Source organism: Thunnus thynnus, chromosome 23 (genome assembly GCF_963924715.1).
Source record: "Thunnus thynnus chromosome 23, fThuThy2.1, whole genome shotgun sequence".
In the NCBI taxonomy this organism is placed as follows: Eukaryota; Metazoa; Chordata; class Actinopteri; order Scombriformes; family Scombridae; genus Thunnus; species Thunnus thynnus.
The window spans coordinates 7,111,027-7,255,205 of NC_089539.1; the positions used below are offsets into that span (position 1 = coordinate 7,111,027).

A 144,179-nucleotide genomic window follows, 5' to 3' on the forward strand; every position below is an offset into this window, starting at 1 on the left:
GCAAAGACTAATTTACATTCATGTCTGTCACAGTCCTTAGCATATAAACACCGGAGATGCAATCACAAATTGAAGGTGTTTCCTCCCTCATACATAATCAATCTCAGCTGTGTATTTAAATCTAACCACCTGATATTCAACCTCAACACGCGGCAGGTAACTGACACATTATTTTGAATGGCTCTCAGTTGTATTCATCATGGCCCTCCTCTTTCCAGTGCCTAAATTCTGTTTGTTTTCACTGTTCTGGGTGTTTTTTTTTGGTTATTCAATTAGACAACGGAAAGGTACATTTGTAGTTCGTTTTCTGTCTGAGTTTGATCACACATGACATCGTGCTTATACCAGCCTGTCACCGGATGTTTGGAGAATGTTTGCAATTGGTTATGAAGAGCATGCCACCCTGTTGGAAGGCTAACAAGTGGGAGCTAAAGAGTTTTCACCTGACCAAACATAGAAAATGGGATTCAAAACATTCTGCCAGTTTGATGTTTTTCAGGCAGGTTTCTATAGATTTTTGGGAGCTAACAGGAGTATGTAAAGAAGTGCTCATGCCATAATGTGTGATCTGAAATGTAATGTAAAAGCAATAAATGCAGGGTTCTAAATTACAGATTGTGAAAGTCATGGGATTTGAGTAGTATATAACAGAATGTAATAATGCATTGTACAACTTGTTTGTTGCATTGTGTTGGTTTGTTGAAAACCTGTGGGAACTGAGTAAATATGCCCTTTAAAGTTATAGTCAACTAAATCTCAACTTTATCAGTTGTTTTTTCATTTAAAGTGAGTTTAGACCCTGTGTGGGATACTGGTGTACCATGTCTGCTTGGCACCACCAGTCTGTCTTCACTGTTGTTGGCACAAATAGTACAGGGAGGAAACGCCGTAAATCAATAATATCCAGACTAAGACTGGCAGACATACAAGAAATAGAAAAAACATGAGATAAGACCGAAATTTCAAGATGGAGTAAATCAAAATAGAAGGAAATATAGCTACAAGCAAAATGAAAATCATTAAGATGATTCTTAGCTTTTCAACATTTTTTCTTTAAACTTTTCCAATTCATCATTAAGGTCATTCCTGGGTTATGTGCCAATAAAAGTTGACTGAATCACTGCCTGTGAAGGGAAAGTTTGCTAAGACCTGCAGGTGTTGGGTTGTTATGTCTGAAGGTACACACACACACACACACACACACACACACACACACACACAGATGTAGGCAACATCTGCTCAGTCATAATAACTTGTCACAGGAGGTGTTATTGTTATGGTTGTAATCAGTATTTCCGTATCTGCTTTGCTGAATTGTGAACAGTTCATGGATGTTGTCATGTTTGCTGATTTAATTGTGAGAGAGTTCATCTTTCTCAGGAAATGTTTAGGTTATATTTATAGAGGCAACAACAGCAGTTTGTTTGGATTAAATACAAAAGGCTAATAATTATTAGAACCCACAGATTACACTGAGTGTGCTGTGTTTAGTTGGTTTGAAATGAGATCCTGCACTGACAGGCAATGACAACTTATTCAGTATAACGCATCAAGAAAATAAGAATCTTGTATAGTAACTGTTGTTACATATGCTCTGATATCATTTTAAACTCACCCTCCAGTAGTTGCTCTCACAAACAATAACTAAAAACACACTGAAGGCCAGAAAGGGGAAATTAAAGAACATTAATTTAGTGGAAGGTCAACATGTCTACATTCAATAACAAAAACGAGGAACTCATGAAAACAGGAAAACGGAGCAAACCACACTGATACATGACAACATTTATGAAAACTACTGTGAGTCTACTGTTGAAAATAAATAAGGAGGATTTCTGCTTTTATTTTCAGATGCAACTTATAGATGCAACTCAAGATCAGAGCCATGATATGACTCTTCTTTGTTTATAATCTGCTTTAGACCTGTGTACTCTTTCATTTGAAGATAAACACAGGTGCAACGCATAATAAAGACAGTGATGTTTCGAATGACTGAGACTTGAATGTCCATTAACCAGCTAGGTATCCAACCCTTTCCTGGAATGACTGATTGATTGATAAACTGTATTTTACAAAGGAGGACCAACTAAATATTAATCTCTTAAAGTCTCCCTCCACTCAATAATGTATTTTGCTCCTTGACATTTCATTGGATGTTTGAGCTTGTATTTGTTTTCACACTCATTTGATGAAGGGGGAAAGTTTCTTTGAGATCACGTTAAATCTCAGTTTAACACGTGGACGTACAAGCACGATTTGTGACATCACAACTACTTTAGAGCCAATTGCGGTCTAGTATGAAGCTTATAGAAGTGTGATGGAGAAACTTGGAGCCTCCAGTTCACATACACTAAGAATGGACTTTTCAGTTAAGTAAGAGACATATTGCATCAGCAGCAGTTAAACTTTAGAAATTAAAAATATTTGCTTATTTATAGATTCTTCTTTTTCAATGAGAGAGAACGCATAAATGTCATTTTTAGCATTTTAATGAGATAATAGATTTTTTTGTGGAAAAACCACATCAGACCCACATTAGTATTCCAATCAGAGTGTATTCTTATGTGTCTTAAAACATGTAATTTAACTTCAAGGCTCTGATGAATACATACATACAGAGAATAAAAGCAAAAAGAAAAATACTGCTGAAGAAAAATACATACAGCAAATAAATGTGTAAATGAAAGACATGTTAAAATGATACATACACACTGAAAAACAAAGAGTGATGGCCACCCAGCTTGATATTTCAAGTGTGTCCTCCTGGTCTGTGGGGTCAAAGTGCAGCAGCACTTTAGCAAACACGTAGCAACAAGCTTGACTTTGGTAATTGGCAACATCTGCATGTGACAAATTGTGAACCTATATACTAAGGTCAAAGTCATAAAAAAACATGAAGATTTGGGTATAATTGTAAATAGCAAGTAAAGTTTGTTGGCAAAATTGGATGTGTGCTGCGTGGGAAATTTTTTGTAAAAAAAAAAAAAAAACCTGTAAAAGATGGAAGGACAGACACAAGAAGAACAACTCTTGTTTTCGCAACTGGATACGTCACCAGATTTTCTAGTTTAAGAGAAGTTGAGATGGCATTTGCATGTATCACAGCTGCTACCTGTATTGTTTGGTGTAATCAATACCTCTGTGAGCATCTTCAAGAGTTGAGAACAGTCTCTGGAGCAGTTTTGGTTTTGACTGTTGGTCGTGCTGTGACATGATAATGAGTACATTTCATACGATATGGATTGAGTGAGGTCAGAGGGAGGTGGGAGGATAATCGGGGTTGAGGGAGAGAAAAACAGAAAGAAGACCAGGCTGACGTCGCTGCAGGGCTCATGAAGGAATGTCAGAAATGTCTGAGCTATACAGCAAACACACACACTAGCACATAGTTGTCAGTGTGTGAATAGGTAGTTCTGGGTGTGTCTGTGTGTGTGTATGTGTGTGTTTATGTAACAGTGTGTTGTATTTGTGTGCGTCTGGGCCATCCTTGAACCTGTCAACCTTGGCTCAGGTAGATAGCGAGGTTATTCTAAGCTTGCCCTCTAGCACTCGCTGCTCTGCTGTCGTATTTTCTTCCTCGCCGCTCTTTGTCTCTGTGTGGCGTCCCAAGGTGAAGCCGTCAGTCTCCGGCTCACTGGAATCCACGTTCCCACACTGCTTAAGTTGCACTGCTCTGATCAGAGCCATGCATTAGACCTTCGTCTTTCTCATGTTTCCTTTCCACAGTCTTAGGAAGCAGGTAGATGTTGTTTCGATCATTTATCGATCAACCTAAAAGAAAGGTTTATATGTGATAAAGCTCATATCTTTAAACCTTGCTCATTGGCCTGGGGTCAGTTCTGTCTCTGCCACCTCAAAGTTATTGAGAGACTTTTATAAAGGACAACTTCAACCTGCCTCAAATGAGTTTAAATGAAGAGGATAAATTTCTGTTTCTGTCACTGTGGACTTTAAAGTTTTACAATGGTGAATCAGTTTCTGCTGATTACATGCATGCACAGTCTGTTTAGTTGATTTCCATTTTTTCTGTTGTGTCTTATGGAACATTCAATAGCCTGCATCTCTGTTTTAGTGTTATGTATCAGTTATTTTGGCTTTTGCCTGCTGAACCAGCAACAAGTAGACAAGTACAAAGTGTTCTTAATATTGAACCTTGTCATAGGGTGTGACTTTTAAATGATGTATTTGGAAACAATCAAACAATTTTAGCCATTTTTAGAAAAAGATCTACAAAACAAGGGCGGCCGGATTGGTCACAAGATTTATCATTAATCAAACATTTCCATGTAGATAAGCCTCCACCCAGCTGCAGTGACCTCAGACAGAAGCCTGATTCCCTACCAGCTGCTGTACTAGCTGAAATTTCTGTGGGCAAAGGGAAGCTGCTGTGGCAGCTTTCCAGGCACAACATGTCTTTTAAAGGCACCTGGTGTTTTGGTCATTAAACTACTGTTTAAGTCAATGGTTGTAGCATGTTTCTGCAACACTGTGGCCATCTGCTCCACAGTGTGAGTGATTGTGATTTACTGTAAAATAAATTACTATCAGCCTTAGTTTTAATTATTAGTCAGGGATGTTGTGTCTCTTGTTACTGGCATAACGCACACACATACTGTAGATACACACGGTTCTACACACTGCCTAATCATAAAAAGTCCCAGTTTAGCTGGTGCAGTGGAGTGTTTAACCTTAAAAGGCATCACCCGAACCACAGAGCAAGCTTGCACAGACAGTGTGACTCCTGACCAGACAGATGACTATTTGTAGATGTCAATCTGACGTCGTCCTGGTGACAGGGATAAATTGTGTGCTTTCAATGTTGTTGGTTTGATACCTTTCTCATACATCAACCTCTCTTTTGCTGTCAAATAGCAGAAATGGCTGATATGGCAATGTCTAATAATTAAAGTAAAGTAAAGTGGTAGTAGTCTACATAGTGGATAATGCAGAAAGATGTTTTCTAAGAGAAACCTGTACAGCAGCACGGTGAGTTTGTGTACAACATCTTATTTGTAATCAAGAAAAACCCTTGATCAGACCTTTCTCAATGTGGTCCCATAACATAGCATCATAAGCCCCTTTCACACATGCAGTCTATATGCTCAGGAACATTTCCTTCATGGCGGCATGTGTGAATAGGAGCAGCAGGGATTGATATTCAGGAAAATCTGTACCACCAATTTCCCACCTCAAGACCGTCAGGGAAAATGCCGGTACAGCTGTGCTGTGAATCAAAGTAGTAACATTGCAGGAACGGTTGGCATCCATAAGTATTGCATTACTGCCATCTGCTGGACTGTCCCTTGCCCCATCTATTCCTGCATTACCATGGCATGTGTGAAAAGGCGGAAGACGGGCATGTTCCTGAATGTAGCTGCACGTGTGAATAGTGATAATCACTAGGGGTGCCTGAAAGGTTATCCCAGTAATTTACCAGGAACTATGTGTGAAAGAGGCCCTATATATTGTAGTCTGCTGCAGTGCATTTTTGTTGGAGCAAGATGAAATACATATGTTTGAATGGGTGGGAGGACAGCGGAATGGTGAGGATGGAAGGAATACAGGTGGCGAAGGTGGATGAGTTTAAATACTTGGGGTCAACTGTTCAAAGTAATGGAGAGTGCGAAAGAAGAGAGTGCAGGCAGGGTGGAGTGGATGGAGCAGAGCGTCAGGAGTGATCTGCGACACTGCCCAGATATTTTCAAATCCTGCACATAAGGTCTTTACCGCAATTATGCCTTCTCTAAATGTGAGAATAAATATATTAATACCATCAGAGTACAGTATTTACAGCTTCAGCTTACTGAGATGTACAGCCTGGTCTCACAAGAAAAATGACAATATAGTTCTAAAATTCAGCCGGCAAAAATGACACATAGTTACATTTATGCCATCTAGTGGCTGTAGTAATTATGACCTGAGGAAGTGACGCAGTTCAGGTGACATCAATGTAAGGTGTCTTCTTTATTCAGTGGAGGTGCGTAGGGGGGATGGATAGATAGTTTAGTGGCCTTTGCTGCAGGAGATGACTGTTCGCTTCCCGATGCCAACCGCGAGTGTCATGTTTCCAACCGTGAGACAGGACATTTTTAACCTCAAAACATAACGTGGTGTTTACTGTTGCCGTGATAATGAAGGTTGCCTAACTGTAAGGAAGTACTAACCATGTTTCAAGTGATCATTTCAACCCAAACCATGATGTTTCCCTAAACCTAACCAGGTGGTTTTTGTACTTAAACCTAACCAGACCAGACCAGACCTTAACCACAGCATTGTCACACCATAAAACATTATTATTTTTTAACAGTGATTTGTAATGGTTTTGGAAAGTGGCATATTAACATTACGCTCCTATGGGTCATTCTGAAAACACCATCCGTCCTATGGAGGGTGCTGAAAACACTCATATATGTCGCTTTGGGAGTCATTGGAAATACCTATTCTGTCATTTCGGTATGAGGACGTGTTGGACATTTACTGCCGTCATCACGATATGATTGAATTGTAACCAGTGTTGACTAAGCTAGTATCTCTAGCAAGCTAAGGAAATACACCAAAAGCTTTTTATGTAAGAACAAGTTTAAAATACCCTAACCACTGGCACTGTCTGGGAATGCCACTGCAAGGCAGTAAAAGGGATAAGGAAAAGATTTAGTGATGTTTGCAGTGAGACACCCATGATACTACTCTGACGTTAACTTGAACCTCACAAGCATCTGATTTTGTTTCATGCAAACTGCTTTAAAAAACTTTAAGGAACTCTTTGTTTAAACCATGCCCTGCAGTAGGATAGTGTAACTTTATGTCCTTAAGACATCGTAAAGTTGATTGGATTTCAGCAATGAGTGATGTGCTCAGCTTTTCTAGTCTTTGTGAGGACACCGGCAGCTGGAGGCTGTCAGACCACACTCATATGTAAATTTAAGTGTCATCAGCTTGTGAAATGTTGTTAGGAAAGCAAAAACAGGATTCTCATTTTAAAGGTCTTTGTCTTTGTTCTAATTTGCACACATGTATGAATGCTGTTTTATTGCATACATGCTGGTGCCAGTGTATGTGTGTGTATGGGGAACATAGGAAGGGGGATGATGGAAACACACGTCTGTCCAAACCATAGTCTCATTTGTTTAATTAAACAACTTCTACTTATAATAGGGGTACTGTACATATTTGCTTACATCCAAACGACCAAAATTAACTTGGTATGATGTTCAACAACCCATCACCCACTGTAGCATGTTTAATGATTGGTTTATCTCTCTCCTGCAGTCATCCAGTTTGGTTTCGTCTCTCTGTTTGTGGCTTCGTTCCCACTCGCTCCTCTCTTTGCCCTGCTGAATAATGTCATCGAGATCAGACTGGATGCCAAGAAGTTTGTTACAGAGCTACGCAGGCCAGTCGCTGCACGTGCTAAAGACATCGGTAAGCCAATCTGACACACATACTAAGGAAAAGACAAACTCACACAGCATGACTTTCTCATAAATACCACATCTTTATACACAATCATCTAGGGTTTTACATTAAAATATCACATTTGGAAATATAAATAAAGTATAGATATAAATTTGACATTAGCTTGTAGACACAGCCAACCAAACATCCAATAGATTATAAGTACTGGACATTTTCCCCCATAATTCCCTTCTTGTGAATCAGCATTTTGAAGATTAAAAATTGAAAATGCTTGAATACTCAACAACCAAAAATTCCCAACTGAGACTGATTAAATTCTTTCAAGGTTTGCAGTGGTTTCAGGCAGTGAGGCAGGTTTTACTGCTGGACTTACAAACTGAAGCCCCTCAGCAGATCAGTATGGTCATGTTGTTGCTGTTAGTGTCTTTTTTTAGCAGAAAATCAGCCTTCATTTCAGCTTGACCTCTGTGCATTTTTGAGTTTATCCATAAGGCTTTTTAGGGACTTTACTAATCCCAAAGGCTGTGCTGTGAGTTAGTTGAAGGATAACATGTTCCTCTATGGTAAAATTCCTCTGACCTTCTCTGTGCTGACACACCCTTTGATTCTCTGGGTGATGTAAAAAGTGTTTCATTACACTAAAATCAGCTTTCCTTCCTTACATGTGGATGGAATGGATTGATATCACTAGCACCTAAATCTATCAAGTCTCACAGTATATCTAATGAAATGATACAGTGCATTGGTGAATGATAACATGGATGCAACTGTGAACACACAAAACAGCAGAAAAAAAGGCAGTTTGTGATATTGCACCATCGCATCATAATATCAATGAACAACAGCATACACACTCTGCTTAATGCATATTTATCTCTTTCCCCTTTTGATGTCTTTTTCTTTTTACTGACCCGCATCAGGTGAACCATTCTCTCTCCTTTCTCTCTCTCTCTTCCTCTTGTTTCATTAGGTATATGGTACAACATACTGAGCGGAATGGGAAAATTCTCAGTCATTATAAATGTAAGTATTAATGCACATGTGCCGCTTTTTACTATCTGCTCATTGAATTAGTGATGAAGGCAAATATATGCATGATAAATGCATGAAGGCAGATATTCTACAGTAGGTACTGTACATAATGTGTCTGTTATGAGGTCTTGAATGAAGCACTTTAACACTTTAATGAACCATCACTACCTTAGTTTTGAGACATTAGTATAATTAGTGTTAACAAATAGGACATTCATTGAGCCGATAGTCAACCTCTAGCAGCATGAACACAGCATTTTAAACTGTGAGGGCTGACAAAAAATGAATGAATGATTCTTTTGTACCAATTCTTTTGTGATTCGTTCTGGGTCTACTCTGGTATGCACAGTGTCCAGGAAAAAGCCGTATGAGCAAAGCATTTTGATTAAAAAACTTTTGAGGACAAATCTGTTGGATTACTTTAAAGCACAAAACAGGAAGAGATTAAATGAGATTAAATCTCAGTGTGAAATGATGACGCTGTAACATAACATTACTACCATAACTCTTAACCTTCAAGTTTCAACATATTTTAAGTGATGGTGCAGTTATGTTATATTGCATCAGGGAGCTGAAGCTTTACACCTGCTAATTCTTCGTTATTGAGAGTTTTATTGTTGGAAAAATGTTAACTGACACCTGCTAGAAAATTCCAGCTTTGAAATTTTACATTAAATCTAGAAATGAATACATGTAAAAGGTTTTGCTGCATGTTTAATTCATTTAAAATAAGGCTGTGCTACATTTAAAGTTATTCCGTTTTCAAAAAATTATGAGTTCATGAAGCTCAAAGACACCATAGACAGGAATAGACTGCTATGGTCAACAGTACTTTGACACTGACCCAGAGCTGCTGGAACACTTCAACACATAATCCAACTTTCATCAGGTCTGCTATGTATGTGTGCCCTTCATATACCTTAAGCTATCCATTGTTAGTATCAACACTGATGTTAATATGTTAATATTAAACATAGATTAAACGTCTCTGCTCTAACATCAGCAAATGCCAGAATCATATCTGAAACTCCACAAACTTGATGATATGTAAAGGTCAAAGTGCTTGCGAGTGAGTGTTTGTGGAAGTCAGGGAAGTTCTGCTTGGGATTTGTCCTTGGCAAGCTAACCAAATCCTATTCCGTTTACTTTTAATACTAAACAGATTTGTGGAGGATTCAGAAAAACAAGCAGCAGGAGTTATTATTCATGCTAGGGCTATGGGGCAATGGACACATATACACACTTAAGCTGCCCGGGAGCTATAAGAGGGAAACCCATCACCTCTTTCACTAAAAAGGGAAGGAAAATATTTGTCAAATCTCCCGTTTTACAGGTTAAATGTCACACTGTGTATTTTTTTAAGAATGCTGATGACAGAAAAATGTTTCCCTCTCTCTCTCACTCTGTCTGTCTTTTGTTCTCTCCGGAGGCCTTCGTGATATCCTTCACATCAGACTTCATCCCTCGGCTCGTCTACCAGTACATGTACAGTCACACCGGCACCATGCATGGCTTCATTGACCACACACTCTCCTACTTCAACGTGTCCAATTTTAAACAAGGCACGGCGCCGCAGAACTCCCAGCTTGGCGATATCACCGTCTGCCGGTAAAAACACACACACACACGGATATACTGAAAAGTTACTGTACACAAAACATCTGTTACAATTTTAAATGTTTTCCTTGGCTGTTCAATTTTCAACTTTTTACAGTTATTAAATACTTTTGATCACCTGTTCAATCAAATTACATACCTGTTTGTACATTTACATACACACACACCCTCATTTGGACAAACTGTCCTTGCTGGTTTTGGATATGTTTCCCTTGTAGAGCACTTGTTCAAGAAAACAGTGAGGTCGATTCATCTATTTTTACATCAGAGGAATTTAGTTTGGGGAATTTTGTCTAAGTGAATAAAACAGTATTACTCTGTCTTGTCATAGCTTATAACTTTGACCTTAACAAATACAATAAACACTCAGCTGCCGTCTCTGTATCATCAACCAATAACTAGCATTACATGCTAATTTCAAGGATACTATCCATTTAATGTGAAAGAAGGATGTTTCTTCTTCGGTTCATGGAGCTGATGTCCATCTCTAACTGAATCAGGGGTGCCGGATTCAATTCAGAAGTGCAGGGGCCAAAAAGTGTGTGTGTGTGTGTGTTTGTGTGTGTGTAGCAGCAGTGTGTGAGGAATGAGGTGCACACAGTCATTTTCTAATAGCCAGTTTTGCTGTAACAAATTCCAGAAAATACATGGAGACAGGATACAGCAGACTGGTAGCAAAGCAAGCAAAATGAAAAGTATTACATTTGCCTAGTAACAGCAGAGTTGTTAGATATTAGGTCTCCAACAGCCAGTTTTGTGATAACAAGGTCCAGAAAATACTTAAAACAAAACCAGAATTGATTGAACTTGTTACACCATGAGGATTTACCTACAAAGCTAAAATTGAGCTAGCAAAGTCACAGATAACGTGGTGTACTTAACAAACTACCCCACACAAATTAAGAATTTTAACATTTAAGGTGTCTAAAACCTTTGCAGAGTACTGTAAGTATAATAATATATCATCAGCATACAGGAAAATATAGTGTTCATAGTGAATGATGTATATATAAAAAGGACTTGTAAATTATAAAAGTGTCTGATTGCTTGAGAAAGGGTTTCCTAACTAAAACAAATGGGGGAAATGGACAAACTTGTCTAGTGGTCCTAGATTACTCAAATTCAGATTACCTGCATAGCAAGTTTGGTAAAGAGTAATGTATTTTCACCATTTGTGTACTTTTAAACCTAGATACCAAATTAAAGCACATAAAACCCACAAGTAATCACACTCTAGATTTGAGTTCGAGATAGGGTAAAGCCCAAGATTGCTCTATGACTTGTTTGACTCAAGTGGGGAGAAGAGGGAATATATTCTTCATTCTTTTCAAAGACCTTTTTTTTCTATGAATAAAGACTGTAGAGCACTATATTGTTACTGATTTGCTGGTACAGGAACTGGAAACTTTCTGCTGCCAACTTGATCCTAGGCCTAGGGCCAAGCCCAAGGTGACATCTTCAAACGTCTTGTTTTTCTGACCAACAGTCCAAAAACCAAAAGTGTTCAATTTACAGTTATATAAAAACACATAATAACAGCAAATCTTTGCAAGCTGGAGCCAGCAAATGTTTGGCATCTTTGCTTAAAGAATGACTAAAATGATTAATCCATTTTCAAAATAGTTGCAGATTAATTTTCTGTCAATCAACTAATTGATTGACTAATTGTTGGTCCCCACCCCAACTACCAAATGATACTTTACCTTTTTCTCTTAACTTCTGGATAAAGTGAATGGCCAGTGAATGTGGCAGTTACACAGCAGATGACCAAGTAACAATTTGGATGTGATTTAGGCTGACGCACACACCTTCATGAACCCTGAGACATCAGGAACGGATGTGGAAGATGGCGTCACAATACCAGTGAAGCTCCACTTTATTGGCCACAAAAGACAGTGCACTATTGTATCTCCTATGCATTTTTCTTCATGCCAGTGGCAAGCATCTCTTTCATAATATCAATATAAAGCCCTCTAGAAGAAAAGGTCATGGATGCCAGCGCCCACAGACAGCTAAGGCCGACCTGCTGTTACATAAGACAGCAAAGAATTAAAGTGCAAGAATGCAGTCTTTGTGTCAGCGTAGTGTGGTACAGTACGTCACGTCTCAAACACGACGAGATACTGTACGCCTTGACTGCTGCTTACAGGCGTGAAATCGTCTGTAAGATGTCCCAAGAAGGATGTGTTTGTCTGCAGTGTCTGAGTAGTGCTGTAAACTGTATGTACAGACTGTATCTAGACTGTGTATGAGCTGTTGAAGTTGCGGGTGACGCCTCTGGGCCCGAGGGAAATGACTCAACAGTGTACGTACGTTATAGTATGTCAGATGTTCCAGTTTCTTTGACCCAGTCAATTTGGGGCTTATGGTTTTATGGATGAATATATGGAGCAGGGAAGAAAAGAGGTCAACAATGGATGAATAGATAGATGATGGTGTCAAACAGGGGAATGAGAGATAAGCGCTGATATCACTGACTAGATGAACTGATAAGGATGCAAGGATCTGAAGAATTACATAAGGAGAGAGGAACTCTCAAGAAAAGTGAGAATAAGGTTAGGTATAGGTTAGAATGGTAGGTATACAATAGAGGAAGGAGTGAAGAGGAGAGGTACTGTAGCTGGATGGATGGATATATAGATGGATGGTGTGATAAAGGCCAACCACTAAGGGTTTAAATCTTTAATCACATTTAAAACGGCAATGTGAAGAACTTGGAGACAGTTTCTGCTTCAGTGGACAGAGCATCCTTGTACATCTCTGGTGGTTGTTTCTCTACAGTATCCTCAGTGTTGAAGTGCTAAATAAAAATGTGGGTAAACTATGAATTCTGCTGGGTGGTTACACCAGTGTCTGCAAAAGTTATTTAAATCCTATTTCCAAAAGGTAATATAACATAGCGCTCTCTTTTGAAATGCCTTATGAGAAAATATTTTAAAGGGAAATTACAGTTTAGCCTTCCTGATTAACATGATTTTTATATGAATCATTTCAAATACTTGTCTCTGAGTCTGAACAAAAGTTGACACAGAAACTACCCATCTGTAGCAGCCATTATGGCTAAATGCATATGGATCAACATCTGGATTTGGGCTTACATCTGGCGAGTGCAAAGTTACATAGCATGACCCATAGAGCCACAATGGCCCCATTTATGGTATATACATCAAGTTGAAATGAAGTCGAATTTCCCTTTAAATGTCTGCTGCAACTGCCTAAATGTTGGGCTGTTAGTCACAAATACTAATCAGAAACACCAAAGAAGAGCAGGATTTAAATTAATTATAAAGTAGAAATCTTAAATGAAAGTATAAAGTACAGCAGTAACAAAATAAATAGAGGCCTTTCAGCCTCTAAGAAGCCTTTTCTTTTATAAGTCACCAGGTTGGATTGCTTTACCACACAAAACAAAAACTGCTGTTATCTTCCTCTTGCATTTAGAAAAAGCATTTTCCATAAATGTAATTTCGAGAAACACTAAAAATAGCTTTGTAACGTGATTTGATTTGCTTATTGCATTTCTTACAGTGGGGTCCAGACAGCTGGAAGAAGTCTGCCTCATCTTTTCCTGCTGGGTAGCTGGCTTACACTAACTTATTGGGAAATCACCCCACTGTTCAAATATTACTGAAACATTCCTACATCAGACAGTCTCGAGTTGTGCATGGTATTAACCTAGATTTTGCCAACACTTTAGCATGCGCACACAACTAATTTGTGATGATGATATCAAATTGAAGGTGATTCAAGCAAATCATTACATCCTATCGCTGGCATACTGTTCCTTGGCTCACATCTGACCTCCATGTGGAGGGGGGGGGCAAGAGAAAATAGACTTTGGCTGCAGGGATACACTTTTCTCTCTGAAGTTTTAAATCAAGGTATATTTAGCCAGAAAGCTTTACAGTAATTTACAGAAAACACAATCAGGGATAATAAAAACAAAAGTCAAGATGAGTGAACCTCAAACTCTTGCAATGAAAAGGGTTTTTAACTTCCAGGATAAGACTTAATACATGCTGGGATCTTTGAAAAGCATTATGATAGTGGGACTTTTAAGCTTCTACTTGCCTCATGTTAAGACAGTGCTTGTTCCCTGAGCTGACAGGAAGTTGGCTGTGGTTAAACTTTCATCACCAGGAAGTCATGTGAAGGCCAGGGACTTACTGTACTGTGTGTGCTGGATTATCATGTTATGTGATAGGATGTTTCCTCTTAGCACATCAAAACAAAACCCTTGTTCTTTTTTCAGTGTATGGAGTGTTTATTTGGGAATAAATGTAAATGTGAAAATATCAGAGATGGATTGAAACAAGGCAGCTGTAACCATCACACATGAATAATGAAGTCTGTGGGTTCACTAACTAACTATTATGTCTCTTTAGCTTTGAGCTGCAGCTAATTGAGCTTCCATTTGTCTAATCAATGTCATTCTGAATGCTAAAATGAATCGATCGGGTGTGTTATTTACTCTCTATTGGTTAAAATCATATCACTGGAGTGGGAGAATTTGCATGTGAAACACGAGGAATTAAACAAATGATCTGAAATTGAAAACACTCCATTCCCCAAGTTTTTGCAATAGATCTACAAAGATAGAAAATCTGTGGCATCTGTAAGACATCTGTGTGTTTGTTTGGCTGCGCATGGGCACCAGAAACATTTAACCATACAGGTCTACAAGCTAACATTACTGTAATGGCGCCTCAAGATTAGGAAGGACTAGGAAATCTTACTTAAAGTTACTACTTTATTTTATTTATCCTAAAATGAAACACATCATAAATGGCAGCTGGAGCAGTGTGGTCAGTGACCTTTTGTCATACACAAACCTGGAACATGGTGAGTGGGAATTTTCAACCATGCCATATTTTTCCCTCTATCTTTTCTTGCCACCCAGCCAGATGATGTAATAAACTTTAGAGGGATGGAAATGGTTTTGGATCAAAGTAAGCAGGACGCCAGACCTGTTGTCACCTTTTCCTGCTCTTAACAATGTGATGGAAAAAGAGAGCGAGATAGAGAGAGATAGAGATGAGAGGGAGAAAACAAAATATTTTTTCACCAGGGAGAGTGTGTGAAAAAATATCAAGGAAAACTGAAAAGCAGATGCGTGGACAAATGAAATGCACATGTTCCTCCACACAACAGATAGGGATACTATTGTTCTCCAACCTGACGGCAACCATGTGCTGCAATGAGGTGTTTATGTATGTTTGTGTGTGCTTTAAGGATGGGAAAGGTCTGACCCTTGTCTGTCTGTAAATTTGTTCCTGGATCCCAGGAGGCACTGTATTGGCAGAAGGAAGTCTCATGCACACACACACACACATAAGTCTCTCACATACAAATCATAATCTCATTGAGAGGTCTTATGAAAGAATACTGAGTTAGATGCTCCAGTTACTGCTGAGCTGCACTGTTATAACCAAACATGGAGCGTCCAGAAAATACACACGTACACTCACAGGAAGAGAGATAATACGTTATATTTAATGCCATGATGGCAAGTTGGGTTAAAGTGACTGAAGCATGAGGGGATGGGAGGTCTTATTTTACAGTTTTGTTCACATTGGGAGTCTACAGTATGACGTGAGACAACAAAATACTCTAAATTACTGGTGAGAAAGGATGAATAGATCAAAGAAAAAAGGGAGAAAGGGAGAGAGAGAAGAGCTGACTCTCACATGCAGCATTCCTCACTCATGACTGTATAAGGAGAAGGAATTAGACACCATAAGACGCCGCTGACACACACACACACACACACACACTGTGCCCTCCTTCTCTGTTATTTCCATACTGATAGTCAAGTGCTGTACTTAGTGAAACAGCTCAACAGGCCGATTTATCTATTTTGGCTTCAGAGGAATTTTTTCCTAAAGGAGTGTGTGTGGATGTGAAAGACGTATTATGTCTTGTCAGTTGTTTCATTGTCTTTCATTGATCTGAAACATCTCGTTAATGTGACGTGTTAAACTGCTGCGGGTTTTGCTGTGAAAGACAGTTTCAAGTGTGATTAGCGTTTCCTGCGTTCCTTTACTGTTTTACTGTTTTATAATGTCAGGAGATATTTTCAATCTTTCTGTTGTTTTTTTTCTTCAAATACGACATACAGTCTATAAATGCTCGAATTAAAATTCATCTTTCTTTTTAGAGACGGTAGCTGGTGGAAAAATCTTGCTTTGGGTTGTTTGATTGCTTAACGAGATTGTGATTGACAGGAGGCGGAGCTTAGCTGTTGGTTTGAGACATGTCAGTCCTACACACCTGGATAGGATGTAGTTAACAAGCAGGAAGTATTTATTTGTAGCCTGATGTTAAAGTTCTGATATACCGTAACTTTGTCAATGGCATCGTCAGATACATTATAGTTATCAGCTTACTGTATTTGAAATGAATGGGGTCGAATGGCAGCAAAAACTGATGTTAAAGGCATGAAAAGCAAAACAAAAAAAGCGTAAATATCAGATCAGTTTGGAAATGACTTTTAATTGCTAATAAAGGGCAACATCACTCATCTTAAGTACTTGCAGGAATATATTAATACCTATTTTGGTTAAGGGTGGTGAGAAACAGAAATGTTCTCTCTAGTTCCTCAAAAGTGTAGAAATAGCTTTTCAGGAACAGCAGCTGTATTTTTCTAACATTTTTCATTGTTTGGTATGGCAGCATGCAAGTGAAGATAAGATACTGTCAACAAACGTTACATCTGTTCTTTGTTTGGGAGAAGCAACAGCTTATATTTCCTCACCCGATTTATGCCAATAACTGACTAATTAAGTAATCATTCAGTCACAATTGAAGTCATAAAACAGTGCAAATTGTATCTTATTTTAAGTTCAAGTTACACATTGCAATCCAATAGATTCTTATTGTATCATTGCACATGAATGGGCTAAGTTTTCTTGTGGCAACAAGGTTTAGTTTAGTTTAGCTTAGTTTAGTTTAGTTTAGTTTAGTTTAGTTTAGTTTAGTTTAGTTTAGTGTAGTTTAGTTTTAGTTTTATTTCATTTATTTTATTTTCAAACATTTGGCCCATCGCACTTGGGATTACAAGACACCACTATTTTACAAAAACATACATCTTCCGGTATTTCATAGGCCTATACAATACATATGGAAAAAGGAAAAGAAAAGAAACCAAAATAAAAAACAAAACAACTGTTCACATAAAGAACTGTTATATATCTACGGATTATTTCGATAAGGAGCTTTTTTCCTCTTCTCCCAGGCTTTCTCTGGCTAATTTATATGTGGCAACAAGGACACAGTTGCTGTTGATGCACAGTGGAGTTACAACTGTAGACATACATGAAAACAAAGTAGTCATGCGCACAGATGAGCCTGAGGAAGACCTGTAGTTGGTTGAAACGATACAAACCTAATAAAGAAAATGGAGCTCTGATTCATTAAATTGGATACTTCTTGTATCCAGTTTAACTGTAGACATAAAAGAGTTTGCATGTTTTAATTGCCTTACTTCCATATTCACTGACGCTGCAGTTTGCTGGGGGTCAAGAACACTTTGATCTTGACTCTTTAGAGTTACATCTCTGCTTTACATTTCTTCATGTCAGTCATGCAGTAGAAATGATAAGCAGGCAGCTGCAGAGGAATTAGACTTGTGCGTGTGTTAGCTAATGTTTGCCAATTCAGTACTTCTCTATGCTCCCTGCATACAGTGGCTCAGACTGTGTGCAGAATTATGCTGCAGAGAACATTTCTATCCTGATGTTCTTGATTTTCAGTCTCTTGACTATGTGGTCAGATGAGTGATAAATATGTTCACTCTTATTTTATTTTATTTTGACTCTGTTTGATGTCTATCTTGATGTCCTTAAAGCACTAGTGTGTGGCTGGTCTACAGCTCCACATAATGAAGATCTTTGTCTTTGTCTTTAATTTACAATCTCTTTTACATATCTCTGTTGTACATTCAGTGGTTTGGGGGGATGCATTTTTTTTTGCCTAAAGATGTTCTCAAGATTAACAATGAGGGCAACTGTCTCCCTACTCTTGCCTTGAAAGGAATGCTATATGATGTACTTTGTATCCCACAAGGGAAAGGCTGACTCTTTTAAATAAAAGGGAGTTTTTCCTTGCTACTGTCGCCAAGAGCTTCCTCATAGGGGAATGTTGCGTCTCTGTGAATAATATTGTAAAGAGTACAGTCTAGACATGCTATATATGAAAAGTGCCCTGAGATAACTTCTGTTATGATTCAGCATTATATAAATACAATTGAACTGATTTTTAAAATAGCTATTTTGAAAAAAGAACTCAAAACTACTGTAACATAAAGCCAAGAGGGTCTACAGACCCCAGTCCAGTGTCCTTTACTGTACACTCAAAACTCCTCTCTTCAAGAAATAAGAAAGAATTTTACTGACTGTATTATAGATCAGTATCCTGCTACTGAGATTTCTCTTTCTGCCCTGTACTCTGGCCCCTCATAGCTTCAAAACTGTACCATTGAAGGCACAACATGTTTACCTAGAAAGGTTAGAAAGGCCTAATTTTGTTTGAGTTCCGGTTAGTGTTGCGATAACTCATCATGAGATGTTTCTGTTGGATGTCTGCTCTGATTGCTTTGTCCTTGAAACAATACAACATTGCTGCATATGTTGATATAATATATACATGAAATAAAACAAGTGATGGAAAGTTCTATCAATCAATGCATGAGCATGCAGACAAATAATTTGATGACTTTGAATACCCATGTTAAAATACTCACAGTAACCCAAATTCCAGGATTATTGTTCTTTGGGTTGTGTGCATGTGCAGAAGAAAGAAGTTGAAGTCTACAGTACAGATTGAGAGGAAATAAGAACATGGTCAGAAAATAAAACTTTATTGCCGTTTATTGCTTTTTGTATTGATACAATAAATTCGACAATGTGATAAGTTTGTAAGCAGTTACAGCCTCAACTTTCCCCACCCTGCACTATGTCAACTCAGCTGGCTGTTTTGCTGAGGAGTTGATTTTGACTGAATCCTGCTGTGTTCTTTAATATTTCCATATGTGAATGACTGACTACATCCGAGTATGTTATAAAAAACCCTAAAGTAGAACATAGGCCGAGACCCTCTTTATGTACATTTAGGAGTGACTGCTAGCTAAACTCCTCCATCAGAAGTTTTTTTTTTTTTTACATATGTTCACCTCAAGTTTTGAACATTTGACCATGTTTAACATAGACATCCAACATTATGACAGTATATAAAAAACAATATACCTTGAAATCAGATGTTTACCCTAATCCACTGGATTAAGTTTTTTAATAGTTTTTTTTTTCTAGTTTTGCTTTATTAAAAAGTTAGTGGACAGCAACAGAGAAAAAAACAACAAAGCAAGAAATATTCTCTCCTTAAAACCTTTGCACTTACAGTATGCTGCACAGACTGATTGCCACTAAACACTCCCTTGTTTTCTTAATATGTCTCCATCTCAGACAGCCCAGCTGCAATTTGACATCATTTTTATTTTATTCTCTGTTCTTGTTGCACTGAAGCCAACAGATTCAGCTACCACAACACTGGTGCCTGAATTGTTTGACTGCTGCAGGTTATATCACTACACCATATTTTAATTTTTATGGCCTCTTACAGTCTGCTAATGCAACGTTAGCACTAAACCTGCATTCGGCTGCGCTTAGGAACAAGTAATGCACCAACACAAGAATCATTCAGCTGGCTTGCTTTAAGATTGGAGTCTGCCAGTTACAAATAAGGGAAATATCAGCATCAGTGATGTTGAGCCAGTATTTTTCTTTTTAAGTGCGATAACAAAGCAAAATGGGACCAAATCTATACAATGACCTAATCTGGATTGGTTCAAAAACATGTGTGTTAGAGCCTCCACTCAGCCTTGAACTGAATTTGGACTTCACATTTGTGAATCACTCTGATTACCAAAACAGACACACAGCTGTTTCATGCTGTGTGTGTGTGTGTGTGTGTGTGTGTGTGTGTATGTGTGTGTGTGTGTGTTTCTGTTTGTGTCTTATACCGGATGACACCACATCCTTGACCTCCCTGGCCAAATAAGGCCAAATAAGTTCTTGAGTGGTTGTGTTTTATCTGACAGGCCAGCTGTAAACAAAACACATCTTCCTCACTGTCGTCTTTTATATACTCTCTCTATTTCTAACTCTCTCTCATTTTTCTGCCACTGCATTTATTTTCCTCTCTTGTCTCATTTTAAACATTTTGGCCGTTTGCTCACCATGTGGTTCAAGTTTTCTGCTATTTGTCTGCCAGCACAATAAGTAGAGTTTACTACAAAGAGCACAAAAAGAAAGGAATATTAATAAAGTTTATTACACTTAGCACTTAGCGTCAGGTTCCAGACTGAATGGAGGAGTAGTATGTTTTAATGAGGCTAAATCTAAGCCAAGTCGAGATAAATCAGTTGTGTTGCAGGATGAAAACAACAGAGGAGGAGGGAAGTCTGAGATGGTCTCAAGACTCTGCACTGTACCTCCCAGAAATGACCTGTCAATCACAGTGAATGTATGTGTTTTGTTCCAGGTATAAAGACTATAGGGAACCACCTTGGTCTCCAGACGCATACCAGTTCTCAAAACAGTACTGGTCTGTCCTGGCTGCAAGACTGGCCTTTGTCATATTGTTCCAGGTATGAGCTCACTCTGCTTTTTTTTTTTTACTTATGAGCTGATGCTAATTAAGTCATGGCTCTGAGGTCCAGACATTTAAGACCACTTAAAAATGCAATGACAGACAGAGAGAAAGACACAATATGAAGCAAATAACAAGCATATTACACATTAAAGGATAAGTTCACAGTATTTCAAATCTGTCTTAAAACAACAGTCAGGTGTCCATATGAACAGTGAAAGAAGTTTTTCTCACTGTAATAATTTATCCTGTTCATACTGGCTATTAAAAGATCCCCTTCAAAAACACTTTCAATGTAAGTGATGAAAATCCACCGTGTGTCCACACAGTTATTTTGTGTAAAAGTGCATTTAAAAGTTGATTTGAAGCTTATATGAGGCTTCAGCAGTCTGAGTTAGTCATATCAAGTGGATATCTGCCACATTTACAGTCTTTTAAGCATCAGATTCCCTCTTTGTGTCTCCTCAGACAGTGTTTCCCTGTTGAGCTGCGGTGGAAATATAGTAACAAAGAGAGGGACTTTGGCACTAAAAAGACTGTAACGTTGAAAGATATCTTCTTCATTTCACTCATTTGGATGGCTGAAGATTCATATTAGCTTCAGATAAACTTTTAAATACAATTTTGCACAAAAGGAGGCTTGTGAATTTTAGCCCCCATCACATACATTGTAAGTGCATTATGAAGGGATCTTCTAATCAATATCGAAAAAGAGGTCTTAACAGGTGCATACACATGTTCAGTCACAGCACTATAATTAAAAGCACACACACTGTTTTGTATTGATTGGTTTTATATGTGTATTTAGGCAGCAGAATTATGTGTGCATACGTGTCTGTGTGTGTAGGCCAGTCATTCCTAATTAGTTGGAACATGGTGTAACTCTCATCATGATCGGAAATATTACAGATGTCTCAGTCTGTTAGCAACCAGCTCATTTGAGAAATGGCTCTTTCAGTCTGCCTGCATGCCTCACTAACATGTCTACCAGATGTCCTTCAACACAAAGGGTCAAACAAGAACAAAAACTTTTTGATGGCATTCCTCTCGGGGTCCTCTTTCTGCACTTTTATTTCTCTAACTCTCACTCTTAATCTGCCCTTTCATCATACTCTCACCCTCTCAACCTCTAACCAACCATTCATCCTTCATTGTCATGTATTCATTCATCTGTTTCTCTTCTGCTCTCCATCCATACATCCATAACTTTTTGAACTGTTTCTCCTTCCCATCAATCATGCCAACCACCCTTTCATCAATGCCTCTTCCTCCTCTCTCCCTCCTCCAGAACCTGGTTATGTTCCTCAGCCTTGTGGTTGCCTGGGTGATTCCTGACGTTCCCAAAACCATTGTGGAGCAGCTCAAACGGGAGAAGAAGCTCCTGGTTGATGTCTTCTTGAGAGAAGAGAAGGAAAAGTTCCAGCTGATCCAGAGCCTCTTCGCCAAGGACGCTACCCTCCCCCCCGGCAGCCACGTCCTCCATCCAGCCCAGGAAATCCCCATTCCGGGCCGCTACAGTACTCTACCCCCAAGCCTGGCTGGGGACGGAGGAGGAGGAGGTCCGAGGGCGCGGTGTAGGGCGGCCAGCTTCAGTCAGTTCAGCAGGAAGATTCCCCCATCGCCCAGGAACGAAAATGAGAATTCGAGACACACAGCTGTTTGACATGTAACACACACATCTCGAGGAGTTATTCAAGCTAGGCCTCAGGACTGGAGAACATGTTGCTCGGGTGATTTGGTCCCCTGTGTGTTTTTGCCTGTGTCTTTTTTGTCCTGGCGTATGAGTGTGACAGAGGTGCACTGTGATGAATAAAATCACAGCTTGACTTCGAACAAGAAAGTTGAATTCATTGGTCTCAGTGTGGTTGAATGTGTAATGTCCACACTGGTGTGTGTGTGTGTGTTGTTCCTACTGCGCCGACTGTTCACCTGATAAAGTGTTATCATTTTTACTTTTTGGTAAAAAAACAAACAATTATTTAGTGAGGCGCACTAGCTTCATAGCGTAGACAAGCAATAATTACTGTATTAGGCTGAAAAACTGAATATTATAAGCACCTGAAAGAGACCATAGATAAAGTAAGAACTGTAAGCCAACAGATCCAGCAATGAGCACTAAATCAACATACATGAATGGATGAATGGACGAATGGACATTGTGGCTTATTAGTACGGCTGGGGACTTCGAGAATATTCCTGCTTTATGTGTTTATGCTCCATGTATTTTTATTTTGAAACAGAATGCGTAGCAACTACAACATACCATCAGTAAGTGATTTGTTAATTTTTAACAGGGGGGATGGCCCAATGGGAGGGTTAGAGTTAGGTTTAAAAGAAGGCTTCTACAGCCCGAGGTTGTAGCTTGAGTTGCACTGGCACAGGTAAAATTAATACAAAAACTCTTACCTTATAAAACCTTATAAAAATTCTGGTTAGGCTAGGACTGCAGGATTATCATATCTCTATAGCCTAAATCTTAACAATATAATTGCGATTATAATTTTGATTTAATAGAGCTGCTATTAGGCTAAATGCATGTTTTGTGTAGGCCATTCTTTTACTGGATGTGGACATAAAGCATTTTAATAATGCTTATTTTTTAAAACACACCGTAGTTTGACGGTATAAACTTTACCTCGGATTCTGTAACTGTAGTAGTTGAGCACGGAGTGGTCAGTGCGGGTTAATTTCCTCAGTCACATTACCTGCTGCATTCCCAGGTTACACCAAACATCTAGTAAAAACTATAGCTCTAGTCATGTCTGCCCTAAAATATTTTGTTACAGAGGTGGCTTGATCTGGGGATGTCATTTCAGCAGCACAGATGCTACTGAATGATTATAGAAATATTATAGGGGTACCACAGGCAGCAGTGTGTCCATATGATCTTCTCGCTCTTCTGCAACTACACGTTGCTACTTGTCACTTTGATCATGAAGGTGACACCATTCAATAGATTATATAGGCTACAGTATAGTATAGAATTGAGTATTCATAGTATATACTTAAGAGAATATTATAGATGCAAGACGAGACTGACAGAAGAGTGCGACTGAGAGAAAAGGGCGTAATCACAAATCCGTCTGCTGCCTCAGCACCATGGACAGCACCATGGATTTATCAATACACAGCACAGTTAGGCTGCTGATATTTCAGAGTCATGGTCAGGATCATAGATTCTAACTTACACAAACCTCAGAAAGATAAAGGATCAGTGGTCAGGCAGACTAGACTAACATATTTAACTAAACAACCCTTCTACCACTGCCCTCTCTCTGCTACTAGTGGATGGAGAGGGGGAATGGCAGGTTAACAAGGGGGATGCATTTTGGTCATTTTGCTAACAAGGGGGATGGCATCCCCCCTCATATCGCCTACTGCATACCATATTTCATGTACTTTTCAATATGTTACTGAAAGCACACATGCCTCCCAGAAGAGCGAATCATTTCCTCTGCATTATTTACATCATTTACTGTGTCCCGGCTGATTTTGTTTCCGTAGAATTCAGGAATCACTTTGAATCATTCTCAAACTTTAAAACACCTCTGCATCTAAAATTGTATTGTCAGTCACTACTCTGCTGCTAGTAATTGTTTCTCTACATCCTGCATTATGTATTCAATGGATGGAAAACATGCCAATGTGGTACACTGTTGTATGCCACTCATAGATTCCAGTCCAAGCTATAGTTTTAGAATTGATGATCTGTGAAGCAAATGTTTTTCCTGTTAGCCATATTGACTTTTACATTACTGTTAACTGAGCACAGAATGACTTAATAACTAAACTTAATAACCTTTGAATGCAAGGAGAAAGCCAACACTTTTGCAAACTGTGAAATAAGAATGAGCTAGAAATCATCTCACTGTCTTTGTAGTAGTAACATATACTTCATCAGCATTCCGTCATTATGAAATGCCAGACTGTGTACTCAGACATTTCTGCAACTAAGTAATAGATTTGGGCTCCTTTTGCCCAATTAGAAGAGTTGCATTTTGCATAAAAGGACTCAGTGGTGTCACCCAACCTCTGGCAGCCATATTGGAGGTCTTCACTTCCTAAAGACAGACTGTGAAGAGATTTTATTTTGTACAACTGAGCCGTCTGTTTCTGACTGGGAATTGGGAATCATCACTGATACATCTGATTGTTTTTTTTTGTTTGTTTTTTTTTTAAGATAATTTCAGCTTGTTAGCTAACCATGCTATCTGGTCTACAAACTATTGCTGTATATTTAACACAACTTATTAGCATACTAATTAAGTTAACTTTTGTATGCTAAAGTCGAACTGAAATTTGAATTCTCACTTTTCGTGTAAGGAAATATAAGCTGTAATGATACTGCAGCTATTGTTTTTTGTTTTTGCATTTTTTGTTGTTGTTTTTTGTTGGTTACATATTAGTGGAAACCATTGATGTATTATACAAACTGTATACTGGACTCTAAGATGCTGTCTGTTCATTTGAATGAAAATGGCTTGCCCAGTGCATAAGCCAAAAAGGTTTTGCTCTGATTGAAAATCAGATTTTTAGGGGTGGACCTATGAGCAGGATTTGTGACATCACAGCTAGTTTAGAGGCCAATTCTGGTCCACTATTCAAATGATACAAGTGTGATGTGGAAACTTGAAGCCTCCAGTGCACATACATTGAGAATGAACTTTATAGTGAAGTAGGAGACATCTTGACTCCATCAGGGAAACCTCTGAAATGAAGTATATTTGCATATTCATAGATTCTGAATTTTTAATAAGGGAGATGGAGGAGATGTCATTTTAAGGATTTTGAAGTGGTAATTATACTCTTTTTGTGGAAAAACCATATCAGACACATGTTATTGTCCCAAGAAGAGTATTTTTATGTCTCAATACATGTCTAGAAGGGATCTTTAAATTTCTTCTTTTTTATTGAAGTCAAAACAAACACTGAGAATATTTTAAATAAATTTAAATTTCAGTTCGACTTTAACCATGGTTGTGTCAAGAGAGCTGGTTATGGTGTAGAAGCATCAGTCCTGCTGCTGATGTGTCTTGTTGGCCAACTGTGTTTCGGTACTGCAACAACCCTGCATAATCCCTAGCAGCCCAAAAAACTTTTCTGGTGGTATACACTTGGTGAGCAACTTTGATTGGAATATATGGACGCCATCGTGGGACACCATATCCTATTCTCATAATGAAATTAACATGCTGACATGCTGCAAACCTTCACTGCTGTTTCAGAGGCCTTGTAACTGCTCTTGTATTTCCAATACAACACAACATCTGTCTGCTCAGTTAGAACTCAGTGACAAATGTTAAATGTATTCACATGGACTTAAGTACAAGGAAATCATGATTGTGGTATATTTGTTATACTGGTTTATGTAATTCAAGAAGATAAATGTTCATCCTTACCTGATCCTTACCTTTCTTAAGCTGGTGTAGAAATTCCTATATACATGATTGTTTGATGGATTATGAAATCATTTTTACTTGTTTTGTGGTGTGTTTGCTTTTATTTCTTTGGCCTGTTCTTTTTCGGCCTTTCTTGGTAATCCTTACCCTTACCAGGTAATCCTAGTGAGAAGCAGGTTACTATGCTTGCTAGAATGTGAACAATATATCCAGAGAATCCTATGTGCACGGACATTTAAATGTTTTTCTTTTTAAAGAAACTGTAACATCATGTTTGTCATTATCTCAGGTATCTGTTTCCTCTTGTAGGCTTCTCTTCATGTAGACCCCCATATCTTTTGTCAAAAAATGAAGTGAGAGTAAAGGAAGATCTGTTTCTGGGCTTGGTTGGTCTTGGTGCAAAGTTTTTTGGGAAACAGTGGATCAGGTGCACAAACATGGCAGCCAGTCAACGGATGAATCCTGCCAAAATTTTATTTGTCCCTGCAGTCTTTTTCCATCTCAGAATACAGAATACAGAAAAAATGCAAAGGCAAGAGAAGTGCCTATTCCCTGTTAAAAATGAAAGTGAAAGGTGTTTCTGTAAACATATTCTCTATCTGGTTAAACCGGGAACACTAACAGAATTTAATTTAAAGTCTCTTTGTAACACAAGAAAATCCATACATTTAATAGAAACAGAAATAAAACAGAAATGAAAGAAGAAAGAGAGTGAAGACTTATGAAACACAACTCCATTGGGATTCTTATGTTGTACAGTTAGCTAAAATGAACATCAAAACAACTTGATATTCCATATAATGTATCAGGGCTTTATTTCTTAGTGTGTGTTTAGGAGGCTTTCTGCCCCCTAATAGTAACAAATTACTTAATGCAGCTTTAAATGGCTCATCTCCTGAATAAACCTCTGACCAATTGATCACACATAAATTTTGAGATGGTTTATGATTAATATCTCAATGCAGTGTGTTGGTCTATGTCAATAAATGGCTAAAGTAACTTCTACACATGTGGTACCATGTCTTTTCACAGTCTCTTCAGATTGTACTCCAAGTGTGTTTCCAATTTAAGGTGACTTTGCTCCGATGAATCAAGACGATAGTACATCTCAGTTCCCTCACTTGCAACTTTTCCCTGTGTCTTAGTTCCTCCCACTAAAGATGCGTGGAGAGACACATGGAAAAGATTCAAGAAGAGAGGAAACGAGGAAATATGTTTTTAAAAAAATTAGATGTCCTTTCCTCTGAAGCGTCACGTGAAGCAGTGTCTGTTTTTGATGACGGCAGCAGCTGATCACAGTTGGATCAGCTGTCAGTCAGCTTTAAAGGTTCTGTGTGTAGGAATCAGAAATTCCTTCTCATTAGTGACATCTGTGGCTGATAAATGAGGTGCAGTCAACATCCTGGTGCTTGCGTTCGCGTGCTGACACACATGCTTGTGGCACATGACTATTGCACGTGATGTCTTTTTCCTCACTTACACTTCTCATAATTACATAAAAGATCTCCAACGTTGTTTTTTGCACCGTGTTTCAAAGAATCTCTCATTCCCAGTCAGTCACCACCCCACTGCTGTATGTGCGTGCGCTTGCTTGCTCGCTCGCTCACACACAAACACACAGAGGCTCCTGCTGTGCTGTGGCTGCTGGCCAGTGAGAGCCAATCCACACCACCCAACTCGCACAAATATGCATTAATCAACCACCCAAACCTAACCCAGCTTGCAAACCGCCAACTTTTTTTTTTTTATCAATCGTGTTAACTAAACACTGGTAGGCTCAGTGAGCTATGGCCAGGCAGCAACGAGCTGTGGTCGAGGAGCAACAGGCTGTGCCTAGGCACAACGTGCTGAGGTTTTGTTATGAAATGTGTGCTTATTACGACCTTTTGACTACCAACAGGAAAAACAAAAGGGGTTAGCTATGTTCTGCTATCGCTCTGGAGCTTGTTTTCTGCTCCTTTGTTGAGGAAATTATGTTGTTTTAGCTGTGTGTGCTCAGGAGTGGGCGGCTTGTCATTGCAGCTGTTTTGTTGTGAAATGTGTAGTGGTTGACGGACGCAGCTGGCTGTCCCATTAGCTGGAGAGCTAATATCTGCAGGGTGTTCTGCAGTGTCTAGTCAGATGGCATGGTTTTTGTTGTGTTGGTATGTCAGTCTATTATTGATGTTGGCAAGGCAAGGCCCTTGGGAGTGTGCAAAATGTCACTTCCGTTTTATATTTGCGGAAAATCCAGTCCAGGGCCTTCACATAGAAATTAGTCTACAGGCTGTTACAGACAGCCAAGAAAGTCAGGAAAGTCTAATTTTTTACCTTACATTACTACCCGTTCACTCATTTGCAATAAAAAACAATAAATACATGTAAATTGCTTCACAATCCTACATATAGAATCTTTAAAAGCTCTAAAGACTTCTGATGGAGTTTGTGTCTGCGCACATACCACAGTTACCACTGCCAGAGCAGCTGTTTTCTCGTTGTAGCCTGTTACCTGTTTAACAAACACCTGCACATGAATAAACAGTTTTCTGTATTTATACTGTGTACAGATCAGTCCTGCTCAGAGGTACATGAACCATTTCTACCAGCAGAATGTATTTATATTATTTATTAATTATTTGCATCTGTATTTATTGGTATTCTGTTTGTGAATTAATTATTCAATAACCCAGAATATGATTAGGGTGTCTTTGAACACTGGAAATTAGGCTAAATGTTTCAGGTAAAATTGAAATGATGTAACTCATATCAAACCCAATGCTCAGGAATTTTCAGCTTCACATGTGAATGGAAATGACGATAAATTATGTAAAATATAAATGTGTTTAAAGTGTTTCTTGCTGACAGACAGACTCTCCTACTCTTCCTTACTTTAATTCTATCAATAATAAAAGTTAATGGGGGAAATAACAGATCATAAAAAGTAAAAAAATTACTATATCAGACCTCCAATGAAAGGGAAATTTCTGGATTTTTCAACCTATTTTCCCATCATCTTGTGTCCAAGTGATTAATGGGGATAACAATTTTTGAAATTGGGCCAGTATTGAGTAAGAGCACTTCAGCCAGCAGCCGCGAACCAGGCTGCAATGTAATCTGACGGGGGAATAGCGCTCGTTTAGACACAAAAAGACCGGATCAAGCAAAAGGTCAGGAAAGGCATTTTATTTCTCTGTATGGTCCTTTCTATAATGGTGTCAGACACTTATAATAACAATCTGAGCCTGTCAGTGGCAAAAACAAACACTTTTAATGGACATACATTGATGGTACACAATTGCCCCTCGGATTACATTACAGCCCATTTCACGGCTGCCTACTGAAGCACTCTCGCTCAATACTGGACCAACTTCAAAAATTGTTGTCCACATCAGTCACTTAGATACAAAATGATGGGAAAAAATCCTGAAGTTTCCATTTAACACAGATGTACTATTTTGTAACTAAATGGTAAATCAGAAAACAAATAGAATATAAAACTTTTGAGTGATACACTTGAGTTTAATCTGTAATCTGTCTGTCCACTCAGTGATGTTGTGATGTATCAGATCAGTCTGATCAACTGCAGCATCCAATCAATAAATGATATCCAATAAGGAGGCATGTTGGGCGGTAAAAGACTTCCACAAAGGCTGCTCTCATGTATCCTTGCTCATGGCCCCTCAGAGATCCTCCTTCTTCAGAGCAGAAATAAACGCTTTGAACAGTCAAATAAGGGAATTGGGATTTACCCTATATGATTAATTCACAGCTGTTTCCCAAACGGCACTGTCAGTACATACAGTTTACTAGCTCTCTGGTATACTAGCTCTCTCTCTGTTGTGTGCAAATACTGTGGGTAAGCAGTATGTGGCAGTAATTCCTTTTCAGTTCTTCAGATTGTAAAATTCCTTTTTTACCACCCAGCCATATGTTAACTTACAGTGCATTGTGGAGAAGTAGCGATGTTTAGTCAAGTTTTCTGTGTGCACACTAAAAGTTGGAGGTCCCCATAACAGGAGTGACATCACACTTTAAGGGTGCCATCTTTACTTACCTTGATCACTGAATAGCCATACTGTTAAAAATCCCTCTCACACACACTGATGGTGTTCATGTTAAAATGAGAAGACTTGGATGGAGAATATGGATAAAAAACCTAAGGAATGAGTAGCATACTAAAAAGTGTCTTGAATGAAAAGTATTTCAAAGCTCTCTTGTCATGTGATGTACTGTGAAGATGTGAAGATACAGTGTGGTTTTTCCTTTTAAGGTACTAGAAGGTTGAGAGTTTAAATTAAATAAACATTGTATTAAATAAGGTGCATATACCTTAGCCTTAGTTTTCACTGTTCTGGACATAAAAGAACAAGTTTCCCTTAGTTTCCTTGAATGCAACACTGACATCATTTCCTGTTTGTAGATTTAAATGTTGCAGTTGTCTCACTACTTCTGGCATAGAAATGCTTGTTTTGCAAACATTTAATGTAATTTATGAGCTTTTTCATTGACAACAGTGGAGCTTTAAATTCAGGGAATTATACGCACCATTTTGTAAATAGTGTGACAAATAACCACCATAGCCAGTTGTGAACATAAAAGAGCAATGGAAGTTTTCTTAGTTTCCCTGAATGCAACACTGACATCATTTCCTGTCTGTAGATTTAAATGTTGGAGTTGTCAGACTTTGGTGTTTTTGACAAGGAAATATGGTAGAAAATCAAATGTAACTAAGTTAAGAGCTTTTTTCATCGATGACAACAGAGCCTTTAATTCACAAAATGATTTGCAACAATTTGAACAGGTATGTACTGAATGTTTGTGAATGTTAGTGAATTATGAATGTTTGTTTGAGCAGTAGATGTTTGTATGGATTTGAATCATTTTCAGTACTTATTACAGATAGTACACAATGGATAATATCTTTTGTACAGTCATGTTTTATATGTTTAGATAAAAGAGGAGGACAAGTCTCATATATCTGACAGTTTTTAAGCAAAAACAGGAAATCAAAGATTGGGATCAGGCTTTTAAAAATATAACTTGCAGGGTAACTGGCATCTAATGGTCATAGCAACATATGAGTTGGCAGCTTTTATAGTGTCCTCCAGGCTTCACATGTGCACAACTACATTTGTGTGTGTGTGTGTGTGTGTGTGTGTGTGTTATAATGGAACATCAGGGAATTTTCCTTTTTGTAGTATGAAGCCAAATTGGCACAGAACAATAACATCACCTAGCTTAACTTCATTACAGAAATATGAGCTGTGGTTAGCTCACACAGAGGGGGTTGGTGACTACAATGTACAGTATGTGTGAGTCTGGCAACGTCTTGCATTTTTAATTTGTCTTAGATTGCTACATTGTCTTTCCTAACATCTGATACGTGCCATACTGCTGGAAAACATTCTTAGCCATTGTGTTCAAGCATTTTTTTAATTAACTGGATTTTAGGGTCTGACATCCAGGATGTTTAAACCTGCAAGTCTCTTTTCCATCCTTCATCCTCTTAAAATAACAACAGCATATGTACGTCTTTAGACTACAGTAACCATTTTATTTAACATTGACAAAGCAAAAATCCAACACACAGGATCAGCAACAACTGTGTCCAATCACAAGCTGCTTACAGAATGGGTTACATTAAGATCATGATCATCACCAGTTCAGTTGAGGGTGGTGCACATTCATGCAATTGACTATCCTGAATGGGATTCACAGTCCTGACATTTATTGAGCTAAATGCTCAAGACAAGACAAATTCCTAACAACGTTTGCTGCAATGGCAATAACGTTAACTAATCTCACTACAGTTGTTTACATTTTTAGAGCAAATCATATTTTTACTTAAAGCAATAGTTCAACATTTTGGGAAATCATTTTTATAGGCTTTCTTGCTGAGAGTTATGTGAGAAGATCGATACCACTCTCATGTCTGTCCATTCAAAGTGAAGCTGGAATCAACAGCTGGTTAGCTTAGCTATTTTTATTCTTTATTCTGGGGGGGGGGGACATCAACATATGCTAAGATAAGCTACCCAGCTAGCTGCTGGCTGTAGCTTCATTTTTATGGGACAGACTTGAGATTGATATTGATCTCATAATTTAACTCTCAGCAAGAAAACCAATGTTTATTTCTCAAAATGTTGAACTATCTATTTAAACGTTTTGGCCTCAATCACAGAGCAGCCTTTGGTTGGACTTTTCGGCTTGAATGCATATTGAGAAAAACCCATATCGCAGTTAACCACTCCCCAGGAAAAAGCTGCTGTGCTCTGTGATGATGTAATAACCCCAGAGACGTTCAGCTGAGATCTCCTCAGCTAAATCCGAAAGTGCAGCAGATTTGAACCTTATTATATTCATCAATCTGATTTGTTTGTCTGATCTGCTGAGTGTGTATATATCTGCGTGCGCTTCAAAAGAGGATTATGTAGGCTGAAGGCTTGACAGTCAATGTACAGTATATTAAAGTCCATAGTCTGGTCATTTAACAAACCCTGCTCTCTGGGACCAGGGGCACGTAAATATTTGGGTTTCTAGAGGCTTAACTTTAGCATGACAAACAGTCAGAACATATGCTAGCTGATCACACCACAGCAAGATCACACAAACCTGTTAGAGTCTCTTCTTCTGATAAAGAAAAAAGGCTAATACATAAAAAAAGTGAATAGATGGGATAAGGATAGGAGAGGAAACAGATGGTAGAAAAGTCAGAGTGGAGAGACAGAGGTGATACTTGGGGTATTTTAAGAGACACAGGAATGTGAGGTGAAGCCTGTTTTTGGGAGTCCCACAGGTTTTCCATAATTGTAAACCCAGTCAAAAGCCAGGAATGGGTAGAGTTGGAGAGCTGGAAGGAGAGAACAGAAAAAGGTATGAAATGTATTTAAAGACAGCAGGTAGCCAGCAGGAGGACTGACAGATGTGAGCATAGCACTTAATTTGTCCTTGCACCCTTTTTCAGTTCACAATTTCTATTCCCCTTCTTGAATATGAAGAGTTTTCAGCTTTGAACAGCAACAAGCCACCAATTCAGCATTAGCTATAAGTGTTTTGGGCAGTTTTGTATTTCACAAGTTGAGATAGAGTGAATGTGTAATGAAATGTAGGTGCTGCTAAATTCTTAAATATCTGTGCCATACATGATATATTGTATTTTATTATGAATGGTGATGGGTATGATGTAGTTTCAGACTAGTTCATGTAGGTGGGACAATGTGTTATACTGACACATCTACAGTATGCACTGGTTATGATTAGTAAAGAATTATCGTGAGTTGACCAAGGTCTTTTAAAATGAACGCACACTGGATCTCCCATGAAATCTATTGAAAGATAAACTTGACTTATTTTCTACGTATCTGATATGACTGGAATTACATTAACATGTAAAACTATTTTTTTAATCATTCAAAACTTTTTACATTCATAATTTTCTCAGGCTCCTTTCTTTCTGTAGCTACCTGCAGCTAAAGCAGATAGAACTGTTTCACATGGCGTCTTGTGGCACATGTCTATCGTTTACATCTTTCCATGTGTGTGTGTGTGTGTGTGTGTGTGTGTGTGTGTGTGTGTGTGTGTGTGTGTTATGCCTGTGGCTAATTCCTGGCCTGCCCTGATTTGTTTCAAGTCTCCAATAACTTTCCTACATCTTCTTACTTTTCCAAGAAGGTGCACAGACATTGTGAGGAGCAAAGGTTCAAATACACACACCACAACTTTACACATGTAAAAACTGCCATAGTCAGTTAGTAGTAAATCTTGGCTACTTTAAAACCAGCTCTGCAGCAGTTTTTCTTTAGCTGCCTCTTCAGCTGTCTGCCTCTGTTGTCTCTCTTTAGAAAGCATTGTCATTCACTGTTCACTCAGTATGAAGTGCTATTTGTAAAGCTACATTAACCTTTAGCTAGCTATAGGTTACAGTGTCAAGCAACTAAGTTATAAACTTTGCACAGATAACTGTGACCCAACTTAAGCATATAACTTGTGTACTACATGGTGTGTTGGGCTGTGAGTGCTGTTAAAATGCCACTGAATACACAGCAGTACTGTCACTGAATGCATCCAGTGTACACACCCGTGGGGCTGCAGCTGCTGCTGTCGGACTGCTGACATTCTGCATGGCTGGTGTGAACAAGGTGTAAGAATGTTTTAAAAATGATAAAACTACATGTTGTTTTCTTTTTAATCGAAATAAGCACAAAGAAATAAATATTTATTTTTGTAAGTATGAATGAAGACAAAACCCCGACAATAATAATATGTAGATGATAAGCAGAGACCTTCCTGCATGTGCTGCACAGAATGAGGCTCTCATAGATGTAAACACTGAAAAGGAAAGGCATTGAAGAGAGACGACAGGAGGGAGGGAGGATGACAAGCAAGGAGAGAGAGTTCATGTTCTTGTATGTCTGTGTCTTCAGGCGATGCTATACTTTGTATTGTAAGTCATATACTCATTTTTCTTCCTGTTTTTCTCAATCTGACACACTGGCAACTCCTGTTCCTCCTCATCTCACCCCTCCCTCTCTCTCTCTTTCTCTCTCTCTCTCTCTCCCTCTCCCTCTCTGTCAACAGGTTTAGTCTTTTTCCCCCTTTAATAAATGGATGAAAGACTTCTATAGAACTCTGATGTGAATACTTTCATGTGTCACTCTGAAAAATGCTCCAGGACACACCTAATATGTACACACGCACGCACACACACACACACACACACACCTGTCCACACAACTAAAGGAACTTAATCATGTGCAAAACATTGTATATGGATATCTGCACACACACTCACACATGTGTGCATACAAAACTGTGCAGGAACTTTAACACCCACACGAGCACATTTACACATACACATGGAGAGGACAGCCAGGACACACCCTACAGTATATTCTCTGTCCATCTGTGTAAATATATGAACTTTGAAGTCTAGGAGGAGGCTGTGTTGTGTGCATCTGTCTTTCCAGACTTCTCATTTCATCCCTCTCTTTTTGCTCATTCTCTCTCCTTTTGAAACAAGCCTGGAATCTTGCAACAACTAATTTGCACATTTTCGACGAATCATAATCCTCCCATGGATTTTTTTTTTTTTTTTTTTTTTACATAGTGACAAAAGTTTATATGGCATTCATCTTTTTGCTGCAGATGTAATTATATTCATATTTAGCTTACTAAATGTTCACCACCAATGTCTTTTGTTTTCTCCTCAAATCCTTTTCTGACCTCTGAGGAATAATTAAGATATTTTATATATCTTGATAGGATTTAAAGCTGCATTACTCAATTTAGGTCACTGTAGGGCAAAGGAAAACAAACTGACAGTCATAAAGCTATAGCCACTTTTCAAGTAGTTATGGCTAACATGTTAGCAAACTTATACATCTAGCAGACATAGAGCAACATTAGCATTCATTTGGAGTAATGTTTCTAGCCTACTGATTAATGGAAATCCAGTGTTCACTCTCCATTTAGGCTTTACCAAAACCATATCTGGCTAGGTAATTGACTTACTTACTTCATTATTTAGTTAGTTAGTACCTTTGTCTGCTTTTTGTTTCCAGCCCGGGTTGCCTGCATCAGTACCTCTTGCCTGCTGCTACTGGAAATGTGCTAAAAAATCAAAACAAGCTAAAAGAGGCTAAAAAGTCTCTATAAAGCTGAGAGAGGTTTTTGTTTGTGTGTTTGTCAACCAGGGACCATTCACATTATACAAAGTAATTTGATTCAATGCTAATATTAAAAAGACTGATTATTGGAGCTTTGCATGATGAAACAGTAAATGAGTGCTTTCTAATGCTATGACTATCAAACAGGGATTAAATTGGGATATGTTATGTGGGCGGGCTCTGTGGTTTAAGGGTTGCCATGGGTGTGTGTGTGTGTGCGTGTGCGCGCATAGACTACAAAATCACCTTGATATCATTTGACAAACTGTACATAAAATATAACAAGGTGCTTTGAACACTAAAATGCTTATCAGTCATCAGTTTAGATACTGCTGGCAGTGCACAAAACTACAGCTGATGACAATAAAATCTTGCTAAAGGTGCACTCTCCTGTGTATCTGTATCAAATATAGGATGGGTGTTGTTTCCACTAAAGTAGTTAATAATAAAAGGAAAACCTTAATATTAAGTGAAAGCATTGATGGCATGACATAATAGCATGACAGATTGAAAATGCACCAAGAGACAATAAACTTAAACTAGCTTGGCCATTCAGTTTAGTACTTTTATATCAAGAAATAAAATCATGACTGGATTACAGAGGGAACATCTACAAACGGTATAATTGGCTTTTGGCACATGCGCCTAGCTAAGTTAGATCAGTAGTGATGTCTGACGTACCTTTTTAAGAAGTCTGTAAGCTTCAACCTCAACCTTTTGTAACTTAAGGCCCATTTCTGCTTCTTATAAAATTTCTGAGGACCACCCTCCCAAATAAATGAGAAAAACATGACAAAAAAAAGGAGAAAAAATAAACTGGGCTGTAAATGCCACTGTCAGATGTAATGACCAAAATAAATATTCTGCTTACCCTTAGTGAGACACTTGGTCTTGCTTCTGGGAAATAATGAGATCAAGTCGTGGTGGGATGGGTGAGAGGCTGACATGCAGAGTAGCAAGTTTCAGTTTCTTCCTCGCTTTTGATTTTGTGACAGTCACAATGGAAAACCTTGACTCACATAAATAGTTGGTGGTGAAAGGCGACAGAAATTTGATTACCCATTTTAACAGGGAAGCCAGTATTAGAATGAAGCAAGGTCAACTTTTGTGAGCTGAAGCTTCAGGATGCTGTCTGCTGATTGCTCCATCAATTCATTTTCCAACACAGTGGACAGAGCCATGTCTTCTGAAACAGGAGCCACAGAGAAAGGGTCCAAAATCCAAAGGTTTCCATGCAGTGGGTTCTCTTGGAAGTACTCTGCAACAACTGAGTCAAATGCTGGGTTATAGCACTTGATATGCTGACATGAGGAGAGGCTTCTAAAGCTTCACTTAGGAGTGAAAACATATCAAATCGTCCCTCCTTGACTCTTCTGTTCCAAAGAATAAGCTTTTTCTTGAGGCCCTCAATTTTGTCTGAAACCAAAAACACTGTGCTGTTTCTGCCCTGCATTGATATATTGAGCGGATTGAACTGGTCAAATATATCTGATAAGTAGGCCAGTTTTGCACAAAGGTTACCATCAGTGTAATGCTCAGCAAGAGAGGAGTGCTGCTCTTCTAGAGATGTATGCACTTATTTTCTCAGTTCAAAAGGGCGAGTAAGCACACGTCCTCTTGCGTCCATTTGGCGTCTGGCACCCTCTCTTGGATTTTTTTGACAACACCAGGATGTATTCCTGTCACTGATGCCGCGCCATCTGTGCAAACACCTGTACAGTATTTCCAAATAACACCTTTCTCAGTGGAGTAATCATCAAGGCAGTGCATTACATTATCTGCTGTTGTTCTTGTGGAAAGCTCTTTGCAAAACAGTAGATCCTCATCTGCGGTCATAAAGTTTCTTGCTATGAGTTACACAACCAGCAACCATAAAATTACCTTTCAAAGTGACTGTTGATTGAGTCATTAATGTTGTGACTTTCTGTTGTGCCTTACGCCCTACCCTTTGCCTTTGGAAATATTCTTTTGCCTTCCCAACACACGCCAGGTGCTTTGTGTTTAAGTATCGCTGGAGCTTTGGTGATTTTTAGTGCGTTGTTTGACAGGATTTCACAACATTCAAGACACTTTGCTTTTGACTCAGCAACACTGCCTGCCATTATGAATCCAACTTTAATGTATTCAGGGTTATGTTTCCTCACCACACGATTTGGAGCTTTTACTGGTGCAGGCTTGTCTCCCACATCAATTTTTCATTTCAAAAAATGATTAACTTTGTGTGACGAACTGCATCGGAAGGAATGTAAGCTAGTGGCAAAACACATTTGTCTCTAACTGATGATGTGTCGTGATGTGATGATATTCAGACATAACTTATCATTGAAATTATGCATTTCAATTTGACATTTTGTATTTATGTGAATTCTTCAGCAAATTTGTATATAAACCAAGACTGAGCCCCAGACAGCCCAATTTAACCCCTGCTATCAAACCAAGACCACAATCACAACTGATGGCACATGTTTGTACCGTAAATATTAATCTTTACCGCCAGCAGCTGGTTAGCTTAGCTTAGCATAAAGAATGCAAACATCTAGTCTGGCTCTGCCCACAAAGTAAAAAAATATTGTCTATCAGCAACTCTAAAGTTCACTAATAAACATTTTATATATCCATTTGTTTTATATATACAAACATTTAAATGTAAAAGACTATTTCCTGGCTGGGTGCAGGGACTTCATTCCAGGAAACCAGCGGGGAATCCAGGACATCACTGTATTGTCAACATCAGTTTTTGTACAAATCAAACAAGTGAGATATAACACATTTATTGATGAGCTTTAGAGGATGGTAATTGAATTCTGTTATCCCTGGACTGAACTAGGCTAGCTGTTTCCCCCTATTTCCAGTTTTTATGCTAAGCTAAGATATACTAACCACTTTCTGGCTTTATTTTCTGTACAGACATGAGAGTGGTATTAATTTTCTCTTCTATCTGATGAAAGCGAATAAGCATATGTCACAAAATACTGAGTTATTCCTTTAACCATGTATTTTAGTAGCCTAACCCTAACCCTAACCCCAAGTAGGACATACTGAGTGCTTTGTTCGCCCAACTTGACATGCAGTACTGGCTGTAGTATAAGCATCTTAGACACAAGACAGGCAGCAATTACATTTTCTCCAAAACACATTCGCCACTGTAATGTCTAAATTAACTTCATAGGAGACAGGGTCAAATTGTTTTGCATTGCAAGAATAATGATGAAGATTAATTACTGAGCGCAAATCATACATCTCTGACCACATGCAATCCTTGACCAACAACGAAAAATGCTGGTCCAAAAACACCACCAGACCATCTCTGGGCATGTGAGTTTAGTTTTTTATGTTCACCAGACTGACCACAGGGCTTCAGGCTTCATATTTATTGATGTCACTGTCTATTTACTGCTGGTTCTTCTTCTTCTGCTCCCACATTTACCATAGAAGGCCACACTGAGCTGAAATGTTAGGGCCTCTTAAATCTTGTTTAGACAGACAGGCTTTCATGCCATATGAATATACACATACAATAACATGAATGCAAGAGTAAATGCACAGCCACTAACAAAAAAACAGACATTCACATGAACATTTACCGGAATACCACAAATGCACCAAAGCTCCCACACACATATTTGCTAGATTTATGAACGTACGAGATAAATCTCAGGAACCTGAACTCATGTGCCATAACTCATAATTTGTTCCGTGGGAATGAAATATGTAGAGTTCCTCAGAAAAAGTTTAAATTATGTTTTATGGCCCAAAATGGTTTGCAGCCCTTGTCCTTTTCTCATTTGACTTTGAACGAAAATGGAACAGAACTGGTGTTTTATAACAGACGAATAATCATTAAGGGATTATTTTTTCTTCTGACTCAGAAGAAAAATTTATATTTTCATCCACAAAGCAGAGGTGATCATAAAATGATGATAGTGAAATGTCAGATATTTTTCCAACATTTTTTGTTTTTTTTAGTTCAAGTAAATTTAGCTCAGCTCCATTACTATTGGATCCAATTTTTTGCACAGTACCTTTCACTACAATATGTTCAGATAAACTAAAGTAAGTGCACATACTGTATTATCTATGAGGTAACTTAAGTATTTTATTGTGGGTGAGTCTGGGAGTTTGAAATCATGTCTAATGTTAAAAATAATACCAAAAAATTGGGGGATTTTGTTGTTTTTTCCATCAGCAGTTTTTTAAAGTTTAAGCCATGCGCCTGGATAACATGATGAAACCACGGTGGACCTTTAGGCTGAGTGCGGCGTCAGATGAGAATCAGTTGAATAAAACTCATCCTCAGGTTTTGGTTTCAGCGTCATTGTATGTCTGACTGTGAAATTATGAAAAGTATTATTTAAGGAAGCAAAAATTAAGCTTTCTTTACACTAGTTATATAATCATGTCCAGCAAACTGAGGAATTCAGAGACTTGCAATTTCCTTTTGCACAGTTGAGACTACAGTTGAAGTTGGATACATATTTTTCAGGAACCATTTTGAAGCTCATCTTACTAGGAGTCCATCAACATCCCATCTAATCCACATTTACAGAATAAGTAAAGTAACTCCTTTATATTTATCTATTTATTTATTATTTTACAGTTGGTCCTATTAGATGGGAACTACAGTGAATACAAGGCATTTGTGAGGGACAGATAATAATGATGATAAAAATCTGCAGCAGAGGTTGAGATATTCGGACTTCTAGATCCTGCATTTCCCATCATGCAACTCAATAGTGTCTTTTCATTAGTGCCTCACATGTTAAAAATTTGTCTCCCAACTCAAGCTGAGATGACCTCTGATGAAATCTTTGATGACACTTTGACATCATCAGGATAAATTGGTTGTTTAAAGAATTCATTATACAAATAATGCAAGGAATATTTATTTCATATGTACTGCAGTGGGGTTAAAAGCTGAATTTATTTTTCTGGAAGTGCAGGTTACAGCAGTTGTGCAGGGTGGCGTGGCCTGTGGTGGTGGGGCCCAATGTAATATCTTTTAATGGGGCCCAAAATCCCTGGTGGCAACCCTGCCCAGGTGTCCTGGAGAAGTGCTGCTTCTGCAGGGGAAGTGTAGTAGTATGTGGCAATGTGGAAAGAATTTTAGTTATTTTAAGTCTGGTTTCAGTTAGAAACAATTCAATTCAATGTTCTCAATGCTGCTCCATCAGTGACCATCTCGTTTATTTACAGTCATCCCAATAATGTCTCAGCTGACACAATGATGATTTATTGATGTTAAAGTGCAACATAAAAGCACATTTATCATGAGTCAGTGTCTCATTGTGGTGTCCGGCTTTATATTGTGATTCTAAAACACTCTATTGAGACAACATAAGACTAAGCAAACCCATATATAATTGCCAACTTTGAAAGATTACAAGCAGTATGGTTAACCCACTATTTGTACTTTCAGCAACATTATGTTTGCCTCAGTATGTGTTGCTTCTGGTCACCACAGCAACAGTCCACGCCTCCTGGTGCATCTACATCCTGGTGAGAAGCTGGTTGACTGTGAGGCTGCCTGCCTCACCCTCTAATCCAGACTCCTCTTCTAGCACCTTCTTCTGGAATTCCTGCAGGAGAAACATGTGAGGAAAAAAAAGAAGAAAATTTAAATTAAAAATTAAAATATACTCCTAAATCTGCTTTACTCTAGTTCATCCCACCGTATTTGGTTGACAGGTCATCACAAAGCAATGATTACTTGGCACCAGCTAACTTGGTGATGAAAGCTTTTAACTATTCACTTTACCAAAGCCAGATGTTGAACTTCAAAGCATACATTCATTTGAACAGCTACTGACAAGGCTCTTTAGCCAGCAACTGATCAATGACCTTCAACCATGACCGTTCTGTAACTTGATGATGACATCCATACAGGAACCCTCAGTGTCTGATAAATAGGTTGTCTCGGATCTTAAAAAAAGCTTTGAAACACTAGAAGCCCTGTGGCTGCTGAAGCCGTCACACTTTGGTGCTGTATATCAGACTGTTACAGTAAGCTTAACATGTCAGACCTGTCGGCCAACAGCAGCTAGTAGATTTGTCGGCTGTGTATATGACATCAACAGTTGGTTAGCAGATAAGTTTCCGATTATGATGTCTATGTGTGTGTGTGATATCCTCACCCTGAATTTCCTGAGTCTTTCCAGTCTGTCTTGCAGTGTCTTCTGGCTGGAGGTCAGCTCTGCTACGTGAGTCCGCCACTGCCGCTCTTTCTCCTGGAACATAGGCAGGTTCAAGGGAACCTTCATTGTCCATTACAAAACTGGACACCAAAAAGCAGCCTTAAAGCTGCAATACTCAATATTTTATGTTAATAACACAATTACAATTATGTGTATTGTGAAAGGGTTTGTTCATAGTGATGTACCCACACAAAATGATCAAATTATCAAATTCAAACAACTTTATTATCTAAGAGGAAAATAATTTTGTTAGAGGTGCATGCAAGATGCACAACAGAATAAAAAATACATAATATTATGACTCTGCAGTTCTCTGCAGTCAGCTCTATGGCGCATTTTAGCATCTTTCAGCTCGTTGTTTTGGTTTTATGGCCCACGACTTTACTGTTTTGATTTAGTCTCATCAACACTGTTTTCAGTCACTGCAGGCAGCTGTTTTTATCTCAAAAGCTCTGATAAACCTACTGTCACATCCTGCCTGGACTTTCTGTTGTGTTTGGACTCTCTGGGTTTTTGTTCTTTTGGGTTCCCTGGTTGCTATTCTCCTCCATTCCACCAGAGACCTCAGCTTTTCTCCCTGTTGAACTGGGAGGACTGGCCTGTGTTAGAGAAGGCTGGGTTGAGTTGTATCTCTGAAGGACTGTTTTGCATTATTAGTTAGCTTGTAGTGTTGTGTACTTAAGTTTATGTAATTCTGGGACGGTTTGATTTATGCTGGATTGTGATTTAGATTATTGTGTTTTCTAGGTTTTGGTTTTCTGTTGCTCTGTGTTAACCTTGTGTGTTTCTTCACTCCTCCTGTGTTCATGTACTCGTCTTTACACCTGCCTTGCATTCATCCTCATTAGCCCTGCCCTTGCCTCAGGCTTTGGTCGAATAGTCTTTTTTGCTTAGGAGGGTTCCTAACGGAGTGAAATGACCCGCAAGTATCTAAGTGGTAGCCTTGATAAGAGCTGGTCGAATTCTCTAAATGCTAAGGAAAGGTGCGACAGTGCTTCCTTTCTAATCTCCTTTAGCATAGGGTACACTTGACCATCCATCCAAAGGAGATAAGTCTGTCCCACAATTCCTTGTGGCAGCAAGCGACGCAACATTCACAAACTCAAACTATTAAACCCACATTACACATCCACAGCGGTCCGTGTACCCTCTATCCAAAGCTGTGTTCATCTTGTTTGATAACAAATATGTAACAAATATACAATGTGTTCTACGTTTTTTGTATGAGTTAAAAAAAACAGAAATTCACGTTTTTACCATTTTCATCTTCAAATCAGCAATTGGAATAGAAATTAAATCAAAACCAGAAAACAACTGGTTTTTCGCTTTATTGTTATATCTACATTATCTGCCCCTCATTATCTGACAGTCAAAACACTGTCATTGACTATGCTTGCTATAAGATAGATAGATAGATAGATAGATAGATAGATAGATAGATAGATAGATAGATAATCAATCACGTTATGCTTCTGTGCCTTGTGTGTAAACGTGCCCAGCGTCTGTCTTAATGGGGAAACACACTTATCGTTTCTGCTGCGGGGTGGGGGTGATCGCTGCAGGTATTTAATAATCCTTCCACTGTAGCTCAACCAGGAAACACTGTCAATTAACACTAATGAATGTCAGATCCTAACTGTTCCTGTTGGCATGTCTGTAGATTTGAATAATCAGTGAAGTTATGCTGCTTTCCACTTTTTCTTTACCTGTACAGTGTTTCCCTGTTGAGCTGCAGTGGAAGGATCATAACAAAATGAGGGAATTTGGCACCAAAACTACTAACGTTAAAAGATATTTGCTTGAGTTTATTAAATACTTGCAGGGATCACCCCCATTAAGAGAGATGCCAGTTGACGTTTTTAATTCATCATGTTTGAAACTTAAGAATGATGATATGTACAGTAGTAAAATGTAATGCCTATTTTGCATACATGTAACATTTATATTCATACAATAATTGGGATTCAGGAGGGTGAGTGTGAGTAAGCATTCTCAGTGTGACAATTTCGTTTCAGTTTTGTGGCTGGTAGCTTATATTCCTTTTTTAAATTCAATTCTGATCTTGGTAATGAAGCAATATTTTTCACCGTGTTGTGCACGTTTATATAGCCTGCATGAAACAACACGGTAAGAACGACCGGGGTGAAGTATCTAAGATGTGCTTTTTGTAGTCCATCTTCAGAACACTGTGGTTACACCATGGCAGACCCACATCAATAACATCCGCCGTCGCATAATTGCGTAGCCCAGTGTAAGTGCAGTCGGATTCTTTCAGCACCACGGTTGTCTTTTCCTAAGTCCTTATGACTTAAGGAAAAATGGTTAGGTAAAGACAATAGCTCCCAGCTTGCCCCTGTGTCTTGTCACCTGTCCCTTGTTGTCTGATCAGGTTAGTTTGTATTTAAGGTGTGGTTTTTAGTTGAGTCTTGTTGGATCATTGGTTCTGTTTTGTTCTGGTTTGTTCTCGTTCTACATTCTGTTGTGTTCCAGTCAGCCAGCTTTGTTTTTTTGCCTGCGACTCTTCAATAAAGAAGTCTCTCCAGCATTGCTTGACCTGCTGTCCTGCGTCTGGGTCCATTTCCTTCTACAAGCCATGACACCCATCATACACTATTTGCCCTGCACCAAACGACAGATAGACAAAATAAGAAACTGTGTCTGTGTCTTTTAGATGTGTAATAAAGCCATTCTTTGCTAACATGTAACTTTATAGGTTGTTGATATGTCAATTTATAGTTTTCCAGTGCCAAATATATAAGGCACTGATGGTGATTCTCAACAGTTGGAAGTGAGAATTTATCTGACAGTTAATGATAAGAAAATCATTAAGTCAAATTACTCTTTACTTACTAGTTAATTAGAATATTAAGACTGTACAAAAACTATTATGGGTTTATAAAGTATTATTATATGTTGTAAATTAAACTACTCAACCACATATAAAGCCTCTCTCACATTCATTAGAATAGGCAGTTCCGAAGATTTTTTAACTAGAGCTAAATGTTCTGTTTTTCCAGTAGGCATCAAGTACAACAATGGAAAAACCGTAAAAATAAATATTTTACTATTAAAAAGTCATGATATGGAGTTTTAACCATGAAATACTGGATTTTAAAATGTCACGCCTCATATAGCTGAATCTATATAATGCTTTATGTTAAAGAACAAAAACTCAGTTTTGCAGCTGCAAAGCAAATTTGGGCAGGAAAAAAAAAGGTGACACAGAAAACACCCACAATCCTTCAGTGTAATATCTTAAAGCTCTGTAGGATCATTGTGAAGGTTACAAAGTTCCCCTGGTACAATGATATATAACAGTGCATACATTCTGCTGAGGCTGCACCCCTGATCCTCAAGTAGGCGGTTTATATGTGTATAGAGGTGTGTGTGTGTGTGTGTGTGTGTGCGTGATGAAAAGTACTGGGCCTGCTGGCTGACTATCCCTGACCTCAAATTGGACTCAATATTACTCTCTTGGATCCAGTTTCCTGCTGTGTGTTTGTGTCTGTTCTATGTATAATTTTCATGAGTGTGTGAGAAAAAATAAGAAACCTTTTAACCGTGTGTGTATGAAAGACTCAAACAGTTTAGATGGGATAGATGTGATAAATGTGAGATGGCCGAGGCCAGTTGCTCTCAACGGACAGCGTCTGTCATCAATTAACATTTCTGTCATGCTTTGTGTGTGTGTGTGTGTGTGTGTGTGTGTGTGTGTGTGTGTGTGTGTGTGTGTGTGTGTGTGTGTGTGTGTGTGTGTGTGTGTGTGTGTGTGTGTGTGTGTATGTGTGTGTGTGTGTGTGTGTGTGTGTGTGTGTGTGTGTGTGTGTTGGGGGAGCAGTAATACGCGGAGGAAGTTGATGTGAGCAAGGGAGGCATTTAGTTTAATGTCAGTCAGTTTAAAGGGGAAGGATCGCTGACACATATGTAGTGAAGGTGAAAGCAGTTAAACCGTTACCTCCCCAATTACATGCCGAACACACACACACACACACACTTTGAGGCGAACAATCAGAACATTCTTTTCAAGAAAGCCTTGAGTTGAAAATTAGCATTCAGACATTGATCCTTCGTTTACGTTCCACACACTTCTTCAGGTTGTTGCGTGGAAAAGGACGGGGAGCAGAACACTCTGGACAAATTGCCTTAGATTGCCAATTACTGACAAATTGCATTAGTACTTGTTTTCTGCCTCTGATCCAATCACAACATAATAGTGGCTATTTGCCATCTGGCCAGCAGTGTTGGTTGTAGAGTTAGGCGTCAGTGTGTAGAGCAATCAGATGCTCTTTAGATCAAAAACACATAAACCGTCTGCAGTGTTCTGTAATGTGAAAACTCCCACCACTGTTTTACAATGTGGATATCATAAACTTGAAGAGAACAATGTGGAGAATGTTTGCCAAGCCTACTGCAATCTTTCAATACAGAAGATTACAGTATTTACTAAGACTGCAGATGTAAATGAGCTCAGCTGCATTTAATCTAATTTGCTAAATAAAATCTGGTGCTGTAAAATCTTTTGCACATGTCTGTAAAGCAATGGAGTGCAAAATAAAACTTTTTTTTATTGATATGTTTGGCAAATGTAATTAATTTCCATACTGACCTGATAATGGAATTACTTTATAATTCTTTGTTAATGGAGGACTCAAACTGAGGACAAAATATCTTCCAAAGGATTCAGAGGTTCGAGTATGGATTCTGGTGTAAAAGCAAGGATGCTCTAAAGAGTTTGGACAATCTGTGGTTGGTGTAGAATTGGAGGTGCAGCATTAAACTGCAGCTGTAATATTATCACACTGCACTCACTGAATTTAGCAAGCACACAAGGAGTTGGCAGGTTTACAAACTATAATGAAAAAACCCACAGCAATGATTTGTTTTTCTTTGGAACATAAATGTCAACCGTCTGAAGTTGCAATTTATACGTGATATTATCGTGTGTCATGTGATCCCATGTGGAATGACCCATTTTAATGGAATGACATGAAAATTTAATTGTATTCATTCTGTCATAAGCCTAACCCTACTGCACGATAAAGTCCAAGATTAAAAATGGATGACTTACTGCAGGTAATTTAGTCCAGATGGATCTAAAGTGGTAAAGTGAAAATGAAGAAAATTTCAGAGTTAGGGTAATTGAGTTATTGTTAATGCCAGGTGCTTATGTAAGACTTTAACCAAAGTATTTACACAAAACTAAAATGTGTTGGTTTAGCCTGTGGAGGACACTCTGGGCAAGAATTCACCACCTTTCTTCCAAAGAGCTAAATTGAAAATGGCATTAAAATAAACCCTGGTTATGTAATCCGGTGTTTTGTTTTGCGTAGTTTGGTCAAATTTGTTGTAATTTGGGTGAAGTGGTTGCTCAGTCAAAGTTGAATGTTGAGTTACAAACATTTCAATGTGTCTCTGGAATTCCTTTGGCTCAGCTGTGGCGTTCCAGTGGTGTGTGCGTGTGTGTGTGTGTGTGTGTGAAATTATATCCAGAGTAAATACTGGTCCAGAGGTGATTGTGTGTGTGTGTGTGTGTGTGTGTGTGTGTGTGTGTGTGTGTGTGCAGGTTTAGGCTGCTTATGTGCATTTACTTTACATGTGTGGGTATGAGTATGTTTGTCCATGTGTCAAAGGTCATACTCATAAGTCATGGAGTGTGTGTGTTTTTGTATACTGTTTGTGTGTGTTTGTGTGTGTGTGTATGTCCCAGGTTAAGTTAGGGTTCAGCGGAAAGTACATTCCATACTGAGGTGAGAGCGACTGTCCTCTCTATCAGGGTGAATGTTGTCATCAGTGTGTGTATTTGTGTGTGTGTGTGTGTGTGTGTATGCATGGCGGAAACACTGACAACAACAGCCCATGTCCCTTTTTGACCTCACACACTCTTGTCAGAAACAGGGCGGCTGCTCAAAGCACCCACAGCTGTTTTGTGTGTGTGTGTGTGTGTGTGTGTGTGTGTGCATTCCATGTCCATGAGGATGTCCATCTGTTTTGACAACTGTGTGTGTTTCTGAATCAATCTACAGTATATGAACACATTACTACTTTCCTTTCCAGAGTATTCCTGTTGCTATTATTCCAACGTGTGTGTGTTTGTGTCCATGTTTAGTGACGTGAAGTGTGAGTGAGGTTTTGAAATAACTGATAAGCCTGGCAGCTTCGATAGAGTTGTTTCCCTGTCTCTCGTTTCCATGGAAGTGAATCTGATTTTGCCGTGAGCGATGAAGTGAACCTCAACGGTAAATTAACACTCATCGATCCATCGTCACACTCCTGCCTGATTTTTTTTTTTTTTTTTTTTTTCAGCCTGCTGTTTCCATTAGGCTGATTACAACAGCCTGGTCTCACAAAATGTTGAGCACACAGCATCTTAAAATGTGAATGATGAAAAGATTAACCGAGGGAAACACAAACAGAAAGGAAACTGAGTTTGATGTCTGCTAGTTTAACAGGACAAATAATTTGGGTTTTTGAGTTTATACACAAAATCCTTGACTCAAGACCTTTTCAGAGATGATGTAAGACAAAAATACAACAAATAAAGGGCTGTAATTATGATATAGAAGTAGTTAGAGTTCTGACGAATCACCAAACAGCATTAAGGACTAAAATATGAACTCTCATATGTTTTCTTCCCCACAGAATCGGGCTTCCAATAACTAGTGTTGACAGTCGGGATATCCGTCATTACACCATTCAGCTGCAGTTACTACTGCTTGGCTGTAAGCTGTTTGTCTGTGTTTGTGTGTGTTTACAAGTGCGAGAAGAAAAAATAAAAAGTCTACACTTATGCGTTGGCAAGAGTGTGTGTCCTCAGGAGAAACCAACGACAGCCGTTGAGGCAGAGCTGATGTCATTTAACGTAACCCTTCATGCTGTGCCAAAGGCTGTTTGGCTTCACAGATGTACAGACTTGTATAGTGTGTATCATCCAAGTATGTCTGTGTGTGTGTGTTTGTGTAGGTGCGTGAGAACAAGTGTGTATTCACCTGCTTGCTCTCCTCTATGTCTCGGAGTCTCTCTTTTTCCTGCTGCTCCCTCTGTAGCTGCCGTTGGACCTGAAACACACACACACACACACACGTACAGACGGACTTATACACTTCATTTGTGGTTTTTCAGTTAGTGTAAGTTTTATGGGATATTTAGCAACTAGTTCTTCCTCATCTCTTACCCTCTCCTCTTCTTTGTCTCCCGAGTTGTCCTCCAAAGCTTCAGCTCCCTCTGTCCCTTCTTTCGTCGTCTCTTCTGACGTTCCCAGAAATGCATAGTCCTCCTCTTTGCACAAACCTCTCATTGACTAGAAGCAAAAAAAACAAAAATACAACTGATGTCAGATCGTGCAGAGCTCATTACAAAATGAGAAAATCAGTTTGTCTTTTGTTTATTTCCTCATTGTTTGCGGTTCCACCGATTCCATTGCTGTATGTATAAAAACATTATTACAATAATAATGTTGCAAACTCAACTAATTCTTTCCTTTTTTTAAATATGTTTTTTTCAGACCTCATTAAAACTCAAAATATAGAAAAGTACTGAAGTCGTTACCCTTCTGTTTCCACAAGATGGATTTGCACATTTGATGAAGGTGACAAAATACAGAAATGACCATAAACCCATTTCAACAAATACAGAAACATTTGATGTTTTATGTGTTATATGGGTTATAAATGAAGAAATGTTCCTTTTTGTTTTTCAATAACTAATTTACAGAAAAAGAAATATATGGTATGTTATCCTACATAGTAATAATATGTTTATGGGTTTGGGGTCATTTAGACCCCAGATATTAACTATGATTTACAGCTGAGGTCTCTGAGACACCACACAGAAGTAAGACAACCTCTAAGTCACATTATATGGAAAATCGTCATAAAATTAGTTAAAGTCCTGAAGCATCAAAGGGATAAAACAATGTTATTTTGAGCTGTTAGAGGGCGCTAGGACCTCAAACAGAACATGGGGGTTAAGCTGGGAGATTGTAGGTGGTGACTGAAGAGGTTAGGGTTAATAACAAAACAGTTGTTTTGTTATGAATTGAGTTCTCGTCTCCACTGCATATATCACCCATCTTTATTCTTGCTACGCTAAAGTTAAGTTAAACTATATGAACAGGAGGCCTGCATGGATCCGTTTTCACTTTCAGATGGGAAGACTGCATATTATTGTGTGAAGATACAGACCAGAGACAAATAAAAGTAAAAACTTGTTGTAAGTGATCTGTTTTGGAATGATGACGCCCCAATGCGCATGGCACAAGGGTTGCAATGAATGTTTTGATGAGTATGAAAATTACGTAAATCATATGCTGTGGGGCCCTTAGTCACCAGATCTAAACTGACAGTACAAAATACAGATGTGGAATAAATCAACTGTGGAGATGGAGCTGTTTACTCAATGTTTACTGCTGCTCTTTTAACGGCTCTTCAGGGAGAAACAGTTCAGTTCCACTGAATGACACGTTTGAGGAAGTTTCATCTGCCGTGTTGATCTAGATAAGGAGTACTGGAAATGCTTGGCAGAACTTGCAAAGATCTACTCTGCTTGAGTGGTTTTAATAACTGCAACCCAATCCCTGTTAGTGCCATAGTTGTAGCAGTTCAAAATTTACCTTTGACATGGGAATTCCCTGAAACCGCTTCACATGAGTCATCTTGATGTGTCCTGGGTGCGCTGCTCCTGGCATACAGACATTCAAAGTTTATTTTGTCAGGTCTCAACAATATTGAGGCATTTATATCACAAGTTACACAAATATTTCAGTGTGGAAATTGGCATTTCTATTTGCTTTGAGACAGTTAACTTCACTGAAAAAAATGCAATCAAATATGAAGTATACTCTAATTACATAAAATTAATCAAAAATGAACACAATTAAAAGTCATTTACTCACGTGTATGCCAACACAATCTATGTCCTCTCAAACCTGTCACACACACTTCGGTTTGCGCTTTGTTCAGATGAATACCTGTGGCTTAAGTGATTGTTTCCTCTCGTTTTAGTTTCTCAAAGTGACTGCAGGTCCTTCCTGCCTCCTCCTGCAGCTGAGAGCCCCAACAGAAAGTTTCAGATCGAGGTGCTTATAAAGTGACAGCTCTCAGCCTACATGCTAGATATTTCCACAGTACAGTGACAGAAGTGCCACTGCCTCACTAATAAAGAGCCAAGAAGCCAAAGAGCATGATGGATAGTTCTGAAGCTTTTTTTAATTGAATGAGATCAGTATGAGGCCTCATGTCATTGTATCTCAATGTTTACCAATCGACCACATAGGCACAGTACTGTGTGTGTCAGCTGGCTTACAGTATGAGCTGTGTATTGTATTGTGTGTGTCACCTGCTGCTAACCCTAAAATAATGTTATCGGTTTGAAAAAGTTATAGTTATCGAAAAGAACAAAACCCTAAGGAAAACAGCAAATTTAGCTCTCGTGAGAGTTGGATGAGAAGGCTGATACCACTCTTGTGTTTATGCTATGTATGAAGGTACAGCTAGCAGCCAGTTAGCTTAGTTTAGCATGACAGGAAACAGGGGGAAAGCTACTTTGGCTCTGTCCACAATGTAAAAAAATTTGCCTACCAGCACCTCTAAAGCTCACTAATAAACATGTTAGAACTTGTTTAGTTAATACATACAAAAAATGTGAAAAATTTCTGAGGGGACTGTGCCAGACTATTTCTCGCCTGGGGGCAGTGACTTCCTGGACATTACAGTAGAGAGTCACTGCTTCTGCTTTTTACACTTTTCTTGCTTCATACAGTTTTCGTATGAATTAAGATGTAAAATGTGACCTTTAGAGGTACTGCTGCCTTTTTCTTTTTGTTTGTTTTTTGTTTTTTTGAAGAAAGCCAGGCTAGCTGTTCCTCCCCATTTCCAGTCTTTATGCTAAGCTAATGGGTGCTAGCTATAGCTTCATATCTAGTGTAAAGACATGTGATTGGTATTAATTTTCCCATCTAACTCTCAGCAAGAAAGTGAGTAAGCAAATTTCCCAAAATTTGAACATATTACTTTTATTTGGGTATTAAAGCAGGAAAATCTAAAGATATCAAATCTGAATCAGCAGTGACTTTGATATTGGAAGCAAATCCATATTGGTAAAACTTAGGTGTTTTATTCACTCTTTTGATTAATTTTAAAGCATTTATATTAGTTATTTTATTTGCTTGTGTATTTTAAAGTCATGTCCCTGTGCAGAGTTTCATCAGTCCTATTTAGCACCTTGAGGATGCAGCTTCCATTTCATTTACAGCCTGTTTTCTGCTGCTGCATTTCCCCTCTGGGATCAATAAAGTTCATCACGTCCTCTTATCTTAATTAATAGCGGCTTCAGCAGGCTGCTAATAATGACCCTGACATCCGCATCAGCTGCTGTAGTGATGAATATGCAGTAGATGTTCACCTGAAGCTGCTTGGTGTCCTCTTCATCACATTCTTCATATATATTATAAATCCATTACAAATTTGTTATCCTGTTTCATGCTGTATTTCTTTAAGTTGTCTTTCTTGTTCTAATCTGTACACACAACATTCATTACACGTCTGTCCATCCTTATATCAAGGGTCTACGGACAGAGGATGTCTAAGAGATTGTACAGATTGTAAAGCCCCCTGAGACAAATTTGTGATTTGTGAGATTGGGCTATACAAATAAAAAATTGACTTGACTACAGTAGATGTTGAAAGTGTTTCCAGTGAACTTTCTCTGTCACAGTTTTGGAACATTTACAAAAAACAGGTCTGGGAGCTGTTACAGCAGTGCTCTATCAGAGTAAACCAAAGCAGAGTAAACCTCCTGATGGTGGTGACAGTTTGTTTACTGTTCAATATCAGATTCTGTGAAGTCTCACAGTGCATTCATGATGACTTCATTAGTTTGTTTCTGTCCATAAACAAGCGTACTAGCAGAATGCTGTGTCAAGATTTATTTGACACAACAGAATTATACATGCACAGACTATCTCACAGTATATTCTATTTTTTGTACATTTTTAAAGGGCAAAAATAACAATTTTGTGCAATAGATTAATTTTGTGCTCTAACATATTTCCACCATAATACTTCAATACAATTGTTTTTGATCATTGTTATCTCTGTTATACTTTCATGGATAATACCATGTCATTATGTTACTTAAGGTGCCTAAATAGTATGTTTTGTTATAACATGCTACAATTATGCAGTATATTGTTTTGAAATGAAATAATTTAGCTTCATGTTTCAATTAATGGATGAATTATGCAGCAGTAATTTCCTTCCATACAACAATGGAAATGACAAACAAATGTTATTTCAGACTATTCTATTACTTGCATTGTGTCTACTGTAGTAAAGAACAAAAAGAGAACATTTATGCAAAAATTAAAACAACATTTTGCATTTTGAGAGTTAAAAAAAACAAAATGATTTTTTTTAAAAAAAGGATTAAATTTCATTTTAATTAAATTTTCTCTGAAATGTCTTTCATCAAATGCCTGCACAGCAGTTTTCTCTGGCACTCATACTCCCTGTGGACCACAGAGAAAAACTGTTCATGTTTTTCATAAAACGAAACATAAACAAATTGCTGGCATGTAAATATTGTGTTGTGCAACCTGTTGGGACAAAATCTAAAAATGAAAGCTTGGTCATGGGCCAGAATGGAGCTGGAGAATCAGCTCCAGACCTAAAGCTATAGTAAGATTAACAACCAATATTGTTTAGGGAAAGTGAGAGCAGAATGTGAATGAGAAAACGCAGTATAAAGACTGTGGGTGAATCACAGACAATGTGAGTGTGTGCACAAGATCAAAGAAAAGTACATTTAATATACTGTATTTGTTTTTTTATTAGGTGCGAGATTTTCATCCTGCTACTGCAGAATAATGCATGTAATCTGGTTGCAGCTATGAATAGACTTTTAATGATTTTTAACCCCACTACAAACACCTAATGAGAACTGTTGCAGGCCTGGAAACCATTACAAGTAATGTCCTCTTTAGTGTGTGTGTGTGCGTGTGTGTGTGCGTGTGTGTGTGTGTGCGTGTGTGTGTGTGTGCGTGTGTGTGTGTGTGTGTGTGTGTGTGTGTGTGTGTATGTGTGAGCCCTAAACACACAATGCCTAAATTAAAGCCATGCAGAGACCTTAAAACATTGTCAAAACATTTGGTTAATAAATCAAAGATGATGTTGTAGTACTATTACCATCAAACATGCCAGATGATCTAAATATGACTGAAATCACAAACAGCACGTATGGCGTCCACATGTTCCCAAAAACACAGACAGGAACAAACACACTTACACATGTTGACCTACTATCCCACATCAGTTCACATAACCTCTGTACATTCAGCACCCTCAGAAGGAGCAACAAGCAGTGACCTTCGACCTTTGCTCCCTGAACATCCCGAAGTCCTGACATCACTCATCACCCTGCTCATAACAGGAAACAGCTCTGGCCTTCAAATGCTTCCTTCTGTGAAAAGCATGAGTGAATCATCAGCTGTTATACAGCTCATTAGCGCAGTAATTAATGAGCATTTGTTTATGTTATGTTTAAGTAAAAGACATGTACTGTATGTAAGCTTCAAAATGTTTGCCTTAAATTATGCCACACAACACAGACTATAGTCTCACACTCCATATATGGTTTGTATATTTGATCACTCTCATCACTATCCCCTTGGGCTCATTCACGTTACTGTTAACCATTCTTAATAACGCTGCTCTTCACATGGTCTTATTTAGGTACGTGGGACAACATGCAGAGAAAAGTGATATTTATGTTTTGGCTCATAGAAGCACATGACACTGATTTGGACATGTTATCAATATGAAAAACTTGGAAGGACTCCGCCAATCATGACAATTTAGAGTCATTATTATTCATTGACTAAAAAAAACCCATTGCCTCCTTTTTTGACAAGGCTATTGAAAATTTCACCTGATGATAGCGGTAGAGAAGGCAGCCTGAAGCTAATAAATTTCCTCACCACAGTTTGAAAGGGGAAATCCTTTATTAAAAGCAGACATGAATCCAAGTCAGATCCTCCAATCCCACATCACAGGGCTTACATTTCCAACTGCTGAGTGCTGTTTTTATTTGACGATTTATTCACTATTAATTGCACAGATAGCACAAGACAAGGATGTCGTGTACTAGTGTGGTAAGACAGAGAACTATGTACATGGGGAGCTCTTCTAGGAGAAACCTCAGTCAACTGTGCTGAAATGAATTGAGATAGATACCTGGGTTTAAATATATTTTTAAGTTGTCTTTGCTTCCAATATTTGAGAAGAAGAAAGTGGAACATCATAAACCATAGTCACACGGTCATCAAACTTTTGACAACACCCAGAGCTGTGAAGGCTCATTAAGTGCAGGGGTTGACTCAAGTGACCCAAGTGCAGTGCATCACAGCTCTGGCATGATGCCTGCGTGACATTATATCCTTTTTCATTCCAAAGATCTAATTCGTTGGCTGAATCAGGTGTGAGCGGGTTGGTGTGTGGTGACCTGGAGTGACTCTGTGAAAGCTCTTGTCATAAAGGATTTCTAACACGTCTTGTGTCTTAATGCCTGATCCCTCAGCCAATAGGTCTTACGCCACAAGAGGCTTAACTTCTCCTCAGTACCCATTGACCAGCACAGCTCCAGGCGTCAGGGGGCTCAGCTCCACCCACAGGACACTCATTGTGTGTGTTTGTGTTTGGGTGTGTGAGCCCACGTACAGGTATCGCAAGGATCTGGAACTTCCTTCTTTGCCTTTTTAAAGTGTGTGCATGAATGTGTGTATGTGTGTGTGTTCACACGTGCATATCATATTATGTCATCCAAGGCAGGAGTAGTGTTGTTACTGTCGGTGGTTGTTGTGGGCTGTTACACTGTTTGGACAATCCTCTGACCTTAATCTCTCTTAGGGCAAGATTGTGTATGTATACAGTATTTGATTGTTGTATGTATACTGGATGTACAAGGCTGTTTTAAAAAATGTTCTCATCCCAGCAGGTAAACATGGATTGCACCAATTATGCGTGTGTGGGTGTGCATATGTGTGAAGGGTTTTGTGTTTTGTTTTTTTAAATTCAGAGTGTATGATTTGGGCCCCTTATTACTGCACAACCTAAACTGCTCAAACTTTTTCTTTCATCTTTTCCAACTGGGAGGTGGAATACAAGACTAAACACACCTGGACACATCTAGTTTATCTGTCAGTTAAATTCCTCAGGTTATGATCTTGATTCAGACGGGCATAGCACGTGTCACAGTTAGGAGGGATACCTCTGGCAACAACAACAACCTCACCACAATTTAAGTAGGCAGAGCTCTGCTGCTGTGTGCTGATGTTGCAATGGAACAACCAATTAGCTTTCACTTTTTATCAATGTAAGTTCTTTGGAAGAGTTGGGTGGCAGGATGACGGCCCGCAGGGCCAGAAGGTGATCTAGATATTTTGGCTTCACTTTGGGGAGCTGTCACCACGATCATATTTATATTTAATACAGTCAGTATTTTCAATGATGAGGTAGAATACAAGACTAAACACACCTGAACACGTGTAGTTTGTCTGTCAGATAAATTCATCAGGTTATGAACTTGATTCAGACAGGCATAGCATATTTGGCACAGTTAGGAGGCATACCTCTGGCAACAACAACAACTCCACCACAATTTAAGCAAATGGAATTTTGTTTGTGGTGATCACAGCATTGATAAATTACATTTTAATGAGACTAAGAGTTGACAGACTGTACTTAGGAACAGCAGTGCTTTGAGCTAAATGCTAGTCACCATGCTAACATGCTCACAATGACAATGCTAACATGCAGATGTTTAGCAGGTGTAATGTTTACCATGTTTACCTTCATAGTTTAACATGGTCGCTTGCTAACATTTGCTCATTAGCACTAAACAAAAATTACAGCTGATGCTGATAGGAATGTCATTAGTTTTGTAGGTATTTGGTCATAAAGTACTGGGCAAATTAAAGTTTTCCAGCCCAGCTTAGTAATAACAAGGTTATAGCGGGATAATATTCTGATAATAAAGAGATAAAAATAAAATATGGTTATTACCAAAGTAGGTCTTGCTATTAGCAATTGGTATATCTATAGGAAATATTAGAGAATTGTTTGAAACAGGGTACAAGGACCCAGATAACAATGAGGCAGAACTATTTACTGTAGTAATATCATAGTAAAATTTTGGTAAACATATGGTAATTTAGGGTTATATATAAATATATATAAGGTTATATCAGCATAATATTGTGATTAAAAATTGTAATATGATGACATTAATAGTGTAATAACCTAATAATTATGAGATAGTATATATTCATATTTTTAAATTATTATGGGCCACTATTGGCCTAATACCTTCAAAATCACATGAAAATTGATAATTACCAGATTATAATTCTGAAATTCCTCTTCCCTTATATTCCAAAGATTCCCTTTTGTTTTCAGATAATATCGTAACAATTCTACTTTTAACGCTGTGATTTGTCACCTGGAAACACTGTTCTGTGTAATAATCATGAATCAGGGCTGGAAAATGCTAAACTACCTGTTTCTATTTAATTTCATGGTAACATTGGATTAAACTAAAGACCAAGAGGCATAATGATGGAAACACTTGTGGTAGTTTCTGTGTAACACCCATGAATCTGTGGTTGAAAATGTATATCTACTCGTTTTTACTTCCACAGTGTCCCAGTGACTTTGAATAATCCACAGACTTCACCATGAACCGTTTTCATTGAAACTACTTTCTTCCAAAGAAATAATCCCTATGAAAATTGTTGGCACTGTTCTGTGGATTATCCAAAAGTTACAGGTACACTGTTTCTGTAAAGCAACCAGTATAATTATTATATTTATGCCTTCCAGAAACTGTTTGAACAAACATGCAGTAAATCCTCCACTGTACATGTATTGTACAGGAAGAATATACATTTCAGTCAAGTTTGTCTGGTAGCCAGCCTCAGTGATTAATGACACTATCACCACATGAACTGCAGTAAAATTAATGATATTTCTCGAGGCGATCCATCTGCTTGAGAGACCGTAGTTGCCATCTTTTGTTACTTAGAAAGATAAACATGAGGTTTTATAACCAAAACTGGGGCACTCAAGCTGTGAGAGAATCAGACAAGGTATTATTTAGAGTGACCGAGTTTGACTCCACTTCAGCAGGGACTAAAATAACATTATGTCAAAGAGTTATGGGAACAGGAGTGCTGTGGAGAAGATATCTGTCTCTCTGTTGAAGCTGAGAGCTCACATTTCCATCTTACACCCTTGTCCTGTGTGAGACATGGGAAACAGACCATTCATGTAGGACATGACACACTGGAAAAACACCTCAAGGTTTGTCTTTGTCAAATCCTGTTCCTGAGCTGTAAAGATTTTTAAATAACACACACACACACACACACACACACACACATAGGGGCTGATTCGCAGAGGGTAAAAAAATAAAACAAGCTTAAAAATTGGAGGAAAGCCCCCCTGTAAAAACAATTTACAGTGTGTAATGTAATTTTTCAATGCAATCTGAGAGGTTAGATGACTCAGAGTTCTCGCTTTTAGAGATATAATAAAAACAAGAGTGATAGCCATTGAATTCCCCAAGTACCACAAAGTAGCAGCCATTACGGAAGTCCCCTTGATGTGTTCTGGTCTGTATTTATCCTGCATTAGTGCTGTCAGACAGTCAGCGGTAGAAAGTCCTCTCTTTATTGTTGCACACAGGCTTCTTGTACATTTCTAATTTAGAAGTTACACTTTTAAACAATTACTTTTCACTTGTCTGTGGTCAGGAATCATATCACGTTCTTCTGTGTGGATCTTGTCGGCAGTCTCATCCGCTTGGCCTCCTTTAATGCAAAACATCAGCATCACCAACCACATATTGCTCTGATACGAAAACATGGGAATTGGCTATTATTTTCTCCTATAAAAGAATAGATCGTCTGATGTCCAGACACTTTGCTTTTGAAGTTATTTTCATTATTTTTGAAGAATTTCCAGAGAACTCTATTTGAGTGATTGGAAATGTGTTTAGTTTAAATAGGAACATTTGTCAACTGAATAGTTGCATGCAATAAAAACGTTGCAAAATAACAGCATCATAAAACTCACAATTAAGAGTGATTACACTGAGTTCTAAATAATAAAAAGCAAACATTTTGTAACAGATTTATGGAAAACATAGTGATATTTTTATTAAAACACATTTCACACAAACAGAAACTGATGCCATTACTGCTGTGAGGGGGGGACTTGTCTGTTGGAGATGGGTCTGGGAGCAGTTTCAGTTCACCAGGAGGAGGACATTGGTGTTTTACTCAATGGGGACAATTTAATGTTTCTGTTGTCCAAAACCTTCTGTTGGGGTTAGACAAGTGGATATAATCAATTATTTTCAGAAGGTATGCCATGAATACACATACCTAATCAGACACGGGTCACTTTACATTTTGAAATATGGATTCACCACTTTTTATCCTGGTCAGGCCCAGCTGTACAAACTGAATCCACCTTGAAGTCCTTGCCAGAGGTAAACAAAAGCATACAGGCTGTATTCAGAAAGGATTTAAAACCATAACATGTCCCTGGACTCTAGGACATATTCACAACACATACAAGGCTTTGGATAGGTGTGAATCACCACCCAGCAACCTACACAAACAGTCAAGGATCAGCTTTGTTTAACAAACACACAGACAGTCATCCTTTTCTAAAATAGAAACCTTTCATATTAATTAAATTCTCAGGGAAATCAGAATAGGTCAAGGGAGGTAAAAGAGGGGTGAAGAGGGGAACACGCAAATAGGGACTACCCATTTGTCCAAAGGCCCATTATTCCAAAACTCCAATAGTTTGTAAATGTCCCATTGTACCCAAAGCCCATTAGTCCGACGGCCCGTCATCCCAAAAACTAACACCCCCAAAGGTCCATGGCTCTGAAAATACTGCTGCTGTGACTGCTGGCCCTGTCCATGGTGCTGAATCAGTTTGGGGGCGGGGGTGGCGGATGGCACTGCCATTATTTATGGTTAGGTGTTCCGATTAGGCAATTGTACCTCTGTTGTCTTTTGGGATAGGGTATTCCCTAAATGCACTAAAAAGTAAGCATTTTGTAAATAGTATCTTGTTTGCATGTCAAAATAAGATAAGATATTAAGGGTAAAAAACTCCAAGGAGCAATGGACCTTCGGTGCAGTGGGTTTTTGTTTTTGGGATGAGCTTTCAGTCCAATGAGAACTTTTTCAAACTATTGGGGTTTCGAAATAATGGGCTGTCGGACCAATGGCATTGCATCCACACAAAGACTCTTTTGATTTGTTTTTTACTTTTGGTACATTCCTCTGATTTCGACAGTCTAAGGAAAACATTTGGCTGGATAAAGCAGTAGACATCCATTCATCACACTGGAGTCAGATCCAGTGGTGTGACTGATCACTGGTTTCTAGGAGCAAAACAGTGTAGGGGTTACTGTTTGGCTATGAGGCGTAATGACATGTTCATTTAAAATTTAGATGGAAAACAAGGGAATATCTAATTTGATTAACTTTGTGAACTAGCTGGCCATTTGCCTGAGATCTAAAATTAGTGCAACTGAAAATGGAAAAAGTATGTCGATTTGCTCGGAGCAACGCAAATTGAGGTGAACATGTGTCTGCAAGAAGAAATTGCTTCAACTTGAGCAACAAATTCACGCTTATCCTGAGGCTGTATGATTCCAAATTATAATGCTGCAAAATTATGAATGTAGAAAGACAAAAGAAAGAAGTTCTGAGATCAGCAGAGTCTCAACTGTCACAGATACACACTCAACTCACACTCAGCTATCTAATGGTTAGTACACTGGTTGTGTGGGCCAGATAAACATAGACTGCAAAAACATTTGCATTCAGTCTGAACGCACTCCTGGACTGTATGTACTCTGAAAAGTCCTATGCAGAGCAGTTCTTTTCACTCCCAATGGTCTCTCTCTCACACTCACACAAACACACACACTCTCTTATGTGTACATACATACACACAGTGGGTGGTCAATGCTGCATTTAACTCCAGATGTTAACACTGCAGGCCAGCTCAGAGACTGCCTCACATCTCAGGAAATTTCACCTGTCAATCATCTCTGCGAAAATCACCTCCTCATTTCCTCCATTTCCTCTTTTCTTATCCCCAGATGTTTTTGTGCGCACCAATATGGGCTCACCCTGTGCTGTGTACACAGGCCTCCCATTGTCACTCAATGAAACGTCTCCATGTGGGGCAGCTACTCTCAACCGCTGCCAATGTCAATACTGAATGTACTGTAGCTTAAAAATCTTTTAAGACTTTGAGTGTTTTTTTCCCACTTGTGATCAAGTGTTTGGCAACGCCTCTGTTTTTCTTTTGCCTTCCAATGTCGAGTACCTCTGCCAACACTGACTCTGTGTGATGCGCTGATACAGAGGAAAACACATTCAATACTGTACACACTTTGGCTTCAGATACATGGATCAAGTTTTGTTTGATGCTATAAATGCTGATGTGGTAGCTCCGGTTTTCTTATGCTGGGACAGATATTAATCATTGACTAGTTTTAGCTTAAATGGGTCAAAACTGTGTTTTTCTAAATACGGTACAGAGAAAATCAGTGACTGGAATGCAGAATTCCTGCAGTAAGTCGCTGTAAATCGTGCCCTATATAACTTTGTAAATTGCAAATCTAATTTGCAAATTTAATTGTATCCCTGGTCTGAAATACGTTCATGTCTGCAGCCTTGAAATGATCTTAAACCAAATTGAATAAACTTGTTTCTTTTTTTACAGCATAATGGGTGATCATTGCTCTATCATTAAGCATTTGACAAACAGCTCTCCATACATAGATTTAAAATTCATTACCGTACATGCCTTTTTTTTGGCAAGATACTGTGAGATGGCCTCTGTGAGGACCATATTAGGACTTGTATCTTGAAATGCTGGGAGTCTAAAAACATGGCATTAAAAGGATCCTTCAAAGCCGTTTTGTGGAATGTCATGAAGCACTTGCTCTGGGTATGACCTGGCCCTCTAAAGCACTGTTTAATCCTCTGGAAGTCTGAACTTTTGGCATGAGAGCTGGAGGAGATATATGTTTGACAGGGTTCCCATATGCCATGAAAATCCCTAAATGATGTAGGTTTGAAAAAATTAAGACATTACAAGAGTTTTGAAAATTAATGACCTCTTTTAATATTTTTAGCCCCAAATTCATAAATTTGTCTAAGATGTCATGTTTTAAACATGGCTGGATTAAACGGTAATGCGGCCCTGGGGAAAAGTTAGCTTTGGGCTATTGGCTCTGTGTTTTTGGTAATTTCATTAAGCACAAATTTATTTAGCAATATAAAGTATATGCTAGGGATGCACGACATTGGATTTTTTGCCGATATCCGATATGCCAATATTTCGAACTCATTGTGGCCGATTGCTGATGCCAATACCGATATATGCTCTTTTATTCCAGCTGGCTGAGGAAAATATTATGCATGCAAGCATAGATTGTACTAAGTATGGTCAAGAAAGACAATATATGAAGGAAGAACTTAGAAAGACTGGAGTTCAGGAGCTTGACATTAAAACTTTAATGAACTTGCCAAGCGGGTGGAGCAGTAGAGTTTTCTTTGAGTTTATTAGACAGACAGGATTAATGTGTAGGATTTAATCTCTGGTCCACACTCCGCTGGTTGCCAACTGCCATTTTAAATCAAAAAGAAGTTTTTTCCAAACAGGGTGGTACATCCTGTCAGTCGAAGTGTTTCCTATCTGTGTAGCCGAGCATAGCAGCTCCTCGACGGACTGTTTCACCCTGACAGTCCCGGTGCTTCCTCCGCAGGCTCCACTTCACTCAGCTGCCTGTCAGACTAGCTGCTTCTTCCCACTTTAACCTGAATAACAAACCGGGGCTCGGTGCTCCAGTTGGATCCACGTGGAGAGCCAGGGCTAACGTTAGCTCAATACACAATGACTGTAGTTACGCACATAAAACGGAGCAAATACTTCCATGGGCAGCTCAAAACCATTTTGTCTTATATGCTCCAAGACCACGGTAATTGTGAAGCACCACTACAGACAAAGCAGAAATCTTTTGAGCAAACATACTCACTCAAATTCAAACTGAAGGCACAGAAAATAAGAGCCCAATATGATCAATCCACTTTATTGTAGGATGCACATTATTTTATTTTTAAATGCAGCCCTTATTTTACTTGAAATGGGAAAAGACCATTTATTTACTATTGGAGTACTTATTATCTATAACATCTGTATCTAATAGAATGTTAGTTTCTTTCATGTTGTTGGTGTATAGGCCTATAATCATTCACACCTCGCATCAACTGTATCTATTAAATTTTGTATGAATGTGTGGAAGTAGCAGCCGGAGGCCAAGCAATCGGCCCATTCCGAACAGGCAGGTTTTGAATAGGCACTGCACTAGTTTATTACTAATATCACAATTACAATTACTAATCACTACAACTACAACATATTATAAACAATACACATGAGAGAAAGGGGAAACTGGTACACAAGGCTATGACTAGTGAATGATTTAAAATGAATGATGCAGAGTTATAGGAGCTGGTACAACAGCTTAGTTCCGAATTGCCAATTGATGTTGCAAATTATGAAAGCCCAAGGGTTTAAACAAGTCAGTGGAGGTATGTAAAGATACTTGCTTGCTCGCTGGGGTGGATTCTTGCAGAGAGTGGAGTTAGATGTGCTGGGGTGAGAAGCTGGGTTCTGGATCTCAAAATGATGAATATGTCACTGGAAGAGAGAACCTGGTTTAGCCCTCCTAGTTTTGATTGTTAATTTATGACTCTAGATTTTGAGGCTTCACCTCCTATTGTTCCGAATCATATCTTCAGACTAGCAAAAAGCAAACTTCCAACCAGCATGGCAAAAGTGCAGGAAGACAAAAAAAGCAAGACAAAGACAAAAAGCAAGAAGCCTGGTTTCTCAGATAAGAGATTATTTTAAAGTTTCGGTCTGCCCGCCCAGAAGATGCATACTGGCCAATCACAAGGATTGCAGAGTTCTGTGGGGGGGGCGGGGGGGGGGTGTCAGTCTCCTCCCCTTTTTAATCAAAATTGTTAGTCTTATAACAATTGCCTGATTTCTATTTTTGCATTTTTGATAATAGCTTTATCATTTTGACAGTGAAACAAGCAGGGTGGTACTAAATATGACATTAGTTTTATCAAAGATAATGGAATTATGTTAGTGGTACAGTTCCTAGCTTAAAGGCAGTCAATAAAAGTCTAACTAAACATATTGTTACATACACACACATACATTATATTAATTGTCCTTAGACAAAATGTTCATGGGTTGTCAGTCCTTTGTTCTCTTTGATCTGACTGCAAATGGAATTAGAGTGCACAGTAGGATTAAACTTGGTGCCAGCTAGTCTCTGTAGGTGACTGGCTCTTAGGCCCTGTTTACACCTGGTATTAACATCCGTCTTGGGTGTTCAGATCACAAGTGGACAGCTCTAAATACAGGTGTAAACGCACCAAAGACGCATTGAGGATGGATAACAGGATAAACAAATTAATTTGTTTTTCATGTGAATCAAAAAATGTTTTTCCCGTTCCCCTAATCAGTTTCCTTCTTCAAATCAACAATTAGAATAGTAATTAAACCAAAACCAGAAACTAACTTGTTTTTCACTTGTCTGTCTAAAAAAAATATTTCAGAGGCTAAACGTTGCTGGATAGTGTCTTCCTTCCTGTCAAGTTGATAATGACAGTTTTTAGTTTTGCTGCGCTGCTCAACATGATGAGCTCAGGATTTATCAGGAGGGCGACTGCTTTACTCCAAACAGAATGAACCTGGACTGTGTGTTTGTAACAGTGACCTAGTGGATGTGTAGAAGAAAACAGAACATTATTAACATTAGATCCTGACTGATCCTGTCGGCGTGTCAGAGATTTAAATAATCAATGAAGTTATGCTGCTGTGTCTTGTGCATAAATGCGCACAGCTTCTCCCAATGGAGAGACGCAGCTGCAGGGAGATCACTGCATATAACTCTCTCTCTCTCTCTCTCGGCAACCTGGTTCTCTCGCCGGTTAATAACAAACGAATTTGGTCTTTGCGAACGGAAATGATGTTCGTGTTTATTTGCATATAGAGCGGGGAAGTGACATCCGATCACAAGTGGTCACTCAAGACGCATGTGGAGCCGCAGGTTAATGCCAGGTGTAAACAGACATACTTAAAGCTGTCCACTTGTGATCGGATCAACCAAGACAGATGTTAATACCAAGTATAATCAGGACCTTAGAGTCTTGAAAGGGCAAAGGTGGTTTGGGTCAGTGGTCTGGTTTAGTGGCCATGTAGGGCAAAAGGGATCTTCTTATCTGATTGTTGTTGTTTGCAGGATGCTGTAAATCTCACTGATGTCTTGTTAGCCAACATTCCTGTGGGGTTGAAGAAAGAGCTGGTCCAGTTGTTGGTACCATCAGTATTTGAAGCAATGAGGGAACATTTTCTACATAATGCAAGGAGACATTAACCAGTAGCCTCTTGTTCTCCTCTGAGACTCCCCAAATACACAAGCTTTTCTTTCATTCAGTCATTTATCCTTTGACAGTTTCGTAGCTTAAAAGATACTATCAGCCCCATACCGTTTAAAACTAGATTGCACTGAGCAGAGCCCAAACCTCCTCCATCACTGAACAGTTCTCACATGGCCTCCTTCATGTTTGTTTGTTGTTTCTCTTTCATTTTCTGATAAAATAAGTCAACATTCACACTTGAGTTGCAACAATCACACCAGCACTTAATGCAGCTTAATAATGACTGCCAAGAAGAAAAACATGTTTTACTGTTGGTTGGAAATCGACACATCTAATCACCTGATCTTCAGGCCAAAGGCTATCTATCCACCAGATTCCAGCCAAATCACTTCATACATTTTTGAGATATCATGAGAAGTAACACATAAATTTGGGTGAAAACAAAACCTCCTTTGAACTTTTTTGGCCTTGTGTCAGCTTCTATCACTATTATTTGGACTGAAAGGGTGAGCTCCAGTCAGAAATACAGTTACAAGAATGAGCTTGATTGACAGTTGCCAAATCTCATTGACTCCTCTTATCCTTGTTGTCATCCTGCCATCTGTAAACACTTGTGACCTGTGACCTTCAGGCTGTCAGCAAGCTTTAGTAATGTATGAAAACCCTCAAATAGCTTTCAGTGCCTTAGTTCAAGATCTCATGAACTACTCAGCACGAACATCACACACCCCCCACCCCCGCCCCACATCACCACCACACACACACAGGTGTAAATACAGGATTGAGAGGAAAAGCAGGCAACAAGGCAGTGTTGTCCATCGCTGAAAGAATCCTATTTCCCAAAATAATCCACTGCCTTGTCTTGCTAGTCAAGCATGCAACAGGGATATAAGTTAAGACCCAGGCTAAGCAGTTATGCTACCTGTAAGCGTAGTTTCAACAGGTTGAAAGAAAGTACAAAAGCATTTATTGTACTAGAACTTTTCTTTTTGAGGTCTGGTAACATTGTTAGCAGAGCAAAGAAGGGATGCCACAAAATCTGAGAATATGTTAAGAGTATTGTGACAATCAACAATTCTTGAAACCATTAAGAGACCAAAGCTGGTCCAAGATGTTTATTTGAGTTTTTATCCCTACATGCAATTGATGTTCATATTATAACAGAAGGTTTTAGGAGTGGTTCTCACTGGTTTCAAGGGATATACCTCCCACAATGCCTCTCCTTGTAATTATCATCCTGGCTGCTCTTACATTCACCTTTGCCATGTTCCCCTACTAATACTGTCTGGAGCTGTACGTTGGTATGACATCACAGATTAGACAAGTTGGCGAGGTCTGCACTTTTAGCTCTGGCTGTAAGAGGAGGAGCAAAAGAGCCATTGGAAACAGCACAGAAGAAAAGCATCTTTGTTTGTAATTACTAACAGGAAAATTTAATGGAAACCTCATTGTGCCGAATGTTTGGAGGCTCAAGCAATCAACAAACTGATATTTACCTAATAATAATAATCCTTTTTGTAATGTTTTTTAAGACAGATTCTTTGGGCAGCAAACCTCAGAAAGTATTTATGGATGTGATATGGATCATTTAAACTTATGTGCAATGACAGAAGTAAATAAAGTTTAGATGAACTGAATTTTACAGATGTTTATTGCTGCTCACTCCCACTTTCTGTGCGCCAATCTGCCTGAGGCTTAGGGTGAATCGTGAGAAGCAGTCTTTCATTCACAGAAAATTGCACTTTACAATCAAGTGAGAATATGAGCACACATTCAGTCAGCACATTGAAGGCGTTGCTGATCTGCTCTCCTCTGCAGCCTGACAAGTGGTAAGCTCCTCTTAGAATAGGAGATTACAGCCTCAAATCCCAGCTCTGCATGTATGTACATCTCCTTAAGTCAGCTTTACCCCTCTGTAAAACCCCTGGGTCATTAGAGACAGCACATTTTGCTGCTCCCTCCTACAGCTTCCCTCACCTGCTTCATATTAATAACAGATCAAAAACTGCTGGAGGTGCTGCTTCAAGAGGGGTGCGTGTCTGATCACACCTCCTGGTGGGAGGACACAATGTGTAGAAGTTATCTCTTGCCTAGGGACGATGGGGTTACTGGGAGACAGAGGGGTCGTGGATAATCATGGGAGGTCTAATTGATGTCGTCACATTTTGTGACAAGCTTTGGTGAGAAATAATCAGTAGTGGATGACCTCATGACTTGATCTGGATTGCTTGCAGTGTGCCATGACTTGGCTGACATCACTATCATTTCCATCAAAGTCGACTGGCAACAAAGTACGCTAGGGTTAAAACTTAACTTGTCTTTAAAATTTTCTGTAAGAATAGAACAGTCTCATCAGCATAAATCATAAACTGAGGCTGCAAGGTTGAAAAGAAACCCTGTAGATCTGTCCTACACCTGACTTGGGTTGTCATATTAGAAATGTATAAAATATTTTGCTTCTGCTTTTTGAAGTAAATGTTTCCCAAGAACATATTTAGTCCCAGAGTCAGTCAGTGTACATATCCACCTTTTGAGTTCTTAGTCATTAGCATAAACAAGTACAGCCAGTGTAGTCTAATTTTTTTCTGCATCCTTAAGACTTCTTTAACTGTGGAACTCCCAAGCTCTTTTTGCATCTTGCCTTAATACCCAGAGAAGTGGCATTTATCTGGGTGTTGAGAGAAATTTCGTACTCACTCCATTTAAGAAGTTACAAGAAATGTTTAAGTAAAGAGTTCAGACATTCTCAAGTTTTGAGCCAATGCTCTAGTTTGCCAACCATGTAGGGATCAATCTTAACACAAGACAAGTATGTCGATATTAAACTTGGATTACATTCATTGAAGTTTTTTTTACATCCATTGCAGATGTTTTAAAAATTATTTCTTTAATATCTGCAGATGGCAATGCGATATAGTTATGGGGAAATATGGTCATAGCTTATAAAAACTGTTGTTAAGGTATGGTTAGGGTGAGGCAACTAAGACACTTGGTTATGGTTAGGGATCGATTGTGGTTATGGTTAATAAAAACTAACGAAGGCATTGGATGTAAATCATGAGGTGTAAAATCATCTAATATGAATGTATGTCTTAGGGATACTGGGATAATAAGAACTGGCGCTCTGCAGTACAGAATAACCAACAGAATAAGTGCATGCAAGAGATCTTCCACAATGCTACTGAATGAAGAAAACATACACACTTGATCCTGTGTAGCAAGCTTCTCATCGCTCATAACCCGATGCAACCAAAAGAAGACAGTCACACTCTTATTCAGTGCTCCCAGCATGTTTTAATCTGGTAAATATAGATAACCAGTGCTTCAGAATGACTGAAACCAGTGCTTGAGTTTGGTTCACCTCCAACTGTAGAAAACATGCCTGTTTGCTTTGAGTTCACAAAGTTCAGTGTCATAATACCAAAGGCCCAGACCAGACATTTAAAGAACCTAATAAAAGTTGCATGAGAGCTTTATATAGACTGTCCAGTATCTGAACATGACAGCTTAGACACTTACAGTCTGAGAGATGCAACTGTCCTCCAAAATACAGATGCTGGTCTGGATGAGTAGGTAATCTGAGGTTTGTGACCAAATCCTGGACCATCTACAGTATGTGCCTTAAAGCAAGGCACTTAAAGGGAAAATCCACCTTCATATGTCCACTGAGGGCTTCCTTTGTGCTGGATACCACACTTTCAAAATCTGTCAATACATTTCCCAAATTATTCACTGTTATCTGCTCTGTCATTCATTCATTTAACATTGGCATTACTACTAAACTGCTGAAAGGAATCGCTCAACATTTTGGGAAATATGCTTATTTGCTTTCTTGCTGACAGTTAGATGAGAAGATTGATACCACTCTGTACGGTAAATATGAAGCACAAAGACTGGAAACAAGGGGAACAGCTAGCCTAGCTCTGTCAATTGGTAACAACTGCCTACCAACACCTCTAAAGCATACTAATTAACATGTTATATTTAACTTGTACAAAAAGCGCGTTGTAAAATCGTGTAAAATAGACACCTTGCAGTTTTACGTGGGGGTTGTGCTGGACTATTTCTTGGACGGAATTAGTAATTTCCTGGAGTCTTGTCATCACCGCAAGGTACTGTAAACAACGGAGGCCCCAAAACATTGTCTTACACATAACCCCCACTAAAACCACAATGTGTCATATGGATAGTAGTCTGTAATTTGGTCAAGCTGTGATGGATAACAGAATGGTTAGCAATAATGCTAGCTCATTGTCAGAAAACATAAAATGGTATAAAAGGGTTGTGTTCATATGTCGATGTTGTTTGATTTGGAGGGTAATGGTGAGTAGCGTGATTGTGGGAATCATTATGATGTGTTTTTCTGGTCAAGAGAGTTCCCTCTTCCTCAACAAGTCTTGTTGTTTTACAACCTGATCTATTTTCTGCTACTGTGGGTGTTTAAGTTATTAACTCTGCCTTGAGTGTGACAAATTTTTCCAAATACCATTGCTGACCATTGATGCCCAATCGCAGCTTTAGCAATAAGCTCTTACTCTTTGATAATGTTTGTTTGACACCAGAATCTGACATTGGAGTTTTAGGTCACTGAAACTGAAATTTTCTGCTGTCAAACTTCACAGGAGTTCCTGGAAACATCTGGACATGATGGCACATTTGGGCAATGATCCAGAAGAAGAATGATTCACAACAAGAAAGTGGACACCATATCTTGAGTGAACAGAAAAGGTACATCACTTGTAGCCATTTCTTTTTAAATGTGTTTAAAGGTGGATTTTTCCTTTAAAACCCAAATATTCATTGACAAAGATCAAATGCATGCCAAACCAATCCTCCCTTGATGATGGTTTGAAAAATACAAACCATTATCAACAAAACATGTGTGCAGTATCTTCAGATGCAGTACAGTACCTTCTTCAATCTGACAGTAGTTCTCTGACCTTTCCAGGCACCCTGGGAATGCTTCAATCCATAAACATTATATATCCATTTTTGAAAAACTTTATTCCTGAAAATCACCCCATTTTGTAACAACACAGTGGAATCTGTTCTTAAAAGTGTTAATTATTGCTTTGACTGATACTCAAGATGACTCATACCTCATGGTAACCCAGAACATGTGTTGCTGTGACACTAGCATTCATCTGTTATGTATCACTCTTAAACTGGAAGCTTCTCCATGGTGTCCTCTGACTTACTTTTACTCTTAACACACACATCTCTGCTTGAATGTAACCTCCGAGGAATTTGACGTATTCATATCTTTCAATCAGGTTGCCTCTGGTCTGTCTCTGTCTCATTGTGCATGGGATTTGCTTAATTTGATTTTTCTGTTTCTGTTGTGTTTCTGCCCTGTGATGTGTCTCTCTACATTTATGTCATCCTGTAGCTGATCTCCTGCTCTCCATCCTCACTAATGCAATCTCCAAAGGTTGAATTATTTTCACCACAGATATAAGGCCTTTTTAAGACAGCTGCAGGTTGTTGGCATGAAATCAAATTTATTTCTACATTTCAAAACACTATTTTTTAGGATGTGTTTTATATTTTGCATGTGTTATTTTTTTCCATGTTTTAGACTTGCTTGGGACTTATTTATGTGTATTACTCTAGCAATTAAGCAATAAAAAACACTAGTTTACTCTTGAATTTAACCTTAAGTTCAAGCTCATCTGAACCTGCCTTTCTGGGTTTTCCAAACTCTAAATACTGTAACAAATATCAGATGATAAGAGAAGAGTGCCACGGTGATAATCATCACAGAAGTTCGACTTTGAATTCATCTTGCATTAGCACTGCACACAGTGGGAGTCATTGTAAAAGTCCCTCTTGATACTTCCTGTGTCGTTCTGCATTAGTCCTGCAAATAATTGATTTTTGCCATCTATTTAGAACAACATTTTCTGAGTGAGCCATTTTTTAATACGGTTAAACGATGTGAGCCAGCTGAGAGTCTGAGCCTATGTATCTCCACTACACACACACATACACACAAACACCTGCACACAATTCTGTCACTTTTTTATGTTTTACTCTTCTAAGCCTTCTTCTTTCAACCACTGACCTCGTTTGATAAATATTTAGTTCCATCTGAGACCTTTGCTGTCTCTCTGTGCTGTAACTGGGGAGATAACTGAAGTGTAAAACATCTGATCAGATAGCAGAATAAATGACTATTGATTAGACCCCTGATTAATCACCACTGTTACATGTATACTCTCTCTCTGTGGCTGAACTGTGGACTCCCTGGACTTTCCTGAACACAAAACTGGGAAACACCACGGTACAAAATTGTAGGGAACCCTAGAACTTACTCAATATGCCTGGATACATTTTAAAGATAGGGCTGGCATCAATTAGTTGATTTATTCATTTATTTATACGGTTGTTATTGTCAAAAAATCCCATGAAAATACCAAAACCAACCATGCATTAGTCCTTCTCAGTACTTTCCAACTTCCCCAGCCTGTTTGTCACTCTCAACTCTGAGGCCCATACATTTGGTCCTACTGAGGACATAAATCTTTAAAACTGGGCCACAGATATTTATTTTCATTTTTTAAATAAGGATAAATAATTTCCTAAAACAGCTGGGCACTGTATTTATTTTTCAAATATTACTCAAACAGGAGGAAATAGTACATTTGTTAGGGACTAGTTTCAGCAGTGGAATAATATACATTTCCAGCAGCAGAACGGCACATGTGGGATTGACTCAAAATAAACTACAGCGCCCATGTTCATGGTAATGAATGTCACCCAGTACAACGATGTGACTCACTGATGTGTTTTTTTTTATAGTAATATAGTAGAAAGGAATAAGAAAGGCTTTGGATACACACACACAATACTTGTTAGCAGGATCCACTCATTGTTGGTTTTGGTCTTTTCATGGGAATTGTTGAGCATAAGTAAAATATAGAATATTACTAGACTTATGCCTTAAACTCAAATCATTAAATGGATTTTACTGTTTATATAGGAGTAACTTTGTAAAGAGTTGTATGTTGGTTGTGAAACCCCCCCCCCAAAAAAAAACATGGCCACATGGCCAGGAACAAAGCTTTTCGTCCAGGTGGCTTTTTGAGGACCCAAGTTTTACACATAAATTCAGCAACAAGGTAGAGTCTGTGTGCCACCAATGCACAGTTAACAGCAGCTGGTCAAAATATACAACAAGCTGCATTAGAAGGTGTTGTGTATGAACACTCATTTTCATGTTGAGTCAGATTTTCTTTGAATGGGACAGTTATTTATTTTGTTTGCAAAACCAAATATATTTTTGACTGTATTATTTCATAAGAACCTAAGTAACTTAATCTTTGACAACAGTTTATTATTACTCAGATTTTGAAATGTATTGGTTAATGAAATGTTTCCAACTATAAGAACTTTTCATTTTTTTTATTAAAAGGAAGAAACAAAAATAGCTCATGATACCAGTTGAGAGTAAAACCCGTGATGAACAGGAACAGTGTGAACAGTTTTTTTCCCCAACACTTCCTTCACAGATTCCACATTTCTGTTTTCATTTTGTCAAAAGTGTCAGAGGAATGAATGGACTTCTGGTGTATTACAACATGACAGTACAGTGGGGTCAAGTGTGAATGCAGTGTAAATGTATATGTTTGGTCAAATCTCAAATCTGTGTTTTGGTCATAGGATGCCTTGTACTTTCTGATATAGTCATCTGTCTCATTAATGCTAAGAATGGCCCCATATTGGTCCACAGGACAGGGCAGGTCCCTGCAGCTCTGTGACTTTTTAGGTTCACCCCCGAAACATTTGCGGCAACTCCTGTCGGTGAGTTACCATGTCCCATCTCTCCTCTGCAGCCACACTGGTCAAGGCACATGTAAAGTCTTACTGTGAAGCACCTTTGCAGCCCAGCTCTGTATTATAGTCTCAAAATGAGTTCATAGCTTGTTTCATTCCTTTTTTATAGACATTTTTTTTCCTTTTGAAGAAGACTTCTTTCAATAAATAACACAAATATATTCATACGTCATATATAGATAGATAAACATGTATAAACTACATGCATTTCATATAACTTAAATAATTTATATGTACAGTTCCCCCTCACACACTCCCTCCCTCCCTCCCTCCCTCCCCGCCCTGACTCAGATGAGTTCATCCAAAACAGCGATGCTGCACCGGCTTGTGGATTCGCAGCACAACAATGTGAAATATCATTTAAATGGACCCAAGTTTTCTTCAGTAGAAGTATCATTTTATAGCACAATATTGCTCCTCACCACCATGACACATAATCCTGTGGAACCACTGTGAACGGGACATAAAATCCCATACAGGAAGTAGAATTCCAATCAGGTAGTAGAAGTCCCCAACAGGGCTTGTATTATTGTGTTTACGTCCTATGACGTTTCCTAGACAATGCACAGACGCAGGAAGTGTCTATGCGTATCCACCTCCAGCCCACTGAATTGCGAACCTGTGTCAGCGCTCGAACGTACGTCTGCGTCGTCTTACACTGCGAGTTCCAGTTCTTGTCATCAATGCCCCTGCAGCCACCCTTGAAGGGCCTGGGGGACCGACAGCGTGTCTCATAAAAGTACTGTTTGATGTCCTGTGTGGCACTGGTTTTAATTTTGGCCAGAACAGTGACAGAGTCCCCTCTGGTGTCCACCGCTTGGGTTTTCTCCGTCACCCACTGGCTCTCGCTGTCACACACAGAATATTCCCCACGATAGCTCTTGTGCTCAGCATAGCGCTTCTTCCTTGTCTTGTTTCCCGCCGCACCACCATCTGGTCCGCCACTCACGAAATCGTCCGCGAGGTACAGAGGTGGCGGCTGCAGTGGTGGCCGGTCACTCAGCAGCACTCGAGGTGAATTATACCGCTTGTGCTGCCTGAGTAGGTCTGAGTTCAACAGCATCACCTGCTGGTCAACCACACCGTCACTGCTTTCACCACTGCGACTCCCTGGCCCCCACTGCTCCACATCGCCCTGCTCCTCTAAAGGAAAGTTTGCACTAAGGAGAGGAGGCAGTGTGTCCTGGAGCTCAGTGTCCCTGCTTTTCCCCTGTTGGCTCTGGTTCCCCCTGATCTTTCCCCTCGTGAGGTCAGCCTGAAGCAGCTGGATGATAAGAGAGTTTAAGGGGTCTGGACTTGGCTGCTGCTGCTGTTGCCCCTGGTGACTGCTGTCCATGTTGGTTGCCTGGATACCATAGAGGTACACGAGGACCATCACATACAGCAGGATGGACATCACTAGATTCACCTGTAAGATCTGAAAAGACAGAAAGAGAGAAACTTTGAAGGGTTTTGTTACCTTCTGGTAAAACTCATTTTCTTTCTTTATTGACAATTAACACAAACACGAGTTCTCGTAGAGCCTCAACTGACTAAAGTTGTCAAAGTCTTTGTGGCTTTGAGGGAACCTGTGGCTTGAACTCTGTTACTAGAAAGGAGATAACAGCAGCAATGTGTGTGTGTCTTGGTATGAATACACGTTATGGGAACTAAATAGCTGCTTTATGTACAACATGTGGCTGTAAGTCACCCATAATTCTGTTTAGAGTAATACATGCTTGGCACGAGCATTTAAAATGTGCAGAATGTTGCCTTAAGGTGTCTCCGGTTAATTATTCAGTCTACACATAACCCACTGAACTTCAAAATTACATTTGCTAGTAATTTCACAGTAATTATATAGCAATGTGAAGATGTAGTTTGTTTGGTAAAGAGGAAGTTTTGTTTACAACGCCAGTTTGATCCCCACACCAGCAGGATGATTCTGAGAGATAATGCCCTGCTTCATATTGAACTGTAGAGACACCCTGAAAGTTCACATTGTTCCACTTTACAGTTTTTTTTATATTTAATGATAGTTAAGGTTTTCAATTAGACAGAGAGCTTGTCTACATGAAACTACTGGAATCGGCATTTTAGCCATTTGGGCCATTCAGTCACACCACCACTGCTGCTGTGCTGCTGTTTTTGTGTTTTCGCATGCAGCTGAAGCAGGAGCCAAAAAACCAACTAACCAAGTCAGGCTGTGCCTGAAGCACAGCATCATTTTTTTTTTTTACTACAGTATGACATCTTTTGGCTTCTGTTCTGTTCTGTTCTGAGCTCAAGTGCCAAGTATGGTGACCTTTGCTCTTAAGTTTTCTCAGGCACACTCGCTTATCTGCTCAAACCTTTCTGGCTATCATTTTGTTTTGCTGTTTGAGCTTTTAGGGAAAATCCCTCCAAGACAAGTTTAAAAACCCAGCAGGGATCAGTAGCAGATCTTCAGTTCCCACACTTTGGTGTAACATCATGTCAGAGCACTTTCCTAGAGCTGCTGTTTTTGTTGCCACATGCTTCTTCCCAGTCAGCACGGGTTAGGATGTGCTGGCACTGTGAGCCTCAGGGAAGTGTTATTGCCACTTCCTGCTTCTCAGAAAAGCTGTTTTGTTCTATCTTTTTTTTTTCAAATTGAATTTCCTTAAGGAGTGTTGACTGACTAACCCTCATTCATAAAGTTCCAGATATGAGCATCCTCCAACTGCAGCCACTGTCTCCTACTGTTAACAACTGAACAGATGATGGGAAACTTGTTGAGAAGAGAGTTTTTTTCATTCATTCCCCCTGATCAGCCTTTCAGTCAGCCTGGAGATTTCTTCCACCTTTTAAACAGGCAGAGATGATGAAATAGAAGGGAAAGGACATTAAACAAGTTTCTCATGCCTTATAAGAAACATGTATTTACTTTGGTGGTTGTGGTTTATGTGAACCATTTGATACCCTTGTCATCTTGAACTGAAGTGCACTTGCCCACATGACCCAAACTTTGTCCCCGGCAACATAGAATAACAACTTGTACATAACTTGTTTTTCTCAACGTCTCTGCTGCACTTTTATTAGCAAAGATGCTTCATCCCCTCTGAGAAAAGTTTGGAATCCTCCTCAGCTGTCAGTTGCTCAAAGACAGAATTATTTGGTTTCAACAGTGAAAACACAACGGTGTAACTTTTCTTTTGATTTTTTTCAGCTATTTTACACTCCTCAAATTGACCTGTAAAAGAGTCAAAACGACTAGGTGCTTTGACAGCACCATAGAGTGTTGAGTAAGCACAGGGTTTTCCCACAGCTGTTACGAGCAGAAGTGGGCCACCTCCGCTAAATCAATGACCCCTCCCCTCCCCCTCAAATGAATGCACTTTAATGAATTAAAACCTTAGCCTTCACAGCAAAGGCCACGTGAGACTGTTGTTTAGACCATTATCTAGTAACAAAATTGATCTCAAAAGATTAGATTTCAATCACCTCCACTTTGTCAGTTTCCGGAGAGAAATCCTGAACAGCAGGGGTGGGATTCATTGATTGGGGCTGAATGCTGAATGAAAACTACAATTGTAGTGTGGAAAACTGAATTTTAAACACTATTAAAGGACTGTGGACAACTTGTAAATTTGTCTGAGTGAATATGAAATCTGTAAGTAAAAAAGCATCCATGCATAGTCAAATTTCTCTGCAGTAATGTGAGTTTAAATGACATCCCTGTTACCAATATGTGCACATTTTTATAGAAAGTGTGGGACTTTTAATCCTTGCTTGCAGTATCTTGCGGTCTTTGTCGATAAACATCAGTATTCTGATGAACAATAATATTCTTAACTACTTCTTTTTATGTATACAATCAGCGCCAAAGCCAACATGCTTTTTCTTCTGTGTCTTCCAGTGAAATTATAGTCTTCTCACAGCAAGTAAGCAAGTGGTGATGTGTATTTTATGCTCCAGAGAAGTCGTTGCATTGTGTTGAAATTCAGTGCACACATGCATGCTCAGTAAACCTTCCCTGGTTAAGTAAAGGTTCAAATGTCTTTTTGGAGAGAGGAAGAAAGCAGAGGTGCTGCAGAATGGAAAGAGGTGATTTGTTCCCATCAGAGGTGTTATAGCTGATTGATAAAGCTTTTGGATGGAGGCAGGGAAGGGAGGGGCATATGTTCTGCAGCAATGTCACCTTACAATCACTGGCTCAGAAAAGGCACACACACACACAGCTTTGTTATCCCTAAATCATAACAACTCATCTCTCTGTGTGTCAGCTCAATGAGAACTAACTATATTGGAAACGCTGCAAAATGACAAACAGACACTAAGTCATGTGCACATGCACAAACACACCACACATTCGTACTTCTACACTTGTGAGGACCCTAACTGGCGTAACACATTCCCCAGCCCATAACTCTAAATTTATTATCAACCCTAAAACCAAGTCTTAACCCTAAAACAGACCTTTGAAGTGAGGATCAGACAAAATATCTTCACTTTCCAAAAATGTTCTCATTTCATGGTCAAAAACTAAACTGTGGACCTCACAAAGATTGATATACAAGAGCATACACACACACAAAAAGTGCATTTTTTTTGGTTGTCACATAGGACTCAAAAACCAGGAGCCTGTTACACCAAATCTGCAACATGCAAGATGCAATTTTCAATATGGAATCATTTCCTCTTACTTATTTTGACAAATTCCACGAATCAAAACAAACTCCACACTTGTGACCCACACATGAGCCCGCGTGAGCCCTGTAGAACTCACAAATTTATCTGAAATATGTGAGTGAAAACCATTTATGGTCATTTAATGTGACACTGCCACAGTTTGCATGCATGCAAATCACTTTTGTGAAACGGGCCCCCGGGACTCACGGATTGAGCAAATGCGTGATTAATTTCCGATTAGTGATTTATTAATTAAAGCATAGATTGACAATGAAGTTGCACACAAAATTGCACAGCCTACACTATGATATTGGCAATGGCAGCTGCTTGTAAGCAATCAAATATATTTTGTCTGGACAGGAATTTTCTGAGACATGAATTTAACAACAACAACAATAATAATAATACAGCCTCTGTGCTTAAAAGCAGATCTGGGTGCTGTAAAGTTTATTAATATTCAGGATGCTCTATGTTTGTCTCTTGCCACTCTGCTCCTCACCCTAAACTCACCTCCTGACCCATTAAACTGTCTGCTGCTTCTAAAGAGAACAAAACAATACAAGAATAGTGACAAGGGCAATGTTAGTCCTTCTCCCTCCAAATGAAACAACTGAAAATCCATGAAATGTTGACAATGTGACATGAACCACTTGATGTGACATTGAAATGACCTTTCAACTCAACTTATTTGTCTCTGCTCTGGTTATTAAATCCAAATGTGTGAATAAGGATCTTTTTTATAAGTGAGGCGCCTGGCCCGTGAAACTGCATTTAGTCAGACAAATTAATTTTCCCTCCTGCTGCCATAATCACCACAATAAAAGCCCTCAGTGTTGTTTATGGCATTGACATTCAGGCTTGCGGAGGCTAACAAGGCTTGGTGGGTGAGCGATAACTTGCTCGGTGGGCAGAGTCATAATGAGGCTGTGTGTACGTGGCTCTGTATTGTAAGAACAAATGTCTGCACAAAGATAGGAACATGAGGACCTCCCCAGTGAGGACACTTTGCCCGTCCTCACCTCTACAAAGAGTTATTTTAGGGACCAGCACTTTAGGTTTAGGCCAATGATTAGCTGTTGGTAACGCTAAGGTTTAAGGTCACAGAATTGATTTAAAAAGGTCAAAACTCCAGCAATACTCGTAGTATATAGAACAACTTTATTGTTAGACCACCATGTTTCGGCTTGTGGCCTTCATCAGGGTCATCTCTGATGAAGGGAAGCATTCTAAAGTTGTTATAGGTTGTTCGATATACTACAAGTGTTGCTGGACTTTTGACCTCTTTGGATGTTTTTCCCCTGCTTCATGCACCTTGCCAAAAACCCCTACTCTGCTTCCACAGAATTTATTTAGTCATTGAAAGTCATTATGTATATGAGAGAGAGAGAGAGAAAGAAAAAAAGAACTAAGCTGACAGATGTTAATGCTCCGGAAAAATAAAATATATAGATGTTCAGCCACAGATTGTCAGGATATTATGAGTCCACCTGTTTCAAAGGCGTCAAGGTTACGGACGCTCTGTTCATGTTCTGTTTGAATGTGTGACTGCAGGACTGATAATGAATGACAAACTGTCTGTTTGCACGTTTCCACATCTTTCAGTCTGCCTTTGTGTTCTATTTACACTGAAAATGTTTTATTTTTCCTTTAGATAATCCCATGATTTGGGATGTGAAACTCTCTTCCCCGGGGGGCTGTATTAATACTTTTTGAAAACTTTCAAAACCTACAATCAGACAAGCACACACACTGCACGTGGCACTCAGCCAGGTGTGTGGCAGTAAGACAGTATGTAGGATTTCAACTTCTCTCTCTAACTCTCTTTGACATTTAGACTTCATGCATCTTGGGTGGAAGTATAAATGCATCCAAATAGCATTCAAGATGGATTAAAACTCACTTACTCAAACCACCTCTGGAGGTCTCTGTGTAAACTTCACTCCGTGTGTTTGTGTTACTTTATGCACCAAGTTATTCTTCTTCTGGCATTTTTAGCAGCTCCCAAACAGTTTCAGGTGCATTACCACCACTATGTGAGCTGAAGAAAACCTTATACTGTATGTGGCTAAGTGTACATGAAGGTATATTAAACTGCATCTAGATTTAATCAAGATATGAGACACTTGAAATGAAAAGTGTACACGAGGGAATTTTTAAATTATTCACACAACTACATCTGTAAATTTTTGTGTGTGTAACCAATGTGTAACGAAGTGCAGCACCATGAATGTCTTTGAGGAAAGACTGTCCTGTCCCCATTTGTACGATCCATCATGTCTCGTCCCTTTCTTTGACAGCAGGTTTTCTTCTCCGCAAGTACGGTGTCACAAACTGTACTTTTCACGTTTCCTGGAAGTGCTGGAAGCAGCATTGCGACTAACTTGAGGTCTGAGTAAGTTCAACATTTTCCGGTGGATTTTAAGTGTTCCATCTGCCAAAAAGGTCAGAGCATTTTCTCAACCCACTGAGGAGCATGTAATCATTTAGCTGCAGTAATCGTAAAAACACTGCTTTCACTGAATCTGACTTGGAGCAAGTTGCTCACCTCTAAAAGCCTTTACACCCCAGGGGCATCTGAGAGGACAACTTCATGCAAATTTGTATCACTGCCGGTATGAATAGTTTTAATGCAACATATTCGCGGGCAATTATTTCGCATTTTCGTATCGTTTGTTAGTCACGTCCCCAGTGTGTAAAGCCCTTAAGAGTCAGTGCACTGTGCATACTGTAAATTACTACAAAAGAGCAGCAGGTTTGAGCAAGAAGAAACATCTGAAGCCTCGGGGAATTGTCAGAGGATTCCTCACATTCATCTACAAGTCATCTGAGATTTTGTCATGTTTTGTTCGGGGGAGGAAATCCATAAACGTTGCTTATTACCAGCCTGTTATTTTTAAGGTCAGATTACCATCAGCACCACTCTCTGAATCCTGCTCTTAAACTGACTTTTTCCCCTCAAAAAAGAAGTCATTCTACACAGCAGTAAGCATGTTTACAAGAAATTCACCATGTGCCTCTGAGCGCTGTGCTTCACACTTAAATGGATAATTGCTCAAGGAAAATATATTTTTCATGTGACATTCAGATGGTGTTGTGGCCTGAAAATAGTCACAGAACTGGGTGAAACTGGAATGCAGGGTTTTGGGGCTTTGTCGCCCCACACCACCACAATGCCCCATGTGATTCCCATTAATTTAACATGAATAGTCTATTGGCTAAATGTTTTGTGGCATTTTCTGTTGCCAGTGAACCAGATTGATTATTTTAGACAATTAATCTGGGGAAGTTCTCCAGCAAAAAAAAATCTGCCAATAAAACAAGATGAATCTCCCTTTTAAAGTCACTTAGATGCTCACACGCCAACAAACAGGACTTTGTAATGGGTGCTGATGCTTAATCATTAGCATGATTTTAAAAGAGACCCTGTGATGGGAAGTTTCCCCTCTAGTAAATATGTTCAGTACATGGTCAAAAATACTTAATGAGAACACTGAAGTCTGGCCTTTGCACAACATTTCAGACTTCACTAAACATCTCATAGCTGGACTCGGTCTTGTTTAGCTCCTCTTGATTAAGAAGTGTTAAACCTGTCAAATCCAGCCAGTCTGTGTAATATCTTACCCTTACAGATAAGTAAGGGGAGAAGTCTGCACACAAGTCAAGACACACACAAAAAAAAGGCAAAAGTGTCTCTCTGTATTTAAAGCTGATATTGTACACTACACATGTCTGAGGTTCATAGCTCAGAAATGTTTTGCCACGCTAGTAGCACGGCTCTAACATTCCACTCGCTTTCGCTTTGGTGATCCCCTGACTTCCTTCTCTGGCGCCTCCGGCAGTGCAGTCTTCTAATTTTTATTACTTTGGTTCAGGATCAAGTACCTGCAGACTAATGACATACTAATCAGTCTCAACTGTACTTTGTGTTTTGTGCTAATTATAAAATGGTAGCATGCTAACACACTAAACTAACAACATTCCCATCATCCTCAAACTTATATAGATACCTTAAATAGATACATATGTTAACTGTAAACTAACTGAACTCTGAATATACATCTGTATAATGATAGTAATATACTGTAATATGGAATGTATATTAGTGCAAGTCAAGCAGATATTGTGAAAAGCTGTACAGTAAGGTGCAGAATTGTCATTGGATATTAAACAGAATTAACTACATTGACAGGATTGGGAAGTTTAATAATGGTGAGCACAGTAAATACCAGTATCTGCTTCACGTCATTATGTTAGGATTGTCATTATGAGCATGTTGGCATGCTAATGTTAGCATTTATCTCAAAGCATCATTTCAACACTGTGTAAATGTGCATTGTTATTTCTCTTTCAGTGATAAGGTGCCTGGGTATAAAACTTTAAAACCTCTAAGAGCAGGCTTATTTTATGTTTTGTGTTTTCTGCAGTGCTCAGGTGAACTTTCAATCTGTAGAGCAAGACAGAGTGCATTTGTAGACAGTACAGCTCAGACAAGCATCAACCAGTTTGGAGAATGGTGGCCGAATAGTAAGTAGGCTGAATAACTGTATGATTTAAGTCAACAAAGGAATTAAATATTATACATCTACTGTATGGTTAATCCCTTATTCTACCTATCTACAGTATAATCATTGCATTGTACCTGGAAGTTCCATAAACTTGCTGAAAGACATAAAAAGAAGGAGAAAAAAAAGCAGACAGTTCAAAAGAAACCTAGAAGACAATCAATATAGATGTGACATCATGGAAAAGGACAATATACAGAAAAACTACAAGATTGCATTCTGTCAGCTAAATCTCAGAAGCCTCATCTCCCATGAATTAAACAACAAGGATGGTTTCAATACATGTTACCATACAACAATATTAAAGACATGCAATATTGATATTATGTCAGCCATCCTGCAAAGGAAACTTGGAAGTATTTCAGCCACTTGTATCTGCTATAACGTTCTCTCAGTCACTACCCAGAGCTTATGACCTCAGGTGAGGGTCTGAACAGTAAATTGAAAGACTCCTCTTCAAGTGTTCAGTAAGTATGAGTCTCAGTGAGGCTGCTGTGGACGCTGCATCAATCCACCTGACAATATCTGCCTCTCCCTCACTCATGAACCTGAGATACTTGAACTGCTTCACCAAAGGCAGCATCCTCAAACTGGATACTGTCTGCTCCTCGGCTGCAACTGTAGATTTTGTCCACAGATGTTGTCCTCTAAATGACATCCTTTGTAAAGAACAATTCTTCATGTTTTCTGCAAGTCACACAAGTGTTCAGAGCCTCATGCGGTAAATACTTAACGTCAGTGGATAGTTTGTCATATTGACTCATGCTGTGACACACAAATGAGCCACCATATGACTAAGGATGAAGTGTTTTTTTTGTTTTTTGTTTTTTTACCATCATCTACTATCACTGACACGCAAGGGCATGATGAGGCAGTTCTTTAAGTGTCATCTCCAACATTACCACATTATACTGTACATTTCCCTTTTAATTCAAATGTCAAAATCATTTTGGTTAATCTTTTCACCCCAGGCAGTGGTGGAGGAGTGAGAAGAGGAGGTGGTTGTTGGGACAAAAGGGAGGAGTGAAGGTAAGGACGCAAGGAGGGTAGGACAAGATAACGAGGGTAAACACGAGAGCGTTTCATTATTAGGGACAATTAACATAAATTACTGTGTCACTTTGGGGGAAATGTACCCTGTAATCTAGTTGGATGGCTGGTTTGTGATTGAGCATGTGACTATTTAATGCTTTTCACCCACTAAAAAAAGTTGACACCCTGCATGTGCACATTTTTGCAGAGTTTCACTTGCAATTACACCACTTAGGCCAGTGACATATAACATATGATTTAGCACCATGATTCTACTCTTTAAGTATTTTATGCTTTTAGTGATCAAGAGTGCAGAGAAGAGAAAAAACAGAACACAAAGCTTTCATAGCTGAAAGGTAAGTCCACTAACAGATTCCTCTACGTCACTTCAAATCAGATTATCATCATTAAAAATGTGTATAATGCACACTTACACTTGCATACATTCATTTCACACACAAACAGGGCTAGTTGGTTTATGATTCTGCCATATAGACAAAAGGCTGCTGATGTGACAGACGAAGAATATATCCAACACTTGGATGCACAAGTACACTGGAAAGTGTTTGGAATGTACAGCAAGTTCTTTAAGATCGCTTGTTAATTGTGAGGTGATACATTTACTGCACTGCATGCTGACAGGAGAACTCTTAATTTAAGCACTATATTTTTGTCCTCATGTACTGATGTCCTGGCTTACACAGGGCTTTCTACTACTGCCATCCGGTGTCCCAGAATGCACAGGGAAGCACAGTCTCAAAAAAGGGGCCCTTCAAGCTCCCAAGACTGTAAACTCCTGTAGTTACTATACTACACTGAGCACTAAATGCATTAAGGCTGCAGATCTATGCTCTATGTATTTGTGATGATATCTGCATACAAAAATGAACTACTTACTGTATTCAGTACTGTATGTTATATATAACAAAAATATTATGTTTTTGTAATAAAATAAGAGGATGGCAATGAGTGAACATTAATAGTGAGTAATAACAAAGGAAAGACTTACAATCAGTTACAATCAGTAGTAATGTAACTGTCCTCTGTGCATTTTAGGATGAGAACTTCTAAAAATCTGGTTTGGAAAAATGAGGTGAGTCTCACAGCGAAACCACTTCTGACAAGGTTATAACCTGAGAATGAATCTAAATCTGTGGTATCACTCACTTTGACAGGCTGATAGGTCTGGTTTCTTTTTAAATAAATACACTGTCCAGCTTGTCTTTACTGAATCAGCATCATTGTGAAGCTGCTGTCATTGGTTTTTACACATAACTGAATCACGAGTTCATTTCCAGAGGAAAAACGGTGTGGTCAAACAATGTTACATCATGTTTCTCTCTGTATTGTTCTCCCTGTTTCGTATCTACCTTCTTCATCTTTCTTTGATCAACACAACTGTGTCTCTTCTCTTGTTTCTAAATTTCTAAAAAATAATAAATTAATTATTAATTATATTAATTTTAAAAATCCATATAAATCCATTTTACAAAGGCCATTATTCAGTAACTTTAATCCCGTCAGCCAGGCAGGACTGCAGTGACCTGCTGCAAAGAAAAAACAAAACTGAACCCAACCCACCATCACAAGACCTGTGTTATATAAAACAGATAAATCAGAAGCTTTTCAGGTCAAATCTAAATGATTACAGAAGACATCTGTGGGGACTTGATGTCCAAATGAAAAGAAAGCCTTGTTGCTGAGGAGAAGTCAAAACATTCAGAGAGAAAATTAGATTTTATTTTTAGGGGAGCAAATGTTTGCAGACAAGTTAGCGTATGTTTCTCTCACCCTTCATATCTTCAGCTTAGCAGGCTAAAGACCCATTAGGTCAGTGTCCAGGTTCCTCTCCCTCCCCCCTCCCTCTATCATGATCCCTTCTTTATCCACTCCTCATCTCGTCCTCCTGTCTGCTCGTATTCATCCTCACTTCACTGCATTCACCTCATACCTTTCTCTATCCTTCTCTAAAGCCCTATTCACACACAAAAACAGTATTATGTAATTCATGGAAAAGACTGCCACAGGATGAATACAATTTGGTCAGTTTTTATGTTTGAAAATGTATATCTGTGAGGGAAGGAGGAGAAAAAAAAAGTTGCACAGTAAAACCAAAATATGGCTGAAATTCTGCTGATTTTCTGGAATTTGTGAGCATCTCCACTATTAATTCACATCATCAAACGTCCCCAAATAATTAATGACATTCAAACAGAGCTTACTCACATACAGTGCATGTATGTGCATGTACATATCTAACTTTCTAAACTATCCCTTCATCACTCTGTTTGCCTTTTTCCCTCTCTGTCTCCAGGATACCTCTGCTAATCATTCTTTAGAAAATAGATCCGGGCAATTTGCCAAGATCCTTGTCTCACCTGCTCTCTTCGCCCACTGAAGCTGTTAATCTGGTACAAGCTTATGTTGAAACTTTTAGAGCTGCTGCACACAGAAATGCACATAAATGCATATGGAAATGTGAGAGGGCAAATAGCTAGACAGTTGTAAGAGCTGCCTTAAAGTTAGATTTGAAAAAGATCAGTTCCTTGCATGCAATCTGTGAGAGCGTCAGGTAGGAGCTGCAGACTCTTGCCCCCCTGAGCTTATAACTCCTGAGGGATTGACTCAGATAATCAGCCTCAGTGCTGCAGCGTCTTAGCGGGGACACAGACGGGTTTCCTCAGCAGTGATGTGCAGTTGCACTGACTGTGTCATTGTAGTGTGATGGAAATATTATGTTTTTATGTGCACATGCAAGTCAAGCAACATGATATCATGCACTTTTTAAAAAAAGTCTGTTCACAGTGATGTAAGATAATTGTCAGGATTACCCAGCAGGCAAGAGGTGCATGTGTCCCCAGGGCCCTAAAACCTGCAGATAAATCTGCAACTTTTGAAAGTCCAGATGTATCCTACAGCAATTTGTGTTTGATTTACATTCTACTCGAGGGTATACACACTGAAAGGGTCAGGATGTGCACGAGGTTCAATGCTGATCATTGTTAGGGGCTGTGCACATTTGAGCTTCAGTATGAATAAAACCTTAATGCTCAAAAGTCATGTGTTTGTCATATGTGAGCATATTTACAGTGGAGGGTGGTTGTCCAGCCTCTGTGCACATGCAACAATGTTACTTTTTTCCATGTATATTTTTGGTTGATTTCAACTATTTAAAGTGGATAAATATGCTATTCTTTTCTGTGCTATGGCCAACTATGTTGACCCTGCGCTTCTAGCTGAAGTGATGGCATGATGCAGGTGTGTCAGGATATTGAGATAGAACACCATAAATATACACATCTTCATCAATTTTACCACTTTTTTCAATACTTGAATCATATCAGAGTAACACATCCTCAAGAACTTTAAGATACCCCCACCAGTGCCAAAAGAGGTGGTGATTCATACCGAGGTGTCAACATGAACCGTCACCTCCATCTACGACCCACCCTCTCCAAAACTTAGATTAAACTTAAAATTGAAGACTGCCCTCCCACAAAAAATGACAGCAACATAAGTCTGTTCAGTAAATTCTCAAAAAATGAGATATGTTTACATTCCAGTGTCAAAGACCTCCAGCTAGAGTCCCCTTTTCCTTTGACCAGGACGTTCTTGTTTTAACCACATGGCACAAAGTAGTTATTTTAACCCAAACAAAGACCTATCTCTGCTTTCTCTTTCCTTATCCTCTTTCTCCATCATCTGCATCAAGATGTTTTACATTGGTTCCCTGCAGAAATGATGGGAAGAAAGTGTGAGTTGTGCAATTAAGATTTAAAGATATGGTTCTTTGAGCATTAAGCCTTGTATTACTGCTACCAGTGCAGTGGCAACATGACAAACTGTAACACCAACATCACTACACTTAATATCCTGAAAAACATGTGAGTAACACAAGAAAGATGCTTCATTTTATCTCTATATTTCATACTTTTGAAATTAAACATTTTACCACGAAACAAAAGTCACTAAAACTCACTCAACTGACTTGTACACAACACACCATTACATGCAAGGAGAGAGTGTATGTGTGTGTATATGCATGTTTTTCTGCCTTCTGTTAATTAAGTGCAATCTTGTTGGGGATTTTTCTGTTTTTGAGCGTGTGTGTGTGTGTGTTCACAAAATTGAGTGATGTGGCCCACCGTGAGGAATGTAAACCCGGTTTCTGTATCAGAAAAGAACAAACAGAGAAAAGGTGTGTGTTTGTGTGTGTGTGTGTGTGTGTGTGTGTGTGTGTGTGTGTGTAACCCTTACGTGTGTCTTTATTAGCACGTGCAAGCACCTCATCTGTCTAAATCTAAGCCAAGTGTGTAAATGACCTGTTGTAAAGTTAATCATAGACCAATAAATCAATGAGGTGTGCACACACCTCTCTTTAAGCTTTAAAAACAACTCTCCCCAGTGTGTGTGTGTGTGTGTGTGTGTGTGTGTGTCTGAGTATGTGCACAAGCTTTCTTTTAGAGTGTTCCTGTGTTTGTTTGTGAGTGTGCATGTGCATGTCAGTGGCTGGCGGATCACAAAGGACACAGACAGTACAGAACTGCAAGCCAAAACAAACAAATATGAAACCGCAACACTGGCCCCATCCCTTCAAGGCAAACACAGACATTTGATACTGCAGTCAAATAAATCACAGACAAAATTATTTGAAAATAAAGATAATCAGAGTTTTCCATGCCAATAGTAAGAACTTACACATGTACAACATGGCACAGTGCCTGAACTTTTACTGTGGTAAGGTGATGCAATTAGCGCTCCTTTATTTTAAATACTTTAAAAAGGCAATGAAATTTGTATTGATTTTGGGAGTAATCCACCAAGTGCTCAGGAAGACTGAAACACTGAAACACTGTGGGCTCCTCAGGGCAGGCTGGTTATAATATGCCCCTAATTGGCTCAAATAAATTGGACCCACGCCCCTCCGCTCCATCCTGGTGAGGTCTGGATTTTAAAGGGCATGAAAAGGAAAAGTACTGTTTAACAGCAGTAAGGTGTTAGAGCAAGACAGAACATCTGTCTGATTAACACAAAGTAATAATGCCTGCTTTCTGTCTGGCGGTGAGGCAGCAGAAAGAGAGCCAACTGGCTGAAATATGCCAGGATGGAGGATTAGGAGGGAGAAAAGGAGGCAAAGAAGAATAAGTTAAAGCTGCATTTTAGTGTCTATTAGCACATTGTTTTGGTTCGCCAGCCTACAAACTCCACTCTAATCAACCTCATTTCCAGCATCAGCAGGAAACTGTTAGCACAAAAGCTCTGATAAACCCACTGTAAACTATGTGTTCAACACCATACAACAAACAAATAAAGTTGGTGACTAGCTGGTGAACATCATAGAGCATGTAGCTTTAAAACTGCACACATTTAACAAGACAGCATGGTGACTTGACTTATATACAGTACCAGTCAAAACAATAGTTACTCATATTTACTTCAGCCATATGATTTTTAAATGTTCAATCACACTAGCACTGAAAATATATCCTGACATAAGGTAATAAGTGACGCATAGACCCTGACTTTGATCAGGACTTTGAGAAGCACAATTTGGCAGCTACACAGTTACAGTTGAAAGTTGAAAATATCTTTCTCAGGAGTGAGGAGAAATCTCATTTAGCTCTATCTAAATGAGGTTTTGGAAAAAGAAATTTAATCTATGCAGACTTCTAGAGTGTTTGCTTCATGCATATCACTTGTTTTTCAAAAGAGATACACATTTATCAAGGTCAAGATTTCCTCTAGATCTCCATGAGCTTAAAGAAGAAGATTTCTGAAACTTCTGGTAGCCAAATGCAGTTGACTGTTATTGAGGTAGCTGAAAAAGTTTAGGATGCTGTCAATAAGGCGCAGTAATATACTGTATATACCAAATATTGTGGCACAATCAGAGACATGGGAAGAATAAGAGGAAAACAGAAACATGATAAAGAAGGGGAATTTGAGAACAAGAATAACAATAAAGTTGCAGTGAGGCAAAAACTGTAAATTACCAGAGAGATCAGGAGAGGTAGTGGAGAGAAGAGAAATGGAAACATGAAGACGACAGGCAGGCAAAAAGAGGCTAAGGGGGAAATAAAAGTGAGGGGAGATTAAGCTATTTTAAGAAGTTGGGATGAAAACGACAGTGACCAGCAAATCACTGTCTAATCTCTGAACTGATTGTAAATGGGGCGCCAGCCTGGTAATCTACTGGCAGTAATGCTTAATAAGGCAAGCCAACTGCTGTCAAACCCTACAAGGAGGAGAAAATAAACTTGCACATTTGACCCTATGTTTTATTCTCTCAGACAACAAACTCTTAATGCCCAGATGGGAATAAATGATGAGGCATACTGGTAGAAATTATGAAAGGTCAAATCCATTGATGCTGTCTTTATTTGTTGTCTTACAGTGGCATCACATTTGTATTTATGTTATAATTCTCCACTCTCACAACTTTACTTTCAACTTCCAAGAATTTAAAATAGAAAAACTCCAAACCAAATCATCTTAGACTTTTAGCAGTATTTCAGCAAGCATCCAGAACATAAATGTAGATGTAAGTAGGCATGTGTTGATCATTTATTTCAACCTCTGTGTGCAGGTTTAAGGTATATGTTGTACTGACCCTCGGTCTGAGGGCAAGAGATTAAACTTCTGTTTTGCCTGCCAGGCTAAAAGTATAAGGACGCATGCTGTAAACTAATTAGTGATTTACCGTTGCATGCAGCAGGAGGAGAGCAGTATAGACATGCCCTAACCTCCGGCCCCACCAAGGAACCATCCTCCAAAAATCTGTTAGTTGAGTCATCTCAACCCAATGGCACATATGAGCGAAGCAGAGGACCGTAAATTTAAGCACCGTAGCTAAAAGCCCTGAGATCGCCCAAGTCCCTGCAATAAAAACAAACACTGTACGCTACCTCAGTTTAGCATCTGCACAACACCTAACTTTTAAATTGCATTTGATGCTTTTCATAGTTTCAGACAAATCTTACAAGTCTGTTTTTACTGTAGGCTTTCAGATAGATACTGTTGGGTCCAAGAGTTCAGCTGTTCTACTGACTCAGTTACACAACAGACACTTTCAGCAAAGTAATCGGATTAGTCAAACAGGTTCCCACTGTGCTGTAATTGAAGCACAGCTATATATGTTTCACTGGTGGCTCTGCCAACTCCTGGAACAAAGTTCGCAGACCATACATGACCCTACATCTTTTTTGTATCAAGTATAAAATGAGAGCAGAGCGTCGCCATAATAAAGTCCTCTCAGGTATAATTGTCATATTAAAGGTTGTAGAGGCTGTGTACTTTACATTCACACTTCCAAATAATGTTAGACTGAAAAAATTACTACAGTAACTATAGTGTGCAGAGCTGGTAAAACACTGGTCCACACAAATGAATCAATAGCCATCTTTCACTAAACTGAGCAAGCAAACAGTCGGAGCAGCACAGCAGAAAAGGCTGCGGAGAATAAATGACAGCACTGTAATCTGAATCACTAGTGATGAAATGTTGATGAAATGCAATTAACTGTTAAAAACTTTATACATTTAATACAAATACAAGTTAGATAAATATGAATTATAAGTAATCATAACTTTTTAGGACGGATCACTGAATACAGTCTGTTTTCCCTTTAAAAAATGTTCCACATCATCTTTCTTAATGTAGATTCTGACCTTTAATATCAAGTGTTTGGTTCCCTAATAAACACTTGACTAAAAGACACTGTTGTTCAGTCTGGACCACCACCAGTGTCTGACCAGTTTCCCTGAAACACTGTAAAGCGCACTGGAGTCTAAACTCAGTGGGTGTTTTGACACAAAAATGTAATGTGGCAATAAGGATAAACACCAAGGATTGGTATTTATCAATATTAATGACTTATTTGTCTGTTTAGGTCAAACCCTGATTCAAAATATAGTAGCTCATAAAGATCATCAATAGAACATCTCTGATTCATGTATTAGAAACTTTTTTTTTTCACATCCTGGCTCTGAGCAGAAAGGGGAAAACCTGCTGGTTTGGGAAACAACACTTGCATCAGTTTGACACCACAGCATGGACTGTGTGCGTTGCGGTTACTGTGGAGATCCCAGTGATGATGCAGTCAGGGCGCTTAGTGATGGGGCTTAGCAAGCAGTGTGCCAAACCAGCAAATCCTCCAGAGGGATTTTCACCCGGCAATGTCTGAGCCCTAATACTGTCCAATTGACTCCAGATGTTACGGCACAGAGAGAGAAACTGACAGCTAGCAAGATCCTGTCTGTAGCTCAGTTTCCAGCCAAGAATCTGTTTCAGCAGATTATAATTCATCAGCATAGAAAAAAACAAATAGATTTGCTAGAGGTAGGAATGTATGTGATTGACACTGTGCCACATTTGTTGTGTTGTATACGTACATACATGCTTGTAAGCAATGATCTGCTGAATGGCTCCATTTAATTACACAACTATTTACAAGTGGCTTCTGTGGTTGTGAAATGACTGTAAAATGGTTGAAGGCCAAAGTGGTTTTTGTGGCTCCAGACTCATTAAAAGACGTAAGACATGAAATATGGATGCTTGTGCAACATACAAAGCATTGCATAAAATGCAAAACAGTAGTGAACCCTGTGAAAGGCAGAGAGAGGAGGAGACAGGTAGAATAATAGGTACTCTGTAACAAGTTGATTTCAGCTGATCTCTTTTGCTCTTTCAGAGTTCCAACCATCTAGTTTTGGGAGGAAGGAGTGAGGAAAATGAGCAAGAGCCAAAGAGGTTTTTCAGGTTTTCCACTGAGCAAGGAATTCCTAAAAACTATCCTGGAATTCTGAAGTGCTGGATTTTACAAAGGATAACTTGTGGTGCAAGTGAGGATTATGACGGAATTTTAAAAATGAGAATGTGTTTAACCACTTGGTTCACACTAGAAGCCTGAATGAAAAACAACATTCAAGAAGCAGGTAAGGAAATCTTTGAACAAGACAGTTTTTGAGTGTGACATGCTGACCACTTTTGGGTTTTTGCAGTGAAATCTGTCTCAACATAATCTTGCTTAAATATTGTGATTTTTCATTGCTAAGTCTTCCACATTGAAGACATTTTATAATTTATATTTCACACATTTCTGCATTTATTCTCTTCCTGTGAGGCAGACAAGTGAGCATATGTAACACCAGATTTTATATGAGCAAATGGAATGAATTCGCAGCTCTTCCTTTGTTGATCACACTTTATGATTTAGGCTGTTAAAGACCTGTGGCCTTTCCCCCTTGTCTTAATCCACCCCCCAACTCGCTGTCTTTTCACCCCAGGGGTATTAAGGAAAGTGAAGGGAAGGGCAAAATTCCAATCATAACGGTGAATTACCTTCAGCCTGGTGAGTCATCTGCATTCATAGTAATTATTCTTTGAGAAAACTAGTTTGTGCCTGAGTGTGGTTGCAAAACCAACTGTCTTTAGCGTGGTTTGTGTGTTTGCATAAGCATTTAAGAGATGGAAAGTGATGTTAGAGTGTGTGAGGTGATAAAAGCTTTAAGCATGGTGACATCAATGTGTTGTGTGTTTAAGAGAGTCTGGTGTGTGTGTGCGCACAGTACAGGTGTGTATTCTAATACTTAGTATATGTACATACATATGTACATACCTACAGGTACACATTCCTTCACCTGACAGAACAAACAAATGTGGAGAACACACACCTTGCAGCGAGTCTGACTACATCAATCAGGGAGAGAAGACGGAGGGGCTATTCCTGTTGGCTCAACTGAGAAAATGAGACTGCAACACAGAACGCAAAGATTTCACAGGTCACAAGTTAACACCTCCAAAAATGGATGCACATAAACTTCTATCCAATAAGAATATTCAACAATGACCCCCATTTGATCCTTTAATGTTCAGTGTGACTTGGCTTAGAAATGGGCCATTGTATGGACACAGTGGAGCCAGGGAAACCTGTGGCTTGTATGACTTCCTGTCATTGCTGAGCTTAAATGGAGTAAAAGTGAAATTATTGTTCAGTTCTTTATTGTCCTAGTGGACCTTCTGGGAGCTGACAAAAGCGAGTCCATCTCTTAGCTGAAACCCACAATACAGTACAATATGTCAAATACAAATCGAACATTTTAGAATTGCCAGTAAGATTCTGTTGAATAGTTGCATCTTATAACTTGGGGGAAATATCACAAATTAAACACTTAAAATCCATATGGCAATTTGTGGTCACTGAAACTGAGATATAAATGGGATATGGGACATGTAAGGGAAATAGACGTTAAGTCTGCTAGAGAGTTAAGGCGGTTTACCAACATTTTGGAGCTTGCTCTTTTGTTCCAATTTGGTTCTTCCTGTGGACAGCGCCGAATTCCAGTACCATCTAGAGCAAAGAAGAGATATAGTGATCCCTTTTGTTGCAATGCCAATTTGTGTTTTAGGTTGACTGATGTATTTTTACATTTATAAAGTACAGTACTTTACTAATTTTGTCTTCCATAAAGTTGGGTGACTGGTGAAAAAGATTTAAAAGAATGTAAAAATCAGGGCAAAAAAGGTGAAGATACCCTAACTTTTAGTCCCGAAAAGTCATGGTCAAGTGTCTAGTGTCCACCTCTAGTGATAGAGGTCCAACATATCCCATAATGCAACTCAATATTGTAATGTTTCTGTTGTGTAGATATGCACCAAATGAACAACTTTCTGAACAGCATGATTTATTAATCAAGGCTTGTGCACGCAGAGTCATCTCTGTCTCTCTGACTGACCGTATATTATGTACCTCAACCAGGTGGTGTAGTTTCACTGTGAACACATAATATTCCTGTGAACATCACATTGCCCTTTTTTTAAGGCAATTACCAATATAATACTATGACACTCTGACAACGGGCTTACTCTTACATATGAAACAAACACTGCTGTAAATTTCAACAACCTTCTTACTGTATTGAACATCATACTTATCTAGAAATATGGCAAATCTCTCTTAACAGTACCTCTAAGCACTTCGCCTTCACACTCTCGGCCTGAACACATAACTTATAGAATAAGATGCACACTAAAGGTGTATTACAAATATTTTTCTAAAGGAAAATCACTTATCTTCTCAAACCTGACTAAATTAGTCCCCTTTGAGTTCACACCAGTTCAAGTTAGTGTCCATGTCTCTCAACACATGTACTGCATGTGGCTAAGAGATTGTCCAGGTGTTTAACAGTCCATAAGCTATGTATAGTCCTGTAGGTAGGCGGGAGGATGTCTGTTGTGCCTTGAGGGGTACCTTGGCATTGTTGTGATCGTAGGGGGCATCACTGTTATCACAATTATCATCATCAGGATCTGGTGGGATGTCCAATAGCTCTGGAGCTATCTTCTTGAAGAATGAAGAATTTCTGACCATGAAGTGTCCATTTTTGGCCGTTGTAACCATGGAGCCTTTGACTTTGGTCACACTGTTATATGGTGTGGTGAGCTTGTTATGCTTGGACTAATGATCAAGCAAAGTATCACCTGGAGTGAGAGTGTGTGGTGTAGCATGACAATGAGAATCTGCATGAATGAAGGAATCTTTGTGTACACCTTGTGTTGGAACAACAGTTCAGCAGGTGAGCTTTCTATTGTGCTGTGAGGTGTGGATTGATACTCACGTAGGAACATGTTCAGTTGTTGTTCCCAGTGAATTCCTTTTGTTTTAGCCACATGCACAGCTTTGCTGAGTGTGCTTTCAGCTGTAGCACTGACTTGAGGCCAAAGTGGTATGATCTAGCAGGGATGGAATCCTAGATAGTCTGCAAACTGGGAGAACTGGTCGCTGTTGAATGGGGGACCATTATCAGTTTTCACAACTCTGGGGATCCCAAACAAGGAGAAAACTTTGTCCATGACCGGAATGACTGCATTAGCTAAGGTTGACTTTACACTCATGACAACTGGGTAGCATGTATAATCATCCATGATGAAAAGAAAGTCCTCTCCAGTTGGAAGTGGTCCATAGCAATAACGCTATGCCTGGGAGCCTCTAGCAGAACTGACATTTTCAGTGACTCAATATGTGCAGCTGGTGTGTTGGTCTGACACAAGACAACTACAAACTGTTGCTTCTGCTTTGCGATCAATGATTGGGAACCAAACTTTGGTTCTGAGTAATGCTTTAGTTTTGAAAATGTCCTGGTGTCCTTCGTGGGACAGCTGTAACACTTGTAGGGCAGTGGAAATTACTATTCTGGTGCCCTGCAGTACAATATCTGATGCATGTGATATTGTTCACTGCTAACATGTCTGAACTGTTTTTATATGTCAGCCTGTTGTGACTTGTCAGTTTTGTGGCATGTGTTGTCTGACATGAGCACTGACCTCTTGAAGGATTGGGTCTTCAGTAGTCAGCTGGGTTGTCAGTTCTCTTTCTTTATTCCAGCTTGAAGCTATACAGATGAAGCTTCAGTCCCCATCTCTCAATCCTGGAAATGCTCACGGCTCCACACAACAGCTAGTGTTTCCTTTTCCCTTCTGGGAGTATCTCCTCTACACATCGCTGAGAGACCAACAAACATATGCTATTATGTACTTCACACCTTTTTCATTATTTTGGCAGAGGATTGCACCCAGTCCAACAGGGCTAGCGTCCACAATCAGTTCTGGCTCTCTACCTGGGTAGAAGTATGACATCATAGTGTCACTGGTTAGACTGTCTTTCAGTGTCTGTAACGCAGCTTGCTGTTCTTAGCCCCATACCCAGGTCTTTTCTGGTGAGCTTGCGCAGTGGTTCTGAGATGGAGAAGGCTTTGATAAACCTGGAGCAATAATTGGCCATGCCTAGCAGACTTTTGATCTCACCTGGATTCTGGGGGTCTGCAGCATGTTGAACTGCAGCAACACATTTTTTACACATGCATGTGAGATCACTTTCTCTGAGTCTCTGGAACAGTGCTTGGAGGTTGCTGACATGTTCAGTCTGGGAGGCACCATAGACAATGATGTCAACGCTGAGGTTCTTCACATCAGAGACAACTAGCAGTGTTTTGCATATGGCATTTTGAAATACCTCAGCAGCCAAAACTCTGTCTTTTGTAGCACCTCAATCAGGCCAGTGATCTCCTCAAGGATGTCATCTGCCTCAAGTCTTCCGAAGACCTTCTGGCAGATGTGGAATGGCACACTTCAATATGGTTGACATGTAGGTTTGATGTCAGGATTAATGTGAAGCTTTACCTGACAGTCTTTCAGTTTTCCAATCCTTTGAAACAGTTTAGGATGACTTTCCACCAGCTCATCTGCGACTGTGCAGCAATGTGGTGTATGATTCTGGTGTGACTACTTAAATTAGTCCCAGTGCTTTAGATGCTTTGTAGCTGAGGACATTGAATCCATCATCTTTAATCACAAGGAATGTGCAGATTTTCTTTTTCTGTCCTTTCTCCACACTGCACTTGAAACCACCACTAACAAGCAATTCAACATTGGAGCGAAAGGGGTAGATCTTGGTTGTGGTGAGGCTGAGTTGTGGACATGGCATCAGTTATTTCACTGGCAAAGTTTGCAGAGACTCCTGAATCAATTAAAACTAGCATACTACTGCCATGCAGCTTGATGAGGGTCTATGGCAGCTCTGAGATAATAAATATAATAATGAAACTTAATTTATACAGCACTTTTTAAAATAAATTTACAAAGTGCTTTACATGATTGAACCAGGATTAAAACATTTCAGTACTGAGGCAAGTAAAATCAGGCAATTAAAATAATACAAAAATGAAATGGAATAAAATCCCAAACAATAAAGATAAAAAAGAAAAAAAAAGACAACAGTAATAATAAAACAAGTAAGACGTGTTGGAAATAAAATGGTGTGCTAGAATTAATAAAAGGCTTTTTAGAAAAATGTTTTAAAAAGTGATTTAAATGTCACCAATCCTGCAAGCCTCAGATTCTTAGGCAGGGAGTTCCAGAGCTGCGGGCCCTGACTGCAAAAGCCACCTTTAGTCTTGAGCCAGGACTAAGGACTAGCCAGCAGAGGCCTGCCCGAGGATCTGAGTCCTCACTCTGGCTTGTAGGGGACCAGCAATTCAGCAATGTAGCTGGGAGCTGAACCATGGAGTGTTTTAAATGTGATCAGTAAAATCTTAAAATCAATTCTGAAACTTACTGGTAACCATTGAACAGAAGCTAAAACAGGGCTGATGTCCTCTAGTATTTGTTAAAAGCTGAGCAGTCTAATTTTGTACCAGCTGAAGGCATGAAATTGTTTTTTGGCTTAAACCTGAACACAATTACAGTAATCTAACCGAGATGAAATAAAAGCATGGATGACTTTCTTGAGATCAGGCCGAGAGAGAAAAGACAGTGTTGAAAGATGGGAGAGTACCATGCTTGCTGTGGTGTGCCAACTACCATTCACATTTGTCTTTGTTAGCTTAGCTAGCTTAGCCTCACTTGTCTTCTTGTCCATCTTTCTGCCCTCTTTGTGTTTCTTTCTTTCTACACTTCGTCGCCAATGTAATGTTTCTGATGCAGTGTTGCACCAGACGAACGATGACTTACTGAACAGCATGGTTTATTAACCGAGGCTTGTACACGCAGTTATCTCTCTCTCTGCTTGACTATGTATTATGTACCTCCACCAGGTGGCATAGTTTCACTTTGAACACATAATATTCCAGGGAACATCACAAATATTATCTCTCTCTAGATCCTACCTTCCTTGTAGATGCCCCACTCTTTTAAACTTCACATGCGCATTTTGTGAAGCAAGTTTTGTCAAAAAAAATTGTATTCTTCAACCCAAGACAAGAGTGATGTCACTTGGGTAATTTTCTCAGACTTGGGAGAGCTCCTCCAGAACCACAGATGATATTATAAGTCTGAGTACAAGCCCTGTGATTAACACATTGACATGTAAGAATGGTGTCCCTTTAAGACTTTGCCTTGTGTAGAGGAGAAAGTGCAGGAGGAGGTTACCATGTACCACTAAGAGTCCACACTATGCGGGTGTCATCACAACCATATCTGTAAAATTAGTTTCTGTTTATTTTAGCCCTCAAACTTCAAACAGAGAAGACGATCTAATGAGTGAAACCAGTTCCTGAAGTGTTTGGGTGGCAAAGCAAACTCACAGACCCCTGACTGTCAGTGGCATATGTTTGTCCCTCCCTGGTCTATTGGATAAATGAGTGCAGCAGTGTTGACACATGCTTGTTTAGTCCTTGTGTTAAAGAGAGAGAGAAAAATAGAACATGACAGTCTGTATCCTTCTTACACAACAGGCCAGACAGACACAACAGGATTGGCCGCAGTGTTAGATGTCTGTGGTTTGCTCAATGAGAGTAGGAAAAGAATTCCTTATTACTTTGGTGTGGTTTCCATTATTCCACACTTCTGAAGAAGTAACCCTGACTGGGATTGCACATAGATACACTCACGCTGAGTGGAGGTTTGTGCTCTTTCTTCCAGTTGCCCTCTTTTTGAAAATCAATTTTCTGCATTGTTTGCTTTCCTCTCAAGCATCTTATGCACATTTGTTTGTTGAGAGCACTGTAGAGTTTCATACGACCAGTGTTGACTTCATATCACACCATCATTTAAATCCACAACTTCAGTCAACAAAGACCGAACACGAGTTGGTTGACAACTGCACACACTGTAAAAAAAATGTGATCGATGGACTGTCAGCAAAGGTTGTGTGTGTGTGTGTGAGAGAGAGAGAGAGAGAGAAAGAGAGAGAGAGAGAGACAGAGCAGTAATAGGTTATAATAACCAACCCAAATCAGCCACAGAGATCAGGGAAGCTAATCCGGTGTCAAGCCTAATAGAATCACCGACACAGGAATAGACTATAAGGCTCAACAGTGGCTTTGACCTTGCTTCAGTGTGTGTGTATGTGTACGTGTGTGTGTATGATGGTAGTATTTCCTGGATTAATGGTACAGGGGCTATGGCTGGATTACCAACCAACAGGCAAAATGGGCAACTGACCCCAGGCCCTAGAAATCCAGCAGCCCCAAAAAGCTACAGGTGGACTGTGTATATTTGCATTTTAGGTTTCAAGTGTATTGCTGACAACAGGACCTTAACTAGGAGACACTTGGATAGATACCTGTTTGCTATCTAGTTTAACTGAAAATTTGGGGATTATCCACCACCAAAGTGCACTATCAACTTACAAGATAATAGCCTTAAGGTAGGTCCTGCTTTATTAGGGAACGGATGGCCGTTTGTGGGCATGCGCAAACAATCTGATGTCATCATGAGGAGGAAGTAGAGATAACGTTGCAAATGGAGTTTGCTGGGCTTTTGACTTAAAGGCTGCATTTTTACATACCTTCACCTCACATTTTGGAACTTTGATTATGTCTGATGTCTATGTCTATATCCGACAATATATAAATGACAGATAATCATAAAAATCATGTTATGTCCCCTTTTTAGGGCCTGTCAAAATCTGGTTTAAAGAATTTGATTGTTTCAGTTTTCTGCTTATGTTCCATATTTCCAAATATGTCCAATTTCCACAAATCTCAGGCAAGGTATCCTAGCATAGAGAAACATGTAGAATGGACAACATGAGGGGGGTTTAACTGGGGCCCAGAGGCTCATTTTTGCTCTGAGGTCCCATATCAGGTTAATCTGGCAATGTCAGGAGCCTCAGAACCCAGCAAGTATTTAGGTCATACTTATACTGACATGACAACTATCTAACTGTTATCTTTTGATTTCTGTTGTTGTTCCCTTTGAACCTTTGACATCTGTGTATTCTTTTAATTATAAATATAATTCCTGATGCCAAGTCAGAACCCTTAAATTAGATCCATGCGTCTCCTTTTTTTGTAACTTGAAGGAATAATTAATTATGTGACATGGTGGTTGACCTCAAACCACTGTAGATGAGATAGGATCACATAAGTGATTAAAACAATGTGTCACATGCAGCGCACATGATTAACCCTCTACGGTGTGAAAAAAGAATGAACTGCACTTAATTTCTACAAGCATGTCAGCAACAACAACAGTTAATTACCGAACATCCGGAACAAAAGTCAGGATGAATTTATTCACGATAGGATCTGCTCTGCTGTTTTGTTCTCCCAGGCACTATCTGTCATCTGACTGTGATCCTAAAATGAGTTTCTTACTAACTGCATATCCCATGGTTCAGGGAAAGATGGTGGAAGCCCTGCTTGGTCTTGTATGACCTGTACATGGTGGCTGACGTTAAATAGATATTTCTGTATGATGGAATCAGTTTGCTGACTTATTGGCTCACTGGTGTATAGTTTTAAAATTAAATTGAAGAGTTAGGATTACCGGTAGGTTTAGGTTAATTGAAGTTTTGGGTAAGAAAGCCAACACTGTAGATCATCACAATATAGTAACTCAAACATACATGTTAGTTCCACTAGTTGCCTGCACTAAATGTGCTGTCAGGCACAGATTTTCTAGTGTTAGATGTCTGTGCATATGTATGTGTTACATTACTGCCTGAAATTCATCAATGTTTCAAGATGTTTCAGGTTTCCAAAACAAGTGTTTTGTGGTCACAGGTCTTTCAATAAGTCATAACTTTAATGGTAGCACCTACTGTGCTTTCCGTTCATGCCAGAAAAGTACAGTATGTGCTAACATGTTGGGCTGCAACAGAAAAAAAAACATGTGGGCTCACCCACAGTGTTGTATGTGAAATAAACAAAATACATAAAAAAACAACAGTATAGGTCTAAAATTCAGGCTGGCAAAAACTACCTATAGTTACGTTTACGACATCTAGCAGCCGTAGTAATGCACTCTGGCTTTCCAAAACTGTTACAAATCACTGTTAAAAATGATGTTTTATGGTGTGACAATGCTGTGGTTAAGGTCTGGTTAGGTTTAGGCACAAAATCTACATGGTTAGGGTTAGGGAAAGTTCATGCTTTTGGTTAAAATGATCATATGCAGCCTTCATCGTCATGGCAACAGTAAACACCACAATGTGATGGTTTTTTAACTCGTAGTTGTCCAGACTCGCAGTTGGGAACATGACACTCGCGGCTGGAAACAGGAAGCTAACAGTGGTCTCTTGCAGCAAAGTCCTATCTAGCTAACCATCCAACCAACCCACTTCCTCCTAAACAAGGCAAAATCATCTTATCGGGTCACCTTATATTGATGTCCTCTGAACTGCGTCACTTCCCCAGGTCATAATTACTACGGCTGCTAGATGGCGTAAACATAACTATAGGTTGTTTTTGCCTGCCTGAATTTAAGACCTATACTGTCGTCCTCCTTGTGAGGACAGGCTGGAAATACTTAAGATTCAGCCTGATTGCTCAGATTAGACTGTTGTTGTTTTTTGCTCCTGTCTACACATTTTTATCACACAGAAGGTGGCTATCATACCTTTATTCTCTCGATACACATTACCCTTTAAAGACTACCAATATGTTTCTGTTTGTGCTATCCATTATTGCTAAACAATGGATATCTGATTCCTAAATGGAATTCTTTCCATGTGTTTAGCCTTTTGATCTCTGAAGGCAGACAGAGATTCAGAAAGCAGGCAGAGACCAGATTAGGTCTTATTGTGGTTTGGCAAATATATACATCTCTAAAGTTTCTTTGTTTTCCTTTTCAGCATCTCACAACAAAGTTAAGTTGTACATTCAACCACAAATTGCCAAATGTAAACATAGCATCATTTAAAGATATAATAGGTTGCATTCCAAAAAGACAATACTGTAAATACACTACCTGACACTACTCAGTGTGTCAAAACTGATGTTTTTAAGTGTCAAAAACAAAACTCTTGTGAGAAAAAGTAGTCTAAAAAAATGGCTCCAATTTTAAGTTGTTAAAGTTAGAATTTACTGACAATCTTTTGGCATTGCAGCAAAGTTCTTCTCAACCCAAAAATATCAAATTTGCATGTTCTAATCTGACTTTCAGCCTGGGATCAGTTTTTCAAATGTGGCAACACTCTTGTTGGACTGTTTTTTTTCTCACATAAAATGTGTCAAACTTCTCTGTCCAAACCAGCACTTAAGCACTTTCACATCAAAACAAACACATGGGTTGGTTTTTATTATCTGGTCACATCAGGACACTTCATGTTTCCGCTCACTCCAGGATGAATAACTGCAACATAAGAAGTCACATCCATTTTTGTTTCAAACCACAATGCAGGCATTCACATTTGGAGAAAACTGAGGCGGTCATCCAAAAACCAATCAAGTAGCTATTTGTCTCTCTTTTGTTACTCTATCCTCGCTTCTGTGCTGACACTGGTCATCCAAGCTGCCAAAAAAAATATCACATTTAAGTATCTGACTTCCTCACAAGAAGTCATGTTGTCCTAACTGGTATAGAAGGTTGTGGCTGCTTCCAGTGTTACTGTTGTTGCACTACACTCGATGTCACATGCAAGGCAGGCAAACATGAACACAGCCGAAATGAGCTGTCTGCATGCACAAGAACTGGATCATATATTATTTGATATTTAAATATAAAGTTTTTGCAGTCTGAGCATGAATGAACAAATTAAAACTGGGGGCAGATGCAGACAAAAGTCGACACATGACCATATTTAGGTATGAATGCCACGGGCTGAATAGACATACAGTAATATCGTCTATGAATGGAAATGGACTGCATTTATATAGCATCTTTCTAGTCCTTTGACCACTCAAAGCACTTTAAGCTACATGTCAACATTCACACACACACACACTGATGGCACAGCCCTCGGGAGCCAAGGACACTTCAAGACATGAACTGGAACAGCCGGAGACTGAACCGCCGATCTTCCAATTAGTGGACGAGGCAGCTGGATTTACGAGATCACAACATCACGTGAGAATCCATGGCTTCAAGTTATGCGCTTGTGTTGTGGTTCGGACCAATCAGCGTCCTATGAGGATTCTCACGTGATCTTGCGAATCCAGCTGTCTCGCAAGGTAAGACGGTGATAGACAGATGGTTCATCCAATCACCTGCCAAGTACTGTTTGAAAGTACCTGCCATTTTTCAAACATCATCCAAGGACGACTTCTCAGATGGTTCTGTGTAACAAACTATCTGGTGCATTAGGTTAAGAAGTTATCACTTCATGCAAATAACGTAGAGACAAGTAGACAGGTGAGTACAGGCTGTACATCTAAACTGTGGTCCTTGTCAGCATGTGTACACTGGAAATAATTTAAAAGTGAAATATTGGTCAAAGCAGCGGTTGCCAAGTAAAGTAGTGTTTGGAACATTATCTGGCTTTGTTTAATGCAAAGCACCACTAATTTACCCCATTAAGTTGTCTGGGCATGTTAACTGAAACATAACTGCTTATTTTTCCAAACAACACGGCTATGAATTTATATCTTTAGGATCAGGTATGCACAGGAAAGAGTTGTACTACTCAGGCTGTCACGTAGCACTCTTTGACCAGAGTTTGACACTCATGACAAATCACTATTGTTTACAGTGTTCATATAGTTGAATTAATTGAGCTATTTGAATTTCACAGGAAGGCTTCATTTGCATTCACACATTGTTCACAGCTGTGTCGACTGTTCCAGCTTAGCGTGTGTCCTGCAGTGTATTTGTAGTACAAAAGATGATTTTCCTACTGTATAATATCCCTTTTTTCATTTGTGTTTTACGAAGTAATCGCTACTGTTCCCCCATGTGCACTGTGGCAAGAGGTTGTGCTATTCAGTACCAAAACAATGTAATGCATTTTGGTTTTCTTTGTTTTACCAAGCATGAGGTTGTTGTCAGTTCATTACTGAGCTGAGAGATGAAACTAGTTTCTATTTGTGCATTTATCCTCCATCTACCCTGTACTTGTGCTTAAGACAAGTCATGCTTTAATGTTAAACTATACAATCAAAACAGTGTGGTGCAATTCATCTGGTTTATAATGTGCTGCAGAAACAAACAGTTTGTACTTAAACAGAGGAGCTTGTAAAACCACCAAACTAAGAGGAAAGGGGAACACAAGCAAGACTAAAAGTACAAAATGGTGCAACTGCTATGTCAGAACCAGTGAAAGTTAAAAATAATGCATACATATAGGTTTTGTTTTTTATGATTGTTTTGGCTGATCTAATGCTTTGTGGCAAGGCTAGTCTACAGATTAAGTATCCAATCATCTATCAGGATTCCCAACCCTATTGATGGCAATAGGGTTGGGAATACAATATAATAACAGTGCAAAACCTCAAATTACGTTTAATTACAACATTTTTTATGTACATTGGCAACAGTTTTAAATTGTCATTTTCACCAACACCTATAAAAGTAGTAAATGTGAGAAACACCGGGCAAGCACTACGGAGGAAAAGTGTTATGAAAACAATTGGAAGCCAGTATTTTAATGTCTTTTTATGTATTGTGTACATCACTTGGAATTGCCTTGTTGGTGTAAAGGTGCAATACAAAGAAACTTGCCTGTGTTGCGCCAACAATAAGAAGCAAAGGCCATTTGTTCTTTTGAATTTGAATGGAATAAACTGTTCCCATCCACCATCTCCAGACTTTCAAACCAAACTCACAACAACAGCAGACTTATAGCTACCTCAACTGTATGGGAAAACACTTTCAAGAAAAACTTAAAAACTGCAGGAAGGCAATGTGATTTGACATGATCCTTTAGACCTTTGAGGCCATCATTTAATGGTCCTCACTTCTTCAGCCACTTTCAGGTTTTGAAATTTGGCTTCAGGGTGAAGATTAAAGTTGGGATTAGTCTTATGTTAGGGTTAGAGTTTAACTAAATGAGAGGACTAGCAAGGATTGGGTTTGTGTGTGGTGTGAGTGTGTGGTTGAGACACTAGGTAGCAGGTTTCACCCTCAGGCCGTCTGAACATCTGTCAGCTCAAATATCAAAGGTGGCCACTAAACTGACACATCGGTCCACACAGATGTCACCTATATAGGCATCACGTACTATAAAGAGAGAATGAAGATTGCTGCCCCCAAGTATTTGAGCTGTGATCATACAACAGATAGTTTCAGTCCAACCATCTGATTAGGCAGACACGACAGTCCTTCAACAAAAAGCAGGTGTTTCTTTTCTTTTTCATGGAGGTGAAGCGAGAAAAGTGACAGACATCACGTATTGCCACACATACTCTACGCCGTGTCTGAGATAATGATACAATAGCTCAATTATCTTGCTGCAGATCCATCAGAATGTTAACTCCTTTGAGAAAAATGCAGATTAACAAGAAGCCGCTCTGACACTGACAAATTTTAAATGAGTCTGACTCGACTTTGGCTGTAGTTTCTTAGCTATAGTTGGGAGATGATAATCGCCTTAATGGTAGGGATTCCACATTTTAATCAGATATAATCACTGAAATGTTATCCAGTCGTAAATGGGATAAGGATGACCTGTCTACCAAATTCAATAGAAATGTTTTACAATGTTTCACAATGTTTAATAAAAACTTTTTATTTAGACACCCATCTGACAGAGACTATCAGGGGCACATGTAACTTCTTTGGCACAGAGAAATGGCTCAGTAGGTAAATACAGGAGGTATTGATTGGGGTGCAAAAGTACATTTCTCAAGTACTGTACAATTGAGATACACTACATAAAATAAAAAAAATATATTATACATGTTACTTACCTAGATTTATCTGACAGCTTTAGATAAAAATTTTACATTTAAAAAAGCTTAAAAAATACATTGCATTGTTAGAAATTAAACCAGTAGTTTTCAACCTTTTTCTCATGACCACTTAGAAAAAGCAGTGTCGTGCTCTGCCAAAGACACATCTTCCCTCTAAACTGCTCACACGGTTTCAATTAATCAACTGTACGAGGTCCAAATAGGTTAAATTATCCAATATTTAAAATAAGTCAAAAAATTAATACAAATTTGTGTTGCAGAACTTTGTTTTTTCTTCTTAATCATCTCATGACACCTCAAATTTATCTTGTGGCCTTTAGGAGGGAGTCCAACCCCTAGATTGGTAACCACTGGGCTGTATATAAAATAGTTCAAACTAGCTTCACTTTGACCACTTAGAACAGTAAAGTGCTGCTTATGCAGTGATGCATCAGTATAAGCAATTGAATGATGTCATATACAATAATACATTAGTCATTGGGAGCATTTTTCTGCAGAATGTGCACTTTTGATACATTAAGCACATTTTCCAAACCACCTCCACAGGTGAGATATATAAATGCATACATTCTACATTAAGTACACAATTTAACTGCATTGTGTCTTCATTCATAGATTCTGCATGAAAAAAAATTGTATGAGCCAAATGAGGAAATTTGTCAACTAGCTTAGTGTCATGCTTCCCCAGAGTGTACTATCAGCAGACTGGTGGAATTAAATGCTAGTTTTAAATATGATCCATGAGTCGCAGGTAAATGATACAGATCAGACAAGATAGCTAGGTTATAATCTACATTAAAATTGCCAACCAAATCTGTTGAAAAATATAAGTAAATGAAGTATAAATAGGCTTGTGCGGGAATTCATCCCAGTCAACACTATCAGTGATCCACTCTATCAGCTTTAAAGATAGTCCCGTTATTAGGAGGTCACTGAGTCTACTTTTTAATGTGGAAACTGTGATAGTGGAAAGAAAAACAGGATGGGAGAGAGAGTCAGAGATGGAGAATGGGGATGTCAAGAGAGGGTAAAAAATGAGGGGCGTAAAGATCCAGACAGTGAGTGTGAGGGAGATAAAGAAAATCATTGAGACAGAGAGGAAGATTACCAGGTCAAAACGGACAGAGAGAGGCCTGAGCTGTCATATGACTGCACTGCTGGGAAGGCCGAGCCTCACCTTGAAACCACATGATCTCTATCTGCTCTGTCCGTCTCTCGGGATATTGTGGGAAAGACAATAAAAACAGACAAGGTGAGGAACTTGTTTACTTCAGGGTAAGTGTTAAGGTTACAGGTTAAAGGAATGAATTTGCTAAATAAATTTCCTGACATGTATATATGTCTGCGCTGAACTCCTCTGCACTCTGCTGTTTCTGTTCCACAGAGCAGAGAAAGCTGTCTGCGCCTCATCCAAATCCTTAGAGTATGTTTTGCTCTAACTAGCCATAGGAATGTGCAGCATATAAACACTCTGCTAAATGTGTAAACCATCATGGAGCTGGCAGGGCTGTAAAATCATGGCCATATAGGATGAGAGAAACAGCTTGATCTGAGATGAAGAGCAAGGGAAGTGGGAAAATATCCAAACTTTCTCCTAAACACAAGTTCAGCTCACCAATGTTTGTTTCCCCTCTCTCATCCCTTTGGTATGAAGCATCACAAATCTGCAATTTACTCATCACTTCACAGGATATCTTAGTGTTTAGGTTTTAAATTCAGAAGTGTGTGCAGCTTTAAAGGACTTAAGTACCCAGAAATCTTGTAAGGTGATGTCAACACACTCAAATTCGCTAACCTGCTAGAAAAAGGCCTTACAACCCCTTTCGGGTGCTTGACTCCAGTAGTCCTACAAAAACCATATTGACACAAAACCATCAGATAAGTACTTGAGCTCCACTTGAACTTAATTACAAACTCTCAACGTGAAGCAGAAACAACCAGCAAGAAGTGTTTGTTAAGTGTTTTTAGAGTGGTGGAGTGATGAGTGGAAATGGTTGGGACTTCAGGGATGACAAAAGTTACTGCTGGTGCTTCTGAAGGTGACGTGGGTCCAATAGGCTTTTTTCATGGAAGAGATATTGTATGTTGCAGGTGTAGATAGTAAAATGAATGATGGCTGAATTCCATTTAGCTGTGTCAGTTTCAGGGTTCTGGAATTGCGCATGCTGGCACACCGTCATGGAAAGCCAGAGCCATTGTTAATGTTATTAGATACACCTGTGTTTTTCCCACTACGACAAGTCAAAAAGTCTGCTGTATAGAAAGGCCAATTGTACAAAACAGCCGGGGACGCCATATGAGGGAGGAAAGTTAGGATGATGAGGGCCTGTGACTGACAGGGGCCCTAAAAATGATTAAACATTACATTTTTTTTTCAATATTAAATGATTAACATATCATCATTAATAGAATATTTTATTTACAATGTACTAATAAAACAAAGGGTTTCTTTGTCTTTTCCTGTTTTTGGCAAAAAGTAAACATCCAGAGAGTGTTAAACCGCCCCATCCCCCTCTTCTATTTACATGAAATGGTTTGGTCCTGCCCGCAAACCAGGCGCAAAATGGTACTTGCTAGCATTTGTCTCTGCCTCTGCCTGGTGCCAGGCTCAACAGATGCAGCTTCAGGCTCAGCAGCACTGTCTCCCCATCCCTCTACCAATGAACCAGCCCTACTCCCAGCTGAAGGAGGAAGTGAGCAGCATTGTGTTGAATAACATGTCAGTTGGCATAATTGCTGGGGGTCTGTGGGAATTTATTTTTTCATTATTATGAAAAAAAAAAAAAAGATTAAATCCTTTTCAATGATATGAATTCAAACACTGTAATTATTTTCCACATAATGATTATTATATGAGACAAAAACAGCCTATAGTCTGTACTGGATGAGGGACAGTTTGAACCGTTGAGTGACTCAGTCTGTATTAAAGTGACAGCCAATGATATATAATGATATATAAAATAATACCTTCAAGTTATACAGCCAAGATATGTCTATGTTTATTTTAAGTTATTCATTAATGTTAAGAGAATTTTCCATTCAAGAATTTTACCATTAAAATTACATAAAATAGTGAATTCCACTGTGTGCAGAATGTTGCATGTATGTCTGCATAATGTTATATTTTCACAGCTCACTGTCAGTAAATATTGTACAGCAAGTATTGTACTACAAGAGAGTAACAAGTCTGCAAAGGTAGAATTATTTAAAGCTTTGAATGAGTCGACTGGGTTCTGGAGGTGTAGTTACAGCAATTGTGCAGGGTTGGCGTGGTCTGTGGTGGTGCAGCCCAATGTGATATCTTTTCATGGGGCCCAAAATCCCTGGCAGCACCCTTGAAAGCAACTGAGATAGAATACAGAAATTTCACAATCCAAGAGTTGCCCTCACTCTCACACCGTTTTCCTCTTCCAGTGTTTTCAGTGTTTCCAATGAAATGTTTGACTATAATTCTTAAAACTGTAGCTATGATGACTGGATGAGTCTTTAAGCATTCAAATTCAGCATAACTGCCATGTGGTGAGGAAAAAAGTGCCTATATGAATTTGCAGATATGGATGAGTGGTCTGGTTAACAAATTTCAGCTTTTTCACAACTTTTTTAAGATGTCATGGCACAAATAGAGATGATACGTAATGTGTACTTTGCATCCCTTGTCTATAGTCTTTCTGAGTTCTAACAACTAGCGACCACCTTTTGTCAGTACCAGATTAACCTGTTAGGTGCCCTGAGGTAATCTTTGCTATTGGGCCGCCGCATAGTGTACTACCCTGTGCATTCTGTATGTACTCTGTCACCTCCACGTTCCTATTATGTCCTGTGCAACCAGTTCTCCTATGCTGGAAGAACACTTAATTAGTGTTTGTTTGTGGTAATTTGATTAAATAAACACAACTTTATTTAGAAAAATGCACCATGTGGGCACAATATAAACTGAAATAATTACCATATTGGCCTGAATATAAGACAACCCTCCTTTTCCAACACCTGCTTTTAGAAAAGTACCTTTTAATGACACTTTCAGACTGGTCCTGCAAGGAAAGTTGCCTTGAGATACTAACAGTCCTCATCTTTGAAGCCTTAATTTCTCTTGTAAAAGAGAAACAGGAAACACTTCCATTAAGGCAGAATGTAAATCTCACATTTATGTAATTGCCGAATTACCCAAACCAGTTGCTATGCAATAAACTTGGGACTTTTGGGGGCCCCTTGTGGCCTGGGGCCCCGGGGCAGTTGCTGGCTTTGCTCAGCCGGTATTCCAGTCTTGCTTTTTGATTCTTATGTCACTGTTGTCCTAGTCCTCAACTTTGAAATAAATCTTATCCATACAACTGTTATGTTAAGATGTAATTTTCTGCATGTTATTGATAAAATTGGTCAAACAGGCTTAATTCTCCAGCACAAAGACACTTTTGTGACATTCTGCAACAGTTCATGTGAGTAGTCCTCCCTGACTTAACTGTCACGTTGCTTTGTATCTGGTGGTATAATCATTTGGGGAAGATTTAATTGTAAAATTACTAAAATGCGGAAATGTCAGCTGTAAATTGAATTATACATAATAATGCAGCATGAGGAGAGGTGAAGAAATGTGAAACATCACATGGTGAGTGAACAAATTTCCAGAACAGGGAGGTTTAAGGACTGTGGAGCTTCCCCTCTGGAGGCATCATAAACCACAATTGCTGAAACATCTGTGATAAACTGATAACACCAACGATCCACCCAGAAAACCTTTTGCTCCAAGAGTCAGGCTGATACTCTGATCTAGTGCAAACTCATCAATCCATATCATTACAAGAGACCATTTAAACAGTTACATCACATAATTTCATTTGTTCATCTAAACCTCTAACTGATGAAGGAAAGTTTATAAGGCACACTTTCACACAAACCCCAGTTAACCAGTACACACTTTTACACCGGCAGTTTCCAGGTCATTTTCATTAGTATAGTACATGGGACAATACCAAAATAGTCTAGTGTCTGCTACTTCCAAGGTGTACTGTGCACTGTTAACAGAACTCATTTCTGTAAAAAGTGACCCTTTACATCTCAGTCATAACTTCTGACTTTTGTGCTGTCTCTCACTGACACTTCGACAGTAACTCGTTCATATTTTCCTGACGCATTTTCTCAGTCTGTGAATGTAAACCAACAACCTTAGGTGCAAACTGCTTCTTAAACCTCAAGGTTAAGATCAATCAAGTTTATTTCTGTCATTTAAGTCCTGCAACATGCACACAAAGATAAAATAAATTGGGGCAACAAATGAAACAGATACAAGACCAACAGAGTAATTAAGAGTTGGATAAACACTAAAACACCAACAAATTTGAATGCAAAACCAAAAGGAACATTCCATAATAACATTATCATTTAATTAAACCACCTTGGAGTCATTTTGGCCCTTTTTTAATCTTTATCAATTTAATGTTCTTCCCATGATTGCTACCGCTAATCTGTCCACACCTCTCACCCCTCATTTTTCTCCTGCAGTAAAAGTCAAAATGAACGTTGTTAAACTGAGTTGTTGCAGCTGTACTGTACCCAGAGCTCATGTATGCACGCAATAGCCCACACAGGGACGGACTAGGACCAAGAAATGGCCCTGGACTTCTTCACTCTTTCCAGCCCACCACAATCAGCCCGAAGGGGGGAGGTGGGGGGGGGCATCGTCGGGAGCACCGAGTCCAACTATGACCCACAGCTGTGGTAGTAAGCTTATCTCAGAGTGCCTGGAAGGCCATTTTTGACTGAAGTGCCCATAAAGACAGATACAGAATGGGACTAGCTCCTTTCTCGCTTCCTTCGCTGCGTCCTAATTCCTTGTCTGCCTACATGTCAGGAGTGGCTCTGCGTCAAATCCGCCGCTGCAACAGCTGTTCCAGCGGCCTCTGCGCGCACATACGCACGCACACACAGAAGTGGACTCCCACAGCAGCAGAAAAGCATGCACCAAAGGCTCAAGACGCCCACTGATGCGCGCCATTACGCAAAGCTGTCCAGACCACATGTCATATCAAACATACCCAACTGCACCGCAGCACTATTAAGACATTATGCAGAACTGCCTCCATGATGTGTTTTGTTATTGTACTCGACACACGCGCACAGACACGCACGTTCGCACCATGAGTATTTTTGGGTTACTGGACTATTTGGCTCCAAAATTACCACTGTGCCATAGATTTAATCCACACATGCGCACACATTAACGCAAAACACACATTCACCCAAACCCTGCACAGAAAACTTCAGCTACATGACGTGAAGACACCGTGTTGAACTGTTTCCCTCTCCAAATAAGTGGAAAATTCTTTGACTGCCTAGAGATGATTTCATGGTTTTTGATATAATAAAAGAATAATATTGCTCTGAATGTTATTGGAGCACGTTACCATGACACTCCACAAATGACTATTTTGTTGCATTAATCCACACAAACAGAATTTAGAAAGTTCAGAACAGTAGGCAGCGGTGAAGAGGGCCTCTGCGCGCACTGAGGCCCTTCACTCTCTCATGTGCACACACGCACAGGCTATAGTCTATAGGCATGCATATGCAAACAAATATGCACGCATGCACACGGAGTAAGGAAGGCGCAGGGAGGGAAAGAGGGGCGATTCAACGCACAGTCCGCCTTTATGTTGGGAGTCAACTGTGACATATCAGCTTTCACTCCCACTAACAGCAAGCCGAGACACAATTAGCGCGTCGGTAATCCAAAGATACAAGCTGAACCACATCTGAACCGTGCCCGTGCGCACTGGGCCAGTTCTCCAACACGTCGCACGAACAGAGCATGACTCCAGAGTGCATTTGAAAACAGTAAGAGTCTCTAATGTTTGTGTGAGTGAACGAGCTTTAGAAACACCCAAACCTTTTGTCTACCTGTGCACAGAGAAGAAGAGACGGGTAAAAGAAGTGAGTTCGTCCTCTCTGGTTTGCCTCCAGGCAGCGCACCGTGCGTTACGTCTCACATTCTACTCTGTTACCTGCCAAAGCTCCGGCTTAGAGGAAGAAATAAGTCAATGAACTTATCACACTGAACAATCAACTCATCTGTCATGCAAAAAGTAGGCTAAATATTGAATCTGCAGCACTTCAAACCCATTTGGAGGCAACCCTGGTGCCAAATTCAGTTTACCCAAACTTTTTAAAACCTTTATATGCACGTTTAAACGCCAGTAGCCTCAAAGCTACTCAACACGCTAATTAATGCACTTAATGTACAACCTTGTGCGCTTTTAGTAATCTTTTCATGTCTGTTATACACGTTAAACACCCTTGATCACCCTCTGTCACTCTTTTAGTGTCAGATTCCCCAAGAACCAAATAGTTTTTCGGCGATAAACACGCTCCATGGAGCACCAAATAAACAAACAAATAAACAAAGTTGTTCCTACCGTAATAAAGGTAACCATAGCATCGGCGGGTTAGTATCCAACAGAGTCGACATGAAGGTGATTAATTTTTAGACAGAATCCTTTGGCGAAAACTTCCCACTTTCTGAGGGCTGCCGCCTGTCTGTGCGCCACACTGGTTCTGTGTGGAGAGGATCAGGGTGTGCGTAATGCGCTCTCTCTCTCTCTCTCTCTCTCTCTCTCTCTCTCTCTCTCTCTCTCTCTCTCTCTCTCTCTCTCTCGACAACATAATCTACGCCGCTCGTTCTGTTACAGGACAGATGGCTCTTGGCGCATGTTGCTGCAAAGACCTGCATGCATGCTGCCACTGTCTGTCAGCGGAGCAAGCCTGCTGACATGAATTAGGACACCGAATTAAGAGCGCGTGCGTGTATGTCTGTGCACGCGCATGTGTGTGTGTGTGTGTGTGTGTGTGTCTGTGTGTGTGTGTGTGTGTCTAATGCAACCTTTACGTCTTTATGTAGTACCAGCTGACGTTTGGCAGGTTCACCTAGATTGAAACATTTAAGTCATATAGGCCTGATGTCTTTTAAGATTTACAGAATCAAACTAAAAACTACCTGCATATTTAAAAAAGAAAAGAAAAGAAAAAGAAAAAAAAGATAATTAGGAATAATGTGGACAGAACAGCTACAACAATAACCTTAAAGTCCCACTCCACTCAGAAATATATTTTTCTTTTTGTTAGTTCACTGTAATTCTGGAGCTTCACTGTGCAGAATGATGTATGTGCAGTTTTACACTACAATGCTGTGTTCACATTCATCTGCTGAAGGAGTCTCTGTGCTCATCTTAAAACTGAGTTGAAGGCCTTTACTTATCAGCATCATTTGTGACATCACAATTTACACAGTGTGATGTGGAAACTTGAAGCCTTGAGAATGATCTTTTCAGTGAAGTAGGAGACTTCTTGTGTCCAGCAGTGAAACTTTTGAAATTAAAAAATATTTGCATATTCATAGATTTTGGATTTCTCAGTGAGGGAGAAGGAGTAGATTGTGATTCACACTAAATCAAAGCTCCCTTTAATTTTATTTGTGAAGTTTCAGAATTTTAACAAGTTTTAACAAGTTTATTCTTTTTTTTGTAGAAAAACCCTATCAGACACAAATTATATAAAATACTCTGCTTTTAATAATGTCTTAAAACATGTGTGGAGGGGATCTTTAAGTATTTTATACTCATAATAATTACCACAGAGACACAATGTGATCCCTGTAGGAATATTACAGGCATATCATATTAGCAGTTTAAAAAAGGAACATTTATAAACAACATGAAATACATGTAATTTTCCCTTGTATGCTATCATAGCTCTAAATAAAAAAGAAACATCAGCCATCTACTTCTATGTCAGAGCTTTTTAATGCAGGGAATTTCTCTGGAGACCCTCTGTGACTTACTTTTTTTTTTTTTTCAACTCACTCTTTTAGCAGAAACAGATATTCAATATGAGAAATTAAGATAGTAAAAGCCAAGGTGACACAGTCACCTCACAGTAAGGCAGTCATTGTTCAGTGGATGGATCTACGGCACTGCAAGCTCCTCTTCTTAGGAGTTTGCATGTAACCAAGCATAATACATATAAAATAATAAATTCCACATTGTCTTCTTGCTCACTGTTCTGTTATGCAAGTATGACATACACCTTCTATAAGGTTGCGTGGAATCACTTGGCATAATATTTAGGTGTGTCCAACATGTATTATTTCTTTCTTTGTGTGTGTAGAAAGACTAACAGTATGGAGGTGGCCTCTTCACAGCTCTGCTAGAGCTGTTGGACCTATAATTTAAATTCCTGATCACACTTGCTCATGTATACAGGACTATCAGGAAGTATAACACATCCTCTAGCAGCCACAGGGAGGTCCTGAGGTGGCAAATCATAAAACACTGATGTGTATGGGAGAAGTTGTTGGACATGTCATCAGATTAGAAATCACCCCTATGCGTCGTTTTGGAGGGCAATAACAAACATTCTGTTTTGTTGTTTGCATATGAGGACTTGTTGCAATGACTTGTCTGACTGGATTGTCTTTGAATCATGTCAGTTTGTGGCAAGCTATCCGACTATCTGTTCACCTGACGTTACTTTGTTGTAGCAAACACAGCTGATTCTCCAGTAAAGCCACATGATGGCATCAAATGTGGCTTGAACAGTCTTTACTACACACTCCACATCTTGACGCTCTTTCAACCTGATGTGTGCACACTTGGTTTAATACAATGGATGTGTGTTTGTGCATTCAGCCTATTTATCCATTTAGACAAACTCTTCTTCTGTTCCTGTATGTAAACTGATTTCACAACCCAGTAGCATCAAAACAGACCTGACAACTCTGATAGCTGCACATCTGGTCTTGTCTCTCCATCTCTTGTCAATCTCAACAGCACATCTGGTAAAGCTATGAACGTTTTCTTATTGGCCATCACACAGGCAAGACCTGACCTGACTGATAATTTGACGAGTGGCTGGTGGACGGACTGATTATTAAACGCATATGTACACACAAAAGCTTATACGTGATGCAAAACACGGTCCTAATGATAAGTACTCCAATGATTGACAGCTGGTTATGTAAATAAACATAGCAATGCGGGTACCACCCAAAACCCTGACACTTTCCTGTAATACAACAGTTGTGCAACGATAAATTGTATATAAAAATAAACAGTCACCACGTCCAGGAAGCCAAAATAGTTGAACAATGTGAATCGAGGAGCCTCTATGGAAAGTTACATCTGCTGGCAACTAGCTCGCTACAGCCTTCAACACTTTTACAAAGAAGAAACAAAATTTCCCAGAGCAATTAAATAACACAGTTGGCAGGGAGAGTGTTATGAACCTTAAGACATGACACTCAAGCTTACTTCAGAAAAAATTTAGCTAACACCAGGTTTATTGAGCAACTAGCCAGTTTGCTTGCTGCCAGTAGTATGCACATCTGATTTGTCTTACAAAAGCTATATACAGTGTACTTATCGTACAGTACAAAAGTCTGACTATAAAGTTAACTTACCTGCATCATTTGGTGTGATAGCTTGATGACTCTTAATATTTTTTTAAATGCATTTATATTCAAGCTAATATACTGACTGAACCCCAGTAAGTAAAATGGAGACTTTATATATATATATATATATATATATATATATATATATATATATATATATATATATACACATATATATCATCCACTAATAATGTAAGTAGTACCCTTTATGAAATATAGAATGTGAACATTTTTTAACTATGATGTTGAAATGTAATTTAATTGAAACATCTTGTTTTATACTTCTGTCCATTAGCAAACCTTTGAACATGAGGCAGAGTTGCATTCACTGGGGAGAGAGAGTTATCAAGACCACAGCAGCAACATACACCTGAAAAGAGAAGATGAGATGATCTATACCATTCTCATATTTCTATGGTAATATAAGGCCAAAACCAGCAGTTAGGTAGCTTATTTACCTTAGCACAAAAACTAAACAGGGACCTAACCCACTGTAAAACAGCACATTGTCATTGTTATTCTTTATTTTTGTACAGATCAAATAAACATGATGTAACGTGTTAATTTGTGAATTTTAATGGTGCTGGTATGTGAATTTTGTTACCTCGGCACAGAGCCTAGCTGTTTTTTCCCTTTTCCAGGGAGAGAGAAAGCAGTCCTTGAACCGACAGCTCACGAAACTCAAATTAAACTGTCAAACTAGGCAGTGCTGATCAAATATGGATCAAGATTCTATTACTGCATTGCCAATTTCTCACCTCAAATGCTTTCAGAAACATATTTTAGTGTACTGTTTAGCTGTAACATGAGAAAGTTTGTGACACAGCTGCCATCTTGGAAATGGACGTGGAGGGTACAGAGGGACTCACATACACTAACATGCACGCTCACCTGCATGCTCACATGCACTTACATGCACACGCAGCCGGACTGCCCACCAAAACAAAGAACAGAGAAGCTTCAATAACAACACACAGAGGGAGTGTGACTTCATTCACTGCTCAGATTGCCATTACTCCACTATGTCCTTACATAGCAAATAGTTGTTTGCTGACATCCAGCAAGGCTGAATGTCATTTATTGCACCTTTAAATAACAATTATGTTACAAGAATCATTCACAAAAAAAGTAGTTCCCAGCTGCCTGTGGTTGCTATGCAACGATAGTAAACTGCTAAACTAGATAGCTAGCACACACAAGCTAGTCAGTGCTCTAACCAGAGTTTATTTATTCACATTAATTTGAACATTCCCATTAATTTTACACCCATGGAAAAACTGTCCAACTTCACTAGGGTCACGTTGTTTGTGTTCGTGTTTGTTTGCAATAACGTTAGGCCTACAAACATTCTGTTTTGTTGTTTGCATATGAGGACTTGTTGCAATGACTTGTCTGACTGGATTGTCTTTGAATCATGTCAGTTTGTGGCAAGCTATCCGACTATCTGTTCACCTGACGTTACTTTGTTGTAGCAAACACAGCTGATTCTCCAGTAAAGCCACATGATGGCATCAAATGTGGCTTGAACAGTCTTTACTACACACTCCACAACTGCTAAACTAGCTAGCTAGCACACACAAGCTAGTCAGTGCTCTAACCAGAGTTTATTTATTCACATTAATTTGAACATTCCCATTAATTTTACACCCATGGAAAAACTGTCCAACTTCACTAGGGTCACGTTGTTTGTGTTCGTGTTTGTTTGCAATAACGTTAGGCCTACAAACATTCTGTTTTGTTGTTTGCATATGAGGACTTGTTGCATGTAGGCCTACTCATTTTGTTAGGAAATGCATGGCTTGGTATGGGGAGGATGCCGCTCCACCTTCTGCGGACACCTAGCTCCAGTCGCCAATAGTTCTGGAGAGGGCCCTCACATTTGTGCCCGCTTATCTCTCTTAGTACAAGGCCCAGTGGTTGGTGGACCTCTGTGTCATCCCTGCGTGACTGCAGATTGCGGGCAACACTGTTGCAAGATGGTTCCCGCCCATTGGCTCCCAAGTGTACCTGTAATACACAAATCATGATTTGTGAGCTAGCTACACTGTAACGTTGGCTAGCCTAATTATGCACTATAATAAGACTGATGTTACTTACCAAACATTGTCGGCATCAGTCACATTTCTCTTCAGGTGGAGATACATCTCTGGTGTGATCATTCATTCGTTCATTCATATCTCATGAAATATCATTAATATGGCTCTTTGACGCGTATTAAAATCCAGAATGATGCAATTCTGTTGACACCAGTCCTTGAAGCATTTTACAGCCTATTTGGTCTGTTTTACGGTATTACTTTCAATTCGACTTTTTTTTTTCTACAAGTCTATCTCCTCTTTTAAAAGGTCTGCATGCTCACATTATCTTTTTTGTAAGGTGTGACAGGCTGTGTTCCCACATCACTTATTTCCCCTAAAATAAAAGGAAAACACCTGTAGCATATCAGTAACTCTTGTAGACAGCAGTTAAAGGAATATGCAGAAGTCATGTAAGGTAACATGGGGCTAGGATTAAGATGAACATACAGTCTATGTTCTGAAAAATTACCCAGTTCATTAAAAGCTGTATGAATATGGTCTGCTGAAAATTCTGTTAAAACCCTGCCCTCCCAGCATGGTGTAGCATGGATAATGAAGTAGTGCTGGTCAGAGCTAGCCGTCTGTGAGCAGCTACTTTCTGAATCTTCATTTCTGCGCTGAAAAGACAGAGTCTGGCGCCGCTTTAACAGTCACTCTGTTTGGGAGTGTCAGTAGCCGTAGGCCTGCCGTTAATCATATTTCAGTTAAGTTAAGTTATGCTTCAGTCATGTTTCTGTTCATCAGCCCTTATATATCTTGTTAAGATCTGAATATAGTACAGCTATCAGTGGGGCTGTTTTTGTGTTTACTGCCACAGAAAAGGAATAAATATGTTTCATATACGAATTCATCTCGTTACGAGCACTTATTAACGTGACTAGCGATTATGTGTAAGAGGCACAAACTAGGGTTACTGTCAGCCAATGTCAACATAGAAAATATATATCATTACGTCATGGACAGGGAAAGGAATTTTTAAAAGTATAATATGTAATTATTCCACATTAAAATGTCTAAAAACAACTAGACCTATGTTATATATTTTGTTGAGTTGTGTACTTAGATTATCCCAAATGTTTCCAACAATTTTCAAATCCAGAGAAATCTGTAATTTAATCAAAGTAACGGACCGGTTCATTTGGTCGCCTGTCAATGGCGTCATACCTCCTCTACCAAAGCATATACACGCCTAAGATGCATACAGCAGCGCTGTGTTTGTCCACTACAATGGCGTCTACCAAAGAGTAACTTACACACATACAAGATAATACAGTGGCGTTGTGGTTGTTCCACAGAAACTGTTATAAATTGACTTTTATTCAGTTTTAAACCACATTTTCCTGATAAATTTAGGTTGCTTTTAACTATCTTTTAGCCGGAAGAAGGATTTCGTCATTGGACATCCGGATCTTAAGTTATCAGATAAATAAATTAGGCAAATGTTAGCAGCAGCTTGGCTAACTGCCCCTCCAGGAAGTCCGGTGGTCACCAAACATCGTCGGAGAAATATTGAGTTTTTAGTTGAAACAGCTTTAATTAGTATTTTTAACAATTTTAATCTGCGTGTACATTTGTTTTTGGAGAGGAGGAGACCCCTGTGGATAATTCGGCTCCCGGGAGAAACCGACCAAACGTCTGGATCTTATAAGAGAAATAAACCGAACAAGTGTTAGCAGCAGCTCAGCTAACAGCCTATACCGGATGTCCGGTCGTTGCCGTACATCATCACAGAAACACTGATTTTTTTAGGTGAAACAGCTTTATTTAGTGTTTTTACCTGTAATCACCGGGTCCGTTTGTTCTGGAGAGGAGAAGACCTCTGCGGGTAATTTGGCTCCCGGTAAAAACATCCCGAAAGATTAACACCGGAGTAATCCTATCCCAGTGAAGCTGGTTATTTAACGACGAAGACAACAACTCCCATGATCCCTTGCTACTTCACACCATCATCACACTCCATCTTTTGTTATTGTTTTGATTGAGAGACCCCTAGCGGCTGAAATTACATATTGTGCATTTAAATCCAAGTAGACACATACAAGCTAATTTTAAGCAGTAAGGGAATTTTTTTATACACAATGGCCCCGTTTACACCTGGTATTAACATGCGTCTCCACATGCGTCCTGAGTGACCGCATGTGATCAGATCTCACTTCCCTGCTCTATATGCAAATAAACACGGACGTCATTTCTGTTTTCAAATTTCAAATTCAAGACCAAATTCGTTCGTTATTCGTCCAATGCTGTGTTCAACTTGTTTGATAACAGGATAAATATTCAGCATATAAATAAATATTCCGCGTCAGGAGAGAGAGGGAGAGATGCAGCGATCTCCCCGCACCTGCATCTCTCCATTCAGAGACACTGGGCGCATTTAAGCATAAGATACAGCAGCATAACTTCATTGATTATTTAAATCTCTGACACGCCGACAGGATCGGTCAGGATCTAATGTTAATTAATGTTCTGTGTTCTTCTACACATCCAATAGGTCAGCTGTTACACACACAGTCCAGGTTCATACAGTGAAACTGTTTGGTGTAAAGCAGCCGTCCTCCTGATAAATCCTGAGCTCATTATGTTTAGCAGTGCAGTAAAACTAAAAACTGTAGTTGTCAACTTGACAGCACAGAGGAAACTATCCAGCAACGTTTAGCTTCTGAAATAGTTTTTAGACAGACAAGCAAAAAGTTAATGGTTTAATTTCTATTCTAACTGTCGATTTGAAGAGGGAAACCGGTTAGGGGAACAAGAAAAACAGGAAAAAACGGGAGGTGGATTACGTTTTTAATTCACATGAAAAACAAAATAATTCGTTTATCCTGTTATCAAACAAGTTGAACAGCTTTGGACGGTTGGTCCTGTGTCTAGTCTGTCGGAAAACAGAGGACGTCAGCTGAGTAGGCGGTCCTTCAATGTGGCCCAGTACGCACTTACGTTTACACTACTAAAGGAATGTGGCCACATGCGGCCTAGACCACCTCCGAAAGTGATTGGATCTCAATCCGTCCTCAATGCATCTTGGGTGCGTTTACACCTGTATTTAGAGCTGTCCACTTGTGATCAGATCACCTGAGACGGATGTTAATACCAGGTGTAAACAGGGCCAATATGTGTGTTATTGGAAAAATCACCTGTATAGACTAGTGCTGGGAAGTCAAAATGCAAAATAATTATTATTAGGCACTAAAGTAGTCCATCTATTGTATCAACCAAACTGCAGTAGAGAGTATCTCCAAAGTCCACAAGCAGCCACGTATCCACAGGCTAACAAGCACTACAGGCTAACAAGCTAACGAGCTAAGAGTAACAAACAGGCTAGTGGTAGTGCGTTCCAACTGCAAAGTATGTGGATTTTGTGTACGCGAGAAATACCCGGATGTATACTACATTAGCAAGAATTTCTGAGTATGCAGCGTGAGCTTACTGGACATACTCAACTGCCCCACAATGCACTGCGTCTCTTCAGACTGCGCAATGGAGGAAATGAGCCAGGCTAAAAGCTGTAGGACTGTTAATATGTCACTTTATTAAGTTTTAATATTTTTTCAGGTGAGAAAGTAAACATTTACATTCACAATATGGGGTCAAGTTATCCAAATAACGCCTGGTTGTAAATCTACTGCAACGTTTTCGGAAATAAGAGTAGCCGCCTATGAGAACTGCTAGCCGGGACCAGCCGGTCATCTCAGCTGCTAGCAGCCCGACTCCTGAGATGATCGGATGGTCAACATCCGTCATCATCCTGTGGAGAACATGATCCATGAATTGATCGTTGCAGCTCTTTGTTATATGATATAATTCCTTTTGGAAGATAAATGTTGGTCTTAAAGATGAAATCTAACAATTGTAACTGCCACATTAGTTTGTCTGAATGTAAAGTGAAACTTCATGTTTTTACTGGACAGAACAAATTTAAATAATCAATGAAGTTACACCGATGTGCCTTGTGTGTAAATGCACACAGCACCTCTGCATGGGGCATTACTGCAGGTATTTAATGAACTCAAAAACTTTTGTGTGTGTGTGTGTGTGTGGGGGGGGGGTTAATAGTCAGTAACCCCGGACCCCCACCTGAAATCATGTTCCCGCGGTCTCAACTCAAAGCTCCACTAACACTTTTTTTTCTCACCAAAAAAATAACCTATTTGAAAGAGAGATGCAGTAAATTATGTTATTCAGTCTGTAATGTAACTGGAATAAAAATCCAAACTGTTATGTAGCTTAGTAAAATAAAACAAAATTTAATATAGACTGATCTGTTCATTTTATTAATTTATATTTATTGAAATGTGTAGAGCCGCAGAGGCAGCACTGTTCTGTCCAGTAAAAACATGAAGCTTTACATTCAAACTAATGTGGCAGCTGCAATTGTTAGATTTCATCTGTTAGACCAACATTTATCTTCCAAAAGGAATTATATCATATATCAAAATGCTGCAGAGACATTAGAGCCAGTGGTAAATCACCAGAGAGCTGCACAGATCAGTTCATCAGATCATGTTCTTCCCGGGATGACGACGCAAGAGTCGGGCTGCTAGCAGCTGAGATGACCGGCTAGTCCCGGCCAGCTGCTCCCATAGGCGGCTCCTCACATCTCCGAAAACGTTGGAGCAAATTTCCAAACAGGCGTTATTTGGATAAACTGATCACACATTGTTAATCTATATGGTTACTTTCTCGCCTGAAAAGATATTAAAAATTAATAAAACGACATATTAGCAGTGCTTCAACGAAAATTACAACAGCTTTTAGCCTGTTTTAAAATCTCCACTATTGCTGCCAGTTGGTGCGAAATGCATTCTGGGATACTTGGCTGCATACTTCAGTGTAAATAGTCTGCTAGTAAAGGCATACTTAATCATTCATTTAGTACGCAGTATGCAGTACATACTCTTGAGTATGTAGTAGGTAGTATGTTAGTATGTGATTTCGAACACACCCACAGTGTCTGACTCTAGAAAGTGAACGAATCTGACGAGCCTCCAAGCCTTAGGCAGTGTTCGGTATTCTTCAGCACTTATGGGAAGTGTCGAGGGCAGCATATAAAGCAGGCTATGCTGGAGAAAGAGAGGGCTTTTGTTAGTAGCTGTGTTTCTATTAACCTATTTTCATCCATATTTTGAAGTATCACATTGATGGAAATGCCGAAATTCGAAAAAAAACGTCCTAAATTTTGCGAAGAAGTTTTTACACTCGCTTGAGGTGGATTTTGGAAATGTCGATAAAGAGTTTATGTACAAAACGGGTAATGGAAAGGCATTTGTCGAATAAATAATGACGTAGTGAATGTTTAACTTACATGACTGATCAGCTGTTTCCGCTCTCAGCATCTTCCGACATCTCTAGATAGCATGAAGCATGGCCAATACTAGCTGACGTGAAAGAACAATGACAACTTGCCCAACTGAAACAAATTCCTGAAGACCTCTCTCCATTTTTCTCTCGTCAAGGCAATATAACTATTCGTTTTGTTTCTGGTTGGCAGCCTCTACTTCTTCTTCTCTGTTTACTGGCAGATTATTTTAGCCTATACCGCCATCTACTGATGAAACTATGTGTTGCATAGCCTAGTTTATTCGCTTCAAACCAGTTGACGGATACGCACCTAATTCGCATTTTCCTTTTTGTAACATTTCAAAAGTTTGCTTAAAATTATCTTGCTAATCTAATGGAAACACAGCTAGTGACGGTCTGGAGAGTGTGAGCATATGGCTACTTCCCAGAGGCAGTACGTACCAGTACAGAGCTGATACGTATCAAACCCGCAAAAGAGTCAGCACTTTGGTTGAATTTAGGTATTAAAGAGTACATACATTAAAAAGTGTTAAGGTACTAAAGGGTATTAAAAAAGTCTTGCATTTGTTAAATATTTTCTCTCAAATGCTGTGGACTGTGTTACTTATGACATGTTTTTGTATGTGTGTGGGCTATCACGGAACGGATCATCTATGAACTAAAAGCTGGATATTTATGCGACAGTGGATTGTGCTGTAGAAGCTGTTCAATCCTTTTTCGTTTCGAGTTTCAGTCAGCACCACCAGACCTGTAGCAAACACGGCTAGCTATTTTAGCAAAAATTTGCATGAACTTAATCATTTTTATAGGTTCATCCATCCATCCGTTTTCTGCAACTTATCCAATTATATCAATAAGAATTATTGTTATATTTTCCAGGGAAGTACTGAAAAAAATGTGATATATTCATAAATAAGGCCATGTCCTCCCTTGGGGGTTGGGGGGATGTAACGGGACAGAGTGCACAGTCAACTCAGCAGCCACACATTTCTCTGCTAACGTTGGAGCTACCCCCCTTCACTTTTCCAGCACTTTAGGAGACAACAGACGTGACTTTTTAGAATTAATTTACTAACACACTGTGGTCTGTACTGTACATTTACTGCCAGACTGACAATTTACTGCTAACCTTTTCCGCTATGCCCTATTCCTTAACAGAGTTACGCTATCAATAGTTTCCCAGGCAACGACACAGAAGTTGGCTCATGTACCGGAGCAGCGCTGCACAGAGACTCCCAAACGCTATTGATTTCCGAATGAATGGATATTTGGTGTTATTTTTGGCATTAAAAAATATTTTTTTGGCCTGGTAGGGGTTCTCGTTGTTATCATTATAGGAGAAACACTGATTCAGTAAACGCTCAGTAAACATTGAGTACAGTTAGACCTAGTAGTCTCCATTAGGTTGAGTGAGTTCAAAGTTTTGAAAACAACGGGGGTGTTTTGAATACAAAACAAAGCAAATATAAACTTTCAAACTGTTACCTGCAAGATATTTTTTGAACAAGGTCCTGTCTGCGTTAAAACATCAGAAAATCTGTTCTTTTTCACTTGTCACTGTATGTTGAGGAGCATACTGTATATAGTTTTTTACCCTCTATGACTAAGCATTAGTCATACATCACAAGAGATCCCTTAATACCAGCCTTTCGTTCAGCATCATCACTGTAAAGGATGTGTTAAAATTTTAATGTGCACAATGGCAACGCACATCTCCAGCAGGTCCCTCAGCATCCCCACGTGACGTGACAACTTAGTCATTATTATCCTGGACCGCAGTGAAATCATCAAATATGTAAGGAGTGAGGGAGAAAGGAAAAGTTTGAGAAGGGAGAGGGAGGATGAAGAGGCAGAGAATAAGAAAAGAAAATGAGTCAGTTGTGAGAAGAAAGGGTGAGGAAGAAGAGGGGCAGGGAATGATGAGAAATGTGAACAGAGTTCAGAGGAGGAGGAAATACTTGAGAGGAGAGATAAGAAGAGATTAAAGAAGAAAAAAAAAATACAATGAGAAATTCCCTTTTTAAGTTATGGTTCTAATGATGTTGATATGAAAGCAGTTTGTAACCTCTTTCCTACAAATAACATTAGTTTCTTTTAACCAGAAGCCATGACCTTTCCCTAACGTAACCAAATTGTGGATTTTCAATTCAATTCAGTTTAATGAGGCTTTATTGGCATGACTGTACTGAGGTACAGTATTGCCAAAGCACATTGTAGAAAGTAGTACAAACAGGGAAAAGTACAGGTTTTAATATACAAACAATAAAACATTATGTTAACCTTATAGTTTGAAAATAACAACCATGTCAATAATATTTTGTGATGCAAATTACATTCATTGTGATTTTACCCTCTCTGTAATCTCATGCGCATGGATTATTAAATCGAGAGCAAAGTACTAATTTGAGCGCTCAAAATATTAAATTGAGAACACAAATGAGTAATTCCAGAGAACAAATTAGTCGTTTGTACACAAATTACGAAATCTTACACATGAATCTGTAAATGTTTTGGTTTTTGCTCCATAACTAACACCTTCTGGGAAAAAACACGGAAATGTACAAATGTCATAACCACAGTCTTTCACTAACTTAACCAACCAAACACTGTGTAATCTCATGCAACCAAATAATAAAGTTCAGAGCACAAATTAGTTGTTCATGTTGTTGTTCATCTTCCCATGGTTGATACCAGTGGCCAGCTCTGCAGCTACAAGGCCCAGGGACCACATACTAATGGTCTTGTTGAAGGAAATGTGCAGCATGATCTCTGGTGCCATGTACCATGTGGTCTGCATACAGACACATGATGCACCAGGCCAAAGCAAATCAGCTTGACTTTACATGGCTGCTGTTGGAAAACCACACAACCATAAAATTGTCATGTTTGAAGACTTATCTATAGTTTCCATGACCTCAAGTGGAATAGGGCTGTGGCCAACCAATAGACAATTGGAATCAGACTTCTGATGGGAAGACCACTATAATTTTTGAATTACATGGAGGCGTACAGGCTTTGATCCAGCAGTTCAAAGTTAGGACATATGGTCTCTCTAAAACAAAACAACACAAAACAAAAAAAAAAACATTCCACCTCACAATGTTGCACATGTTTGGATCCAAACACCGCATGCACCACGGAATGGCAATTTCTTCTCTTGCCTGCTGATTTCTGGGTCCTTGTTGACCATAATGGTCATCGCCCTGTCTCGCTGCTGTGGGATTTGGTAACAAAACCAAAGACACCCACACCAAGGAAACCCTCTACCTTGTGGTACCTGCCAAGTGTGCTCCATTTCAATATCTATAAATTATCTGTAGGGAAGGAGAGCAGAGAGAGGATGAAGATTGAAAGTTGTGGAAATCTCTCAAATCTTACAATCTAAAGTAAATCATCAGTACAGGGAAATAATACACTACCTGTCATATATGGTAACAGTGTCCCATTCTTGGACCTCCAGTGTATTTCTCACTTATGGCAGGATTCTCCTCCACCTGAGTCTAGCATCTTCCATCAGAGTCTGCTTGACTCTAATGGTCTCATCATTGGCCCTGGAGCTTTGGGAGGGACCGGCTTACATGGGCATCCTCTTTCTCTTGGGCCTCCAGTGGATTCCTTAATGATGGTCTACTGGGCTCTGGTATGATCCCCATCAATGGCCCTGGAGAGTTTGAGATGACTTGATGTGAGGATCTTTATCTGAGAATCCTTGTTGATGATTTTCTAATCAAGTGGACTCGTTTGTCCAGTGATGATGAGCCTTGCCATGGCTTCTTCTCTCGCAAGAGGATCCTCGTCACCTTTACGATACTAAATGAGAGAATATTTGGATACATGTTTAGATAATCTGTTATTTTAACTTTAAAAGAAACCACCAAAGATACTACATTTAAAATGAAATATAACCTAAATTAAAGCTAAAGAATTAATATTATTATTATTGTTTACCATAATTAAATCATTTACAGACAAATTTCAAACCATTATGATGTTATATGGTGGGTGAAGCCTTTTAAACAACAGGCTGACTTTAGCTTTATATCAAATAAAATTATATTTACTGATGTGAGGTTACAACTTGTAAAATGACAAGCTCGTCTTCACAGCAACCAGTGGTGGTTGATTCCTAACATTCAGTTGGAGGAAAAGCACCAACAAAGACTCACATAAAACGTTCCAAAACAAGTTGTTTGTCCTTTACTGAACATACTTGAACAAACGAGTCCCAAGCAGGCAAACAACACAATAAAAAGTTTTTCTTCATGTTTTTCCTACCATGGGAAAGCTTTTGCACAATTTGGATGCTCTCATTGATATATTTTTCTTTTTCTCTTTCTGTTATAAGAAGATAACTTATAAATGTTTCCTATCAATTAAGATAAACAATAATATCTTTGCTATTGCATGTCGCTGTACTGGACATTACTCATTACTGTTTTGCTGCCACACCACTTACTCGATGAGGTCAGAGCCTAGGCGCCAAATATCAACTGCACATTTTGTACATTTATATAATAATCCATTCCACAACAATATTATACGCAAATTAATTACCAAACCTAGTGACTTGCCCTCATTGGCTTTTAAATAAACAATTACAGAGATTTTGAGGCAATAGAATTTGTCTTCTTAACATTACTGTCACAACACTCAGCTGTGACTGAGCAGGCGTACGTCATTTTGGCCATCCACACTAAAACATGCGGCCAAAAACTCAGAGAATGAAATGAAGATTTAGCCTACTAAGTTTGATTGTGGTCTGAAACTTCAGCAGAGATGCAAACCACAGGCAGAAGTAGGATGTGCTCTGTGAGCTTCACATTTTTTGATTAATAGTGAAATCACTTATGGGGGACAAATTTGATTTCTGTGGGGATTATGCGCCTACTATGCTCTTCTTGCATTTGTTTTGTCTTGTGTCCTTTTGTTTTTGTCTTGTCTGTTCTCAGACCTCCTCATAAAGAAGTATGACTTGTATTGACCCGACTGGACACCAGATTGTAGAGTGTAGAGTTGTTACGTAGAAGGTGAAACATGATGCCATGTTGGGATACCCCAGATAACCTTAAACACAGAGACAAGCGTCTATTCTGACAGACTAAATCCTTCTCTGTTTGTATTGTGATAGGCATCAGCAAGCAATCCAAACCACCAACAGCAAACACTGGTCCTGTTGAAAATATCAACAGAGTAATTGTTTGGACAATGTTTTTATCATGGCATCCTGCATGACGTTCTGTTCCATGGAAAATTAAGCACCACTGTTGACAGACACATACGTGAGTGCAGCACGCACATTCAAAGTCCAATAGGAAGACAAACACACACACTCATAATTAATAGAGACAGATGCTTGCCGGCACACAAAACAAACACAACTGAGAGAGAAATGAAAATGAACGCATGAGGATGAGGAGGGAGAGGAGTTGAAGAGAGTAAAAAGAGAAAGAAAGATGAAAAAAGAGGAAGAGGAGAAAAAGAGGCAGCAGGGGAGACGTTGAGGAGGAATGGGAGGTGAAGAGGGTTTGCCGCTCTGCTCTGCTGCCTCCCAGACATTTAAACAAATAAACAGAGGAAGAAGGCGGCCATGGCGTTCACACACAGGAAATGTGTGGGTACGTGTATGTGTAAGAGTATGTGTCTGCGTGCTAATCAGAGCTGCTGTTACAATATCGTGCATCGCTCGCTGTGCGTAGTGCACCAAGCAGCACCTCAGTAAAGTTGGAAATATATTCACACATTCAAAATTCCTGGATCAATAAATCATAAGCGAAACGTTGTTAAAACATAAACAACGCCTCTTTCCTACCATAGTAAGATAGACAACGAGCTACAACCTCATTTTCATCCAAACGAACCGTCCTCTGAGCTGGACTAATTACATTGGTCGCTATATACAACCGGCTGTGAGACAAGGGTACAGGGACCGTCTAAAAAGTGCAACATGGAAAAGATACTACAAATATATTCAGTAACTTCACACTTATATAGTGTAGTGCCCCCAAAATCACATGTGACAAAATCACATTAATAATGGTAATATATTAATATATATATTTCTTTGGTTTATTTTATTGAAGATGATTGCACTTTCAAATACTTGTGTGTGTTGTTGTTTTGTTTGTTTGTCTTGCCTTGTTTTGTTTTTGCCTGTTCTATATTTAGTTCTACAGTGTAATATATACTTTTATTGTATAGTTATGCTATACAACCGATTACACTTAGGGCACCCAAATGGCTAGCAGAGGCCCTGGTGCTAATGATTGTGCAACCTGTGGGTTTGACAGAGTGGAAGTGCTGGCTGATGAACATCTCAAAACACACACACACACACACACACAAACACACAGACCTCACAGGGAGAGAGTGCATTTGTGTTGACACAGGCATGAAGTTGGTGCTGATTATAGACCATCTTTAGGGGCCAGTGTGAAAGATAAAGAGTGTGTGAGAGTGTGTGTGCTTTCTTAAAAATGTGTGTTCAGGGTTTAGTGGTTAGAGTAAAAGTTTGTAAGTCTTTGGAGCATCCTGACACATGTACAAACTTGTAATGTACTACAGTGCACACATATAAATATGTCGTCATACAAAGATGTGTGTGTGTGTGTTTACAGTATACAGTATGTCATTCTTGCTGACAGGCTTGCTAACTGTGAGAATGAAAAGAGAGAAATCAGAGGAAAGAGCAATGACGATGATTATCAGAGCAGAACACTGCATTATTCATCCTGCTCTCTGGGGAGATAGACAGAAGCTGGAAGAGTGATGGAGTGAGCGACGGTGGAAAAGTAGGTGAGGGAGGAAACGAGGAGAAATAAGCAAAGCGCACGAAGAGGAAGAGAGAGCACGAGGGGGGAAAAAACGAGGAGGAGGAGGAAGTGTGACAGGAGGTGAGGTAGAGGAGAAATTGAGATTGAAGGAAAAGAAGGGTGATGGAGGACAGAGGAGGGAGGACAAACAAAAGTTGAGGGAATAAAAGAGGGGAGGTAAAGAGGAAAAGGGAAAGTGCTGCATACTGCTTTCCTACCAACAGTCAGTGTTGGTTTCTTTGTACTTTCTCTAACTTTAACCAAGAAGTTTGAGTCACCGAAACTCAACCAAACCATAACAGTAGAAGTGACAGATCACAAAATGCATGCTATGAGTCAATTGTATGAATCATTCTTCAACATTTGTAACACTAACACATTTGCACTAACAAGCGATGTTGTCCTGCCTCTGTTACTACAATAGCCACTGCTACTGTTTCTCGAATATTGTGTGCTTACAGCTCTAACAAAATCTTTCAAACTCTTGAGGCCTTTACACACCAAGGATGTGATGAGTCATTCAGGATACTGTTTTCAGGAAATTTCAAAATGGGAGTAGAGATAATTTTATAGTATAACAGACAAACTGTAAAAACATGGACACTGCTAATGCCACATCGCATGTCTTCTCTAAGAAAACTGTACATTAGCGTGTTGAAGAACCCAACATTTTTTGCAGAGCATCAAAGTCATCACTCAGTCTCTTTGGAGAGGTTTAGAAAGAGGTTGGGACTGTACTTTTGTACAGCACAAGTCAGTACAGGAATAATTGGAGGTGTGATGGGTAAGACAGTTGTCTTGTGATAAAGTGGTGTTTGAAAGATGGTGATGAACAGCGTAACGATAGAGTGAAGGTCGCTGTCTTCTCAGTACAGTTCAGGCATCAAATGTCTTATTTTTTACTCTCTCATTCCCTTATTTTTTTTAAACCACTGGAGATGATTTTGCAACTCTTCATCACATTCAAAGGCACTTGCTATTTTTCTTTAGAGTTGCCCACATTTATAAATAAACTCTGGCTAAATACAGTAGACTGTTTCAAGGTTACTCTGTACATAAGTTCTGGTTTATGATGCAATACAACTTTATTAGGCAGTATTTGCTTCAAAAACTTCACTTTATAAAGACAAACATGAGAATCAGAACATTAGATTGAATAAGACTGAGAAATTGAACAAAATCAATTTAAATTTAATTTAAAGTTCTTCAGTTTTGGCCTATGAGTGCAAAAACTCTCACAACTGACATAAAAGGGCTGAAATTGGCATGAGCTTAAAAGACAGCTCAGTTAAAGCTCAGATAACTTATGTCAGATTTGTTTGCTACAAATTGCAACTTAATTCTGTCTTAAATGTTTCATTCCTAACTTAAACCCATTTGCAATTTGATGGATGTTTACCTAAAATATCTTTCAGTGTGATGTAGAAAGGACCATGGGGTAGTTATTTTCTCCTTCTTTTGACAACAGAGATGCTGGAAGCAGATATTGAGTGTTACAGCTTAAAACAAATGTTTTGTACTCATGGAAAAGTTGTATTATCTGATCGAGATTGTTAAAAGGAGAAACAGTTCAAGAATTTTTCATCTTATCTGAACACCTCAGGCAGCATAACTGGTATTTAACTGTGACAGAAACAGGAAAGCTAATGTTTCAATTTTTATATCCAAAAAGCTTTTCACCCTGTTTTGTTTTCCAATGGTTCATTGAAATAACAATCTCATGATTAGGTGTATTGTGGTGACGGTGTATTATAAACTTTTATCATGGTGTAATGTGAGTCTTTCCCAATTTTATTTCCGTTTTTGTTGCTACTGTGTGTTTAAATGTTCAAACCCTGGAGACACTCATTTCCCTTCTTCCTCAGCCAGTTTAAAGCAACACCAAAGTAAAAGGTCTGCTTCTGTCGACAGCATTGTGAAAACTATGTTTATATTTTAGGCTTCAGCTGGTGGCAGTTTCAAAATAACATGCAATTGTGAAATCACAGCAGTGAGCTCATGTGCCGTGAGGGCAGATTTGCATATATACAGTACAGTAAGGCCAGCCTGTTTGTCCTGTGTGACTCACTTTAACAGCTACAGAGCCATCAATCAGATTATGACTGTAATGATAGTTTAAATTGAAAGAAGAGAATGTCCCAAAGAAGGAATGTACAGTGACTCAAAAAGACAAACACTACATCGAGCACCTTTAAGTATAACCTGATGCAAATTTTGTGCTCTATGTGCCATAAGGGCCTGAATGGCCTCAAAACACACTTTTTAAATGTTGTAATGTCTTAAAAATAGTTGAAAACAGACAGTTTGATGCCACTTTCATTTTTAAACATGCAAGAGATTCTGATGTAGAAACTCTCGTGAAGTCACATCAGTGTTAGCTCACAGGCAAAGCTCCAAGTAAATGCTACACCCCACGAGGAGTGTGCAGAGTTGCTCCGGTGCTTTATGAATTAGCCAAGGTTAATTAGCTCCTCTGAATTTTTCAAGAGTCAAGTGCCTTGAATCCATCGAAAACCAACCCTCTTTACTTTTTTTGGGGTGAATGAGCTGCTAAGTCTATCTTCTTGTGAGATTTCACTAAAGCATCATTTGATTTGCCTGAAGATGCTGCTTTTCTGAGCTGCATTCAGACCACTGAGAACATACATGACATTTCACTGAACTGCTCCTATACTAGTTGATTTTTGACAAAGAATCCTTAGTCAGGCATTAAAAATGACAAAATTTGGTGAAACCTCTTCAGTTTTCATTTTCCAGTTAGCTAACAGCTTGCTAACTTATGGTGACCAGACATCCCGGTTGTCAAGGATTGTCCCGGGCGAACCAGGACATCTAAATATCTGTAAAACATTAAATGTCCAGGCTTTCAACATTCACTACCAAATTGTCCTGGTTTTCACCACAATTCACATAATAATCATAATATTATACTTGTTTTCAGCGCTTACATAGACATTTATCATGTTCTGTCTCAGTTATTGTTGCCTAACCCAATATAACACCATAAACAATGCACCACATGTCAGAATTCAACACTGATATGTCTGTATGTGTGTCAGTCAATCAATGTGTCATTTTCAAGGCTGTTGCAGGCCTGTGACGCTCACAGCTCTTTCTGAAAGAACTTATCAGTATGCTAACGGTTAGCTATCATGCCAAAGAGAGTGTCGGTCTTTTCTAAAGAGCTCCAGGAGGCTTACTCCTTCCTTCACAAAGTACCTGGCAACGAAAATGCTGCATTCTGCACACACTGCAAGAGTACATTTTCGGTTGCACACGATGGAAATACCAATATAAAGGATTATATTAAGACGGCCAAACATAAGCGGTGGCTACAAGCGGGAAGTAGCACCTTTGCAACCTACGTCAGCAGGGCAAAAACTGGTGACAGCCATCTGAATACTTCCGGTAGGTGTGCTTAGCACTGAAATAATTCCCCCCTTCCTGACGAAAGTGCCTATGGTGCACGCATAAGTGCATACATGTGTGCGTGCATGAACATGCGGTAAAATACGCTTAAGGGTCCTGGTTTGGGGATTTGAAAATGTGGTCAACCTATGCTAACTATCAGCTAGCTGTCATGTTAGCTTTGACAGCTTTTTCTTCACTCTTCAATAAAACTCTTTGTTGAATGACATGATGTACACACTCCCAAGAACAAAGAGTCAGGGGGAGTATCCTGGCTGGCTAGTGAGTAAGCAGCACAGCTGGTCCTGAAGAGATTCCACACTGAGACACATCGCAGTATGACATTGTCATATTGTACCACTGATATACCATAATATGGTGCTGTTAAGATACTATTTACTATGCTGCAAGGGCATTATGAAAGCCAATTACATACACATTGCATGCATCAATTTCTTTAGTAAGAAAATCACAACAGATGCAGCTGCTTCTCACAGTTTTAATTAACTACATTAATTCCTCACTGAATTCTATCCAACAATATTGTTGAAAAAAAATATAAAGATAGAGAATATTTCCATTATGGTTTTTAATAATAAATGCACACTTAAAAACGGGGTGTGAAGAGATATTTGTCTTTTAAACAGTTTATGCAAATATGGTGCCACTGCGTGACCTACAGAAGAGAAAGAATACAAGAAAAGGCACTTTGACATGCAAAAACATATCCAACCAAGTGTGAATGACCTCCCAATGTTGAGGAGGCACTTAACCTCCAACTACTTCAAAGTTGTATCAGTGCGGGCATACCAGGCTGCCTGTATGTGTGAGTGTGAAATAGGGCGTTGCTAAAGGAGCATTTGTGCTGAGCAAACCTTCCCTGAGTAAACAAAGGTTAATGTAGATATCAAAAGAAAGATGTTTCCTGTGAAAGCGTTATCAGTTTGCTTCCTAAAAACCACCTGGAAGCACAATATTTACAACCTTTTGTATACTCTGGTGAATACACATGGTGTGCGTTATGTGTGCCTCACATCAATTATTTGGTAAAATTAAAAACATTCTTTTCACATAAAAAATATATCATACAGTGCATTCTGTCAACTGCCAAAGGTGTTTCCCTGCCTTTCACCCAGTTCATACTGGGAGAGTGCCAGCAGGAATACACAGGAATGAAATGAATTAGAAACCTATTCTAACATTTTTAAATGAACTTTGCATTTTGTCTTCCTAGTCCACAAATGTCACACAGTACAACAATCCAAAAACACTTGAGAAAAACAAATGTGAGAACACTCAGATCTCAGTAATTTGTGTAAAATAATTCTCTTACCCTGAGGTCATGTAAGAGAAATGACGTAAAAGCAAGACATAAGTTTTCCATGCTTGTAGAAAACAAAAGCTCATTAACTATACGTCAGAAGCAACAAAAGATGGACAGAAAGTGAAAAAGGCATTCCTAGTGCCCCACCTCTCTATTTGTCCAGTCAGACAAGTTGGTTAAAGACAACAAGCAGCTGCCTGAGGAGAAGCAAACCTTTGCTTCAGAGAACAGACAGGACTCCAGTGGGCTTTGTGGCGTGGCATTATCTATTTGCTTACTTTTCAAATGAACGTGTGAGGGCTGGAGGTATGTATGTTCATGTGTGTTCATGTGCATCCATTGCTTAGCGTGTCTGTATGTTTCCACCATGTCAACACTCACATTTCAAGAGCATTGGTGTTCTGTTCTCGCTACATCGCACAGCAAAGGCCTGTTATTTAAAGGATAAGGCTGGCGATTTTCTATATTTTTCTTATTGTCAACAAATCTCATTGTTTGGCTCTGCACATGAGATTTGTTGACAATAAAAAAAATATAGAAAATTACTTTAATAGGTAAGGAGAATGTCTAAACCATCATCTAGCAATTAGACTTAATTCCGTCTGATTCAGCACAGCAGATGGTTGAAGTGATTCTGAAGTTAGTCTGATAATCACCAGCAAGTTGAAGTTAGTTTACCACCTCCACTAACCATTTTTACTGGGGTACCTTTTTATTATTACATCAGATCAAATATCTTTGCTCCTGTCATTGCAAACATGGTTTTTAGTGGAGCTACTTTCATCTACAACCTGCCTATACACATTTTCTACAGTCAGCAGTTTCCAGAGCGTTTATCTTAATAACTTCCAGGGAACATGTACAGTATTACAAAACCAAGTCTTTTAGACAGACGTCAGCTCACTTGAGCAGCACCTTGGTAACAACCATTATCAATACAAACAGGAGCCTCTTTTCTCTTTGAATTGTAAGTCGTCTGTGTCAAAAGATCTAACATAAATATCATAATTTCTAATTTAGGAGCACTGGTGAATCGTGTACAACATGGAGAATAAAAGGCCTTTTCTCACATATTAGTGCTTGATCTCATGAAACAATCAGACTTTGAAGTTCAAGTTTGCTTTTCTTTGTCTCCTGAGAAATAAATAGTTATTTTTTTCATATTACTGAATTATTTTCTGTTTCTCCTGTTCAGGGTTCTGGTAGATTTATTTATTTATTTTGCAGTTAGGGATGCACTGCTACATGTAATGATGTTTCCTTCCATCTAGCTACACTGCTGTCAGTCTAAAGTCTCTGTCATACACGTGGTTTTGTATTAACCAGATTTCTCAAAATCCCCTACCTTACTTACAGAAAGCAGATTTCTCATTTACCTGACATTTAGGAAATTAAGTTACTGCAGAAAGCTGCCAATAACCCGATTACTTACATGCATTTAAACACAGCTAATTAAAACTGGGACATAGGGATTTGAGTCCAGGTCTCATGTACAACAAGCAAGCGTCGACTCTGTGTACCACCTGTGCTGGTGGGTTCTGAGAGGATTTAAAACTATATGTAACAGATCTGTTATGAATCAGGAATCAGGCCAATTCAATGAGGCCAAGATTCAACCTGATGAATCAGGTCAAAACTGATCACAGCAGCTTTTACACACTGTCTTCAAAAAATATATATTTTCCAGCAAACGTAAGACAGTCAGACACTTGACTATTATGACAAATTTTAGTTTTTTTTTAGATCTTGTGTCTCAAGGGCTGACTGAAAAGACACCATAGAAGCAAGAAAAAAATCAGGATCAGGGTGAAACAAGAGGGGACTGTTCCTTAAAAGTATGAAAAAATGAACCAAAATCTCACATTAATGTTACAAGCTCAGTTAGGAGAAACTGGCTGAACAAAGATGAGCTCTTTTAATTTAGGGACTGGATTTATTATGTGTTATTTTGATGCATCGGGTTGCTTGGCTACAGCTATCATCCATAAGATAAAAAAAAAAGAAAAACTGCCGGTAGATATTAAGACCCCCTCACAGCGCCTGAGAACACTGTCACTTTTGAGATCTTGGAATGTTTGTGTGGCTGTAAAATGTCAAAGTGAAGTGTCGTCCAAGGAGCTTTGTTTTTTCAGTAAATACTCAGTGTGCTCTGAAATCACAAAGATGGCTTGGGAGTCAGTGACAAGATAATGAACTCAGATCATCTACTAATAGAATTATCAAGTGGTTAGAAATCTCATCCAGATGAACTCTTATCAAAACACCTCTTCTGATTTTATTAATGGTCCGAAAAAGAGTCCTTTTTGTTATATATGCCTACCTTTGTTTCATTGTGTATGTTCGCACTCACACACGCACTTTTGACCTTTTTTTAAAAGGCCCGGAAGACAAGCTCTACCCAACCTAATTCTAGTATTTGTGTAGGTGTTTTTACTTCTCACGCTTTGGAAAGTATCTTCTGAAATACTGAGATAAATGTTCAGAGTCAGTCAGCATCTGCAGCCAATTAAAGCTGTTAACACAGATCACTTTTGACGGATAGATTTCTGTCCATTGGGCTGCTTTGGAATTTAAACATGGTGGGTGGAACAGAACTACAGGAAGTTTAAGTTTTTGCTCAGAGTAGAAAAAGAGAGAGTAAAGAGAGTAAAAGCTCTGTTGTTTTAATGACAAACCCACCTCAAAAACAGGCTTTTCATCCTGTTTATTTCAACTATTCTTCCAAATTAAACTACATTATACATAATTTGTTATTGCATTCAAAAACCGGTACTAATGATGAGGACATTAAAACTACTGTGGTTAAGGTTGAGGAAAGATTGTGATCATGATTAATAGAAACCAGCATGGAGATACATTGGTGGGAGACAAACAGTAGTCTCAGGTAGGAGAGTTTCCTTTGTTCCTTCTCTTTAACTTTTTTTCCAATTAAATACGGCTTCTTCTCCTGTGCTGTGCTCCTCTCCGGTGCTAACTCCCACTGTTGGCCTGGGAAACAATGTATTTCTCCATCATGTAACCCATGAGTCCCTCCTTCGTCAGGAGTAGGAGTTGCAAGTGCGACAACAAAAACGTGATCCCTCAACAGCTTCCCACCAGTGAACTCTGCTACTGTGATGGAGCACTGGTTTGTCTCCTTTGTCTTTGTTTCAAAGATTTTTTTGGACCTGTCTTGATGAGAAGGCTCCTCTATTTGTTCCAAACTAAAAGAGTCATCACCTCATTTGAAGCGGTAGACAGTGAGTGTCGAAGATCGCTATGAAATCACTATTTATGGTGAAAAAGAGCAGCAGAACAGATATTCTATTTTATATCAAAATGATAAGGACATGTATCAAGTTATTGCATCTAGAATATAGTTTGTACAGCATCATTCCACTTCTCATAATTCATTGTGCTTACATTTGCTCAAAGACAAAGACTTTCCTCCCAAGAAAAAACATAATAAGTGCCCCTACACCCAAATGACAGCGCCCTCTAGCAGCTGTAGTCATTTAAACATCTTAAAGTTTTAGCTAGTTTGAGTGAGACATGCCCAATGTGAACTGTTAAACTGCACTCTGCACAAAGATATCAGTGATATTAGTAAATCCTCTTATTTGCTAGGTTTACATCCAAATATGATGTAAATTTGAACCAAATGTCCAGAAAATTGGAAAAAGAAAATTTGAATTAATGGGTGTTTCCATCCAGTGCCATTATGCAAAAATTTGGAAATGGCTTATCAAGATAAACAGCTGTTAGCACTAATTTTCATATCAGGCGCCATCAAACCATTGTGGAAGAAGAGGGTGCAACAAGATGATTTGATTAAAAGAGTGCCAGTCAAACCTCAAATGGTGAAAAACAATGTATGAAATTTGATGGAAATACGGCATTTCTCATTGTTTCATGTATTAATTTCTGTAGCGTTACACTCTTCTCATCACTCCACACAGTTCTGACGTTTTCATCTGCCGCTATTTTTCATCTCTTTTGTGCAGTGAAGCAGAAGACTCAGTGGACGTTTAAATCACATGTTTGTGTACATCATTTATTCAGTCTGTTTCTGTTGCACTTTGTCACATTTTGATCTATTGATACACCAACTTTTCCACCTAAGCCAAGCACAAGAACTTCTTTGCAAATATTTCATGATTTTTTTTTTTAATTTTCAGCATTTTCACTCAGGTTTTTTATGCGGAAATTGAAAATGCAAATAAAAACAAGTGAATGGAAACACACCTATTGATAGGTTAGGGTACGTTAGCTAGCTAATGAGCCATTGAGCTAAAATTCCCTGTTGATCTCTTGAAGCATGCTGGGACTGAACCGACGGTGGTGAGCCAGCTCTATGACTGCAGTACATATATTGTATTGTCTGTTCTTATCCACAATAAACAGAAGTACAGAAACAGGAGCTTCACATCCGTTGATTGTACAGAAAACTCGACACAAAACTGTTGCACTGTTCTAACTTAAATTACACGTCTCTCCTTTTCTCTTTTTTTTTAAAGGACTCTACACATACCCCTAACCCCCTTCTCCCCTTACTGCATTCTTCTGTGTGTATGTTTGTGAATGTGTGTGACAGTGATCCCTGGCCTGGAGCTGAACAAGACGGGATGATCAAGGGAAAAGGAGATGTATGGAGGAAAAAAGAGAGAGTAGAAGAAGAAGCACTGGGGCTGGAATGGGAACACAGGACGAAGGATGAAAAGGAAAAGATACATAGAAGGAAAAGAGATGTGGCGGAGGAAAAGAGAGGTGAAAAAAAACAGGTGAGACAAGGACAGAGAGAGGAGGAGGAGGAAGAGAAGAGCTTTTATTCCTGTCTGGGTCAGATTTCTACCCAGTTTCATGGGTCATCGCTTAGCTTTTTACCCCCTCTTTCACACACACAAAACACACACATTGACACATAAAACCACACTCATGTTCACATACAAGTCCACTGTTTTATAGGAAACACACTGAAACCCCAAGTGTCTGAAGACCACACATAACTAGAAAGTTCTAGGATATTTATTTTTAAAAGTGCAAAAATTGTATGTATGTAAAAGAAAACAATCCAAATCAAATTTTAAAAAGAACCACAGATATTTACTATGTGCTGGGTCACTCAGGGGAGAAATTTTCCCAACGAGAATTTCCTTGACTTCTCCCTCAGGACTTCTCGATTCCTTGGCTGAGTTGTTGGCTCAATCTCATATAAACTCATTTACATCATTTATACTCTTCCAATACAAACACACACTCACACACTCACTCACTCACTGGCTTTATCTCTTTATCTCTCTTTCTTTTGCTTACACACACATGCTCTCGCTTACACGAGCAACATTTAAATTATGAGGGAAAACACACAATTGCTTACACACAACATCCCATCAAAGGCTGAGGACACATTAATTTGCTGTTGCTTACATGTCCGACGTGTAGTGACCACTGAGTCACACACACACACAAATAATCAAAAACAAAGCCTTGAACATTCGTTGGCAGTCTGTCACAACGCAATGACACTCACACACGTACATGAAGTTTATAGATCTTGTATACACCCACGCACGCAAACATGTCCAACAGTACCAGCTCATCATCTTCTCAGAGGGATCTTCCAACCCTGGGGGAGTTTTATGGCTTCCAGGTCTGCGTGTTCATACACTGTGTGTTCTCTCTTCTCCAGCGTGAACACACTGCATAGCGATATGCATACAATTGAGATTTCTGTCTCCACCCCAATACAGTGGAGATAAATGGAATTTCATTTGTGGTGCATTGAAAACTTACATTTAAAGAAATCCAGCAGCAGTGTATCCTTCCAGCAACAATTACTCTGGATAATCCACACACCTCACCATCAATAGTTTTCATATACAGACTGTTTCTTCCATAGAAAGTAGCAGTTCCAATAAAACTGTTGACAGTGTGTCTAAATGCTTGTTGACAGCGCGGTAGTCGTAACCTCTGAAGTCGAATCCAAGACAAGTCGGAGCAGCTCTAAGTCCGAGTCAAGACTGACATGCTAGACATGAAATGAATCAAGCACTTTCAAGTCTTTGTGATAAATGTAATAATTCAGAAGGAAGTCTGATGTATTGCTTTTAGGAATGTACTGCAATTTATAACTTCTGAGGTCAAATTTGAAGGGAGTTGCATAAACACAGAGAAATCACAGTCAATAGTTGAGGGCCAGTCTGATCTTATTACTAATATTATTATCATTTGAATTTCTATTGTATTATTTGGAACATGTAGTTTCTTTTTTAAGTCTTTAAATGTTTGTGTGCTATATTTTACCATTTCCATAGTGAGACATTATACATATAAGACAAAACAAAAATCTAGTGAGAATAACACCTCCCACAACTCTCCAATCCTATCAACATCTACAACACCACAAATAATTACAAACAACATTCCCAGTCAGTGCTCTGCGACAAAAACAAATGCCAAGCCCATACAAGACAAGAAATCAGCCCAATACAATACAAAGCTTTAAAAAAAAAAGACACCACACTACAAAAGAAAAGGAGAAGGGAAAAAAAAAGAAAAAGTCAATTATTATTATTAATTTGATACGCAGTAAGTCGATCCTGCAGGCAAGATATTTCCAGTCCTCTGCGGTACATGATTTACAAAAACACTCCATATTTGACTAAATTTCCTTTCACTGCTACTCAAGACTGCAGACAACCTCTCTAGAGGAAGAATTCTAAATATTTCATTGTACCACATATTAACTGTAGAGGGCTCAGACTCAAGCCAGTAGTATTCATTTCCTTGCAAAGCCTCAAAAGTTTAAAGTCAGTTTTATTTAGATCTAGTGTCCCCTTGTTAACATGAAGGAGAAGAAGGGATGGATGAGCATTTATATTCCGATGGCAGATTAAATTAATTTCCACGGAACCAAAAAGATTTAATTATGGGACAAGAGCAAAAACAAATCTATATAGGAGTCCATGTGTAACTTAGACATGAGAATTGAATTTGAAGATGTAATGTGGAGCCTATGAAAAATATTAAACTGTGTTTCCTATAGCCGATTACAGATAAATACAGAATTAATTGAGTTTATTCTAATCATCTTCATTCAGATCAATTTCCAAGTCTCTTTTCCATGCTGATTTGCTCTTTTCAGTAGTTGCCGTGGCAAAAGAGCACAGCATTTTATAACACTCAGAAAGACACTCAGAAAAGTCTTTAAATGTTTCATTAAATGTTTAAATGCTAAATTGGTGGAGTACTCTCTTAATTCAAGAGGATAAATATCAGCTTATCAAGATGAGTGACAGCTGCTAAAGGCACAAACTTGAGCGTCAAAGTGAAGGAGAAGGGCGTGTCTAACAATAAATATGTCTCTCTCATGGTCTCGGCTTCTCTTTTTCTCTCCCTCATTTACACACACACACACACACACACACACTGTCCGTTGTAAGGGCAAGTCCAATAGCATGCATCACTAACTTAAAGCGTGAGACCATGCAGCAAGTCACACAGAAACAGGAGAGGACAGAAAGAGGGAGAAGTAAGGAAGGGCAAGAGGGAGAGAAGAGGACGATGGAAGGGAAAAGAGAGAAAGGGAGGAGAAGACAGGGAGCAGGTGGAGGAAGGGTGGAGGAGGGAAAGAGGAGGGTAATTCAAGGCCGCAGGTTTAGTTTACCTGTCGTGGCAGCCAGACGGCAGGAGAGCTGCTGCACTAGATTGCTCTGCCAGATAGGAAAGGAGAAGCAAAGAGAGAGACGGCTTTTTCTAAATGTGTGTGTGTGTGAGAGAGAGAGAGACTGTGTGTGTGTAAGAGAGTGTACAAGAGCACAAGAGAGTTGTCGGGTTAGATTGCCCAGTCTGATAAGTCTGTAGTTCCCATATGGGAGTAGGAAGGTAACAGGTAACACTAGAATAAGTGGTCCTCCTGGAATAAATAAAGGCTTCTCTTCAATGAAAAGGAAAGGGGAATTGGGAAGGCAATTGAAACGTTTAATAGAGTTGGGGTGAGCTCTAGTATCAGGAGTTGAAGCAGCTAAGAAATAAAACTTCATCTTCAAATTGAATCAACTTCAAAAAATAATCATGAAAAAATAGGAAGAATATTTAGAGAGAAAAGAATAAAGATGACGCAGTCTAAAGAAACGCATAAAGAATGATCTCCATTTATTCTGCTTAAAAAATACCCTTGTTTGTGGACAATGCTCCTTTGTTCCCTCAAAACAAGACAATGAGTGGAATTCGTTGATAAGATGCAGATGTGACTGTTCATGCTTTTCCCACACAACTGTCTTCTTATATGTATAATGGTAGGATTAACTTCCCCCAAAAATGACAAAAAGTGGCTCCTGTTAATAAGATAATGGCACACAGACTTCAGTCATTTGTCCTCTTTAAGTGGGGCAACATATTTGTTTCAAGGCCCCAGGAACAGCACTGGGCTATAAGGTGGTTTTGGCGTAGTGGCCACACTCGGTATTGCAGGTCACATGACGCACACTGGCCCGTAAAGACTTTATTAGAAAATGTCCAGCTGTAAAAAGGTAGGTAAATTATCCTGAACGTCACAGACATCCTGAAATTACTCTTTATATAAATTAGAAGTTGATCCATTCGAGCCGTTTAAATTGAAATAATAGATACATTTGTTTTATAGCATTTGTGTGTGCGGGGGAGCCAGCAGGAGGTTTCTTTATGGATCACAGCTTTAGCATTTTTAAATACGATGTCGGGTTGGAC

At 39.1% G+C, this 144,179-nt stretch overlaps 3 protein-coding genes across 4 annotated transcripts in view; 1 reads left to right on the plus strand and 2 right to left on the minus strand.

Annotated features, from left to right (window-relative positions):
* The window catches only part of ano2b (anoctamin 2b), a 64,858-nt gene extending 38,965 nt beyond the window's left edge, over window positions 1–25,893 (plus strand). The window contains exons 21-25 of the mRNA XM_067581808.1: window positions 7,270–7,422; window positions 8,387–8,439; window positions 9,878–10,056; window positions 20,602–20,707; window positions 21,998–25,893. Coding sequence (XP_067437909.1) covers window positions 7,270–7,422; window positions 8,387–8,439; window positions 9,878–10,056; window positions 20,602–20,707; window positions 21,998–22,372 — 866 coding nt within the window. The 3' untranslated portion in view covers window positions 22,373–25,893. The remainder of the gene's footprint in view (window positions 1–7,269; window positions 7,423–8,386; window positions 8,440–9,877; window positions 10,057–20,601; window positions 20,708–21,997) is intronic.
* A 14,024-nt stretch (window positions 25,894–39,917) lies between these two features.
* Window positions 39,918–52,682, minus strand: LOC137176123 (U2 small nuclear ribonucleoprotein auxiliary factor 35 kDa subunit-related protein 1-like). Of its 2 annotated transcripts, XM_067582191.1 has the most exons (6): window positions 50,834–52,682; window positions 50,552–50,619; window positions 49,115–49,240; window positions 48,930–48,998; window positions 41,884–41,976; window positions 39,918–41,328 (listed from the first exon to the last, which is right to left on the minus strand). In XM_067582191.1, the coding sequence occupies exons 2-6, from the start codon at window positions 50,591–50,593 to the stop codon at window positions 41,239–41,241; spliced, it is 420 nt and encodes a 139-aa protein (XP_067438292.1). In that variant the 5' UTR covers window positions 50,594–50,619; window positions 50,834–52,682; the 3' UTR covers window positions 39,918–41,238. The 2 variants fall into 2 exon arrangements, with proteins under 2 accessions (XP_067438292.1, XP_067438291.1); XM_067582190.1 differs by lacking the exon at window positions 50,834–52,682 and having other exon boundaries at window positions 50,552–50,816.
* A 20,926-nt stretch (window positions 52,683–73,608) lies between these two features.
* On the minus strand, window positions 73,609–113,680 carry ntf3 (neurotrophin 3). Its single transcript, XM_067581843.1, has 2 exons — window positions 113,525–113,680; window positions 73,609–74,744 (listed from the first exon to the last, which is right to left on the minus strand). The coding sequence occupies exons 1-2, from the start codon at window positions 113,540–113,542 to the stop codon at window positions 73,863–73,865; spliced, it is 900 nt and encodes a 299-aa protein (XP_067437944.1). The 5' UTR covers window positions 113,543–113,680; the 3' UTR covers window positions 73,609–73,862.
* Window positions 113,681–144,179: the final 30,499 nt, after the last annotated feature.

Coding starts and splice junctions, on each gene's coding strand:
- LOC137176123 (XM_067582190.1), bottom strand. CDS start 50,626: ATGCCAGGAGCAGCGCACCCAGGACACATCAAGATGACTCATGTGAAG. Junction 49,241..50,551: donor AGGGAATTCCCATGTCAAAG/GTAAATTTTGAA, acceptor TTTTGCTTCTAG/TCAATGAGAGGTTTGTGCAA. Junction 41,329..41,883: donor AAAGACTCAGGAAATTCAGG/GTGAGGATATCA, acceptor TTTCTCCTGCAG/GAATTCCAGAAGAAGGTGCT.